Below are 144,179 nucleotides of genomic sequence, written 5' to 3'. Positions count from 1 at the left end.
AAGATAAGAGCTCTTACAACCGGAACACACAGCCCACAGCTGTGGAGCAGAGCTACCACACACACACACACACACACGCACGCACACACACACACACACACACACACACAGGAACACTGAGGGAGAGATTGAGGACAGATGGAACAGTGTTGTGGCTAGCAAAGTGTGTTAAGTGAGTGTATCTCGGTAGAGTTATCAGAGCATTCTTGTGTTTCAGCAGAGAGCTCGGGAAACATTCTCAGGCCTCCTGTTTGCCAGAGGAAAAGCACCTGTGCATGACTTACACAGGTTTTAGGAGGAACTTTGATTAGTAGCATAAGAAGAGTGACAGCTTTCAACCTTTCCCTCTCTAAATGAGACAGTGCTCACTTCAATACATCAATAAGTGGTCTTATGTTCTGCTGATGGGGCTTGTTTAAATGAAAATAATACGGTGTCATCACTCTCATTGTCAGATGTATAACTAGTCGCAACCTATTCAAAAGATATGTGGAAAAGGTACGCACACCCACAGAAAGACCCAGTATGAACTGGGCCTGATGAAAAGGGATACAAAGAGGTCTGCCAACAATTAGACTGGATCCATACGTATACACTGTATAGCAATATGATTTGGTTCTGGTCCTGAACTGGAATTTGGACCTAATTTAGATTTGCGACAAAGAAGAGGTCAAAAAATAACTACACAAAGAGGGGGGAAAAGCCAGAGGGAACCGAATTTAAGACGGACTGAAACACAGCTGGTGTACTGACTCACAGTACTTGTTAACTTGCTGATAGCCTAAAATTCCCCAAAGGCTTTCCTCTCCAGAAAGCCCAAAGGTCAAAAGGCCAAGCCATCAGCAGTAATGGTTGCTTAACACTTGACATCACGAAAAGAAGGAAAAAAAAAACAGGGGGTTGGAGCTCTTCAGTGTAAGTGTGCACATCTGTTTAATTGTGCATGAACGTGTGCGTACTTATATTTATGTGTTTGGGCGCACAAGGCCACAACTAATTAAGAAGACTGCCCCCCCCCCCCGCTTAAGGGACCATCAAGAGGTCACTGTAGTCAAGGATACAGCAAGACCCGTCAGCTGTCAATGACAAGCATGAAAGCAGAGACAGCGAATGAGGGCTATACAGCCTGTAACCTGCTGAGCCGCTGGGGTCTCAGATGCTCCGCAGGTTGACTACAACAGCAATAAAGCACTTAGAAAAGGACAGTCAGCCTTTTGTCTGAGACAAAGACAAAGGCACAAGTCCTCCAGCAATGAAAGGACTTCTTGTGAAAGCCTTGCACTGCCCTGTGAACCACGACATGGAGGTCTAGCTCGATTCCAGCTGCATTATCACACCAATGTTTCTGTCAGAATACAGAGAGGAGATTGCAAGACCAGTGTGGCTAACTGACAAAAAGACACACATTTTCTCACATGTAATTTCATCTTAAATACTTTTACCAGTCACAATGATCTACAGTGCAAAAAGCTAGACTGATGGACTGGGAATTCAGATTCCCCTGTTGTACCCTGGATCATAGCAGCTCATCTGCATTCTACCAACATGTGCATGTGTTAGGAGACATGACAGAGTAACAAAAAAAAAGCTGGGAGAGCTCAACAGATCAAGCTGTGTTATGCTGTTTGCCCATTTTGGGGGGTTTAAAGTGCTCTGGTTGATCAAGCAGAGAAAGCATGAGAGTGAGAAAAGAATAAGAAAGGCAAAGAGAGGGAGACAGCGGAGAGGTTTTGCAGCTACTGACAGGTAACAGGAGAGCTAGAGAAATACATTTATTCTTCTTGATTAATAGCTAAGTGTGAACCTCTGTATCTGCTCATCTGTGCTGTAGTAGGTATCCTCTGAGTTTGGGTGTGAATGTCCAAATGTTTGCATTTGTCTAATCTTTAACTTTAAAGAACAAAGTGTGCTTCTGTCTTGGAGAAAAAGAAGCTCAGTGCAAATTCTTTCTACATGACTTAGCAGGGTTTGGATCTAAGCCTTCAGATCCAACCCCCCACCACAGAAACGTATCCAAACTTCTCTCTCATTCAAAAATCGATGTGTGAAAAACATGCGCAAAGCATGAAAAGCTACAAAAAGAAAACCTTCATCCAACCCCCACTCCCTCCTGCAGTGAACCTGCACATTCATCCCATGCACTTTAAAGAGTGCTAGCATGGACAAACTCCAAACAGTGAGAAAAGGAAATCAGCAGCCTTCATATATCTGCACTACATGCATGTGTGCGCGCCGGCTTTTTCACCAAAACCCACATAACTGCAACAACAAAGCCACTGAGCTATGAGGGTGCCCTGTGAACGGCACCTTTTTATTACCTCTACCCACCACTTGCAGACAATACATTTATCAGCAATTACGTAAAGCAGCACAACCGGATGCTGCACAGAGCCTGCAGCAAACACTTCACTGATCATACAGTCAACAGTGCAGCTGTCTCTATTCATGAGAAAATTCTACACTGACTCCAAAGTGTGGTGATGAATCACATATTGGGGGAAATTTCCATCTTTAACACATTTTATGAAACTGACAGGAAAAGTGGGATTTTCTCAGAAAAACATGGTTGACTGCTTACCTGAAACAGAAATAGTCATGGGTGCTTCCAGAGCCCTGTCATTGTCCAAATCCCTGCTCAACCTCAGATCCCCAGTTTCTTCATTCAACAGCAGCAGACTGAGCTCATTTCCAGACTCAAACTTGTAGCGCAGTTTATCCGACACATCCGGGTCATGAGCCGGAACCTTTCCTATTATTCCAGATGGAAAACTGTTGGACTTGTTGGTGACATAGTTATTAAAGAGGATCTCAAAGTTGTGCAGCACTGGTTCGTTGTCATTCATGTCTACTAGGCGGATGTGCACAGTAGCACGGCTCACTAGCGGTGCTGATGTGGCCTGAACGACTATGACATACTCAGTTTTGGTCTCATAATCCAAGTCTGTGAGTGCAGTGAGGTCTCCATTGAAAATATCCAGCTGGAACACTTCTGGAATATTTCCTTCTACGATCTGATACATGATCTGAGCATTAGTGCCGTCATCGGGGTCTGTGGCAGTGATCTGGGCCACGACTGATCCCACTGGGCTGTTCTCTTGCACGTCAATGAAAAGCTCATCCTTCTCAAACACTGGAGCATTGTCATTTATGTCTTGGACTACAATATGAATAGAAACAGCAGCTTTCAGAGGCGGAACACCTTTATCCACGGCAAAAGCCTTCAGGTTATAAACATGAACGTTTTCCCGGTCCAGCTTGCGAGCGGTTCTGACGATGCCAGAGTGAGGCTCTACGTGAAAATCCCCGTCACCGTCATCCCCACCTTGAAATGTATAGGTCACCCTGCCGTTTGATCCACTATCTCTGTCTGAAGCAGAGATCTGGAGCACACTAGTGTAGACAGGTGCATCCTCAAGAACACTCCCCTGGTAGATGTCTCTGAGAAAATGAGGAGCATTATCATTGGCATCACTGATGATGATCTCTACATAAGTGATGTCAGATTTCTGGGGGATGCCATTGTCTTTGGCAGTGATGGCTAAAGTGTAGGAGGCCTGATCCTCATAGTCAAGCTCCATTTTGGTTACGATGGCACCTGTATCTGGGTCAATTTCGAACTGAGGAACATTGTCTTCCATTACGTACGTGATACGAGCATTTTCCCCCGTGTCTTCATCTGTCGCACTGATCACTATCACAGTGCTGCCCACTGGTTTGTCTTCACTGATAGACACGTGGTAGCTGGCGCTTTGGAAGACAGGCCGGTGTGTGTTGGCATCGGTGACATTGATGAACACCTGGGCGGTATCGTAAAGTGTTCCATCACTGGCGGTGACTGTCAGGACATACTGGCGTTCCAGCTTGTAGTCCAGGGGAAGGGCTAAGGTGATGAGGCCACCGCCACTCTGGCTAGTGATGGCAAAGCGGTTCCTGGTGTTGCCGCTGGAGATCTGATACGTCACCATGCTGTTAACATCCCTGTCCACAGCGGTCACTGTCAGCACACTGCTGCCGACCACAGCATCTTCGTTGATCTTCAGTGAGTAGGTCTTCTCTGAGAATGCGGGTGTGTTGTCGTTCACATCCAGCACTGTGACGCTGACACTGGCAGAGGAGGACCTCACAGGTGTCCCGTGATCTCTCGCCTCCACGCCAAAGGTGTAAAATTCAATTTCCTCCCTGTCGAGCGGCTCACTAACTGTAATCCAGCCTGTGCTGTTGTTGATGGTGAACGGGAAACCTGGCGTGGTGTCGGTAATGCGGTATTCCAGGAGAGAATTTTTCCCTGAATCGGCATCAATGGCTTGAATGTGGATGACAGAGTAACCAACGGCCACATTTTCCAGCACTGTAGCCTGGAAAGGTGTGCTGACAAACATGGGTGTGTTGTCATTGACGTCCACCACTTGCACCACCACCATCCCTGTGCTGTTTATCAGCGGAGGCCTGCCTCCATCCTGAGCCTTAATCCTTAAATTATACTCCCGAATCATTTCATAGTCAAGAGGATTGATGACATCAATGACACCAGTGGGGGAGTGAATGTAGAACTGCCCTTTAACGTTGCCACTTATGATGCTGTAGTGAACTTTGGCATTGTTTCCCTCATCTCTGTCCGTCGCCTCCACCTGGATCACTTTGGTGTTGACTGGCACGTTCTCTGGGACCTGCACCACGTACCTCTTTTCAGTGAACTGTGGGTAGTTGTCATTTTCGTCTTCCACAGTGATGTAAACTGTGGCGGTGGCACTGCGGGGACTTGGCTCCTTCCCCTGATCATTGGCTTCGACGATCAGTTGGTACTGGGCCCGGGTCTCCCTGTCAGGCCGCTCTCTGATCCTCACCAGGCCGCTCCGGGGGTCAATTTCAAACACAGAGTTGACTTCGTCTGCGTTCACAATTTTATAGATCATGTCGGCGTTGGAGGGAGCATCACCGTCAGTGGCCCGGACTGTCTTAACTTCAAAGCCCACTTCTACGTTTTCTCGGATGCTGACTCGATATTCATTTTGCTCAAACACAGGGGTGTGGTCGTTGGTGTCACTTACAGTGACAGTGAGGTAAGAAGTGGCAGATCTTTTGGGGGTGCCATTGTCCGTCACAGTAACTTTGAACACATGGGTGTCTTTGACTTCTCTGTCCAGAGCCTGGATAGTTGTTATGCTTCCAGTCTGTGAGTCTATGTAGAAAAAGTCATCAGACCTTTTATCAAACAAGGCTTCCATGCTGTACTCCAGCCTCCCCGCTTCTCCATCATCTGGGTCATTTGCTTTTAGGGTGATAACTCGCGTCCCAGCGGGCTCATTCTCACGCACAGACACCTGATAGTTGGGAAGTTGAAACTGGGGAGATGAATTAACCTGCCGCTTTCCCCTTCTGATCAGCACAACAGACTGTCTGTGGATGGTTTCTGACGGGCTTTGGTGTTGTTTGCGCGCTTTAACGAGCGTCAAATGAAGCTGCACAGAGAGCCCGCTGCCCGGAGAGCTGTGCAGCGCGCAGTGAAGCTTCTCCTCCGACTGTCCACTGTGTTTAAGACACAAGTCACTAGCCAGGAATAAATCTCCGTGCCTAAACACCCCGACAACGTTTCTTCCTGCACACTCAGTATCCAAAAAGGCAGTGTTTTGCGTGAAGGAGGGTAAAAGTTTTGTTACATTCAAAATTAGAATACCTGCAGGTAAGCAGGAAGTTGCCTCCAGTTTTGAAAGGTGTTTTATTTGAATGTCTGGCTCACCTGACGCTTTCTTTCTCTTGTATTTAATAAAACAGTCCTGGCCGTGAACGAACACATTAAAATGCGTCAGGATAACGTCTCCGGACGCGGAGGAGACAGTTCTGAAATAAACAGGCGCAGGATTCCTGGGTGTGCGCGCACACTGAACTTTGTGGGACAGGCGGATAACACCGTCGAGCCTCCCAACTTGGAAACAACTCTGAATGAAGTTGGGAGATAAAGTCCTGTCAAGTTTATAAGTCCACCCAGGGCCGAGCGACAGGTTGGCCAAAAGGCTCCCGGGCTGTGAAGTCTCCGAAAGGTGCATCTCCAAACATCCCGCGAGCGGCGGCACGGTGAACAGAACACAAACCCAAACCCAGCAACACATCGGCGGCTCCATGCTTGTAAACCTGCCGAATCCCGTTCAACTTCACCGAAACTCCTCCGCAAAAAAAGTAAAGAAAAGCATTAAGTCTCCCTCTCCCAGCACCGCGTCTTACTTTTCTCCCGCATGGTGAAGTTTTTCTCAACGTGGAAAAAGACGCTGGGTATCCATAGTATCAGTGTGTCCAGGCGCGTCACGGCTGCGTAAACACACACTGAGTTTAAAATGAGTACAAAATGGCTCCGCGGCTCTCCTCCTCCTCCACCTCCTCCTCCTCTCTCCTCCTCAGAGACTTATTACCATAAACCTGCTGTGTTCCCCCTCTGGGACGCTTTCGGGTGGGGTGGTGGCGAGGAGGCTTTCTTTTTTTTTTTTTCTCATGGAGATTTAGGAAGTGCCGCTGCCCGGGTGACCAATACGCACAGGCGCATTGTTATTACAATAGGACGAGAGGTGGGTAAAATTCCTGCTGCGCGTTTAAGTGTCGCTCCCTCTTCAACTTCTGTGTGCTGAAGCGTTCTGAGCTGTGATGGTACAATTAAAACAGACCTGAGGCTCAGTGAAGGAAGACTGAAAATGTCATCATCACAGCTTTAACCAGCTCCTACTCATCTACGGAGGGGAGAAAGTTGAACAGTTATTTATATGTCACATCAATGTAGTAAATATTAGACACGGGGAACTGTGGACTGCACCACAAAACTACAGGAATGTCGCAGAGGATCTCACTTCCTTCACCCGTGCAGTTTACTTGTGTGCGTCATGGTCAGAGATGAGTGTTTTTTCTTCATTTGTAATACATCAACAACGATATTATAATAATAATAATAAATAATAATAATAATAATAACAATAGGTCAAATCAGCGTTTCAGGCATCTAAGTTTGTATGATTTTAGAACTTTACGTTCATTCAAACACATTTCCTCAAGTTTCATTTTGTTTTGCCTCAACAAAACGATTTTTTTTTTTTTTATTTAAAGTTTAAGCTGACAAAAAAAAAAGACTTTTCTATTCTGGAAAAAACTCCCACAACAACGATTATATGCTGCACTTTAACGTGTATCACGAGGCAATGCCGTTACTCTCGGGATTCGTTATGTTTGTGCTAAACAACGTTAACTCCAGAATAACAGTTGACGTTAGTCCTGTACAACAGCGCCCCTACGAGGACAAGGAGCTTTACAACAGTTGGCCCACAGCTGCCGTATCCACTGATGAACTTCCTTACGCACACCTTACTGGTGCCGGGTTGGACCCGTTTTTACCTGCACGACTCCCTTAATTTTCCGTTGCACAGATTCAGCAAAGTCCTGGAAACATTCCTGAGATATTTGAGTCTGTATCAACTTGACAGCATTACAACTTCGATCCCTCGCTGCTCCAGTCTTCATGCCAATCAGTTGCTTTTCAATGAAGTGTGAATGTTAGACAGCATGTCGCAAAGAGTGCTTGTGTGTAAAATTCTCCAGTAGAGTAGAAGTGCTCTAAAAACCAGCACATGTACTCTATGGCACCAACAACCAAGTCATTTTAAGAGTCACTTAAATCACCTTTTTGTTCTAATGCTCAGTTTGAACATCGGCAGGTCATCTCGACCATGTCTACATGTCTGATTGGCTGATTAGACATTTGTGTTACAAGCAAAAGAAAAGAAAAGGTGTGCCTAACAAAATGGCCATTATGTACATAAACTCAATTTTGCCCAAGAAAAATCACGACTCTGAACAGAACACGATATGGCACATTTAAACACAGGCGTGTGCAGGGAAAGTAAATATCACTCTTCGCATTTATTTATTTGTTTAAGTCCATTTTTCAAATGTACACTTTGTACAGAGTTCGTTCTCCTGCGCCCGAAGAAAGCACTGCTGTTTTTTAAAAAACATTAACCTGGCATTTTAAATACAATACAACATTAGAAATCATCTTTCTTGTAATTTACAACTACTGAAATAAATGGCACAACCGATGGATAAAAACATCCAATACTCTCACATTTCCTTTCTCTCCTATCAAGCATTTTTTTAGGTCATAATTTAACCACCGTCAAATCCACAACAGAATAAACTTGGATCATAGAAGTTGTGAAACATACAAAAATAATTTTTTAGTAGCCTTCAAAGTTTTTAGCTGGTCTGAAAAAAACAAACCAACCTGAGCAGCCTTAAAACTTTTAAGACAAACTACATAAACTCTTATTACACCAATAAAGTAGAACAAGCCAAGCGTCAACCAGATCTGCCCACAAGGTAGTGTCCTCTGAGGAAATGTGAGCATTCTGACAGTCCAGCAGAACTTCACAAATCTTCACCCAGGTCTCCCAGTAGAGAGAAAGCAGAGCTCAAGGCCTCAGACCACAAAAAAAGAAGCACCGTCTACAGTTCAGAAAATGCTCTGCTTAACAACGTGAGCTCATTTTTTGTTTCTGCTTTTATGAAAACACACAGTGCACTGTAGGAATGCACAAACCTACTCGTTTACACAATTTCAATTAAATAATCGCATTTCACGAGTGCATCTTTGTCCTCGTAGTGAAGCCAACAACAAGCAGTACCTGGAAGTTATCTCTGTGGTGTTGGTACAGATCTTGGATGGAAAGATTATATTAGGTTAAAAACAGTAGAGATCTACTTATGTAAAAAAACAAAAACAAACCATAAACAAAACACTGCTGTTTCCTGGAGCCTTTAAAAAGCCAATCAACCCTCTGCTGCCTCCCTGAGCATCTGCCCTGTGTCACTAAAGCCGGTCCAACCATCTCTTGGACTGGCTTATGTTCCTCACAGGGTGCTCGCAGCTCATGTGCTGCACACAGTCGGACTGTGAGCTCCTCTCAGCTGTCTGCTTCAGGGGTCGACTGCTCTTTGCGCTGAAAGGCTGCTACCATCCGCTCGCGGCCCTTCTGCAGCGTGAATTCGCTTGGCCCAAGCTGGGTGATCTTCCCACTGCCCAAACACTCGTCCCCTTTGTAGAGCACGGCAAACTGTGGAAGGAAAACAAGAACACTCCGATAACACAAAGAAGCCACACATGTAGTGTGATGTTACAGAACAGTCCTGAACACGTTAGCCGCTACCTGTCCAGGTGTCAGAGCTCTGACTGGCTGGGAGAGCAAAATCCACACAGAGCCGTCCATGTTCAGAGTTACTGTGCAGGGAACTGGAACGCACAGTTGAAGCCGTGTTTAATGTTTCAGCTGATTTTCAGTCGGCATTAATAATCTTCTCGCAGGCACTGATAACACAGAACTCACCGAGCGGCATCTGGTGGATGAAGCGGAAGTGACAATCCATCATTTGGGTCCTGGCTAGTTCGGGGGGCGGGTCTTCTGTTACCCAGTGGAAACGCTCCGTTCGCACGGTGTCGCGGAAAAGTGCTGGGTGATTGGTTGTCGGAGCCTGAGCCACAAGAGGTGTAACAAATCAAGTACCCGATTAAAAATGGTCACGAATTGCAACACGTTGCTCAAGAAACACCAAAGATGAATACACTGCCTCCTACAGGGAGTTACAGGTATTACCATCTGTTTCATTTTACAAACTTGGTTTTTGAATCTACAAGTCGACACATTCATGAACATTAAAACTGGAAAAAAAAAAAATAAATCGCTCCTAATTGTAAGGGAACATCAGGAGAATGTTAAGATGGATGCGTTGACATTTGATAACTTAAACACAGATGTTCTCACCACAAACACATCTCCAGTAACGATGTCTTTGTCCACCACGAACCAGGCGTCTCTCTGCCCGCCTATCCTTGCCCTTTGGCCCAGTGTCAGTGTGAACCAACCTGTATGGACAGAAACACATAAGAATATGAGAAAAGAAGGGACAAACAGGTGTCTGATAGTTTTATACATGCGCATATGGACCAAAACAACCTCTGTAACCTTTAACATGTGACTGCATGGGAAATAATTTGACTTTGAAGTCAGCCTCATGTGGCCATTTGAGGAACTGCATGTTTCAGCACTTCAGACGTTGCTTTGTTTTTAGCTCCCGAGAATGCTGCCTGACTATAATACATTTTAGTCAGGTGTACAGTAGTGGCACACTTTTATTTTTTTTAAAAAGATGTTCACAAACACACCTTTGTGGGTTCCCATTACAGTTCCATCCTCAATGGAGACAAAGTTCCCAGGTTTGGGGTCCAGATACTGAAAATAGAAACAAAGCAGCTGAAGATCAAAATGATCTGAGGTCATCTTAAAAAGAGATGGGAGGTTTTGTCCTAAATCCTATGAAAATGAGATACTTTTGCCATGTGAAATAAATACTTACCTCCAAGATGAAGTTTTCAAAGTTTCTCTCTCCAATAAAGCAGATACCCATGCTCTGAAACGACACACCAGTCAATTTAAATCCTGTGTTCCTCTCCTCTCTCCTTATTAAAGTCTGTAATATATTTGAGCACCTCTTTCTTCTTCAGCACGTGGTGAAACCCGGCCTCAGCAGCCATCTTTTTCACAAATTCTTTGGTGAGTCCAGCGAGCGGGAACATGGTTTGTCGTAAGGCTTGTTGTGGGATCTGACTGAGAAAGAAAGTCTGGTCCTTGAGGAGATCCGCCCCTTTGTACAGCTTCACAGCTGGTGACGGGAACGCAAGAAAAAAAGACAAACTTCACTCGCAGAAACGAAAATAGTGGAAATTAGTGTAAAAATCAGAGATATAAGAGGTATAAAGGGAAAGTCACACTTACGATTTCGGATCTCAAATCGATCTCTGAACAGCGTGGTGGGCGGAGCTTTGTGAGCCTGTTCGAAAACTTCGTCATCTTCCTGTGATGTCCTGGCATAGTGGCCTGTTGCCATGGCATCAGCACCTACAGGAAACAATGTGTCTCTTGGAGTGTGTCTGAGACTCAAGTGATCATATTTTATATTTCAACCAATAAGCATGAGAATGAAAATAAAACAGCGTACCCAGGGTGTCGATGGCATATTTGTGGAAGTGGTTAAATTTGATGTGCTTGTTGCATAGTATGTCTGGGTTTGGTGTTCTTCCCCTCTCATATTCCTTCAACAGATTACTGCAAACCAGACAGAGAGAAACTGCATTCAGTGCTCAACACTGGATATAAAAAAAAAAAACAAGTATAAAATTTGAGAGATTCCACATTCTGATCCTAGTTTTTTTTCTAAATCTCACTGAAGTCTATATCAATTTTAAATGTAAATCAGAACATTTTTCCTTATCAGGAATCCTGGAAGCTCGCCTCATTTTGCACTTTTTAAGCTCTTCCAGCATGCACACAGTTGTTGCACATCTGCAAGCCACTTTGCAACCAGCCTCCAACTGAGCTCCTACTTTTTAATGCTGCATATGAACATTGTAGATAGCATGTTGGTTTGATAGTTAGTGCTGTTGCCTCACAGCAGGAAGGTAATGGGTTCAAATCCACTGACCAGCTGTGGAGGAAGCCAGGGAATCTGGAGTGAACCCACATAGGATCTATGTTGCGTCTGCATGTTCTCCTCGTGCCTGCATGGGTTCTCTTTGGGTACTCAGACTTCCTCCCACATTTCACAGGCACACTTTAGGTTAACTGGTGATTCTTAATTGGTCGTAGGTGTGAATGGTTGTCTGTCTGCCTGGATGACCTGCCCAGGGTGTAACCTTCCTCTTGCCTTATGACAATTGGGACAGGTGGAACAAAACAGGGAATAGATGTAGCCCTCTCTTCTGTGCTGACTGCCACCTACAGCTTTCCATGTATGTACACAGAAGGGCAAGAAGCCCACACAACAGAAGCATCCGAATATGACTTACTGCACACAGAAATACCTTTGTGTATCGTGGTCCAAATGACCTGCAACTGTCTTTTTAGCAGCTCTTTAAACTAGTATGTTTAGAAACGATATGCTGAAAATCCCTTTGGAGCATTTTCACAAAAACGGCATTTCTCAAATTTCATTGGAGATGGCGGCATCTGTAATGGATAAAGTATGTTGAACACAGCACCGACAGGACGATATACAGAGGAGGTGGAAAGGGGATGGAGGCAGATGATAAGCTGCTGTGAGCCCTAAAGGCAGCAGACAGAAGAAGACAGAAATACCTGAAAACTTCATGCCAGTACTCTTTGACATAGGAGACTTGATGAAAGGGGACATCCAGGCTCTGGCACACTCTGTATGCGTCCTCACAGTCCTTCTCTGTGGTGCAGACCCCCTTCTCATCCAGAGAATCCCAGTTCCTCATAAAAACTCCAGTCACGTTGTAGCCTTCAAACAACACGCAATCACAATGAGACTCACTTACAGCTTTACTTTGGTTTTTCTGACTTTATTTGATTGATTTCTTTGATTCGTATACGGCGGCTTCACCCGTCACAAAGCCAGTACAGGTGTGCTTCAGTGTTTCCACTGCCAGCTTTTCTCACCTCGTCTCTTCAGCAGTAACGCTGCGACGGAGCTGTCAACGCCGCCGGACATGGCGCACACCACGTGCTTTATCAAAGCCATGTTTTCATATTACTGCAGTCTGGCTTTGAACACTTTCTCGCTCACGAAGCTAGAATATTTCACCCAGCTGCTCCACAGAAGCCGCCATGTTTGCGGTCCACTCAGCAATAACGTTCGACTTGAAACGCATTTTATGCCGGAACCATCGAGCTGCAGAGGAGGGAGACGAAAAAGTTGTAACACTAAACTTCAAGGAGCTGAGTGAAAACAAATAATAAGGTCTGTGTAAAAAAATACCGAACAGAATAAATATACATTTTTGGTTTCGTTTTGTTGTGCCAAAAAGTGATTGTCTGCCAAAAACTGATTTCCGGTATTTGCCAAAAAGCGATTGCTCATATTTAAAGTGCTATAAGTAAGTTGTTGGGCTATAATATGTTAAACATATGTCAAATGCATCCCTTATGGATGACATAAAGTCATCTTGAGCCACAAACAACATTCGTGTAACAAGATACAAGCCGCAATCAGTTTTTGGCAGCGACTTTTATATAACCTTTATTTATGCAGTAAAAAAAAATCTCATTAACATTAAAAATGTATTTTGTAAGAGTAAGTTTCCCAACAGGACAGCAGAAATGGCAGCAAATATTACAATAGTTCTGTAAAAATATTTTAAGTGGGGATAAAGGACCGGATTGGTTATAATGTAAGTACAAGTTGTAAAGATACTTAAAAAACAGATAATTTTTTAATTCTTTATGTAACCCCTTTGTATCCCCTGTTCACCGAAGTCTATTTACGAACATACGTAAAGATATTACACATAAAAAATACACAGAAACACTGGAAATCAGTTTTTGGCAGACAATCACTTTTTGGCACAATAGTTTAAAGGCGAAAACATAGTTGTTTTATATATAATTTAACTTTCACGTTTCTTCCTAATAAATCAGAGGCTCCGAACTGCTTACAAATTAAATCAACTCAATTCTTTACATTTTCCGATTATTAAAACGGTGAACTCATGGTTGAGAGCTACATATTTTAAATTAATCCTACAGTAACTGCAAAAATATATTAATGAATGAATGAGTGTCTTTTATACGTTTATGTAAAACTAAACTACTGGGTGTGATGATGTTTCTCTGTTTCTGACCCACCCAGATGTGTGAGGTGTCTGCAGACCCTGTCACCCTGGACATGCTAAAAGAAGCGAGAGAGACGGTGAGGAGCAGCCCTCTGGGTGTCATCAACACCCCCATGATCGCCTGGAGGCAGACCACCCTGCCTCTCAGCATTGACTGCAACATCCACATCAAACTGGAAAACATGCAGAGAACTGGTTGGTGAAACCCACTTTGTTTGGCTTCCCTGACACTTTGCTGCAGGTTTATTGACTTCCTGTTTTTTGAATGACAGGGTCTTTTAAGATCAGAGGAGTAGCCAATCAGTTTGCCAGGAGACCGGCGGGTGGCCGTTTTGTCACCATGTCTGCTGGAAACTACGGCAAGTCGTTTGCATATGCCTCAAAACACTTTGGGTCAAAGGGCAAAGTGGTGATGCCTGAAACCGCCCCAGAGAACAAGTCCATCTTTATACAGGTCAGAGGTTGTTTGTGGCACAGTTAAGCAAAAGACAAAAGCCTTGAAAGTTAAATACAGACAAATAAATTACTTCCTAATAAGTGTGAATTTATTACTTTGTCATCTTCATGGAGTGGTTATTCTTGTCCTCAGAGTTTAGGGGTTGAGGTGGAGCGAGCTCCTACATCCTGTCTGATAAACGTGGTGAACCGTTGTGTTCAGGAGGACAACATGACCTTCCTGCACTCCTTCGATGACCTGGATCTAATTGCAGGGCATGCCAGGTACAATCAGGGCTGGATGCTAGTGCATAAGAGTGCTTCTATCTTCGTGTTTTATTGGTAACAATTAGATTTTTAATATCTCTGTCTTTTATTAATTACGTGTGCACATGCATTTAGTCTAGGTATGGAGTTGCTGGAAGTGATGCCGGAGCCTGATGTGGTGGTGGTGTGCTGCGGTGGAGGTGGGCTGCTGGCTGGAGTAGCTGCTGCCATCAAACTGTCAGGTTGCAGTAAAACCAAGATCTACGGCGTGGAGCCAGAAGGAGGTAAAAGGTCACCGACAAACTGATGTTTAGCTTGTTTTTGTGTGCAGAAACTTTAAGTGTGTTTCTGCTTAACGCAGCTTGCACAATGTACAAAAGCTTAATTGAGAAGAAGCCAGTAGAAATGGACAGCAAGAGCATCGCGTCAGGTCTTGCACCACCTTTCGCAGGTAGTTTTTGTCAAATTTCTCTCCAGCATATCTGGCTTGTATGTGAACTGTTCTTTTAAAATTCCTTGACTTTCTGTTTGCGATACATGAGAAAATAGAGTTTTCTTGCGCCATCACCAGGCAGGCTGCCCTATCAGCTGTGCCAACGTTACGTGGAGGGGATCGTCCTCGTTAGCGATGAGGAGATCGAGGCTGCCGTGTCCACGCTCTACAGATCCGGGCTGGTAGTGGAGCCATCAGGCTCTGCTGCTTTTGCTGCCATCGTTAACAACAAGATCCCAGAGCTGGAGGGCAAGGATGTTGTGTGCATCCTCACCGGAGGGAATATCGGAAAAGCCGAGCTTGTGAACTTTCAGGACTGACAAACTACAAATCTGTGACTTCTTACAAATCCGTGCCAGTAACTCTCTCAGATAACAATTTAGAATAAACATTGTTAATACCCATGTTTTTACTGCTGTCGTAATTCTGCGTCTTTCTGGTATGTTTTTTATATTCTTAAAAGTCTGACAGTGTGAGAGAGTGTGCCGATCAGAATGTGTAGGTAAGTGCTTGACTCTGATTGCTGATTGGGAATGACAGCAACTCAGCCATGAAGTGGTATACCACATAACATCACAGAGCGAGGACAGCATATGTTGATGCGCATGGTGTGCAAAGACCACCACCTTCCTGCAGACCTCCAAACTTCATGGAATAGGTTTCCATGGCTGAGCAGCTGCATCCCAGCCATGGGCGATCGTGGCTCAACATTGTGGGATCTGCATTTGCGGATGCCCCCTTTCTGTTCCACCAGGACCCAGTGCACAAAGCAAGGTCCATAAACACATGAGAGAGTTTGGTGTGGAAGAACCTCAACCTGATAGAACACCTTTGGGATGAATTAGAGCAGAGACTGCGAGCCGGGTCCTCTCGTCCAACATCACTGTCTGACCTCACAACTGTGCTTCTGGAAGAATGGTCAAAAATTCCCATAAATCCCTCCTAAACCTTTCCACAAGGTTTGGAGCCTCTTTTCCACTCAAGTTCACATGTGTTTGAAAGTAAATGAGCAAATACTTCTGGCAATATAGTTCACCTCCACCTCTCCATACTGCAAACATCATAGTCCACAGAGAATCCTGCAAACAAGAAGGGGCTCAGTAATCCCCCCCGCCTTGAACCTATCTGTCACTCCTACTGCATACCTCACACATGTCCTGCAGCGCGCTCACTGCCACTCCTTACTTCCTCATGCAGTACCACAGTTCCTCTTTTAACAACCTATCATATGCTTTTTTTTCTAAATCCAGAACTCCTGACCTCCTCTATATTTCTGCAGCAACACTCTAAAAACTCTTTCTCAGCACAAAGCCATAACTGCTCTCTGATGGCAGGGACATATTCAAGGATGGCAACTCCAGGAATCGTGCCAGGAGCATCATCTTCAACCTTGACAAAAAAATGAATGAAGCTCTGGAAATAAACGCTGTGACACTGCATAAGCTCATCCAAATGTTGTCCCCGGAGGATGTGTACCATGCTCAGAAGTAAGGGTGGTCCAACAAAATATTCAGAGTGTGACTATTTCTGGATGGGCAGTGTAGCTTATTGTGTTACATGCTGTTACATTTCAAATACTGTGATTCTCATTAACACTTTGTTAATGAATAGTAATTACATTGTAAACTATAAACATCAACATGATTTGCTGCAGTAGAATGATTATAATACAATGCTCTGTAATCTATAAGCATCTGAATGGTTATAATAGTTCCTGGTCCTCCTTCACTACGTCCATGAATCTTCTCTGAGGTCTTCCTCTTTTCCTCGTGTCCCGCAGCTCCACATTCAACATTCTTTATTAAATATTTCTATTATTATCATCAACAGACGTAAAAAGTGCAATTTTGTCAAACCTAACTCCAAACTTTTTAAAACAAACAGCAGATTTATTATTCATGCCTCCCCAGGCTGACAGCCATTGGCTGAAATTTGGCTCGACTGAAGTGCCTTCATGATAGTGCTTCGGGGCATTTGAGCCTTTTTTTTTTTTTTTTTTTTTAATTATTCAGAGGTCTGGCTCACATCCACCTCAAAGCAATTTGGATTCATAATTCAGCTCTGCTTGCAAGAGAGCAGCTTTACATCGCTGAAAAATCGTCAGAAAACTAACCTTCAGTGTATAGAACCAAAAAACACAGTGAATGAAAAAAGTTCAAAGGTAAAATAAAACAAGAAATAGGATGATGCTAAATAATAAGAAACGCAAAGATTTCTCCCTACGTCCTACGACATGGCCGTGGCAAAGAAGAGATAAAAAAAAAAATAAACAAAGATGAGGTCACTCAAAGGTTTAAGAAAAATAAGATTTATTTTGACTGAGCCCAGTGTACACAGATCAAGACTGACAATTTCTGTTGGTTTAAACTTAAGAGTGTGCTGGGCTAGTATTAAAAACAGACATAGATCTATTGACAACGGATCTATTGTTAAACTGCTGTGTGAAAAAAAACAACACATTTTCTCAGATATTATTAGGTATATCCTGGTCTTACAAGGTGTGATCATAAAGTTCTGCAACTCTGCAAAAACAAAAACAGCCCCCCCTCGAAGGTGGTCTCTGGTGCAGCAATCTGTTACATTTGGCTTCATTTTAGAGAACAGAGTTGTATCTGGCTGTATGTAACCAGTGGTGAGCTACAAAAAATCCCAACCTTTGGTGTTTTCGATTTACAGTGTACAGATTTACGTCATTTCTACTAAATGCCGTCCCTTGAATGCCTCAGGATATTAGATCCTTGAATAAGTCTGACCTTGGTGCACAACACATGAATGCTGGGAAAAAAATCGTCTAGATCCTGATGCGTTGCTTTTGGATTGTGTGCTGTTTGGTCGGTGGGCTGTAGGTGGACAAGCCGCTCTCATAACCTTTGATGACCCTCCGAGTCAAAGCTGTTTCAGCCTGACACAGAAGTTAACGTTTGAATTGCTCCAGTGGACAGAATGAGACGTTCGAGGAGTGATCTAAAAATAGCAGCGGTGCTGGAAGTAGTCCAGTCCTGCACAAGGACAAGTGTGTCGAAGTGGAGCTCAAAGCGTAGTCTTTCATTTCTTTAAGGGTGAAGTCATAAAAGTCACAGAAGTTTCTAATCGCACCTAGTATATCCCGCCGAACCTACATAACATCCTTGGTGGCCATTCTGCATACGACCGCATCAAGCAGACTCCCACATTTCTCCTCCTGGGGAGTGACTTTGTACAGCTGTAATGGAGGGAAAAAAATTAATTAAAATATTCTTTAAATTCATCAAGCAAAGAAACAACTGTGCAGCCTGTCACCCCTGTAACATAACAAGATACAAGTGTGGAACGCAGATTAATTAAAAGCAGCGACCTTTTTGATCTTTGCGTGGTCTGACAGTGAGGAAATCTCTTCCACTGGAACCTGCCGGCCCTCCACCCTGGCTGCAATGTCTGACACGACCTGGGACTCATCTTTGCTGTCAACCATAACGATCAGAACGGAGTCATCACCATCTGAGATCCCAAATCTTTTAAAGGCCTCTGAGATCTATATTAGTGGAAGCATACAGATAGCTTACATATCTAAAACTACGTTAAGAGTAACATATTTTTTCAAAAATCGGAACATGGATCTCAGAAACATCTGCTTCTTCTCACTTACATTATTTGTAGGGGACAGATTGAAGATGATCTCCGAGTAAAGAGTTCTTGTCTTCATTTTTTCTATTTTCTCTAAGTGAACGGCTTTATTGGCAGCTACCAGCACTTGAAAAGGATCCACCAGCTGGAAATGGAAGCACAGGGTCAACGTAAGCAAACAGCAAGACTCCAGGTAATTCTCAATTTTTCTTTTTCAGTGAAAGACACGAGTACTTAACGGTTTTATTAGTATGTGTTTTATACAATAAAACACAGGCGTATTTTGAAAAAAAAAAAGCATTGCTAAAACAGACGGAAAAGGCTCACCATCGTAGGGTTGATCAAAGCACCGTTTATTTTCCCTTCCATGGCGCTTTTTTTCAGCTCTGCAGCATTTTTGACTTCTTTGAAGAGCATCTGGGTCACTCTGTGGTCGGGGAAAAGCTCCAGCTTTTGTGTTAGATGCATTCTCAAAACACACACACACAAAAGGTTGGATAAAATTCTATAAACGGCACACGGACCACGGTGCTTCACGTGAAGTCTCTACACGGCGGGGGGAACCATAACACGGTGACACCGCGTCAGAGGAAATCTCCTCCTAGGAGGAAAAAAAGGATATCACAAGGTAGTAAAACGGCAGTCAATAACATAATCATCCAAAATAAATCATACATATATGTAAGGCAGATATTACTCGACAGATAATCCCACGCTAAAGTATTTAGCATAGTACCGGAACCTTTGGTTTTACACGAGTTTCTGTACCGAGCCTATTTCTGAATCGGACCGCCAGCTGTCAAAAATCACAAAAATTCTTCCGTTTAGCAACGGTGGACATGTTTCAGACAGTTTTCCTCTAAATTAACGTTTTCCCGCGGTTTAAATTCTGTAGTCTAGTAGTTATGCGAGATACTCTAAAGTCTAACAGCTAGCTCTGGTCTGAACTTTTCTCAGTTTTACACCGTGTTTCGTCGTCAAACATGGAGAAATTTGAAGGCTACATGTTCACTGCTCTGTGCAGCACCAACTTCTTAATATCCTGCCTGCTGTTCTCCAGAGTGACCCGCGAGCAAAGGGAGCCCTACATGGACGAGATCTTCCACGTCCCCCAAGCTCAGAAATACTGCCAGGGAAAATTCAACGAGGTAAAGTGTGAGTGATGAGGGTGAGCCCGCCATTATCAGGCGGATTAAGGTTAGCTAAGAGCAGCGGGGCTTTCGATTAGGGTTAATCTCCACACTGGGCATATAGGGCTGTATCAGTATGGTATGCCTGTCTGGATGAATTATATTTATTGATGTCACGTGGGCCAGCTTTAAAAGGAGCAAGGGACTTTGTGGTGAAGTGAAGCTTAACTGCTCAGATCTGTATGAAGCTCTGTAAACCTTACATTACTAATGGCTATCTGTAAAGACATGTTGCATGTTCATCCTCATGTGACATGATGCATGGCATCTGACTGACAGTGAAAGCAGTGTGTGTTAGAGGAAACTAGGCTAAACGATGGTGTTTTAGTCAGGGATCCATGAGAGAGTGAGAGTTTTCTAAAAAGTGTTAAAGCCTTGCAGAGAAAAGATTGGGGTGGTTATTATTCATCACAGCCCTGCCTGGTTCACATGCAGCAGAGTAACATGATGCCTGGGTCCAAGCAGATGCCTGCGAGGCTCCAGGCACGTAGGACAAGAGACCAGTAAACGACCGCCTTGGCAGCCCAAAAATCCTTGTGGCTTCCAGCAACCACTAAAGGAATGAAATTCACATTTTCATTGGCTAAGTGGTTGTCATCAGGGAATACACTTTCCTCCTAGCAGTCAGTGGTTGCAAGAGAGTTGGCAATCAGTCTCTAGGACTGTCTGACAGGGGGTTGTCTTTTCCTACAACCAGACTCATGTTATGCCTGCAATCTACTGGAGCCTCTTTCCTTGTCTAGGGCTAAATAGATAAATAATTGGATACAAGCATAAAAGTAGTTCTCCTATAACACATCGTACGCATATTAATGCATGACGTTTTATCAAGTTCAAGATAAAATGACACGTTTAAGTGTGTTTTATAAACTGTTATGAGCTGTCTTTGTTTGGTGAGGGGGACGTTAGTGCCCGTAGTGAATCTGGGAGTTTTGGATTTTACGGATTGGTAATGCCTACCAGCAGTTCAAACAGATGGTGACTTGGATGAGAGCAGTCTTTGATGATGATTTGGGGCTGTTCGCAATGTCTGTGAGGGAAGGAAGAGAACAACAGTGTTGGTGATTCTCTGGAGGGCCTTTTTATCTGCTGCTACGAACCCCATGTACCACAGTGTAATGAACTATGCTCTCAGCGGTGGCTCTGTAGAAGCACAGCAGGAGGAGCATTTAACTGAGATGATTCTTCCTGAGTGTCCTCGGGAAATGCAGGCCCTGCTGGGCCTTCTAAATGATGGCTGAGGTGCCATTGGAACAGGAGAAAACATTAGACCCATGGTGGATGAAATTTAAATGACTTTATTTGTAAATTTGTGTCGTCACATACTCCATTGGACGACATTCATATGTATCAACAGACTGCTATATCATTTGGGCTGTAATTTTAAGATAGCATATAGATGAAGATTGTAAAAAAAAGGCTTTTGTCTTGTGGCTCAGGAGCCAGAGCAGGTCGTCTACTAATCCAAAAGTTGGTTGTTCGATGCCTGGCTGTAATAATGAAGTGAGTGCTGATGCAAACACAGGTTTTTTTTCTTAAATACTTGTATCACAGACTAGCCAAGAGAACTGACAGTGCTATGAAATATCCCTGTGGAGGGCCACAACAATAAGATTATAAAGGGATACAATTAATATTGAGCACCGTGAAGCTCAGCTCAGCTTATTGGTGTGGCCCTTCACAGCGGAAGCCCCCCAACTCCCCACTCAAGAGCCATTATCAGCTCACTCCACATGTTAAGTGAACTTTACACCTTGTGCCGTGTTAACATGTTTTTAATTCATGCAGTGGGACCCGATGATCACCACTCTCCCAGGCCTTTACCTCGTCTCAGTGGGAGTCATCAAGCCTGTGGTGTGGCTCACCGAACTGACAGGCGAGGTGGTGTGCTCCACGGCCATGCTGCGCTTCATCAACCTGCTCTTCAACTGTGGCAACCTTTACCTGATCTATCTGCTCCTCTGCAAGCTGCACCTCAGGGAGAAGGTAAGTCCAGGACACGAAGACAAGACCACAAGTGACTTAATTTTTTTTTTTTTTTCTGATGCCACATTAACTTCTCTTCTAGACGCGGACAACCTCACGCCGAGTCCTGTCAGCGCTGTCTCTGTCCACCTTCCCTGTGCTCTACTTTTTTAACTTCCTCTACTACACCGACGCTGGATCTACTTTCTTCATCCTCTTCACCTACCTCATGACCCTGTACGGCTGCCACAAGGCCTCTGCGCTGCTGGGCGTCTGCTCCGTGCTCTTCCGTCAGACGAACATCATCTGGGTGGCGTTCTGTGCAGCCACTCTGGTGGCAGGGAAAATGGATGACGCCTGGAGGGTGGAGCATACAAAAAAGAGGGACGAGAAGTCTGCACCGTCTCAGATCCCGCTGTCATTCAGCGGAGCTAAGAGAATCCTGCTTTTCACTCTGGAGTTCCTCACCTCACCCAATCACGTGAAGGCGGTGCTGCTGGTGGCCTGGCCTTACGCGCTGGTCGGCGTTGGCTTCCTGGTGTTTGTGGCGCTCAATGATGGGATCGTGGTTGGCGACAGGACGAGCCACGAGGCCTGCCTCAACTTCCCCCAGCTCTTCTACTTCTTCTCCTTCTCCCTCTTCTTCTCTCTCCCCGTCTCGCTGTGTTACCACCGCGTCCTCCGCTTCCTGCAGGCTCTCAAAAAGCAGCCTTTGTTTTTCCTCCTGGTCACCGGCATCTCTTTGCTCCTGGTGTGGAAATTCACCTTTGTCCACAAGTACCTCCTGGCTGATAACCGCCATTTCCCCTTTTATGTGTGGAAGAAACTTTTCCAGAGGCACGAACTGGTGCGTTTCCTCCTCATCCCTCCGTACATCTTCGCCGGGTGGAATTTTCTGGACTCCTTTAAATCGCGCTCTCTCTTTTGGAGTTTGGCTTTCCTGGCTTGCCTCGTGGCCACCACAGTCCCGCAGAAGCTCCTGGAGTTCAGGTACTTCATCGTTCCATACCTGATGTATCGCCTGCACATGCCCCTTCCCTCCCTTCCCAGACTCATCGGGGAGTTCCTCCTGTACACGGCCGTGAACATTGCCACCATCTACATCTTCATCGCCAAGACCTTCCACTGGCCGGACAGCACAGCAACGCAGAGGTTTATGTGGTGAGGAAAAGACTAAAGTAATCATTTCAGGATTTTCTCCTGTGTTACAGGGGACCAGAACATCTTAAAAATCAAAGCAAAGCCTCTGTTACATCTCAGTATCAGACCGACACGGTCATATCATTTTTATACACTAACCACACGGCTTTGTTCTGAATTTGTAGGGTTTTATTCTCCCTACAGACAGAATCAGTATCTCCAGTTTGTATTTGACTGGCAAAAAAAAAAAAAAAAAAGTACTTTTCAATGACACTCAAAACACTCATAGGTAAATCCTGCCAGTCAACTGTGAATCATTTCATGACTGAATGAAATTGATATTAACAAAAAATGTTGGTAATAATAACAGTGGGAGATCTCAGTATTGTAAGAGCGCTGGTGCAGATTTAAATCATAATGAAGAATGTTTAATATACTGTACTCGCATGTTGTTTTTACCCCAAACAGCTTTTTTTCCCCCTTCAAGCATTGATCCTTGTCGAGGTTAAAAAAATAACATTTCAATATGGAATAAAAAAAAAAAATCGGGCTCTCAAATAAATTAGCTTCTTTTAAGATTCATAATTCTGACATAAGAAATGTAACTGATTCAGGAAATCAGAAGATTTAATTTGTAAATTTAACAAAATGTTTATTTTGTTGTGTCAAGTCTACTTATGAGGCTTCCTTGTTTTTGTACGGCAGTTTTTTCTACAGCACTTGTAAAATGTAGTACAACAAAATTATTCTTTTGCAAGTATAATTAAAGAGACCAAAAATGATATAATCGTAATGTAAAGTTTAGATTTCTTTTGATGTGGGACGGTTTTTTTAAAGCATTTTGTGCCAGTGATGGACGCCGACAGAACTTTATAATAATGGGACTATTTGAAGATGTACATACATTTTTACCTCGATATTCACTATGACCAAGCCATACGAGTCCACTGGAGGTGACCAAGATGTGTGTCGAGATGTTCACTGTTAATTTAGACGTTTTTGTTTCTGCTCGTCTGTACGTGCCCTCGTGCTCGATTTGTGGATGTGGTTAATTCCGCTGCTTATTTGTTGTCGTTTTCTTTATATGCACGAGATTTCAATCATAAAATTCATCCTAACGAAAATCCGATCACGTTGGTTTGTGACTCACGCGATCAAAGTCAGTCAAATCTGAATGTGTAATTTGTCGTGTTTAGTTTGAATGCAGTGTGACCTGTGTGTAGGTGTGAACACGAGTAAACGTTGTGCATTGATGCTGTAAGTATGCTGCTCCCATCTTCATTCAACTGTGGAATAAAATATTCAAAATCAAGTCTGTAGAGCACTCGTTTGAGTTTCACGTGAAGATGGACGATAGCGTTATATGTGCACTTGACGGTCACTTTATTAGGTACACCTCCCTACTTCCTTTTTGAAGCTTCTTTTGCCCCCTCGAGATGATTTGAGCTTTTTAACATGCTGCGTTCTCCTGCTGGAAGCAGCTGTCAGAAGATGACTACACTGTGGTCATAAAGGAATGGACACGAGTATTCGGGTTGGCAGAGTTAAAACTACGGGGACTAAAGTGTGCCAAGAAAGTATCCCACACATTTGTTACACTACCAGCAGCAGCCTGAACTTTTGCTACAAGCCCGGATGGATCCATGCTGTCATGTTGTTCATGCCGCATGCAGACCCTACCACCAGGCAACGTTTCCCAGTGTCCTGATAGGCGTGACCCTGTGTGGTCTTTCCTATCAGCTCGAAGCAGTCTGGCCATTCTGACCTCTGAAATCAGCAAGACATCTTCTCTGCTGCTCGCTGGATAGTTTCTGTAAACCCTCGAGATGTTTGTGTGGGGAAAATCTCAGTCAGTCATCAGCTTCATCCAGACCAGCTGCCACCAATGTTGTTCACTGGCCATTTTTTCCCCATCTGCACTACTTCCTCTGTTTCGTGGTTCCACAAAAATGTATGATAACTATAAACACCTTTATTAAACACCTCGTTATGTTGAAGGAACACAACGGAACAGAAATCAAGTCATTTAGAACTTAATCTGATTAATACTGTGACTATTTCTCCTTATTGACATCAAGTGGTACTAACAGTTTGTCTCAGTCGGATCAGCCAGAGTCAGCCACCAGGAGGTGCTATAATGCAGCGCTAGAGACCCCTATGAACATGAAAGTGCAATTCACCATGAAGTAAATGAATTCAACATCTGAGTAACAGTGGAAAGTACTCAAGCATTAATCACTAGACGTTTTGTTTGAAGTCGGCCTTGAGGAGAGATATTTAAGGTTCAAACTGAATCAGTGAATTGATATAAAGGCCCTGACTCTAAGAAACACACGTTTACAGGTGAGCATTGTTATTGTTTTGCTCAAAGAGTATCTGTGATGTAAGATTCCTACTTTAAGTAAATGTAGCACCGAGTTCGAGGGCCGTTTTTGTCGTATTTCACGTTTCATGCATGTAATATTTCCAGTGGGTGACCGGTCTGGGCTTTTCTACAGAGCCATGCTGCTGTAATAAGTGCAGAATGTTGTGGTATTGTCTTGCTGAAATACTAAAGGCCTTCACTGTTAGGCTGCCATCCACATGGATGGCAGCCTATGTTCCACTGTGAGGTATATTTAACGCAATACAAATTCTAATCATTTCTATACAAAGTGAATTTATTGAGACTTTCTGGGGTGTCACCTTTGCACACGGTCATGTTATCAATTAACTGCAGCAGTTGTGCAACATTCAGTTTTCTAACATTACACATTTTAATGAGTACCGTGAACTGGTACATAAAAATAGAGCCTTTAAACGATTAATGCATTGCATCTTTATGTTTTACGCAAACAGGGTCCTGACTTTTTGGAAACAATGTGGTAACATGGAAAAGGTCAATGCTAATTTAGAGCAGTATTTTAGAAGACCGCAGACTCAACTGTAAGAAAGCAGAAAAAAAACGCATGGCGATGATTGCTCTCCATGCCACCTGTGTCGTTACTGGATTCTAATTACAGTAAGAAACACGGGGCCAGCTCACAGCTCATAAAAGTCGCACTGGGATGATTACACAAATGTTGACTGCACAGCTCAGCCAATCTGAGCCTGCTGAAAGGACACTGTATGTACTGTTGTCTTCAGAGCAGCGTTCACAACATCTGCTCGGTCACTTCATGGTTTATAATAGAGTTTTATTTTACTTTTTCAGGTTTGTCCTCCTTTCACTACATTGACTTTTTTAACCTGCCAATTGATGAAAGTACAAATTAGTCTTTCTCATCAGGGTGTTTGGGCATTTTGAAAATGACAGTCTCAAAGGGATCGTTCATATATTCGATTCATTTCCTGATGCAATCAATCAAAGTTTGTCCTTGACGACGTGGAATATCTTATTCATCACTGATTGTGTTTCAGGAAGACCTGATAAAATAAGAAAAAGGTTGGAAATGATTGACACCAAGCGTGATAAGTATTTCAGGAAACAGAAAAAAATGTAAATATCAAAGTCAAACTGTGACAATTCACCTTTTCCTGCCAGTAGTGTGTGGAAGAGTCATAGTTGGCTCTACTTCAGTAAACCTGTAAACTTGAACCTTTTTTCCTGAGTAAAATCTTGACACTGCACATGTGCAGTAGAGCACATGTGAGGATAGTGTGCTAAATACAGCTTCGGCTCAGTCTCAGTGCAGCCTAGCAACACACAACTAGGTTCAAAGAATAGGTGTGCATCTGTACACACATATCAGTTACAATGATACATGTGTGCTGATATTATCTCTCAAGAAGCAGTTTTTAAAGAAGGTAAACAGGTTTGAGGTACAAACAAATTACACAAGAAGTGGAATGGAAATCGCTTTTATGGAGTGATGAATCCAAATTGGACAGTTTTGGTTTAATGATAAAGCACTGAGCGTCTATAGCTGTAAAACATTTTTCAGCATCACAATGATGCAAACAATCAATGCAGTAAAAGCACACCAGGAAAGAGACAAACGCACAGTGCAACACTATGAGTTATGGATTGGCCTCCCCAGAGCCCGGACCTCAACACTACTGAAGCAGAGTGGGATCATCTCAACAGAGAACAAAACAAAAGGGAGTCAACATCTGAAGAAGAGCTTTAAATGTTCGTCGGGAAGCCCTGGAGAAGCTTTCCTGAAGACTGCATAAGAAATGACAAGAAAGGTGCGCAAAAGAGGCTGTGTTGAAGAATAAAAGTGGTCACAAGCTTCAAATACTGACTTTCAAGCTTGTTACATACAAACGAGGGATGACTCAAGATTTCGACAGTATTATAAACAGTGATAATTTTTAAGGTGGGCGCCAAATGTGGAAAGTGGACGATATCTGTGTTATTTAGGACACGATCTGTATCGTAAATATTTATTTTTCTGTCAGTGGTTGGATAACAGGATTTTCTTCATTTACACTTATAAGAAGAAATTTGTTGGATTGTACACTCAAAAATACATCGTCTCACAGAACAGAGTTTAAAATTTGTATCAATAATGAACCCCCACTCCTCCACAAAACGAGCGCAACTCCCCTCAAAGTGCAAAGACTACACTTTTATGGCGTTTTTACGCTGACGTCAGCCTGTTATGGCGTCATTGTGACGTCGTAGAGTGTTGAAAATCTAAAGAGTGTTTTCTACAGCTTTCCCATGCCCTTTCATATAAAATATATTACTTTTTTTTGCTAACAATGAAGGTAAAGGTCAAATGCTTGGCCAGCTTAAGGTCTAATTTATCGCTGCGAAGTTTAACGACGACCCATAAAAAGTTGTGGGTAATATAAAGTTTTTACTGATTCTCACATTTGGTGTGACTTTGACCTCGACCCGATTTTCAGCAAAATTGAATCAGCTCGAGCTGTTATCGGTATTTACCATCAAACAACAATTGAAAATGATATCTTAAGCAACTGTCGATGCTAGGCTGCTAACAAACAAAAAGCACTTCCCAGAGGACAAATGTGCTGCTCGCAGCGGTCTTTGTCTCACCACAAATCCTCTACTTATATGGAGATTTCAGAATCCTGAGTTTCCTCTACCCGACCAAGCTCCTCATGAGAAGTTGTTCTGTCTCTTCTGAGACAGAAACACGAGAATAGCAGGAGATCAAATACACAGAGCTGAGACTTGAATTTGATCACTGAGACGATGTTTTGGTATCGCTGAGGTCTATTTATAAGCCCATCAAGTTTTCCCATTGTGTCCTCTACTTATTCCAAGAACCCATTATTTGTTACAAATAAGAATCAGTGCAGTCGGAGAAAACGTCGGGTCTTTTTCCAGGTGCTAAATTCAAAAAGTATGAAGCAATTAGAGGCAGACCCTGAAGAAGGAGCTAGTAGTATTTAAAGTCAAAGGTGAAGACAAGACAGTTTGACACTTGTTGATCTGTTACGGTTACATAAAAAGTTAAAACAACAGTAGAAAATAATTAGAGGGAGAAATAAAGGAAGAAAAAAAATAGGCTTAAACGATCTCATGACTAATTCTTAGACCTAAATAAAAACATCTTCTGCCTTTTATTTTAAGTACATCACATTTACTGAAGACCTACACTCTGAAAATACAAAGTAAAATGCAACTGAAATAAGTAAGTAAGAAAGATACCTTTATTAGTCCCCCAAGGGGAAATTTCATGTTTATATGTGAAATCAAAGGTTTGTTTATATTAAGATTTAATCATTAACAGACAATAGATGCTCAGTGAAGAGAATTAAATAGGGCTGAAATAAAACGAAAAGACAAAACATTCATTTTACTCTGAAAGTCAAAAAAAGGTGGAATCCAAGCAGGTGGAGTTGAGGACACGGGTGGAACCAACTGAACCAACTGGGCTGACAGAGAACGATCAATCAACCTCACTGGCGTGAACCTATAAGGTAGTACAACTCAACAAAGAAAGCATTAAAGCGCCAAACACAGTTAACACTGGACATACATATGATGAGATATTAACTTGCTGCTTGGTTTGCATCCGTCGCATCGCTTGGGTGTGACAAATGAATCGTGGCCTCCTTAATCTGTGGCTCTATTAGGCATTTGAGGGGCAGATGGAGGGCCTGCACATCGCTGCTGGGTGTGGATGGCTGTGGTTTCTGATGAGTGGGCTTGATGATGTAAAGCCTCCAGTGGTAAACGTGCTGTGGTCAGAAATGAGTCACCAGAGTTTTCTGGCGTGTGCTGTTCATCTCTGCTGCATGGTGGCGGGGGGAGGTCGTGATCCACTCTGCATCCCTCCTCACAGCCTCAGTGTGTCAAAGTATCTCTGAGAAGATTTATCTGTTTCATCCTCATCACTGCTTTTTTTTTCTTGAGCTCTCTGTCTCTGCATTCGTGCTTCCACGCTTCCACTTAATGCTCTCAGGTGATTTTCTATTTCAACAAACTCATCTCTCTGCACTCTTATCTCTTTTATTCCAGCTGCATTAGCTGTCTTAATGTTCCTTCTTGCGGGAAGCCAAAATGTTTTCCCTAAACATGCATAACACTCATGGATCCTTCTTCATGCTTTTCCTTCACCACATTTGGAGACATGAAATCCACCACTTTGGAGCTGGGGATCGGTCCGCCAGGGCCTCACTCTACGCCACCGCCTGGCACACAATGCAATACAGGCGCCTCTTGTGAGTGTTGGGCCTGACCAGTCGGGCCCATGGACTAAGGCTCAGCCACCAGACGCTCGCCCTCGGGCACCCTACTTTGGCCTGGCTCCAGGGCGGGGCCTCGGTCACCCTATCCTGGCCAGGGTGAACCGTTTCCTTGATGTTCTACTCATAGGGGTCTTCTGAATCGCTCTGTCTCTGGTCCCCCACCCAGGACCAATATGCCATGGGAGACCCTACTAGGAGGCAGAATCCCTGGACAACCTAGCCCCTGGGATCCCTGGGACACACTGGGAGGAGGCCCTGGGGCAGAACCAGGACATGCTGGAGAGATTATATCTCTCGGCTGGCTTGGGAACGCCTTGTTGTCCCCAGGACAAGCTGGAGAAGGTGGCTAGGGAGAGGAAGGTCTGGGCTTCCCTGCTTAGGCTGGTGCCCCTGCTCATGGATGTGAGCACAGGGAAAGAATCATATTCCTGTTTTCTTTCTGTTTTTCTCTCTTTTTTGCCTTTTTTGTTTTTTTAAGTTAGAACAATTTATTTTAGCACTCTAACCATTTGTGCATCAACGTGATGCATTAGCTGGATATCCCAGTGTAGGTGGTTTGGGGTCCAAGAGGTTAGCTCTCTTCGTGTTTTACCATCTCAGACCACAGATCCCGTCAGCCATGGGATCCCACTTCTCTGACACGAAGCTTGTTGTGGAAATTAAGATACACACAACCAGGTGGTCTTTGTGAGTTTTATTTGCTTTGTAAACGGGTCAAACAACAGTACAGACAGCATTCGTTACCCTGAGGCACTGTAACCATGGACTATTTATAGAGAAACAAACGCCGGATAATAAAAGAAAACTCTGAGATCAACATGCAGTCTGTCTGAAAGTTTACACAGAGAGGGAAGAACACAATATGGAGCCTTTCATCCGATAAGGTCAGCTTGACATTTTCTGCTATGTGTTCCTTTTTGATTCTCCTAATTACATATATGCTAGACATGCAATAGTAATGACAGCCGTTTATTACTTTCCTCCACAGTCTTCTTTACATTCATGAGTCTGGAAGGATGCGGTTGCAAATTGCCAAATGACTACATGGTAAAGACACAGAAACGTTAGAGTGGTCACTGTCACCGGAAATATCTCAAAGACATTCTGGAGGATTATCATCACCCTTACAGCGGATGGTTACAAGAGACGCTTCCCTTTTTCACTCTGCTTGCTGTGGGGAGAGCACGGAGATTCAATGGGACTGAATTAGGAATAACAATCTCTAAAATTCTGGGGCTTTTTTTGTTAGTGGTGATGTGATGAAGAAACACAGCTGACGGTGTGATTGAATTCTTGTCAGACAAGCAGTAAGTGGCAAGAGAGCCAAAACATCTAACTCATTCCTCCTCAGAAACAGCTCAAGGTAGCTAATGCCTACATTCCCACGTTATCCTATCATTTCTTGTTTTAATCATCCCATAATCTGGAGATATTAGGCTTACTTTTGCAGTGATTGCCATCTAATTAGCTCCTTCTGTGGATTGAAAAGCACATTACATGGAAACGTGTGTAAGTTTTCTTGAGATTGTGACTTAATTAGAGAGCTAATAGCATTTACTCGTGTCTAGAAGGGTCTTAGAATACACATCCTTCATGGCCAGCGACCCATCTCACAGTTTTAAAGCCATCTGGATCAGGACCAAATTTCCGTGGGTCCACCTTTTCTAACAAGTTTCATGAAATTCGCCTTGGCAGTTTGTGCGTTACTAATTGACAACCAAACAAACGGCACTGAAACCGTACCTCTGCCTCGGCTCGCACGCTGGCACACTTGGAGCACAGGAGGCACAAAGAAACAGATGGAGTTACAGAGGACACCATATGCTACCACGTCGTGAAGGAGCACAGGCACGTCTCCGTTCTCTCACAGTGGAAACCGTGCCGGGAAACTTTGCTGTTTAAATGTATAGGTGCGTTGCAAATTAATCTCAGAGTAGGACAACAGCAAGGCTGAGACTGGATGGCAGCTGTGTCGGGCTCTACTGTTGCTAAAGCCTAGATTTTTGGCACGCCACCACTTGCTTGTTATCGCTTATATAAAGGCCAGATGATGCTGGGGAGAACGCCATTATTGCGAGTAAAGAGGTAAAAAAAGAAAAGTAATGAAACCTTTTGGGATCACTGCTAACGCTAAAATAACTTGACAGTGAAATAAAAAGACGATTTCTCAGTTTTTTTGTGATGAACGTCAAACTGCTCAAAAAGTTGACCAAACATAAAACAACTTTCATAAATCCCTTTCACTAGGTCCGTTCCTTCTAGAATTAAGTGATTCTTCCAACAGCAAATTTGGTTATTATGAAGGTTTTGAGGTAATCATGTACCCGTTTGTGCACCGCAGATTGCTTACAGTATAAAGATGGACATGGAAACCTATGACATCATCCACTGGTTTTGAAATTTGAGCCTAGAGAGCAGTCAGGATCTTTCAAATCCTGTACAGAGTATAGAGAGTGTACAGCATGGATGGCAAACTTATTTTAGATCGTGGGCTACATACAGCTCACTTAAGTTGTTTGGACGTGTAAAATTCCGCTTTATGTCATTTTATGATGTTTTACTGCACAATTAGTCCCTGAGATGTCTTAATACAAGATAAATAAGTTTTAACAGCACATCTCAGTTTTTTCTATATGATAAATTAGTAAAATTATAGAAAAAGTTCTGGCAGTTCACTGCCCAGGCTGTGCCGTACTTATTCAACATGATGTATTTGGTTCAAAGGAATTTCTAAGTAGACGCTGAAAACACTGTCAGTCTGGCAGAGGCAGAGTGTATGGAGTGGTGAAGTGGCCCAAAATGCAGACACGTAGAACAAAACTTGAATGTTAACAGAAAGTGAGACGTTTATTAAGGCTGGTAAAAACTTTACAAAACAAAAGGCAGAGGTGAAGAGGTGGAAACTACAGATAAACATAAAAAACCGAAACATGAAACCTGACGTGGATACAAAGATACCTGGAGCATGGAAACATGGCACAAAGGACAACAGACAACCTGACAAAGACTGAATAAGAAAACACAAACTGAATACACACAGGAGGATAACGAGGGGATGGGGAACAGGTGGGAACACAGCTGGGACAAATCAGACCTAACAAGACAAGGGAAAGCAAAATTAGACACACTGCACATAAGACAAGGACTTTCACAATAAAACAGGAAACAGAATGGAAAGCAGACACGACAACACGAACTTGACAACATAAGACACGCAGGGGTAGAAAACACAAAGGGAATCTAATAAACAAATGAACTTAGCTAACCTGAAGAACTTAAACTTAAACATCTAAATAAACTAAAACTTAAAATACTGGGTCAACAGACCCAGGAACGTGACAAGGACATTAACCTTTCTGTCATGTAACTGTTTATTCATTACTTAACTAATTTGGTGTAGCATGAATGGCTGTGGGGGAGGTCTTTATCAGCAGGAAAAGCCCTAAAACGTATAAAAATAAAGTCCTTCATATTTTCCAAAGCTGCCCGGTGGGCCATTTGGTCTTAGAGCTGAAAGATCTTCGAGGATGAGAATGTTTTCAAGAAACTTGAAGATGTCCAGTTGCTTTTCTTTCCAAGCTCCTAAGATGATTGGACTAGAGTGAGAACAACAGAATGGAAGTGATGAAAAAAGCAGATTAGCAGCTTAAATACCCGGAAATACCGAATTTCCCAGAGGAACCTACCCGAGGGATTAATAAAGTTTTATCTTATCTTAAATGCAGGCAAAAGAGTGAATACTGCACTTTGTTTATTGCCCTTACATGTACTCTTTATTGTGTTAGACAGGTGACGTAATACACATCCTACTTAATGCTAGACGTTGCAAAATGAAACTGAAGAGTTGCATTTTGCAACGTCTAGAGTTCCTGTGAACTCTAAACTCCACTGTGAGTGGAAATATCTTTCCAATTCCAGCCAACAAACAACAGTCATTATATCACAAATGATATGAATGAAGGCAGTCTGTGTGTGACTAAGACTTACTGGTTAATGAGTCTCCTAGCACGCCTTAAAATGGGCTGTCAGCTGCTTCAATCAATCCAGTCCAGGGACAACTTTGAAGGTGGGCAAGTGGGGGCCAACTGCCCCACTGCTGCCAACTTCTTTGTCCTTAAAATATTTGTAAAAACCAACTGCTCGTTTGTCCAAAAGCTTCTTATAGTCTTTGTTTTCTTAGACGGGATGATCCATTAAATAATTATAAGTATTTTGTCGATTCACTTTACATATAGGAGGTTTCCACACACTTAACTGAAGAGATTTGTGCCACCCTGGCTAGACCTCTTGTCCCTCATTTGGCCTCCCATGTAAGATTTTCTAGATCCACCACTGGATTGCAATCACACTTTATATCTCTAATATTTACATAATTTTTTGGAATTTATCTCAATGATTTAGGAGGGAAGAGCTTAGCAAAACAGGCCACAATGAATTATGCAAACCATTTAAAGACTTAGCATTTGTGAATGCTGCTGGAAGAAGCCTCTGCACCTGCATCGCATTTAGTCCTAAGCTTTGGAAGGAAACTGTGCTTGCACCGAGAAGAGTGTTGGTGTGCCCCGTTCACTCTGCAGCTGGAAAAGTGTTGTATTCTGTTTCTCTATTAATGTATCCATATTTAGAATGAGACTTCTCCGTCTCAAGGCTCAGCCTGCCTATGAAGTGGTTAGACCGGTGGAGACCCAGCGATGTCATTCTGATGGAGAGGCACTGAGCAAAAGGGTGAAATAGCAACACATCAGAACTCATTTGAAGTACACTCAGGTAAAAGTAGCTCTCAGTGGAAGCAGCTACTTGCTTACACTGCTAAATAAAAACTCACTTAAACATTACATATGCTGCAGGAAAATTATTCTATATTGCAAAAGCTTATTAAAACTCTATAACAGGCACAGAGCGCATGAACCTGAACACATCAGCTACAGTACGTGCCGTCTCTTTGCACCTTTAAAAAAACAAAACAATTAAAGCACATGAAGAAACTGTTCTATTTATAAGAACGGTGGGAGTTCAGTGGGCGGAGCGGCCAAAGCATGTGTTTTGTTTTATTAGAGGCACGCAGTAATTATGCAACCTGCCCACATTCATATGAGTGGCGTGACGTCTGGAGAAAGTTTGATGTCCTGTGAGGTATGCGTGGGAGACGCTCAGGGTCATCTGGAGCCGTCCTGATGGCTTCACGTTTGCAAAAAATGCAGCTTCGCCGTAAATATCGCACTGAACACCTGACTGTCCTCCTCTTTTTTAATTTTCTGAGGGATATTTAAATGAGATCCAACTTTAGCTCTGTCTCTGTGCCAGGTTGCTAAGCTACAGCCTGTGTCAGGAAGTGACAGGCGAACATAATTACGACCCTGGTTGACAGACATCGACCACAGTGTTCATTAGACATACTCAAGCATTAAGACATCAAGTCTTTTTAAAGGACAAAATCCTGACACGACCTTTTGTATCAACTAATTACCACATTATCATTTGGTGAATAAGTATTTAGACAGTTAAAGACAAAGGAGTTGGCTCTGGTTTGATGTATGGACGGAGTTTTGTGGCACCACCATCCAGAAATATTGCATTTTACTGTATTTTGTACAAATAAATATATAAAAGCGTTATAATGGGTTTACTGCCACGCTTCTCAATTTCTTAGACGTGTCCTCGTCTGAATTCATGGTCTTGATGTTTTGCTCCGTTGCTGCTAATGAGCTGATTGTGTATGTCGAGTGTTGTTTCCTTGCAGTCAGCATTGCGATGTGCTCTCGCTCTGTCTCATTCTCTCTCCATGCTGCCCTCGCTTTGACTGACAGTGATATTGGCACCTTTTCTTCTCTCTGCCTCTCTTCAGCCTTCAATCATCGCATCTCTTCCTTTGACCTCAAGAGACGCTGGCAAAATAAAGCTATTTGTAGCGGGCAACAGGCGATGTGCAGGAAAATAGATACAAATGATTTGTACTACTCAGAAATATTCACCTGATTTGGAACCAATCAAATCGTAATGTGGAAAATGGTTTTGTCAGAAAACAATAGCTTAGGAAGCTGTTGAAGTCCTGTACCCAGGACTGAGCGTAAACGTAGAGATCGTGCTGTTGCTGTAGCAGCTCCAAAACTGTGGAACGATCTCCCTTCAGAGATTAGACAGGCTTCTTCCCTACAGGTTTTTAAATCACTCTTTACCCCGGCCTTTGACACCACGTGAGATCTTGGTTTTATTTTTAGTTTTATTTTAGTTGATTCTATGCTGTTTTATCTTGTTTTTTAATATAGGGCTGTTTTTATTTTTTTATGTATTATGTGTTTTATTTATTTATTTTTGCTGTTTTCTGTTATTCTATTGTTTTTAACTTATTTTCTGTACAGCACTTTGGTTCTGTGCTGGGTATTTTAAAGTGCTTTATAAATAAAATTGGATTGGATTGGATAGCCTCCACCGTGTTTTGTTTTTTTTGCCTCTTTTCACTAGAACCTACTCGGCTCAACTCAACTTGACTTGGTTTCGGTCATTTTTTTTGTCACAGCTCAACAGCCTTTGTGTTTAAGGAAACTGACCCAAATGCAGACACTGAAGGAGACAAAAACAAGGCAAAGGCAAACAGGGGCAAGAGCTAACTGAAAACTAACTGGGAAAACTAAAAAACTAAGAAATCTGTGACAAGACTGAGGTAACTATGAAAAACTATGAAACAACTATAGCGACTATGGCAACTACTAGGACATGATGTGGAGGGAAAATACACAGACGACCTGACTGAATGAAAGACAGAGACTATGGCTGTATCCCAATTCAGGGTCTGCAGCCTTAAAGTACGCAGCCTCAACGATCCTCAAGGGCCGCGTACTCAAAGACCGCTAAGGCCGGAAGTGCGAGGCTTGTGAAATGGGACGGTTTAGAGAGGGTTGTAGACACTTAGTAATGTATTGCTCTCCTGACCGTCTCCATACATACTAAAAACGATTTGAATAAAAAAAAACTCAAATTAGGATTCATGACTCCATAAAACCTGCCGATTCAACTCAAGAACTAGGAACAAATTATGCGTTTTTGATCATTTTTGCTATTTTTATTTATGTAGACACAAAACTGGTTCATCCCTTGAATCTTTTTTAAACTTGAATGACAAATCAAACTAATAAATAAAACAAAAAAACAAAAAAAACAAACCAAAAGTCCAAAACATTCCTTTGAAAATATTCAGGTACAAGTACTGCTGTTGAGGATTTAATGCAAAACTTCAGTAATGGATTAATATAACATTGGATAAGGGGAAGAATTTGTTGGATTGGTGGTTTGCGACTAGATGAAAATAAGATGGAGTCATCTGTTGTACTTTGTAACGGAAGAGTTAAAAATCATCTCAATCCCAAGATGTAATCAATAAATACACTAATTTACGGTGGCCCTGAGAGGCCAAACGGACTGCAACTTAAGAAAACACCAGCAATAAGAAACACGCTGGAAAAGCACACAAAACAGATTTCCAAAAGCACGGACCAGTTGCAGGAACCAAAACATGGTAGGCGTGTTTTATCATGATTCATATAATACTGATGACGGATTTTTAGGCTAATAGTTAAGCTAACACACTTACCTCTCATCTTTTCTTTCCTCATAAAACCGATAGATCCCCCACTTCTTTTAAGTGTCTCCCAGCGCAATTCGTAGCATATTTTGGTTCCTGCAACTGGTCCGTCGGGTTATTGTCTCCCCAGAAACACTTCCCTTGTGCTTTTGGAAATCTGTTTTTTCCTATTTCCGTTGTGTTTTGTGGGCTTTTGCAACGTTTTTCTGGTGTTTTCTTAAGCTGCAGTCCGTTTGGCCTCTCAGGGCCACCGTACTAATTAGCTGTATTTTGAAGTTCATTCAAAGCATAATCCCTTGATGAATAAGTAACACGATGAAAAATATACTGAAAAAATGTTTATCTTTTAATTTGGCCAGACTGTGGGCGCAACAGTAGCATTTAAACAGACATCATTTCTTTGAATTCTTTCCGTCAATCTGGCTGTCCATCAGATTTTAACCTGTTAAATCAAAAACACTGATTTTTTTTCCCCCTCTCATTTCATCTTTCACACATAAATATTGAAACTTCATCTGCGCTATATAATTTGACTTCACTTCATGCAGCCAACCCACAATTTCAGGCCTGATTTTTCCACAGGCCAAATGTGAAGCCAACTGAGTGAATTTGTTTTGCAAATATATGCAAATACAGTCTGTAATAAGGAGAATCCATCAGCTAATTTTGTCCGCTTTCTAAATTTACGAGTGCATTTATGGCTGGGGAATAGATGGGCCTACACCTGACATCTATCTCATATACACAAGAGGGTTGATGATGATTGAGTGGGGCGTCTGTGGATAGCAGAGACGCCGTGTGCATGCTTGATTATATCTGTCACCATCAGCCAGCTTTATTATCAGCATAACGCTGACATATTTACAGTGGATGTCTTACTTTAATTTGCCCAAGACAAGCCATTTTAAAACGTCAGGGATGTGTGCAAGTGTCATCCATCTCTGTTGTACCTACAGTTATTCACTTTTTTGTTCTATGTCCTGCTCAGTCATTTCTCACAAGTCCCAGAATGCCTTTTAACAATCCCAAGAGGGAGGGAGAGCAGTTAATATGACAGCACACAGTGAGATATCGTCTGTCAGCTATGAACTTTTATTTTATCCATGATAATTAATTTTTATACTTGGTCTCACTTTTAAAAATTTTATTTATTTATTTTTGCTTAAAAATGATGAACACTGATGTATGCTATGTGTCCATATGACACAACATTGTCTGCTCATCTGTACTGATTATTACTTTATAATTTCAGTGTTAACACCTTCTGTGCTGCTTCTCAAGGAGATAATTGGTAATGAATCTATTGTGATTGCTTTATCTGATAGAACATGCTGTTTACCAAAGCGGCAGACCAGAAGGTGACAGCCTGCCAATATACAGACTGTTATATGCCTGATAATCCTCCCAGCACAAATGCAAAGTTAATGGAGGTTTAAGTGAACGAATAATGTTAATCAGGCACAAGAATAGCAAAGTTGCCATGCAAACAGCAGCTCACATGAACGTCCACGTGAATGCAAAGCGAATGCAGCGATTACATAGTTGTTGGATGGAAAGACAGTGAGCAAAGCTGGATCAGCATCAGTGGATTTTGCTCCAAGACATGATAAACAGAGAAGTTTTTTGAAAAAGGGTCAAACAATGCTAAACTCTCTTGATGCTTTGAAGCTAATTTGTTTTTAGCCAATCAGGATTATTGTAGATTTTATTAGTGTCTGTGCAACCAGCTACCAACAGATACCGCTTTAGAGATTTGTGAATGCAAAGTAGTCATGTAGTGTCTTTATAGTCAATATAAATGCAAACAAACAATATTGTGTTGTAGAAAAAGTTGCAGAATTTGTACATCTTGCAAGGTACAAGTAGTTGCTATGCTATAGACACTGAGAAATGACTGGAGACTGCAGCACAACCACAATGACGGAAACTATGTGAATAAATCCCCGTCTTCAAAGTGGTTGCTTTACTTTGTTGTTAGCAAAGAAATAAGATCAAGCTGACAATTAGATGCAATTTATTTGTGGTAATACTATATTGAACTGCTATTAATTGGTAAACATTGCAAATCTATTACTGTGTGTTGCAAACCTGTCACCATTTATGTACAAGAAATTCACATTAAACAGAAGTTCACATTAGCTATAACTTTATGAATTTGAAACAGGAATTCATAAAGTCAATGACAATTAGCTTTTATAGAGGAATCTAACCAATTGATTTCCAATTGGGAACCAGTGGAGTCAGTTCCCTACTGCAAAGACAATCTAGTTTGCAATGTGTCTGCATTTATAAATTAAACGCTGAAGCTCCAGCAATGCTTTATTGCTCTTCTTTCACCAGTGTATTTGACCAATAACTTATAGCTTAAGCCTGAAGCACTTAAACCTCTCAAGACTTTATTTTCTTCTCTGTGCACCTTGGAAGTAGGTGCACAGAGAAGAAGTAGGTGTTTAAAAACCAGATGAAAACCTTCCTTGCTCACTGCGTATCCATTCATCCTATTTTTATTCTAGTGTGACTGAGCCATTAGCTAGCTATTAGCATAAAGGTTGAAAACGGTGTGGAAACTTTGGGTTTCACTGTAGTAAAGCTAGTAAAAAAGTAAAATTCAGTACTCTGAAATACTCTTTGTGCCCTCAGAATGTTAACTAGTGAACATTAAAAGGGTTACAATGGCAGATGTGTGAGCCCTAAGACTTTTATTAGTGTAATGGGTGCAAAAAAGGAAAAAGAAAAACAATTCATATTTCATTTTAGTCATGAGTTTAGTCCATTTTTAGATATTCTTAACTGAGCTGAAATTTGGGTGTAAAAGCCAGGTTTAGTGTAGGCAAATCACCAAATCTTTTGTATTGATGGTGTTCTGATTGTTGATAAATAATAATAGAATGAAAAACAGTAGTGGTCCTAAGATTGAACCCTGAGGCACACCTTTGGTTGCACTCGTAGAGCTAGAAGTAATAATTTCTGTCTTTACATACTGAACTGTGCTGGACCATTTTCAAACCATTTCAAACTGTTTACTCAGACAGTCTGCATGGGCAAGTATTTTAATATTGTATGATATGTGTGCCAAAAGCCTTTGAAAGGTCAATTTAAAAGGACTGCAAGATTTGTTTTTAAAAAATACACATGGCACAAACACATTTGTATTACATTGCTTGTTGCCTGCAAGTTGATGAGCAGCTCGACCATGAAAATTACTGGAGAGTTACAGTTTTGATGGTGTCAGCTAGAAGGAAAGCCAGGCAGTACACACACGTATGAAACCAGCAGTCATATTTATTTTGCAGTGAAGGTGCTGGAACACTGCATTCTCCTTCAGTGCCACTTTCCCCTAAAATTTCACACTGTTTCTCCAAGGTTAAGTAACATCTCTGTTAACAGTTTGAGGAGAATCACTCCTCCGGATGTAAACAGCTGAGAGACAATCACTTCACAGCATAACTGCATAACCCCTCTGCTCTCTGAAGCTGACAATATCCGAAAACGCAAACAAAAACAAGCTGGATTGAAAGTGCTGGAAATCAGGGATCTCAGCACCTGTCAGAGTGCTTGCAGAGTTACTGGGTGCTGCTGAAGAACAACATCAACCCCCAGCAGATACAAACTGCACGGTTGTGTACTTCTGTGTGTCAGGGCATTGATGGTTTTGCTGATTGCCAGGTGAAAATACAAACTGAGAAACATTTTTTCATTTTACAAGAAATAACTGCCACCAATCAGAAAGATGACTCAGTAATGGCAACTTTCAAAATAACACAAAAGTTCTTCATGTTCTGAAGCGGTGCCTAGTTCAAGATTAGTGGCCATGTGTCTGTGCGGTTTGTGTGTTTGTGGTGTGGGTAGACTTTCTTGTACTGTAATTATCCTGTCAGATGGAGCAAACCTGATATTAATCCTAACAGGCTAGGGCTGGAAAAACGACAACAGGGAAAAACACGGAGCAGAAATCCAAACATACAGTCATGTGAAAAGTATACAAGTATACATACACATCATAACAAAAGCTAAACTAATTTCCCCGTGTGGGACAGTAAAGAGTTTGAATTGAAATTGAATTGAATTGAAAAATCATCTGGGCTCTAGTAGGTCTTAGAGTTAGGTAAATACATGAACAACATATGAGACATTTAAAAACAATAACTTGGAGTAATGGTTTTCTATATGACTTTATCAGTGTCTCACATAACTGTGGAGGAACTTTGGCCCACTGTTTTTCACAGCGTTACTTTAGTTCATGAAATGTTTGCGGGCTCCTAAGGTCCTACCACAACTTTTGGATTTGGACGCCACCTTGATTCTTTTCTTTTTCAGCCATTCTGTTGTAGATTTGCTGTTGTACTCAGGAACATTGTCCTGTTGCATGAGCCAAATTCAGGAAAGCTTTAGGTCAGGGGTGGGAAACTCCAGGCCTCAAGGGCTGGTGTCCTGTAGGTTTTAGATCTCACCCTGGGTCAACACACCTGAATCAAATGATTAGTTCATTACCAGGCCTCTAGTGAACTTCAAGACATGTTGAGGAGGTAATTTAGCCATTTAGATCAGCTGTGTTGGATCAAGGATACATCTAAAACCTGCAGGACACTGGCCCTTGAGACCTGGAGTTCCCCCACCCCTGCTTTAGGTGTTGCACAGATTGATTGGTCAAGTAAATGCCTGCAAAGTGCCCAGGTCCTTTGGCCGCAGAACAAGCCCCAATCATTACCCCTCCACCACCGTGATTGACAGTTGGTGTGAGACATTTGTGCAGACATGCTGTGTTTGGCTTTCACCAAACACGGTGCTGTGCAATATGGCAAAACATCTCCACTTTGGTCTAATCTGTTCAAAGGACAGTGTTTCAGAAGTATTGTGGTTAGTCAGATGCAACATAACAAATCTATTTAAATATGCCAAGTGTTGGAGAGATCCTAATTTGAAGAGGCAGACTGTTCCAAACTTTAGGCGCAGCAATCGCAAAGCTCCGGTCTCCTCTGTGTTCTAGTCTGCTTCTAGGAACAATCAGAATCAGCTGACCTAAGAGTTCTAACATTAGTGTAACATACAGACGATTTGTCACAATAAAGGTGATTCTAATTCTCTTGTGTTTTTTGCAATTTCTCTGAGCATTGCTGGCCGGCAAAACTTCTACTTGTATAGAGGTGGTCACACTTGCTGATGATCAGCTAATCACCTGCATTTGATTGGGATTGGTAGCATCTGGCTGAATTCCTATAGAAGCGCTTTTAGTTTTTTCACCCACTACTTCTGCATTCAGTATATCTTTTACTAAATGAACGGTCTAATATGGGACGTTGTTGTTAACGTGAGGCTGTATTTACCTGAATTTAAGAGCTGCCGAGGACTACGTTATTTTTTTAAATAATACTTTGATATGTAAAACCTCTGAACAGAGAGAAGGCATGCTTTCTTTTCCATAATTGTGGGGTAAAAGGAGAAAAAAATTGACTTTTAACCTTTGACTGGCTCAGAGGGGAAAAAAACAACTCACAAAATGTCGTTTAATATGAATATTTATTTAAAAATCAATAGTTCAATACAGAAATAGTCATCTGTTATATGTATTATCAGACAGTCAGTACTTCAACCATGCTTTCTCTGATTAATCACGGTCTCAAAAAAGTACAAGAATTTTTTTTTTTCCATTATTGAGCTTGTGCAAAGAAAACACACTAGAAAGCAATAGAAACACTGACACAAAGTAGATAACGATCAGTTCCTTTGAACAGTTCATTTTCCAGAAGAAGGCATCGCACAATTCCAAAAAGATCAGTCAAAGATTTAAGGCCATTTTGTACAGTTAATTTTCATATAGATTCGTATATTTCAAAACACTCAGTTTTCAACAAAAGGAACTGGTGCATCCTTTGTAAAACTGTACATGCAAACATAGTGCACATTATTAAGAAGATATGACGAGCATACGATACATTATTTGGATATCTTTAGTAAACAAAGATCTTACGTGTGTTAACACCTCACATGATCTAATAAAACACGCTTAGAAAAGGCGCCTCACAGGCACACGCGCGCACACACACAAACACACGCTCACGTTCGCGCAGTATACATCAAATGTGTTCACACATATACACACTTGTGGCTTCATGAGGCTTGTTAAAGTTAGTGAGCCGTGTAAAACTGTATGGAAGCTGAGAAAGGTCTGAAAATATGATCCTTACTTACATATTATTCCAAAGTAAGAAACTAAAAAGTAGTAGTGCTTAATTTGAAATATTGGAATTTGAATGAATTGAATTTGGGTTTAATTAGTTTTCTGTTTTTTCAAAGTCGAGCAAGAAAATATTTCAAGTTTTCCAATTTCCAGAGCTTCAAATTCAATTTTACATTCAAGTGTCTGTGTTTCAAACCTGGTTTGATTTTAAAAAGTTGAAAGTTTCTATCCTGAATTTCACTAAACCAGGTCCAGCAACTTTTTGTTGGGTTTTATTGTTTGTTCATCAGTAAACAAACAACGAGAAAAATGGCCTAAAATCCTAAAATCAGAGAAAAAAAAACAAGTTTAACTATAAATGAGGAATTTAAATGACACAATTACCTGATTTTCACAACATTTTAGATTATGGTGACAACATCAAGTATTTAAATCAGCTCATAATTGACAATTTAGCCCTGATTAGCTGGTCTTCTCATGAAATTTGGTGAAATTAAAATTAGGGAACAGATGTATTTTCCAACCTGGAAAGTTTTTAATGATGAACGTGTGACTACAAGAGGTAGTTTGTTGTTCAAATAGCATGGGTTTAAATCTGGGCAGCCAACTGAAATTGGGATTAAAGCCAAGCTGTTGTTGTAGTCTGCAAACAATTCAAGTTGTAGTTTACATCCATGTGTGTCCAGACTCATATTATGTACAGCCTGTAGCATATCTGCAAGGAATCAAACAGGTGGGCAACTTCTATTAGGATCATCAAATCAGTATCTGACTCATCATCTCCCTGTTTGGCACTGAATAATGGTCAAAGGTGTTTTTGCTAGAAAACATTATATCACAATAAAGTTGACTTTTGACACTTTGGATATAAAAAATTATAATTTATTCCCATTACACAACATTTGTTGTTGGTGGTATTTTTTAAGTATGAATTATATGGCCAAAAGTGTATTCACAGGTCACAGTGTGTTTGACCTTTAACCATGCAGTTCCACCTTAAGTCCAAGCGGATGTTTGTGTGGAATTTAAAGAAGCAATATTGTTTTTTTTTAAATTGCTTGGTCCACAGCTGTCACCAGAGACAAGGCAAAAAAAAGAAAGGAAAAAAAGAATGGAAATATATAAATGACCTGTTGAAAAGGTTTATTCACATTTGCCTCTCTATCACTCTTCTAGGTTAGATTTTTAAACCGTAGTGTTTCAACTACTGATGAAAAGCTGTATTTATAGGCAGTCCTGGTATTTGCAAAGAGCGTTTCTTGCTCTAGTAGTTCAGGGAACTTCTCTGTTTTTCAACAACTGGCTATAGCAAGAAAATTCTATCTGCTCCAACAGCTTAGTCTGGGATTTTGCAATGTCTCATGCTGTGATGACCTTGAGGTCCACCTAGGGTTTGATCAGGTGCTAACTATGTCTCTGTTTGCTCTGCAGGGACTGATTAGGTGACATAGAGCGAGCATAGAGGTGCCCTGTCTAGGCAATGAGCTCTTAATGTTGAATTATTATGCTTATTTATGCTTTCAACTGAGCAGTTGGCCACAAGAAGCCTAAACCAGTACACACACATTCATTTGATAAATTCAGCGAAATTGAGTTTCTGCTACGGTGACAATACATGGGAGAAGACTGTAAAAAAGAAAGAGAAATGTGAGAATGCAATAAGAAATGCAGCAGTGTACACACCAGTCTCACAGCAAAATGTAAAATTGTCACAAAAAATAGTTTGTTCATGTTCCTAGACACAAACTATTGTCTTTTGTTTCGTGTTTTTTTTTTTTTTTTGAGTGATAAACTGTATGAATTATGTAACTCTTTTGTGCCTGCAGCACCTGTGGTTCAGACAACGTAGTAACAATTATATTTTAATGCAAACTCGTTTGCCTTTTAAAATTGGTAAATGAAAATTTTTTTGTATATATGTCACTGGATACGAAAATAATATTGTGAAAAGTCCTGTTGGGGAACATGAAACAACCGTAAAATTAGTATCCAGAAACACAAATCAAAAGAATTTGTGACTATTTCTCAAAATACCATGAGGCTGCGGTGCAATGTAAAGTATTCCAAAGTATGTAAAAAATTCCAGTTACAATTTTTTATTTATTTATTTTTTAGTGTTGCTTTCATGGTTACTCCTTTTTACAAGGAGATGGAGATAGCACATGAATATTAAAATGTTGCATTCCCACTTAATTTAAATATTGTATCTACTGTTGTTTTAAAAGGTTAATCGACATCCATATCTCAATCCAAATCTCCGCATTCACACACACTTGTGACAAAAATAGAAGACTTTAAATTGGAAACTTGTCGAAACGGTGAATACAACTCGCATGAGTCATCCTCGTTCATATGATTAGCACATATAAATACACATCGTAAAAACAAAGCTGTATCAAAGCTAAAGGTGTAATAAAAATGCACTCAAGTACAAACACACTACACCCACGCAAAGAAAAAATATAGGGAAAATGTGTTTTTCTCTGCATTTTTGACCACTGGGCTCTTTTTGCTCAAACAGTATTTTGTTTGAGAGCAGCTGCTATTGTTTTACACATTGGGCAGGAATATGTGACAACACAATGAGACAAAACCCCTGGGCACGTGCGCATCCTACTGCCAAGGCAGTTTGTAGCGGAAAGACAGACACAGAGAGACAGGGTAGCCATGTTTCCATTCAACTCTCAAGTAGTGCTACATAAACAGCCAAAAAGCTCTTCATTGAGCTTGGATGGAGGATTAAAGTAAAATATAATAGGGTCAAAAAATGTAAAAACCGAATATGTAACTAATATTAGCCACATTTTAATTTTTTGTTGACTTCACAGTCATGCTAACAGGATCATTCTTCTAAAATGCTAACATTAAGGCTGCTAGCATGTTCACAACGATAATGCTAGCATGCTAATGGCTAGCAATTAAGCTATTTGCGATGCTCACCACCTTGGCGTGTAAGCATATTAACAGTCACTAATTTGTGGTAAATATAATTTGTTTTTAATGATACTTTTTTCTTTTTCTTGTGACTTTAAATGTATAACAACGTTACACATTAATATGGGAGTTTTCAATCTTTATCAACGACGTGTGCTAGCTAACCAACTGTGCTGTTCCTTGAGTATTTAGCTTACATTTCTTTAGGATGAACAGAGAGTCTAGGTTTTTTAAATAATTTCCAGTCAAGTTAAATCCTGTATGAAGGTCATTATAGTACTTGAACAAAAAAAATAAATAAATAAAAAATAAATAAATAAAACCCTTCTTATTTCTGATTAGCATAAAATTCTGACTTTTTCAATTAAACTAGCTAAAAAAGAAGGCTGGATGGAAAGACAGCTAAAAGTGACAAATGTAGAAAAGAAAGGATTGAGAGAGATGGAAAGATAAGGCTGAAGAAGACAGACGAATGAAGATACTGGCAGACAGACACTCATCCCCCACAGACAGACAGATGGATAAAAGAGGTAGTGCAGGGCCACTATATGCATGCAGTTGACTGAGGCTACACTCATGCAAAAGTTTAATACAAACACTAGAATACAGTACGGTACAGTACAGCACAGTACAGTACGGTACAGAAGGGCTACCAGGACCTGCACTGCTGCTACCTGGCATGGATGCCAGGAGAGAGAAAGAAAGAAAGAGAGTATTACAAGCTTCATATTGAAACTATATAAAAGTATCAACAGTAAAAATCCTCGTTAGCATTTACTGTAAACAATGAGTGATTTGGAGAGAAAGAGAAAGAAAGAAGTTATATATGTCCAGTTATTTACAAGTGAAATTACTGCTCATTTAAGATCAAGTAACTCCTTCATTTGTCTGGAGACATTCTCTTTAAAAAGTAAGATCAGCCGTTTTATACTGCTTTTCCTTTTTTCTTATTTCTGCCACAATTTGAATTGAGACTCTCTGAACTTTCTCCAAAATCTTTCCAATCATAAAATAAGCAGGTAAAAAAAAAAATCCAAACAATGACAGGAATGCTTGACAGTGGAAGTAAACAGACTCTCATCTTCTTTTCCTGCCCTCAAAAGCGTCACTCTCCTGGCCCGGCATGCAGCTTTCTGAACACATGAAAGACCACTGTGATCCACAACCACAAGGCATGGAGAGCGGCTTTAAGGAAATGGAAGTATTTCGCGTGACAAGTTCAGCGAACCCCTGACTCCAAAACCTTTTCCAGCCTTGCTCCTCAGATCTGGGTTTGGATGGGTTGCCCAGGTGGTGTGTATGGAGGCGGCGCCGGTGAAGGCTTTATCCCGCGGGTCCGCATGTAGGAGAGGAACTGGTCTGGAATCTCAGCCAAGACATCTTTGGCGAGCCGGGCCATGCTTAGGATGTGGTTCCCCGTACGATCGATGTAGTCCCTGAACGGGACAAACTGAAAGGTAAGAGGAGGAAACAGATGTTGAGACAGGAGTTGGTTTGAAGAACAATGCGAAATCAATCATATATAGGTTTTATAGGCACTGCAGGCTTGTCAGGCAATTTCCTCTTGCATAATTCTGCGCGTCATAGTCATCAACTCTTAGCTAGCTAGCCAGCCAGCTAAGTCAGCATCATAGGCAGTGTAAAAGGTGAACAAATTTTGGAGGTTTGCCATTAGACCTTTAAAAATATTAACAGTTATCGTTAACCAAGCAGAGCTGATTATTTCCTTATTGATTGTTGGTCCTGTTGTAATTGAATGTCACCCTACCAAATAAATGACTACTATCTGCTTTCCATGTGGTTTTACTGTATTTGATGTTGTTCTGCACTGAAACTGACCAGTTAGTCACGTGACCAGAGCTCAAACATCTGTCTGCCGCTTCTAAGACTTTCTGAAGAAAAGCAGTCATAGAAAGTTCTGTCTTGATGAACAAAACTTGCACTTTTGTCATTTCAGGCAATAAAACAGCTCAAAGCTAGAAAGCTTTTACCGAAGACGCTGCTTTAAAAATAACTTTATGGAAGTAGGACCGGCCAACTGATAGGACTTACAGAGGTGAAGATATCGGTGAAATGTGTGGGAAGACAGTTGGGTTTGGTAAAGAGGGGGAAAATGAGAGAAGTCACAGAGAGGATAGACGGCAATAAGGAAGAAAAGCGCAGATGGAGAAGAGACTGGGTGAAAGGAAGAGAAAGGGGGGTGAGAAAGAAGGAGGGTGAAATATGGTGGGGTGGGGTGGAGGGGGGAGCAGTGGGAAGAGCCACACAAACGAACGAAGAAAATGAAGAAGTTGAATTAAGTAATACTATTCATCTTCTTTTTGTTACAAGTGGGAGATGTACTTGTGAACTGCAAGATTATTTTTGTAAAAGTACAGCTGTACAGCTCACCAGGCTAGCAGCTGCCTGTGAGAAGAATCTAGCCTAATTAAGACGCTGCAGAATCGCCCGGGCGGCTGAAACTCTGGCGTGTAGCTGTGCGGCGATCGGGCTACAGCAAATTGTAAAGGTTTCGCCTCAACTGGGGTAAAGAAAAGTCCGAATCTGTAACATCACCTAGCTGAGCAGAACATGTAGAAAGATGAAATGTGCATATTTTCATCCAATTTTTCATTTTTTTCCTGAGACTTTTGGTAATAGAGTCTCCTGACACGGTTTGGGGCTGCTGGAGTGAGAAATTGAGCAGTTGGAAGCTTTGAGATAAGGCGAAAATACAAGCCAGCAGCTACATAACAAGCACCAGTTAGCTCTAGGAAAAGTCAGGGATTACTGGGATCAAATATTAGGTTGCATAATTTATAGTGGTGCTGAAAGCATACGTGTATCCTAAAACACCAGTCACCGTATGATCACTGAAGTTGTTTCACTTTGCTGATATAAATCTTGTAAATCTCTCTCATAATGTCCCTCCAATGGAAGACAAAGTCACTTTTTATATTTACTTAATGAGATGTTGTCACCTGCAATCACAAGATCACAAATGGAGACAATTTGTGCTGGAAACACTTGCTGCAGAAGTTAAGCTTCACCATGACACTTGGGGTTATTAGCTTTCTGATAATGAGATCCTGCAGGCTGAGCTGGTGTTATGTTCCCGTACAGAAACGTAGTTTTTCACTGCCACCAGGTCTTTTTCTGCATGGAGCGCTTGTATATGTGTGTGCTTGAGCTTGTTAAAAAAAAAACCTAACTAATGAGCGTGGCTCTGAGGGAGGGTGCGAGAAATAAGACTATGACGGCGGCAGCATAAAGGTCACGGAGGAGGAAAACGTGACTTCTCCGTGTTGCAATCAAACAAGTGGTTTGCTGTGAATGTTCGCTTTTCTTCTACTTCTTTTACTTCGGTGCTAAGATTAAAGCTGCTTTGGGATTACCTGCAACCGTGAAGTGATCCCCTGCAGCAACACAAACAGGAATACAAATAAAAGGGAAGGCAACGAACGCCTGGCTGAACTGGATGATTGAAGGGATGGGTGAACTAATACTGCATGAAGTACGACTGTGACTTTATACATTAAAGGCACGTCTATGTGGCTGCTTTGCTAACCTAAATGACTTTTTAAGAATAAAGAAATTAAGCACACAGGTAGCCGCTGTTGTGGCTATGCCGAAGCCACGTCGGGAAAATTCTGATCTTTCTGCGCTGCACAGGTCCATCTTACATGGCTGCCTGCAGACACTTTCCAATTAATATTCACTATTTACAAACAATCATTTGGCATGCAATCCCAGTGAGGGGACACCCGTATGACCTGCATTTAATACCCTTAAGACGTCTGTATACTCACTTTAAATATATTGTCACAGCAAAGCCGTCAGAACACAGAATGGACCGAAAACGCAGACCCAAGACAGTGACACAGGTTAGTGTGATGAGGATGAGTAACGATTTAAGAGACTGAAGGCAGACCTCACCTGAACAATGTCCCTCTCGGCGTATCTTCCTCTAGAAGAGATTCTGACTTCATCACCGTCTAATTCAACCATGGCTGTAAAGATTAAAGACAAAACTAAGCTGGCAGCAGTTTTTCCTACAAAAAAAATCCAATCAAATAAAGGTTTGTTATTTTAACCCACATGTTTCAACATCTTGTTGACTTACCATCAAATTCTGCAGGCCCTACTCCCACAATGATAATTGACATCGGCAGGCAGGAGGCCTAAACGAGAGCGAGAGGAAGAACAATTAATATTTCAAAACATTCAAAGCTGTGAAAATCTTTACTTGAGCGTAACGCCATGCATGTTCACCCGTGTTGGACACTGTGGAGGTTTTTCTTTAGTAAACAAATCATGTCACATTCATGTCTCGCAGAACACATACAATATGTGTGATCATGTGTGTTTTCCACCCCCGGAGCGCTGCGTGGGTTGAGCCATCACTGTAATTAATATTAGACATGAGACACTCAACTCGCTGACAGCTAACAAATGACATGTGTTTGTGTTGTACGTGGGCGCATTCGTTCAAGTGTCACAGAGTGTGTATGCAGTCCATCGGTGTGTGAGTGTGTTCAGTGAGTAATGTTATGACCTCAGGCTGCAGAAAGATAGATGATGTTATCAAAACATCTCGCTTATTTTTTTGCTCCCAGTGGTAGAGGTCCTCCTCGGGTTTCTAATTCTGCTCCGCTCACCCCCCCCCCTCATATCTCGCATATATCTGCCCCCTTTTTTTTACCCAAGCCTTCTATTTCTCCCGTCGAACCATCAAACCCCCTGTCCTTTGTTGTTTTCACAGGCCCTGAGATGGATCACTGGTTTCAGAAACATGGCTTCCGTTCACTGTTCATTTTGTTTGCATTCTGGGCGACTCTGGACTTGACAGTGATGGAGAGGATGGTGCGAAGGTGAACCACATGCTGGCAAAAGCAGCACAGCAAACACACATTATAACAGAAGGAACCGCTGCCAGTCATGGACGTCGTATCAAATGCGAAATTCTATTTTTTATTAAATTCCCTCAACTGTGCACAGTTCACATGCGTTTTCACCTCTCTGCTCATTTGCACACAGTTTTGTCTTGACTGTAAATGTTTACAATCCAGAGTATTTTTTTATGTTTAAGATTTGGTCCACAGTTATTTAGGCGTGTTTCCTAACTTTTCCCACCACAACACCGCATGTAACCAGCACAACAACAGAAAACTCTGTGACTGCTACCCGTGCACTATAGTGCACTAACCCTGATGTGTGAAAAGCACACTGTGACTTGCTGTACATGCTAACCCAGTATAAAAGGAGGATGTAGCCATGGCGATGTCACCCGCTGGGTTAGGCCTCTACACTTTGAAGCTTCAAAATGAGCCACCACACAGTTCTTATTGATGGTTTTTTGAAGTTACTATATTTGGACAAAAGGGCTGAATTATCTTGGTTTGCAAGCTGTCTCCACAAAGTGTACAGACATGCATTGCTCAGTAATAGTCTAATAGTATATTAGAATTTCTCTCAACCGAAGCACAAACCACACAGCTATAACATTAATCAGATAATCCATTAAAAATGCCCCAACAGGCGTAAACACAGTAGAGAGGTCTACTTCAGTGAGTGAAATTAATAGAGGGAAACTAATAAACACATATCAGAGCCAGCTCCCTGTGTTGGAAAACCTGTCAATTAAAACAGCCATGCTCCCAATCCAATTATCCAGGTGGATGAGCTTTAAAGAAATCATCCCACTCAGAATTCTAGAAATGAAGAAACTATCCACAGAGGCCAAAACTTATTCTTGTATCAGGCTATAAATATGCTTTTTAATGCTATAAAGTTGGCCGTTTTAACATGAGATTCCATGGATACGGACTCGAGAGGATCTGCAGTTTTTGCCACTTCTGCATTTTCCCCTGTTCTAACCCTCAATGGTCAAAACTTCAGATGATACAGTAATCATCCAGCACAAAGCAATTTTCATCTATTCAGGGATGGGAACATCATCAGTGCTAACAAACTATCTAGAAGTGTGAGATTTAGATTGTTGCACCTTTAGCTAATCAGGTTGTGTTTTGATGTTTGATGGTCGTAGAGTTGTGGTGTTGTAAATATATGCGAAATGGGGCAGCTAGCATGATTGTCACGGTCATTTCTCTTTGCATTTGCCTCCATGGTGATTCGTTGCTTCTTTAGCATCAAGTACTGCTACGTAAAGTTTAATTAAGGGATGATTGCTTCCTTCCTTGTTTGTCGTTCCTGTTTTCATTATTTCCTCATTCCTTCAGCCAGTCTTTGGTTTTGAATGGCATTGGATTTATTTATCATTATTATAATTAAACTTTTGCAACTAATATTTCTTCAAAGGGTGAACTTTCTGAGAGGTGCAGGCTCAGGTGTTCACAGCTGCTCTGCACGTCCTTACATTGACAATAGATTCCTTGGTCTGGGCCATGTCTGAGATGACCCCGTCTGTGATGATGAGGAGCACAAAGTACTGAGAGCCATCCTTCACAGATGCTGCGTATCTGTACAAAAACACACAAAGAAACAATTTGTGGTTATTTCTGAACTCCTTACATGTTTTTGTTACAAATACAGCTCATTACTTGAGTAGATTATGCATCACACTGTGTAGTTTAATTACATGTAAAGCATTTAGTGGCTTTATTTAATAAAGAGCAGAAACAGATCTGTGAAAACAGGGTGGTATTGATGCTCTGGATAATAGGATAACTTCATAATCTGTCAAACACATCTTTATGTCAGTTTCACAGATTCTTGTCTTATTAAGAATTTTAGCCACTCTGTTACCAAGTGTGTCCTTTCACTCCTGTCTGAGTCGTGACCTGATATTATTCCAACTGCTTCAGTTTCTTTCAAGCATCACCTTTCTGTGCAGCAAGCTACGTCTCCATCTCCTAATAACTTCCACTATAGACCATCACAACACTGTAGATAGAGGGATGAAATATAGCAAAACAAGTCGAGTCAGAGACAGCGAGAGACCAAGGAAGACAAAGTCGATAATTACTAAGCTGTATGGGGGAGTGGAGTAAGAGATAGCAGAAATGATAAATGGGGGCTGTGCTATCAAAAAAAGAGATGCAGAGGCTGGACGGGACTTAAAAGAACTGCAAGCCTAAAGTTGATAAATAAGTCTTACAGTTGCAGAAAGATGTTACGTGTCCCCATAACAACTAGAGTTTAAAGTTTTTAATGAGGTTATGAGGAGGAATTTATGCAATGTGTTCTGATTAGTTACATTCTTATCTCACACAGCTGAACCAGGTCTGAGAGTTAAAACTTTTAGAGCAAAAACAGAGTTAATGATCTGCAGTCTGGCTCGGGGGAGGATAGAAGTTTATGAAAAATGCAGCCTTGTTTACGTCTCTGAAACGCTTAACATATTTATGTTTAAAGACTTGGTGATAGATTTTATATATATATATATGCTGCAAGCATACATGCTGCAGTTTTGATTGGGTTTGTTATTTGAACTGAGGAGAAGAATATTTCAGGCACAGAACAAAAGCAGCAAAATGAACAGCCTCTATTAAATATTGAGTTATAAAACAGAATGTCAGCTTCACTTTGTTTAAAGAACTGGCCTGGCTCTGAGTCAGGGGTAACAGAGCTGTGCTGTTTCTTATTGTTACTATTCAATTCAGTTAAATTTTATTTATATCGCTCCAAATCACAACAACAGTCACCTCAAAGCCCTTCATCTTGTGAGGAAAAGATCCTACAAGAAATAGAGAGAAAACCCCAACAAACTCCCCTTTTCACCCGCTGGGCCCATGTCCTCATTTGAGGTTTGACAGCAGTTTAGTAGATAAAGGTGAAAGGCTTGGACATGAATTGAGCTGCGGTTTGGGGACTGGCGGTGGCTCACGGGCCTGGCAGATCCCCATAGTTTACCCATAGTACTACATAGAAGTGAAGAAGTGAAAGAATTGAAAAGGGGAGGGAGGGTGGGGCACGTAAACGAGAACAAACAGCTTGGAGGACTTGGGGAACCTACATAGATGAGAACCGGAAGGAGCGTGTTTGGAGGCGTGGTCCCGCTCCTAAAATTCAGATACTTTATCTCCAATTAACAAGAAACCAGCAGAACAGGTTCATGGAGGGACACAAGACACAAAACATGCTGTGGAAATGCAGAGTGGTGTCTAAAAATAGAGTAAGTGAAAATTCCAGCGTAATTACGGGAGGATTTAGGGTCACCTGATCCAGCTCTAACTATAAGCTTTATCAAAAAGGAAAGTTTTAAGCCTAATCTTAACCTCTTAAGCCCCAATGCTCCAGATACAGGGGCATTGTCTGTCCCTGTGTGTTGGCCCTGCGACAGACTGGCGACCTGTCCAGGGTGTACCCCTCCTCTCGCCCCATGACAGCTGGGATAGGCTCCAGCGCCCCCCGCGACCCTGAAAAGGATAAGCGGAAGCAAATGGATGGATGGATGGTACTATGAGGTTTTTAAGATAAGTTGGGCCTGAATATTCAAAACCTTGTGCTGAGTTTTTGACTTTACATGAATCTAAAGAAGAGAAGCCAGTATGGGACAAACATGCTCTCTTTTTCTAGTCATCGTGATATCTTTGTTCATGACTCCAAATCAGTGAGAGGGGTTCAAAGGCTGACTCTTCTAACAGCCTGGGGACAATATGCTGTCAAAAAATGTGACAGAGTGCAGAGGGTGTGGAGCTGCCTCGTGAGCATACAGATATTTGGAGATTGGCAAAATAATGTGAAAAAAAAGATAGTGAAAGAGAGAATTTTATGCTTTCTGCAAAAAGAAACGTTTGGAAGAGCGAGTTCTCTCAGACTTTTCTATCACTGATACAGGGCCGTCCTAGTCAATGTGTTTCTTCACAAGTTGAAATGACTGTGGTTCACGTTTGTGCTGCGTTTCCACAGATAATTTTTTGGTCTGTGGGCTGGGCAGGCCTACTTTTACATGAAAGGTAATGACTACCTAGAAATAAAATATGATATTTTAAATGAAATATTTATAGAAATCTCCTCAAGATAAACACAAGTACAACCCGTGACACGCAGCTGGATTCTGCTGGACCTCCAGTTCCACGGAGCGTTTACTTTACAGCTGTGTGCGTGTTTAAGGTTGCTCACGCCTTGGTGGAGAGGACGGTCTTTGAATCATTTAACATGTCTGACTTGTTCTCTTTTGCTTCGTGGCCAGCTTCTAGACTTTGGCGTGCTGCTCTTGCTCTTGATGGTAAAGGCGGTTTGTCTGTTTCCTTTAGTTTAATCAATAATAAATACCTTTTGATTTAATGCCAACTTTGCCACCTTGTCTCCTTTGGACACTTTTTTACTTCCCAACAACCACTGAATATTTTATGTGACACATGGGTGTATAACCTGTGACCAGCTGCACCTCCGTGTGGTTCAGCAATTGCAGAGTCGGCAACCTCCGCCAGCTACAGCGGATTGTTACAGCAGCTGCCAAGATCATCGGAACATCTCTCCCTCTGCTACGGGACTTCTTCCACAAGTGCTGCATCAGTAAGGCCTCCTGGATCGTGCTTGACCCCTCACATGGACTTTTTTCTCTCCTTCCAATCTTCAGATGCTATCGCAGCATCGAGGCCCGATCCTCCAGACTGTGAGATAGCTTTTTCCCACAAGCCACCGGACTCTTGAACTCACTACCGGCTCTCCCACTCCCCCCAACAAACACACCCACACAAACTGTTAACTAACTGCCTCTATTGCACTCCACATACCACTGCCTTTGTAACCCAGATGCTGCTCTATGGACAATCCTGCTCTCAAGAATCCTGCTCATGGTCACTTTAAATCACTTCAACCTGTAAATTGTAAACTGTTATTGATCCTTTTACCTTAAGTCTTATCTGTGTGTGTGTGTGTGTGTATATATATGTATGTCTTTTGCACTGAATGGAAATGAACTGAACTGCCTCTATATTCTGTACTATATATAGCAGAGATGACAATAAAGTTTACTTTGACTTTGACTTTGATAACACACACCACAACCTGGTGACAGGCAGTGCTTTTGGGCTAATTATGGAGTTTTCCTGCTGTAACAAAACTTTATACAACATGCCTCATGTAACCTTTTTCTAACACTCACACATCAGAGAGCAACTTGGGGTTCAGTATGTTGCCCATGGATACAAAGGGATGCAGATTGGAGCGCCAATGATCTAACCGTCATGGCTTTATGCTAAGCTAAGCTAATCAGTTGCTGTTGCTCAAAGGGACTGACCAATGGGTTGGAAAGGGCTCAAATACTACATAACCAGTAGTCGAAAATGTGCAAAATACTGAACTCATTACAAGCTGGTTAGGCATCTGTGTTATGCTCTATTTGTATGTGTAAGTACACGATTAAGATGTGAGTAAATTATCTCCCAGATATGAAAAGCAACCTGACGAGAGACCTCGCTATAATTACATACTTGCATGAACGGATTCTTAATGTATTTTTCTTTTTGGAAGTCTTTTTCTTGATTGTCCGCCTGCTCGTCTTCCCCCGCAGCATAAATTACGTTCTCATCGGTACACAGACACAAACAAACGCGCAATCATCCGTCAGGCACCTTCTCTGTTTGTGTCCCGAGGTTTTTCTCCTGCACTCTAACTCTTCTTAGCTACATTACAAACATCTGCTTCAGAGAGCTCATTACAGAAAATCCGAGAACACATGTTGAGTGTCGGAGTGAAATGTACTCTCCGTTCTTTCACACGTACTCAAATGATACGAAGTTCATTTTAAAGGAAGTGATGACAATCACGACAGCGTAAAACAGCGTGCTCGGCGTACAGAAAAGCAAAAACCGAGAGATGTAAATCAGACACTTAAAATCACTGGTGTACGTGTGTTACCTGGCCACATGGTTGATAACAGGAGAGAAGTTAGTGGGGCCGTAAAGCTGAACCGACTTAAGACTCTGGTAGTAGGCTTCCATTACACCATCAATCCCTGCACAATATGGGTTCTGAGGGTTCCCGTTCTGCAGAGGAAAGAAGAAGAGGGGATTACCTTCCATGATTGATTTGAGATGCATTCAGCAGGGCCACAGGAAGAGGGAAAGCAAGTGAATCATTTATGTACTCTCTCACTGGATGTTTGGGGAAATCCCATCGGTTTGGCAACAACAACCATGCCACAAGTAATTAAAATCACCTTTCTTCCTCATTCTGATGCTCACTTTGAACTTCAACAGGCTGCTTATCCGCATGAACAGGTGTACCTAACAAAGTGGCAGGTAAGTGTATCATCAGTCGTGACAAGAGATGGGCAGTAACGCGTTACTTGCGTTACTGTAATCTGATTACTTTTTTCAAGTAACGAGTAGAGTAAGGGATTACTATTGCAAAAAAGGTAATTAGATTACTGTTACTTTCCCGTAAGGACACTGCGTTACTAAACCGTGATTTTATTTGTGTGTCTTATGACAATGACGTACGAGCATGCGACTGACATTAAAACCTGAGCCTGTCAATTAGCTGGAAAACTCCTCAACTGCTGTGTTACAAATATGCAAATCTCCATAGTACCCGTCAAGCGTGTGAATACGTAACACACCACTAAGCAGCAAATGGACCCGGAGATTAAAGAGCATCCACGGTTGTTTACCAGTACAGTGTTGTCGACCACGTTAGAATAATGCAGGCAAGCCACGAATCGACCTTTCAGCTTTGTGAAGTGAAAACAGTTCAGTGTGAATACAAATGAATAGAATAAATGTAAAAGTGTTTATGTAATTGTTTTAGGGAAATAGTAATTTTCCTCTCGTTCCCTCTCTTGCTCTCTCCAACACTAATCATAGGTCACCTATTATAAATGACTCTCCATTGACTGCAAATGGCTGCTAATTGCAGGGTACAAGTCTCAGTCCTGTACTTACCAAAGCAAACTCATGGGACACCCGTCCATCGGGTGGCAGTTTGGCTCCAAAGCCAAGTGCAGGGAACATCTTATCACTGTCGTAGTCCTGAATTATCTCTCCGACTGCCTTCAGAGCCATGGCGTAGGCATTCAACTGGTAGGGGCTCATGTAGTGGAGTGAGGTGGGCTGGGCTGGGTTACCTGTTGTGGACAGAGACAGAATCTTCAAAATCACAAGTAAGTTAAGTCCAAATTCGGAGATTTCCTCCCAGCAAGCACATAAAACAGACCGGGCCCATCATGGATTGTCAGAAGCTGCAGGAACCATGATCACTGCTAGAATAGCTGCCTGAAGTTGTAAATGTTGTTTTACCACTTCTTGATTTTTCGCACATCTTTGTCACAGAGAGCTCGTCCAAAAGTAACCATCCAATAAATCTCTAGTGGTTCATGATGTGTAAATTTGTAGAAAAACACTTGAGTCATGATAGCTTCAGCGATGGAGTTAAATGAGCTGCTAATTACCTTACAGCGGCGAGAATGTGTTGCTTATTTTTTTTGTTTTATCTATCCGTATGCGACTTTTTATATCACTACGTGGGTTGTTTTTAATAAACTGCGGTGGCTATTGAGGGTTTTGTAATTGGCTGACAAGATCAAGCGCACCTCAGCCTCTAACACATTTATTACAACTACAGTTGAAGAGTTTTTATTTCATTTAATAGGACCGGCTCAACAGCCTCAATCGTCCACCTACTACTGAGCTCAAGGGTAGATTGATAACACAGCCCTTTAATCACGGCCATCATAGCACGTTACCGCCAGGTGTGATGGAGAGGGCTATTAGGAAACACTTGATTCCCCCATCTGCATATATTTGAATAAATGCTCCCCGGGCATTCAGGGCACTCTGTGTGTCTAAATGTGTGTTTATGAGAAGACTCACCATTGGAAGCTGTGAAGTCGATGGCCACGGTGAAGTTAATCTGGGTCCTTGTAAGACAAAAACACAGAGATAGAGATGGTTTAAAAACGTCTGACCAGATTATGGCACTGGATCACCAGAGCTCCCATAATTCAGAGGCTTCGAATTCCCTCATACTGGCACTCAAGCAAGTAGCTGTGATATTTCAGTGAACGGTCGGAAAGCTGCGGATGACCAAAAAACATTAGGATTCATCCTTTAGAGGTCATGAATGTCTACTTCAAAGTTAAAGTCGCTGGATTAGTCTTGCGAACAACTGGGAAGTTGTTATCTAAGAGAATGCGGAAGCAGTGAAGATGGAGGAAGACTGAACAAGACCAGGAAAAATAACACACCCCGGCACCCGGGATGAGAAAGTGGCACATCTCGCTTCATCAAAACATTTTTAACTTGTGAACCTGCAGGAACAGGATGTGGTTAAGAGCTCTGTAGGCCCACTACAGGTTTTTTTCAACAGCAATCCTCACCTCGCTGCCGCACACACAAACACAAAAGCCTCTTCGTCTACCTTACACACGTCTTAAACACCCAGCAGCTCATCATCTTTGGCGCTGCGCGGGGGGGTGCAGAAGAAGAGTGAGCGAGCGACGAAAAGTTCATGACACATTTAATGATCAGCCCACACGGCAGGGGGGCTCTGACATGTGTACAAACAAATTCTATTAGTGAAAAATTACCAAAGTTTTTCCATTTTGGGCTTAAAAACTACATGGAAAAGCAAGTTCGCTCTGATTTTTCTATGAAGGGAAATTAGACTGTGTAGGTGGAGCTGATCGAAATCATTGCGTCTTTGTGTGCTGTGATATATGTCGTTATTCTTTCTAATGCTTAGTGTCACCCTGCTAGCACGAAAGATCGAAATGATGGTAAATCCGTCATTTGCTTACCTGCTTCATACTTCTATGCTGTGAGCCTATCATGATGACTTTAACTCTGCTTTTCAAGAAGCATTCAACTTTTTAAGGACTGTTTCTTACTGTATACATGAATGCCCAATATTAGCTTATCACAGATATATCAGTACAAAATGTACAAATTGTCTAACATAAAGATTTACAGAATGAAATCGATATTTGGAGCAATGTAGAAACTATGTAGTAAAATAGTCCAGCAAAGTAGCTGCAAATCACTTGTAGCTGAGTAGTATAACAAGATGAGGTGGTTTACTCAAGTGCCTTCACTGTATATTGATAACTAGTTTTTGACCTGTTATATTTATACTATATTTAACCAAAATTAGTAGCAATATCAAGGAAAAAGTGCCTTTTTTCTGATGCAAGTACAGGAGGGCCTTGCCTCCTAAAGGCAAAGCACCAGACCACCAGCTTAAATGATGTTTTCTCTCTTTACTGCTCACCTTATTTCACTCTGCGTCATAAAAATCTGACAGAGGAAGTCAAATTTTGTCCCAGTAAACAGGCAACCGGTAATAATAAATAACAAAAAGGGAATGGCAGAAAAGGAGGAATGCAATTCCCAGTTTAACACATCTCGGTGAAACATTAGTGCAAGAAAACAGCAATGCCATTGTTGCATCAGATGAGTCAGAACTATGATGTGCAATTTTAAAGCTGCCAAGAAAATAACAAACAAAAGCAGGGACAACATCAGAAGCTCCAAAATGGGGAATATTGGCTGAGTCCTTTTCAGAAGTGAGTTGCAATTGTTGAGTCACTCTCATTGATTAGCATTATCAAACCTCCACAGTTTGACTGGGAATATTTTGGGCTGCAAAATCTACAGTTAATAGCAGGATACGAATGACGTCAGAGTTTCTGAGATTTAAGCGGAAATTGTGCTTCATGCTCAGCATCTATTAACCAGACACAAATCCGAGCGAGACTACGGTTTAACTGGCTTTTGATGATATTTCTGGATTGCAGTCTAAAGGTATAAATCTAAATGTGAAGACATGAAGGTTGTTAGGCAACATGCTGGTTTCCATGGTATATTTCTTGGTCTAGACTTACATTCTGTCTGTCAGTCGACACACAAATAGTTTTAAACACACACACTTCATTAATAGTCCCTTTTTCTTTATGCCAAAAATCAGCAAACAGCAACTGCAATAAATAAATGATATAACTAGTAGAATATTTCCAACTGCAGTTATCAGCCATTTTTGCACTGAAGGCTAGCAAATGGAGATGTGCAGCAGAGCACTGCTGCAGAACAGGTTGAAAAACAAGATTTTCTGGCAGTCGTGATAAGGGATTTTCACAGGCAGTGGTCTTCACCACAACATCACATCTCTGAGTTTCAGTACAGGGAGAAGAGCTGTGAGCTTAGCCTGTCTTATAAACTAAACCTTATCATTTACACTTCCCTGAACCTTTTCGAGGCTGTTAGCAGCTTTATCAAGTCATTATTTATTTATTTTTATTGGGCAGTCTACATGCCCACCTCTTGTCAGATTCCCCCAAAACTTCAGCAGACGTCTTACTTTTGGGTTTACTTGCTAAAGCATGACTCTAAATAACTGAAAACAGAACAAAGATCCCCTGTTGTATTTGTTCAGTCTGACTTTGTGATAATTGCACGGTTTTATTGATGTAATTGTTACAGGGGTGCATGTTTACTTTTTGTATTTTCTCTTTTTGCGCACTACAGGTGGGATGTGGAAAGTGGGGGAAAAGGTGAGGCAATATTCAGGGATAGTGCTTTGTTGTTGTTTTTTGTCTCAGTCAATGCATTATTTAATATTAATGACATGTACACAGCTACGCACAGCAGATGGACAGTACAGTATGAACAAATACAGCTGACAAACATCTGGGAATATTCATTCAGCAGTATTGGCACAGCAGTGGGTTGTGGGCGTTACCCATCCACAGTAGAAAAAAATATAAAAATAAGATACAATGTATTGTTTTAAAATAAAGGAATTTTCCATATTCAAGTCTTAAGCATGTTTTTTTTTGTAGTGACTGAAAATTACAAAAACATTTTCTGTTTTTTCAATGTATAGTTTTGTTTAATTTTTAATGTAACAGGTCAAATCACTAAAACCCTTTGTTTATCATCCTGTGACAACATGTAGCAAACTTTCGAGGACCCCAACAATGCGTTTCTCGCAACGGTTTCTTCTTTCGACACGATGTTCTGTTAGAGTTCAACAAGTAATAACTACGGCTATAAGATATGTTGCATGTCAGCAGCATTCGGGGTAAAGGAGGAATGCCTCTTCTACTGCATATACAACATTATACAGTACATAACACACACACCCACTCCAAACAATAATAATTTAGAACCTTTAAGGGCGAAAACACAGTCCTGCCAAGGGTGTCAAACTATGTCCTTGATCCACTCATGGTAGCAACACGGCAGGAAATACAAGAATGTGGTTGCAAAGGCTGAGATGGATTTAGAAGTCTGACACTAGCAAACACAAGTGAAACAATACTGAGATGTACGCAGTAATGCACGCTCACTCATTGCACATTCAGCACAGACTGCAGCCAGCAGCTCTGCAAACCACGCTTAAATTCTGGCAGCTACGAGGCTAAAAGCCACCAACGCTCATTAGCGTTTCTTTTTAAAACCCAGAAAAACTTACAAAGTTGAGGAAAGTCATACAGTAACTGGAACTTTTTTTATCTAAAAGTGAGAATGTTCCAACATTTTAAAAAAATGTCCACAGAAAGACTACTTTCCTGTAATACCCAAATGCCAGTGGGAACCATGTATGCATGAGTGCACTGAGTGGCCTAAAAACAGCATCAGAGGTTGTGTGATGTGACTTCTCCTGATGATATGCAAACAGATGTTGCTGGTTGGACAGTATCCATCTGGCTAGAGGAGAGGAAAAGAGGTAAAGCGAGTGAGACGAGAACAGAGATAAACAACCCATACTTGCATTAAATCTGTTAAATTAGCCAAACACAGCTATTGGCAAGCACATTGGACTTGTTCATCTGCAAGGTGCATCGCCCAAAAGTCAAATGTTGGCATCCCTTTCAAGGGTTTTTAATACCAATCTTTGTCTTGATGTCTGCTCCTCTACCTAATGATAACCTCTCAAGCAGAGCCCCCTCCTGCTTCTATTCTGGTTTCAATGCGCAACTCACAAACCAAAACAAGGGGAAACAATATCTGTCACTATGAGTGACAGGGCTGCTTTCAAAGACACAACTCAAAATGAAAGATACAGCCAACAATTCATCATTTTATCTTTGCGGTCACAAAGAGAGGCCTCTTTGTTGAAATTCATGGGTGGCACTAATGCTTTATCAAAAGGATGAGGGAAAGACTGAGAGCAGCAGTGCTCTGGAGTGAGTTGAAGCTTTCCCTCCCCAAAAAGAAAATCAGTCATTTATGCTAATGTTGCCAGCAGATCAAGTTCCTAATTAGGTCCAAATGAACAATTAGCTGATTGGGATGAAGCTGCAAAAAAAAGAGCTATCAATCAGAAGATGAGAGCAGTGGGAAGAGAGACGGAGGGAGGACTGAGGCGAGATACGGGAAAACCAGATGAAGATATTCCTTTGTAGGCAGTCGATCCAGCCCGAGACACAGAAAGGATTTCTAGGAAATGTGTGAGAAACTAAATAGCTGCGTGTCCTGCGCTTGCACACATGGGTGTGTTTACATTTTTATGTTTGAGTGTGCATGCTTGAGTGTGTGTCTGTCCACAAAGACCTGGTCTGCCCATTATGCAACTGGAGTAAGTGCAACTGGACCATTACAGTCCATTTAGGTTTCAAACAGTGAGACAGCACTTGGCACTTAATTTAGTCACACAAGCGTGTAAGAGCATCCAGCTCACGCTCCCAAAGCACTGCCAAGTTTCAAAGTGCTCTCTGACTTGCGGTGCTGCTGGGAACACGGTCTTGTTTGTAGGGAGACTTGATGATGCGATTTCTCCATTAGCAGTTTAGCAACAGAGCAAGTAAACATGCGGTATGTGCGTCTAATATGGATCTCGTCCGCCCAGCATTCAAATATGACTAAACTGTCTCCCGTTACACAAATATGAGAAATACAGGGATTATACTTACTACTTCTGAATAATAATTTCCACATGTGACTGTAACCAGAACTCAGTTGTGCATATAGATTGTACAGAAGAATTCATTGGCTAAGTGTTGTGGGCACAAACAGTCTTCAAAAGTTCAATTCCACGTGCTGGCTTCTATCAAGGGTTTGGAATTGTACCAACTCTATCACTTCAGCAAGGTCATGTTGTTGAAGCACTTTATATTATAAGGTAAAAATCAGACAATAATATGCTCCCTATGAGCAAGCCCTTGGGACAGCAGGAAGGAAAAAACAATAAAAACATGGTAGTCTGGTGCATTTTAACACTAAGAGACCTTTGGCTTGTGCTGCGATCGGTTGACAATAACCAAAGGTTAAATGCAGAGTGGTGTCTGTTGATGCCAATGCAGTTTAGATGTCTTTTGGGGTGGAGAATGCATATGTATGAACCAAAAAAGCCACAAGCTTTCTTAAAGCAATTAAACTGTACTTTTAAATTTAATGCATACACCAATAAACTCAGCTGCCTCTCAGACAGACAGACTGGAAATCCACTGCTTTGCACTGCAGCTGGCACTCTTTCTTCTGCTCTGCTTGGTACATGAATTACTGCATGGAGCAGGTTCTGGGTAGTGTGACCCCCAAAAGCTTGCGGTGGATCTCTGGAGCAGAAGACAGTGCCAGCTGCACAGCTGCAGTCCAAGATGTGAAGGGTTGAAGTCCCTCTGGCTGCGGGACAAGACCGTCTCTGCATTAGCAGCTCAATAAAACCGAGGACAATAGATCTATTTTCAGATCCAAGCCAGCCGGTGTGGAAACAGGTTATTGTAAGGGGTGGAGCCACCTGGTTAGCAGCAACTGAACTTTCAAAATAAGAGTGTGAGGATCAGAGGCAAGAGGATTCTCTTTAATGCAGAGGAAAAAAAAAAAAACAATATCGAGAAAGACTTGTCAAATATAATGAGGCATCTGTTAGAATTTGTTTGTTAATGCATCACAATTTGTGTGAAAACTCTAATTGTGCAAATAATATTCCACAAACTGCCAAAAACAAATGTCTAAACTGGTCAGATTTTGCAGCATTCAGTCAGTATAGCATATTATAGCCAGCTAATTAAAAAGTTAATGAATAAACATTATAAGGGAAAAAAAACAACTAATTTTACTGCAAAAACAGGAGTTAGCAAAATCCCGCTGGGTAGTCCCGGATGGAGGGAAAGGATCCATGACAGGACCCTTTTCCCATGGCAAAGAAGTTACAGCTCGTATGATAACAAAGCTACCTAGCACACACTGAACTTGGGGAAATGATGCAAACAAGAGCATGTAAAAATAAAAAAGAAGGTGAATCTAGAAAAGAGAAGAAGGAAGTTTGGGATAAAGACTAGCAGCCCATTCACAAGGAAAGGGAGAAATGAAAGCCTGATTGGCTAGAGGCTGTCAGAGAGCGTATGGGACACATGAGAGCTTGTGATTGGCTATACATTGCCAAAAGCCAGAAAATAAAAAGGAAATAAGGTGCTATGATTGGCTCAGTGCCTTAACAGGCTAGACGGAGAGGTACGAGAGCATGCAACTGGGGAAATGTGAAGGCCTAAAATTGGATGTGGAGAGCTTTGAAAGACTGAGATTGACTAAAAGATTATTGAAAGTCAAAAACAGGGAAACGAGAGTCTGTGATTTGCTCAGGGCCATTGAAGACTAGATGGTGAAATGTGAGAGATGCGAAGATCTGACATTGGAGAGTGAGAGGTACGAGAGACTTGGTATAGGAAGTTATTAGAGCCTGAGATTGGCTAGAAGCTAAGAGCACCTCAGGGTCCTTAAGGCTTGAGGTACAGAGAGGATGACATCAGAATTAAGTCTGATATGTAAAGCATGAGAATCAAATGACCATGGCCCAGTGGCTAAGAGAGAAGGATGAAAAAGAGAGGTCTGAATAATGCCGAGGGATTAGACGGCACATGAGCGGTCCAATTCTGAATAAATTTAGACACAGAGGGATTGACGTAAAACTGAGAGGAGGCAGAGTCTAAAATGTATCCAACTTCAGAACGTTTAACAAGAAAACATGAAAAGAAAAAGGAAGAGCACTTACTTAAGGCTCTTTTGGCTTTGGCATGAATCAGAAATTAACAGCAGAATTGGGTAAAATCAGATGTGGAAATGCCAAACTGAGGACTGAAACAAGAAGCACTCAGAGAGCACAAACCACCCCCAGCTCACTCTTGTTATTCCTAAGGGAATATCACTACATTTTCTAAAAATCCCTTTTCTTTCTTTGTGCTTTTTAAATGTAGTTTTGTAGTGCAGTTAAAAACAAGCAGACTTTTGTTGTTTGCACATAAATAAATAAATCTAAACCTGCCATCATGTAATATCTTGCAGACTGCAGAAGACTAAAAGAAACCAGACCTGAAAATAGAGAGGTGGCTAACGGGAATGGACCGGCACAACAAAACAAGGATTCTGCACTTGGCTGAGATGTGTGTTAGTATGCACTGTGACTGGCTAATTTTATTATCTTGATGGCATTTTATGTGTTATTATTATAAGAGAAGCTTATTAGAGTAAAAGAACGATGTGCCCTCTAATCGGGGCTATTGATGCTCCGAAGAAACAGATCAAAAATCAACTCGGGCCAGTTGAGTTTCAATTTATCGGCTTTTCCCAGAAGCTGCGTCTCTCATTCTGTAAATTGTGACAGACAAAAACCTCTCTAATAACACCAACACCAAAAAATCCCGTAAGACTAAAATGGCTAAAAGTCCATTTTATTTACAAGAACATTTTGATTCTTTCTTTCCCCACACAGCTTGGTTTCCTGTCTGCGAATGGGCCCGGGGGGAACTCTCAGGCAACAAGGCATACGAAAGAAGCCGTAATTCAAATGAAAGCAAAAGCTACCGTTTAATAACTGTGAATATGTTTGTTGTAGAAACTAAGAAATTGACACTGACAGCTATTTCATTGTGAAGTTTAAATGGGGGGAGCTGCTAGAGGGGTTGAGGACGAATAAATGTGAAAAGCAGGCACCACAGAGGATGTGAATGGCCAAATGTTTATGGTTGGGATTATTTCATTAGAAGGTCATCCAATCACAATACAATCAGAGAGGATTCATACCAGTCAAACATGTATTCATGCAGCATAACAATGAACTTAAACATGCATCCAGTCTTAAAGTAGTCTCGCGATGAGAACAAAAATGAGGTCTTGCAACATTCCAGTATTTTCCCAAGTTAGTAGTAAAAGAAGACTTTTTAGCAGATAAATACCCAACCACCACCACCACCACCACCAGCTAGTCCGTCTGCTATTTACTGCAGCACCAGACAGGCAGCTTCAATGAGTTCAGTGTTACTTTAACTGATGGCGTGAGAATAGTGAGAGTGAACTAAAGCAGCTAAGTTTTATTGTCAGAAAACAAGAACAAATCGATAAAGGAGGGAATGAAAAATACAGTGATGATGCTTTTAAATATGCAACTGTAGAAATGTCATCTATTGTTACCCTTGAGTGTGGCTGCTTTAAAGTAAGCTAAATGTGTCCCTTAGGGAAAACGTTTCTCTTTGGACATTGGCTGCTTTTTTGTGCTAATTGTCCATCTAGTCTTTGTGCCTGACCATTTTTTCCCCTTTGTTAAGTCACTTTACACTTATGAATCGCTCAGTAGTAGCTCAAGGCACAAACCAGTGTTTTGTCCACTAATTTACAATTAGTTTGGAGTCGTAGCAAAGAACCCATTTTAAATTCAAAAAGTTTTTAAGAAACTGGACAAAGAAGACGTGACAGTTCTAAAAAAAAACTACATACAACAGATGGTTAATATCTTAAATTTATGCCCTTAAGAAATAGGAAAGAAATCCACCAAGTCAACTGATCCATCTACTGTTCACCGAGGCCTCATTCGCAATGATCTCGGTGGACGAGTAACTGTCAGGAAGCATTTTTTGGGAAAGAAAACAAGAAAGCCACCAGAAAGTCATCTGGTAAACATAGTGAAGGCTATGTCAAGGTTTGGGGATCTTATGAGGATTGATGGAATTATAAACAGGAAAGTACCATCAGATTTTGATCCACCATACAATACCATCTTGGAAGCTTCTGATTGGAAACAACTTCATTTTTCAGCATCACAATGATCCCAAACACACTACCAATGCAATCAAAGCATACCTGGATAGAAGAACACACAGTGGAACACTATCAGTCATGGACAGACCGCAACATTGTTGAAGCAGTGTGGGATCACGTTGACAGAGAACAGAACAAAGCAGCCAGTTTTCCTGTACTTCAAGCATCCAAGGAGCTGAAGACCAAGCTGCTGGCTTTTATTGTGATAGCAATGTCCCCAAAACAATAGTAAACTTCCTTTATATTCAGTATTTGGCCCATACAGATTACATTACCCTACGTTTGCTTCTCTCCCACTCCCTTATGCTCACATGTACTATATTTTAATACACTTGAGTTCCCAATAAAAGTGCTCTCATTTCCATATTTTTCTGTTTCTGCTGTCAGATGAAATGACCATGAAGCAGTGACACAAACACAGCCATTAGGACTAATATAAGCCAGCTGTCACTTTGAAGCCCTTTTTCAACCCTTTTTGCTACTCTGCTCAGCTAAAATACTAATGTTATAACAGCGATGACGTCTGAGAAAGATATCACCATTCACTAAGTTTAGGCAAATGCCTCTGCTGTGATTTCAGCTATATTTATATGTAAAATGATCCTTCTACAAATGGTAGGGACAAAATGTCTTAAGCTTTCTGTTAGCAGCTGACGGCTCGTGGAGGGCAAAAGAGGCAGAAAAGAGGCGCTGCAGTAAAAGTTTGACATTTTTGAACAGTAAAGTCTAATTGGGCTACTTTAACCTCCTAGGACCTGCCGTCTACATATGTGGACATCACATTTTGGGTTATTTAGACCAAAATACTCAATTTTGCTCTACATGGGCCTGATATCCACTTACGAGGACATTATATGCTACTGTTCTATCAAAATTTTAAATGAATATCCTCATATGTGGCTCTCATTTTTCTTAAAAACAAAAATAAGGTTAAAAAAAAAAAAATAATCTGGTAATTCTTTGTTTTTACATTCATTGGGCCCCAATCAGCCCAAATATCAAAGAGAAATTAAAAATGCATGTCGTGGAAGAGTTTGGGTCTTAGGAGGTTAAACTTTGATTAAAGATTTCTGAAGTTTTAATGAGAATGAAGATTTTAATGTAATCAGGGTTTTTGTGGAGTTGCTACTAGTTGTACTGTAGTTGAAAAATTACATTTTAGTTTTGTGCAGAAGAGAAAAAATCTATTTGTGTCCCCTCCTGAATTCCAAAGGCAGCAGGAAAAGAGGAATACTCGCAACTTTGCAGACACACACACACACACACACCTTTCTCCCCGTTGACAGTGAATCTAATGTCTGTGTCTAATGTCCTCTTGTCTGTGAGTCTAATGAAAGCAGAGTGTGTGGGCGAGCATTTCCACCACGCCTGGGTGCACGCGGTCAACCCTCCTGAGCAACACACACACACACACAAGCACATGCACAGACACACACAAACGAGCACACACGATGGCACGGGGCTCGGGCAAGTGCCGAAACACAATACAAGATTACACACAAGGACACGCACGCGCGCTTCAGAGCCTGAACTCTGTGTACTTGACTTCAGGTCAGCCCATCTGTCAGTCTCTCCCTCTCCACCTTTCACTTTCTTCCTCTCACATGCAAATGCACTTTTTTTCCCATCTGATTCACTCACACTGAGGGATCATTATCTTTGGCACATTGCAGACACTGAGCAGTGATGGGGCCGTTATCCAAGCAGCGACGAGCACAGCCAGCATGTCAATCCTCATTAAAAGACTGCAACCCCCGACTCTCAGCGTGGGCTCGGTGATTGCATAGTCATTGACCTACCCTCCTTTGATGTAGTCCAGGAAGGTGACTTCAGTGTCCACCAGGAATGACAGGAGGGTTACCTGTAGGTGATAACACCTCAGTCAGCCCAAGCACTGTCGATGATGTAACAAAGTTATTCTGTCTGACACAATAAGAGTGCCACATTTCAAATCTAGTTCAGAAATCATTCCTTACTGTTCCAGAGTTGAGGTATTTTTTCTTCTTTCCTTTCTTCTTTGGATTTACCACCTAAAGAAAGAGCACATTTTCTCCATTAACTTCAAATATACTTTGTAAATCCATCCCTTAATTTGAGTGTAGTTTATAGGTTTAGAAATGGTAACGTGTTTTAAGTATTTTTTTTTTTTTTTTTTAAAAAAAAAAACACAAAATTGTCATATTGTCTAGTGCCAGACTGATATAGGATTTTTTAGATAGATAACGATATTTGGTGATTTAGGCGTCAGTTTTGGATGAGCAGGCGACTAAATGCCACATAGCTGAGAGGAGCCGGCCTGGGTTCGAGGCCGGCCCTTTGCCGCATGTCTTTCCCTCCACTTTCCTGTCAATCTTCACTGTATCTGAGTAATAAAGCCACGTCCCATTTATATTCAACAGCGTTTTAGCAGATAAAGGTGAAAGGCTTAAACGTGAATTGAGCTGCGGTTCGGGGGAAGGCCTCAAAGGGGACTGGCAGATCCCCATGTGCTACATAGAAGTAAAGAAGTTAAAGAATTGAAAAGGGGAGAGAGGGAGGGTGGGGCACGTAAACGAGAATAAACAGCTTGTAGGACTGGGGGAACCTATATAGATGAGAACCACATCTCAACACTTTTCAGCATAATTTATTACTGGTTGCTGGATCCTACACACGGCTGCAGTTTTTCAGCCGCCACACACAAACACCAATAACAACAACAGGAACCAATTCATCTGTTTTAAGCTGGCGAGGCAGCACACCGCGCCCCCCCCGCCACAGATATCAATAGATCAGCAAACAGCTAATATCATCCCACTACTAAATCAGTCAAGCTTTAATGGTTACACCTTGTAAGCAAACAGTAGCAGATACAGAGCAATGTTAACATTACTTAAAAATAATGTTTCCAGCCCTCTGATAAAAGTAGGCATAATGACTTCTCGCCAACTCCTGGTGGAATTATCCGGCTCTTCAGTTGCTAAATCTGGTAAGAGCTCCATTATACTCAGCAGCTATTTTTTAAATATTATTTTTAACTTCATCTGTGCACCATCTCCTCCTGTGAAAGTAAGATGCAATGGACATTTAGAACTTCTTCTCCAAAAATAATTTAGTGTCACAGCCAAAAATACTGTTAAACCATCTCAACAGAGTTTTGGGAAATAAAGGAGCTGATAATTCTCTTTTGGTGCATTCCTACAAAGCTTCCTCAAATATGACTGCTCATAAAAATACTCAATAGTCTACTGCATGTGACTTACACAAAGGTCAAAGGAGATGTCTTCACTTTATATGCAAACATAACAGCATCCTTCAGTGTAATACCAATTAGATCCTTAAAAATTAAAGCATGCTTGGCCCTAAATGCTTCAGTTTGTGGGGATAATATGTGATAGCTGAGGTGACTTTGCAGTATACTTCATATCCCCTTCATCAGTCCTCAGATACTTCCTTCCCTAAACCAGCAGCTACCATGCTAGGACCATTCAGAGACTTGTGTGATGAGGGGACCAGACACAACCTCCTTTTGAATGCCAAACAGTGGATATTAAATCTGAGCTTTATGGTCTAATTTAGCTGTGCCAAGGTTAAACAGGAAGACAGAAGGCCTCGGGGAAACAACATACAAAATGTGTGGATTTATGCATTTCTCCTTGGTTCACTTTGGACTGGCACCCGCGAGGACGCATTTGGCTCTGGAGGTGAATTGAAATGTGATTGTGACACAAATACACACAGAGACACACAAACAAAATGCATTTAACACTGCAAAGTCTTTGTCTCGCTTGCTGCAAGTCGAGGATTAAGCAGTACCACGAAAAAGGCCAGAAATCCAAAAAATGACTTGTGTGTGTGTGTGTGTGTGTGTGTGTGTGTGTGTGTGCGCACATCTGAGGACTATTAGGCAAACAGCAGCTGTTTAAAATGAGACTCCCCTGTGTGCGTTCCTCTCTGTGTGGTGCCCTGTTAATCAAGAAATGTTGACTCTTCCTGGGAGAAGACAAGCCAGCGATCCATCATAACTGTCAGAGATTGTGTGTGTGTGTGTGTGTGTGTGTGTGTGTGTGTGTGTGTGTGTGTGTGTGTGTGTGTGTGTGTGTGTGTGTGTGTGTGTGTGTGTGTCAGACAGCCAGGCAGAATGGAAAGGAGTTTCGGCTTAGTTTTGGTTCACTCTGCCAGGAGATATTATTATTTTATTATTATTGTTTACACTTCTTCAAATTTTTCAAGCAAGTAATTTCCCCAATTATTTCACCACATAATATATGTGGCCATATGGTTCAGTACTTTTTATGTGAGTACCAAACAATCTCTATTCTCCTATTTTATTGCAAAGATATTTTTCGATATTTGCTGTTGAATTGCCTCTCAGTATTACTCAGGATGAAAGGCTGCAGTTGTAATAGAAACTTTTGTGTTTGGCAGCATCCAACAGTAAATTATGGTCAGAAGTTACCTTGTTTAGGTGTAGGCTATTAGCTTTATGACTACAGGATGAACTTTGATATGTGTTTACAAAGAAAAGGCTTTTAACAGTGGGTTTTATAAAGCACGTAAGTTAATGTAAAGTGTAAAACTCACTAGAAGATTCAGCTCCTGGTCTACTCTCTTTCTGCTCTTTCTTGAATTTTACACTAGCTTTGTAACTGACTATATATCATAAATGTCAGTAACATTTGCAGTTCCTAATCCTTCATATTGTATATGCAGTAAAATGAAGATTGCCCTTACAGTTAGACAAACAGAAACTCGATGCTTATTGTTTTGATCTGCTATTAGTTCTTAACGCCTCAAGTCAAAGCGCCTTGTTTTTACTTACTTACTTACTTACTTACTTTTAAAGACATTCGCTCTATTATAATTGAACCAACCAACAAAACTTGCATTTTCAACTTTGGTGAGTGAAATTTTGCTTTTTTATTTGAATGTTTGCACTAATTAAACAGTATCTGTGCACCTTGCTAACCATGATAGCTAGCATTAGCTCATAAATTAGCACTTCACCCTCTCATCTCAATGTCATCATTTTTTGCAAAACACAAATATAGTGATAGATATAATGCTGAACTTAAGGCGATATATACCATCTACTGCAAAGTTCATGGTATCAGCAACAACATCAACTGTATCTGTGAAAATCTGTAGCTTCAAATTACTGGCTTTATTAAAACTGGCTTGGAGTCAGTCCCTTCTTCATTTTTCCCTAACACTTACGATACATTTCAACTTCAATGAAAGCCAAATTCAGAAAACACAATTGTACTCTTTCAGTGTATTGACTGAGGCTGCAGTTCCTCTGGAACTGATGGGGAGTGTGTACACCTACGACTGCTTTAGTCTAACCTTACAAAATTGTCACTTAAAAGTCTGGTAACTAAATCTGCTCAAAGGAAGATTCAGCTTGTTTTAACATTCAATATCCTGTGTTTGAGACAGCTGGCATTATTATTGTGAAATCATTCATGTTCACTAGACTAAAATTTTAGTAATGGCTAAGATTATATAAATGCTTAAGCTAACATAGTGTAACTAATGTTATATCTTGTAGAACCATTAGTAGGAAACTTGGTAGCCATTCCTGTTACCAAAATAGAAAGTTGACACTTTCTGTTCTGTACAGTTGTTTCTCTTTTTTACTGTTTACATTATTTAAAGTTCAGTGTATTTTTTGCAGTACAAAATTGTGCATTGAGAATGCTGTAAATGTCCTTGGATTGGAACTAATTACATTTTTGGTATCATGACATCACACACACAGGTTAAACTTCAGCAGAAAGGTTCCAGACAAAAAAAAAAAAAAACCAAAACACACTGTAAAACCTGCACACTGGTCTCCATAGGAGCTTCAGCTTTGAATTTAAATACACTAACATTCCTATACATGCAGGAAAAACTCACCTCATAGACGTTGAACTGGCTCTGTCCTCTGGATAGTTCTCTGTAGCTGGTGCTAAATTCTCCAATAAAGTCATGACTACAAACAGAAATGAAGAAGAAAGGAGACAAGAACGAAAGCTTGAGGAAAAACTTCAATCTTGTCAATTAATTTTAATGTAATTTTTCTAGTTTCTAATCCAGAGATCATTAAAAAGCCAAAAAACTTAAAAAAGATTCCATTTTATGTTTGAAGTTTTTAAATCAACATGAAATGATAAGAATCCCAGAAAAAAAACAACATCATATACACCTCAGAGCAACAATTAGGAGGTTTGTTGTTACGGAGGATTAAAGCAGGATTAAAACACTTTCATGGACAAAAATCACTGCCAGCATTTCTTCCCCACTGAAAAAGATACACCAACACACTATGGCTCAGATTAGGAGTGACACTGAATAGATTCCAAAGTACAAAGAATAGAGAAAAAGCTCCCTGTTAAACTACAGCTTGACAAATGTTGCTGCGTTTTCTTTCTGTCTGAATGCCAGCAGCCAAAATCCAGACTCATCATTAAGCAGTCAATCGCTGACGATCGTGTACTCAGCTTTCTTACCTACTGAAAACATAGACTTCTGTTAATTATGTGTGACTTAGGGATTAACTGGGTGCAGGAAGCTGACATGTTGAATGTTAATGCAATCAAGACACAAAGTAATAAGGAGAGGCACTGCTGTCTGTTTATCAGTGATTGCTAGCGCTGAGGTTATCAGCGCATATCAGATTAATATCTGTACAATAAGCCCTGAAAGCCTTACAGTCACACTCAGCAGTTCTGGAAAACCGTCCTGAAAAATGTAAAAATGCAGCGCTTTAACAGTTATTACTTTGATCTTTTCTTTCTTGTTCCTGATCAACTGCTTGTGCAGAACACCTTATTAGATATTGATTTGTACCCCACCTTTACACCAATTAAGCTAATCTGAGCCCAGTTAATCACCTTAGACGACCATATTAAAATGCTCAGCTTAACAGAAGAAATAAACAAGCTTGCAGCTTGAGAAGGAATCAAAAGCTATAGCTATTTTCTACAGTGGCCCTGAGAGGCCAAACGGACTGCAACTTAAGAAAACACCAGCAATAAGAAAAATGCTGCAAAAGCAAACAAAACACAACGGAAATAGGAAAAAGCACAGGGAAGTGTTTCTGGGGAGACAATAACCCGACGGACCAGTTGCAGGAACCGAAATATGGTAGTCGTGTTTTATCATGATTCATTTATTACTGATAACGGATTTTTAGGCTAATAGTTAAGCTAACACGCTTACCTTTCATCTTTTCTTTCCTCATAAAACCGATAGATCCTCCACTTCTTTTAAGTGTCTCCCGATGCAATTCTTAGCATATTTTGGTTCCTGCAACTGGTCCGTCGGGTTATTGTCTCCCCAGAAACACTTCCCTTGTGCTTTTGGAAATCTGTTGTTTCCTATTTCCGTTGTGTTTTGTGGGCTTTTGCAGTGTTTTTCTTATTGCCAGTGTTTTAAGTTGCAGTCCGTTTGGCCTCTCAGGGCCACCATCATTTTCCCCTCTCATAACAACTTTATGGAGGTGGAAATGTGTTCATAACTCATCTTAACATTAGGAACATCCAACTTAGACCGTCTGCAGTCACTCTCAGACCGACTGGCAAATGTTTGCAAATAATTAAGAACAATAATTAACAGAAAGCAAAAGATAGCAGACTGACTCCAGCTTATTGCCATTTTATCGCATTTTATCACTTCGAAAATAGCAACTGGCTGCGAGTGGCTGCAGACCTGTTGCTATTTTCAAAGCAACGATTTCAAAGGAAAAAGGATTGACGTTCACTGCAAAATGTAACAATAAATGTGGTCATCTCGTGGTCTCCAACCACTGTTGTCTCTAGTATGATTGTTGCCATGGTACAGGGTCGTGTGACCCAGTGTTTGAGTTTTAGCGTATTTTGTTATTCATTTGTGTTCTAGTTTCAGTTTAGTTTATCTAATTTCTACGATGCCTACGTTGCTGTTCTAGTCGTTTGTTTGTGGATCCTTTTGTGTCTTCTCCCCCGTTCTAAGTCTCCCTGCTTCGTGGGTCTACCTGTAATGTTTCATGTCTCTGTGGTTCTTGTTGTCAAGTTCGTGGCATGTCTGCGTCTTGTCATGTTTCCTGTTTATTTTGAAAGTCTTGTTTCCATGTTCTAGGTGCTTAGTTTATGTTCATTCTTGTCAGCTGTTTCCTCATGTGTCTCCACCTCCCTGATCTCCTCATTTGTGTATTTAAGTCCTCTTTCTTCCTGTGTTCAGTGTCACGTTGTCGGTGTAACCTTCCCAGTTATGTCTCGTCATAGTCGTCACAGTTTTCACGGTTCTCATAGTCACAGTCATAGACTTAGTCTTCAGTGTCATAGCTTAATCACTGTTTCATAGTCTTGTACAGTAATTAGTATCATAGGTTTTCATAGTGTGTTTTCCAGTTTAGTTGTCTTCCCTGCACTCGTCTTAGCTTTTCTTTTGCCTTCTGACATCAGCTATAAAAGGCTCGGTTTTTGTTTAAAGTTCAGTCCCATCTCCTCGCCTGTGTCTGCTCTTGGGTCCACCTCACTCACACTCCACACGTGACAATTGTAGCATTACACAACTACATATCCCTGAAAAAAATTCAGTCCAACAGGCCTTGAAGTTTGTACCAATTGAAAATGTTCATGTAATATAAACAGCAAAAATACATGTCCGTAAATCTGATTTTAAAAGCAATAGCAGCAGCACAGGAATGCCAGCATTTATTATTTTAGCTGTAGAGTATTTACACCTTACGTGAGCTGAGTGAAGTGAGCTTCTGGAGCCTGTAATGTAAAAGCTTACACGACAGATGACTTGTTACGATAAGTATTTACCTGCCGTCTCTGTCCCAGTCGTACACCTCGATCTTGATTGTTCTGTTAGGGGAGGAGCAGATTAGAATCAGGTTAACAAAACAACTTTTTCTGCTGGTGTGCAGCTAAATTTTATACTCCTGGAGGCATTAAAATGCTTATTTGCACCATGCAACATATTTAAAAAGTAAGACACAATGTTGCAAAATGATGAAGTACACCGAGACCAGAAGAATGCCAATTTCTTTCTTCGATGTCATGGAGCTTTTAGTGGAAGCAGATCCATTCTGCAGCTTATCTTTATTCCAACACACTGTTTGCCTGTCACTGTACACCTCATCTCCAAATACATCTATTTTCTGCATCCTATTGTAGCTTATGAGGAAGCTGGTAGAAAAATAAATAAAAACAGAACAGTCTGCAGGAGGCAGATAATGCTGCGCTATCATGCCATCAACTAATATCTGCAATATGAGGGTTATTTCTGCCTGATAAAAGGGAGTGACACATGGAGGGTGTGTGTGTGTGTGTGGTGGGGCATAGAACAAACAGCAAATTAAAACAGAGGAAGCAAAAAACACTCTGCTGGAGAGAATGAGTACTCATATAATCCCAGTCGATTAAGGCTGTTGGTTTCACAGTGAAAAGCAGTTTGGGAGCACGCATGCTGTACCACTTTCTAAACTTGCAGTATCTAATTGGAAATCAAAGCCAAAGCTGCACTTTTTCCATCCTTTTTATCTCCCAGTATGAGAAAGAGTGGAAATGCAAACCATCATTAATGGGCCTTAGAGCTGCTTAGTGAGACAGATGGACATTAAAGGAAAGAAAGCTGTAAAGATAAGGAGTGGGAATGGGCTGTCTGATAATGATGAGCACTCTGATGATGAGTGTGTTTCCTGGCTGGCGTAACGTTGTCTCCTGGAGAGGTACAAGTACGTGCTGATCTGTCTGGCATAAATGTATTTTCATGTGTTTATATAGGCGGGTGTCTTATTAAGTCGGTGTTGTGCCACAGCTCAGCAGGAAACATCCTGTCACGGTGAGCTTTGATGATGTGATGAGAAACTGACAGCAGTTTCACAGCCTCAATGTACATGTTTGTGTGTGTGTGTGTGCTTGAGTGAGAGTGAGCAAGTGATTGCAGGCCGACCACAGCATCTATGCACAGACAGACACAGTTCCCTATTGTTTGCCAGCCTGAGCTCCCCGTTATCTATTTTCCCAGACTGTAGAAACACACACTCAACTCCTGCGTGTCTGTGTTTCTGTGTGCGAGTCCACTGAGCTTCCTGACTCTTCTATTGATAAGGCACGCTGTGTCTCACCTCATCCAGTAAGCTTACTGGACCAAACTTCAGATCGATGCTGCTGTCTGTTAGTTTAGCTATGTTAAACCCTGTTGTGTGCCCTTTTCCCACACAGCTGCTGTCGACGCAGGAGACGGGACTCACATGGCTGTCATAAGAGAGGCACACACTTTTATCTGCTTTAATCTGCTTTCTCACTTGGACTTCTGCTGAGATGTAAAGTAAAACAGATGTTGCACAACAAATAATTACACATAGCGATGTTTCTTTAAGATATTCGAGGATATTATGCAAAAATGTGTCAGCTTTGTCTTTATGCCTAAATTGTAAAACTTTTAAAGGGGACCTGTAATGTTCCTCCTTATATTCGGGCATATATTTACTACTAATATGGTGTAGATATTAGTGGGCAGCACGGTGACACGGTCGGGGTCTTTCTGTGTGGAGTTTGCATGTTCTCCCCGTGTTTGCGTGGGTTCTCCCCGGGTACTCTGGCTTCCTCCCACAGTCCAAAGACATGCAGTTAGTGGGGGTAGGTTAATTGATCAATCTAAATTGCCCATAGTTGTGCATTTGGGAGTGAATGTGAGTGCAAATGGTTGTCTGTCTCTCCCTGCGACAGACTGGCGGCCCATCCAGGGTGTACCCCGCCTCTCGCCCTATGACAGTTAGGACAGGTTCCAGCGCCCCCTGTGACCCTGAAAAGGATAAGTGTAAGCGAATGGATGGATGGATATTAGTAGTTCAGGGTGCTGTAAATGCTCAGTTTCAGTTTTTCTCCTCTTGGCTGTGCATGAGTTTGGTGAGAAAGATTTCCCTAACATGCTCATCTTTGGCAAAGTTCACAATTTCTTAAAAGAAAGCTGAATTAAATGCTGGGTAGCCTTTTAAGAAGAGGACTTAAAACAGCTTGTTTAAAGATTCAGAGGCCTTGAGACCCACTAGTCCTCTAGAGAAAAATGTGTCTCCAACTGGTGGGTGAGTAGTTGCTGGCTGTCACCAACAGGGTGATTGCTGTGATGATGCCTGTTGTTGCTTTAGTTGCTTACAAATTGCCACAGTCACCCAAGCTTTATATAGAAGACACCGTCAGCAAAGTGATAGTTACAAAATCTGAAGCAAAGCAGAAAATGAGACATTTTACCTTCAAAGCAAAAGCTTTGCCTTACTACTACAGTTTTAAAGCTTTCATTGCACTGATGATTCACCTGGTGACTCCAAATGCAATCAAAGTAATCCCCTGAAAGTTTTCGGTGCACCACTGTAAACCACTTTGTGACCAATTTCACACTAGCCGCTGACAGCAACCTCCAGCAATGCACACTTTTCCCTAAAATCAGTGTTTATCAGCAGATCACTGACATTTCTCTAAGCCTGCTGCCAGCAATTATTCACCGACTGATCAGGAAATACACATTTTCCTCTAGTGACCACTGGTTGCCAGATACTTGCAAGCGGTTCTCTAGGCCTGTGTGACAGGAACAAGACATTACATTAGATGCTTAAAGCTGTCCCTTCCCTGCAGAGTTGCTTTGATTCAAACAGATTACATCAACATGAGCAATGTCATTGCTTGCCTGAAATTTTAACAAACATCTAACCAAAATATGTAGATATCTTAAGGAGTGGACTCATACATTTTTGCCTCCGGTCGAATAAGTATTCTTGCCATTTGTTCAAATAAGCTCATCTTTAACCTGTTAGGCCCCCGGGGTTTTCTGAGCTTCCTGCTCGAAAATGAAATGCCCAAAATAAATAGAGTATTTCTCTGCAATTACGAACTCCGTGTATACAATCTTGGTATCAAAATAAAGCTAATACCTGTGGAATTTCATCAGAGGTGTAAATATTACTGCAGATGTTACTATGTCAAAGGTACTGTGACTCAAACATAGAACAATTTTAATTTCCATCGCCTAATTTTTAAAAGTATTTTCTAGCATATAAGACCTTTGAAAATATGCTTTGGTTCACATTTAACTCCAACAAATCACGTAACTGTTTGGTGTCTTCGCTTTTTCTGGTGGTTGTAGAAATGGTTTATATGAGATTCAGATGTTTCTGTGGATGCTACACATGTCGAGACTTATATTTCTGACCTTGTGTTATAACTGATTAATTGCGATCTCGTCCCTTTTGCCCCGGTACTGAGGGTGCTTAACTAATTAAACTGTTTCATCGCCAGTTTTTTTGCAAAGAAATCTAAAGAGAAAACAAACATCAGTTTCTAAATCAATGGAAAAAACAATAAGATCAGATATTTTGTAACATATAGTGTGTATGAGTGTGTGTGTGGGGACTGAATTGTGCAAAATAAATGCTGGGGGCAGACAATGAAAAAATGCTGCTCTCTGGATCTTTGCTTCACTTAATCCTGGTATGACAAAACCATTTCTAGCAGTCTGTTTCTTGTGCATTGACCCCACTAAACTAAATATAAACCCGACCACCAGAAAATAATATGTTCTTTCTTCCAAAGCGACTATGAAGCATATTTCTAAAAGCATCGTTTGGATGACACATCAGTCACAGGCTTCATTTAGAAGTCAAACCGCTACGCTGCTTTCAAATGTATAAACATGCACCGACTTTGATGAAGTAATCTTACTATAAAACATGACAGCCAAACACTTTTCCAGAGGAAAACTAAATCATGCATCTACACTCATCAACTTTTCCCTCCTGCTGAAACTGACAAATGTAATATTTAAGCTTGGCAGCTGCAAACAGTATCATGCATTATTCATTCGCACTGTACTCAATTTAACAAATGCTAATTTCCTTGCAAAATACAGTAAATATATTTTCACTGTCACATTTATTTACATCAATTTCAGGATTATTTCCAAAACATGGCTTACAATAAGAGACCTCACAAATTAATCATAATGAAAACGCTCTATGATGGGCAGCTTCTGTGATTTAAAATGAACCCTAATAAAAAAAGTGACACAATAATTGACGCTAATTAACCCCTATAGATAATATTGTTCTAAAATAAGCAGATGGGAGAGAAAGTAAGGCACAGACACCCATGTAATGTTTTAGCGCTACGCAGCCTGAAGAGGCCATCAGACACTGAAATCATCAGAGGTGCATGTATTACTGAAAATGGCATTTTTGAGTGCCTTTCGTACTGAAAAGAACTCCCCTGGATGATTCAGATGGCCGTCTTGGTCGCTGCATTGTACTTAACCTGCCATAATAGCTGCTGTCTAAAAAAAAGAGACATACCTGTCATAATCACCGTTGCAAAGAGCTCGAACGGGGATTTTAAAAGCCTGCCAAACAGGGTTCAGTGTATTCTTCACCACCTCTGTCTTATGGCAGATGGTAAACCTGCAGAGACACCAAAGAGGAGAGGCAGTGAGGAAAGTGCAACACTGTAAAGCCAAAACAGCTTAATGGTGTTTGTCCGAGTAGTATTTCCTGGCTTTGGTTTACTGCTGCTATCACTGCTAGACCAATAAGCTCTATTCCTTACTACATATATGACGGAAGTACCAAGATAAAGAAAACGGATAACAAGAAGACTGATTTCCATTATTCTGCTAATTTATTTACACTGGTGTCATTTCAGCTCAGCGGGAGAGTCATTACAGGTTACCAGATAGTGCTGTCATTTACGGTCATGCTACTTTTTCCTTTTTTTGCTCTCGGGCTCACTTTGAGCTCACCTGCACACATCTCACATGTGAAGTGGAGCTGACAAGACGCAGGTGAAGTGAGGATAACATTAATCGGGTGGATGACCTGTTATGTTGAGAGCAAGCGAGAGGCAGAAAAACGGAGAAGGAGGAGGTTTGCAGTTAGTTTGCAGAAACACTAAGAAAAGCTGCTGGCGTTGCAGCCACCGAGTCCCTCCACACTGTTCTTGGCTTCCTCCACGCTACGGTAGCTCTTCCTCTAGCAGCTGGGGCGCTGCTGCAAAAGTGTGGCGAGCACAGAACTGAGATGTATAGATCAGCCCCATTGTAACTGACTGTCCCGATTTACCTTGTCAGACGGGGCATCTCTATCTCCAAGATTTTGCACTAACTGGACGTCACATGTATTTCGTACATGTTAGTGAAATGTAGCGCAGGGAGTCATCCAAGTTTGTTGCTCAGAAACCCCAAAACAATATAACATCATTTTATTCATTCTTATTGTGCTTTCGAGCATCTCTAGCTCCACCAGGGCAAGGCAGAGCACAGAAACAGCAGCAGGAGAAAGGAAAAGATGGATTAAAGAAATAAACATAAGCAGGAATAAAAACAAGAGTATTCAATTAAAGAGACATCCAGCTAATTTCCTGCCACTTTGAGTGGAAGAGTGTGCACGCTGCAGTACTTTCCTGATACGCAAACACACAGACATAGAGGGAAAAAAAGCTAATTTCATTAGTCCCTCAGCTAGAAAGTGGACTTGGTATCTCCCACCCTCAGAGCAGAAGGCTTTATCTGACTTGTAACACACTGCAGGATGGAGAGGAGTGTTCATGGGGCGCTCTGGATTGAAAACACAAACAAAACGGATGTGCGCGCACACACATACACACACACAAAATCCTTATCCTATTGCTTCCAGATACACTCACATACATCTGTGCGCACGTTGCTCATGTTAGCGTCTCCACACATAAATGCTTAAACAGGCAGGATGGCTTTTGATCTGAGGCAAATCAATGAAAGCAATTTCCTTTGGATGCAGGGAAGGATTAAACCAGACCCGGAAGGGGAGAGGGAGCAAAGGGGGCGCGAAGCAATGAAGAGATGGGAACTCACGTGCCGTCCTCGTTGCTCCTGTAGAAGACCAGGAAGGGGTCGGATTTGCCAAAGAAATCCTTTTTGTCCAACTTGTTTCCACAGAACTGCATCATCACTGATTCCTAATGAGGAGAGAGTGAAAGGAATATATTAAGTCAGGGTGGAAGGCTGAATATTCTGATTGCAGCATCGTTTATAATATGGGTTTCCTCTCAATATGAGTATGATAGCACAAAGTAACTGTAAAGAAAAATAAAAAGATCTTACATGATGATAGACTGATCCAAAAACTGTATTACTTATCGTCTACAGTTGTGTTTTATTGAATCTGCTAACCTCTGTTCTCTATTTTGTGGGCTCGGGAACTGCATGAAACAGATATTCAAAGGGAGCTCGAGCCAGTTCAGCTTCTTGCCAACACTAAAAAGAGGTACGCCATTTTTCATGCAAAATTAAGACCGACATTCAAATAGCTGCTGTAACTGGGGAAGCATCATTACAATTTTTAGACCTGAAATCCATCCAATCGTGACTCATAAGGCTGAATCGAATAACCGTCATAATCCATTTAGCTTATTCTGCTAGCAGCAGAGCTAGCATACTATGAAGGAAACAAAGCGCACAGGGTCACACCTTTGAAGGAATGCTTCCTTTCACATTGTTGTGATGTCATAGTTTTGCAGCATGGAAAAAAACCTGCTGATGTGGAATAAAAAAGGAGGGGAGGGGTTAATGTTACAGGGGTTTGGTTTTTGTGTGTCCATGGTGCTAAACCACGAGATCACAGCAAGGTGACTGGTCACCTGGTCGAACCTGGACCAACATTAATTATGATGACTCAGGAACAACACCGACACGGGGATATCAGACTGTGCCAGTATAAATTATTCAATCTCGGCAGATGGCAAAAGTCAAGTATTAGTATTATGTGGAAAAAGGAAAAAGTTGGATTGGTAACTTTAATTTTCCATAGTGCCTTAAGCGCTTGTACAAAGTGAAACATGCAGAGAAAACGGACACATGCAGCATTTAGCAAACAGAGGTAGAAGTCACTTTCTCACCCTGCAGTTGTTCAGCTCCTCAGCTTTCACAATAATGGTCCCGCATTTCTTCCCTGGAATGCCTCTGTTTATGATACAATACAGCAAAACATGAGATTACAGTCACCAACAGCGTATTTGTCATCACCACAGTATTTTGTCCACATGTATTCTTCCGCCTACACTTCAGGGTTAAATGACAAGTTGAAAAACACAGGAAGACGGCTCACGTTTCCTTACTCGAGCTGCCATCAGCTCAGGCGGTAGAGCAGGTCATCTACTGATCGGAAGGTTGGTGGTTCAATTCCTGGCTTCCCCTAGTCTATTAACCCCAAATTGCTCTCCGATGCATCCATCGGAGTATGAATGTGTGTGAATGTTACAGCACTTAGAACAATGTGCTTGTGCGAATGGGTGAATGGGCTTTGAGTGCTCAGAAGAGTAGAAAAGCGCTATACAAGAACCAGTCCATTACCATCAGAGCAGTCTATACAGTCGAAGGGCAGTCAGTGAACACATTTAGCTTGTTTGATAACAGTGGCACTGGTTTCTAGACATCCCGCATAAGGGTTCAGGCGGGACTGTGACCTTCTCACAGCAGGAAGGGGACTTCCATGTGTCTGAAACCACTCCCGTCCTGCACAGACACACGGTCAGTCGTATTTCTGTGTGTGAAAATGTGTCAGGTTTGTTTGCTTGCTCACTGTCAACCACAGGAGACAGACGGAAAGCTTCTTTTCTGAAAATGAACCCAGCCAGTGTTGAGATGTTTTTCTCTCATCGCAGTTGATTACACACTACGTATTGTTGCTACAAGTTTCCATGAAACACGCCTTATGTTTTATATTGTTACCAATATTTCCATCTATCTATCTACCTACCTATCTACCTACCTACCTACCTACCTACCTATCTGGGTCATGATGTAAGTAGTCGAACCCTTAGCGTGCCCTGGGTCTGCTTTGCAGCCTCCCAGCAAGACATGCTTGAAGACCCTCACCTGGGAGATCTCAGGAAGATATTCTACTGAATATTTTGATATTTTACTATTCTACTCAGATGCCCACTGACAATGATATGACAGGGTAACGTGTCATCATTGTAGTCTTTGCAGTTGCAATCACCCAGGACCAGTTTGCACTGGTTCACTATACAAGGGGCAAATTCCACTGACAGCATAGCTCATGGGATCATTTGGACACATAAAGGTCCTAAAGCACAACAAAGTAGCAAATCATAGAATCATATATCCGTGATTGTCACCTCTCAAATTCGCTGATATTCCTTTGATGTATTCCAGAAAATCAGGAATTTTAGATTTACAAGCAGAGCTGGGAGGAAAAACATCACTCGCATGTTTTATTACCTCATTTCCAAGATATACTGTTAGCAAAAAGGTGTTTGTGTTTCTGTGCTGTTTGTGTGCGAGTCCACACATGAATCAGCTTCTGCTCCTGGGAAGGGCACAGAAGCTGTAGCAAAGACTGGAAGGTGAGAATAGGTGATGCACGTCGGTGTGGGTGTTTTACGTGTAAGCGCTTTCTCTGCATAAGGTTTTCAAGGTGAAGTCACCACTTACTGTACCTCCTCCTCCTAAACAAATATGCTCTTTAAACAGTCCCACTGCACACACACACACACACACGAGCACGACAAAAAACTTTCAGTGTTCTCGAGTTTGGCACTGAAAAAGTTGAACTACACCTACATTTATTTAAATATGTAACAAAATGTGGGCTGAAAAAAGGCGACACATGCAACATAAACAACATACTACAACCTAATCAAGCCAACGTAACCGATGCATTAGCAAACAGAGCACAACTCCCATTTATGTAGAGTTTTCTTTCTGATCCTGGCAAATGCAAGTCAATCATTTACTCTCCTCGAGCTCTGTGGACACCCACCCAGATCCTCATGGATTTGCGGTTACTTGCTCTGGACTGCTTATTATGTCAGGCAGCTTGTCGATAACTTTGAGTGTTAGCTGTTTGACGACCCTGGAAATGTAGTGTTAGATTATCAGCATTTGAAAGCTTTGCTGCACCTGGAAATGAGCGAGATGAGAGGAAAATTATGGTCTTGTAAGATGCTAAAACTCTTTGAGGTTTGAGGGCTTCACGGAAAAACGAATAATAATATTATGGATAAATTCTTAATCGTGAGGATTGCAGCAGAGAAATCTTCTGTTCTCCCTCGCTGATGTAGTAAAAGCACGTTCTGTGTGCATGTGAGAAAGCGCAGGATGACATAATTTGACACAGATTTTGAAAGAACCTACATTTCTGACAAAGAGGAATGTGATGAGCTCCGCTACGAGACACTCACCTCGCTGGGAAAGACTCTCACAGTCATTAAGTCAGCTCAGAACTGGGGTCTAGGACTTCTGTGTGAATATAGTCCTTCTCTATTTCACTCTGGTCTCGTGCATAACGGGCCGAGAATAAAACGTTTTACAAATGGGTTTATCAGATCCTGCAACCTCAGATCCTATGGAACGCCATATGGTTGTTTCAGAGACTATAAAGCGTAAAAAAGAAAAAGAAATGTAAAATTAATATGTAGTTTTTCTTCTTTTTATCCAGGCAGCACACAGAGGTGGGTCTACACAAGACTGAGAGGACTGTAACAACGAGGATAAGGCAGACAGAATGATAAAAATAAAGCCCTGATTCATCCAAATGCAACAAATTTAATAATGTTTGCCACTACAGTCTCTTTGGCTGCTTGGACACCGGCAGTGATTCTTAGGGGGAGTTTAAAAACGCTAAATTGTAGCCTAGCAGCCGTATGATGAAACACTAAACACAATCTAAATAGGCTTGTATGTAGTCCAAACACAAGAATTCCAATAAGGAAAAGCTGGGGAAAAACACATCTTTACAGATGACATTAGCATAGAGATGGAGTGATCAGGAAGGATTAGAGCAACAGGGGAAAAAAAATCAATAAAGCAATACTGATTTAAAACAACAGCCTGCTTAAAATCCCAGTAAAGCCTTCAGCTCGCGAATTTTAAGTATGATTCACACGCTTTACTGTTTTGTTTCCGCATGAGCGATGATGCGGAACATGTACAAAGTAGTGTCTTTGGATTGTTAACATCCTCTTGTAAATGACTGATATCTGAATGGCTGACTGCAATTATGCATGTCTGCTCAAGTACACATGAACAAATAGCACCAATGATACCCAAAGAGGACTTGAGACACTCTGATTTCAGCAAATCAGAAGCCACGGAAAGACCCACAGTGTTCCCACTCACAGACCTGAGAAGGTTTTCAATGACTTACAGCTTACTCGCACCTAACGAACAACACAGCCAAGAAAACTGCATTTCCATATTTCCACTTGACTTTGCACCCCTTAATCTAATTTTCAGTGGTTTCAGAATAACATTTAACAGCTCTCAAGTTCCAGATATCCAAAGTAATTACTTCATTTACATAGACTTCCTGCTCTTTGTGCTGCGGTTCGACAGCGGCAGCATGAAACAATAAAAGCAGAGCAGGGGGTTGTTGGCAAATTGGACATAAAAGAAGAGATAAGCTAATTAAAAATGTTGAGCTGTGTGGGTTCCAGTCAACTACAAAATAGAGCATCATCAACCTTCATCAGCACCTCTGTTAAATCATTTGCTGGCTTTAAATAATGATTCAGCTTCAGTACACAAGTCCCAGTATTTTAGGCTATTTCATAATGACACATTAGTACTTTGCAAAGAGGAAAAGCAGGATTTGATATACAAATACTCACAGCATAGCTACAGATTTAACTTTAAAACATGCCTGTATCTATAAAGTGTTAAACTAGCACTACACAATAACTGTACACGAGTACATCTTACTACAATGATTATAGTAATGTAACTACTATATAAAATGCAAGTGTCCCTGATTATCAACATATATACATATAGCGCTCAAATCCTTGCAAATCATATATGCACATATATTATGTGTAGTCGCAGATTTTAAAACCAGTCGCGACATTACGTGTACGTTAGGTTTATGCATACGTTGTTGTAAATACGTTTTGCTCAACTACAGGGCTGCCAAAAGTTAATAATACAGGTATACAGTATATAAATGTAACAAAACACTCGGCCTGAGCAGTTATTTACATGATTATTTGATTTAATGTACGTAAGTGATCACTGGTGACCACTAGTGGTGTGAAAAAGTGTTTGCCCGCTTCCTGATTTCCTTTTTTTTTTTCCGCGTGTTTGTAACGCTTAAATGTTTCAGATCATCAAACAAATACTAGACAAGCAAACCACAAATGCAGTTTCTACATCATCAGGGCATTTATTATCAAGGGGGGAAAATGCAAACCTACAAAGGCCTGTGTGAAAAAGTGATTGCCCCCCTAAAAGTATATGATCGGCAGGCTAATCACTAAACAGGTGGTTGAATTTTTTCCCCACACCTGTAGCTTCTGAATGTAAAGATGCCTTAACAGCGGTTGAACAAACACAAGGTGATTCTTACATAGCGGTGAAAGTTTCATAATTTTTCCAGACGAGGAACAACATACAAACACTTCATCGCCTACCAGTTTCATGTTATTGGTTTTGGGATTCAGCGTAACTGAGCACACGCGAGGTGGAACGATGGTGTAACAGAAAAAGGAAAACACAACACAAAGTTGCAAAACTCTCGATCACCGTCCATACAGCCCATTTTACTTGTTGGTATCCTCTTACTCTCCATCGTGTCGTCTCACGGCAACAATACACATGAGACACTCATGTGTATTGATCGGTGTCGCTATGACAACTCTTCCGAGCTAGGTCCCCTCCGGCGGGACATCGAATTGGATTCCCATGCTCGTTATTTTCCTAAATGCCTGCTCTCGCTCCACTATTTTTCAGAAAGCTGCAATCATTATTCTGACAGAAATAAAATAATGCGCAGGTGGCAATCGAAAGGATTGCATAGTTACAATAGATGAATAACGTATCCCACAGTTGTGCCTTACACACAAACGCACACATGCACAGACACACGTGTGTGACAGATGCGATATAGAGTTGGAAGCTCAAACTCCTCCGGGACGATATGTACGAAAATGACAAATTAGCACAATACGGGTGAAACGACAGCGTATACTGATGCTCGTGTTTCCTGAAATCAAGTAAAGCAACACAAAACAGTCTGTGTTTAAATGAATACACATCTCTGAGCTCATCATCGTGCTCCAAACCACGTTCCTCTTTTTTAGTTTGTCAAAAACACCTAAGCTGAAAAGCACGCCAGGAGCGTCTCTTCTTCTGCGTCTTCCTGCATGCGTGTGAGTGCGTCTGTGTGTGAGGAAACGCTGTGAATCCTCTAATCAAGACACACGGATATGCAATCAGTGTCTGGCAAGAGACAGCTAATTAAGACTGGGCCACTTCTGGGCTGTGCTTTTCATTATATTCCCGGCGAAGGTGGACTATCTGAATGAGACATCAGTTGTCATTATAAAAACATCAGGATCTGCCTATTCTTGGTCATGCCCCGACACGCAAGGAAACACAGTCGCGCACGCACTGTCATTGAAAAGAAAGCTCATAACTATAATTCTGCTTAACAAAAGGCACACTGACATCAAATCCATGTGACACCAAAGGCAGATACACTTTCTTTTGTCCTTTCTTACAAATGCTTACAATCATGCTTGTATTCACAGCTATCAGCCTCTGAGTGTGTGTGTGTGTGTCTTGGTTCACTTGTATTTAAAATTGTAGACTACTTGGCTCTTCTATAGTTCCACGGGGCTTCTCTGTGACCCTCTTCCCACTTACAATGAACACCGACATCTTGTTTGAGGGAACAAAAGTGTCAAAAAGAGCATGAGCAAGTGTGTGAACAAGACAGAAATAGAGAGTTCTGGAAAGAAAAGAGCAAAGGGGAAGAAAAAAAAATACAAAGTGAGAAAACTGCCTTGTTGATTATTCAAAAATATTCAGGAAGCAACAGGATCAGTGCTTCAAATGAAAATGGTATTAGTAATAAAGTCATGATATTTATGAAATCAGGGGTGGTCTCAGGCTAATTTTACCCAACAATAAGACTAACAGACTCATTAATTTATGGAGTTAAAGGTCAGAAAAAGCTATTGAGGGATTTACTGGCTTCAACATGTAACTCCTGTTTAATATAAAGAAAATTAAATTTTAAGTAAATCGAATCAAACTTCTAAGTCCAAATAAGCCTGACATGATCTATAATATCTTTGCCATATTATGAAAGAGTTTGACATTTAGAGAAATGCAGATATTGTTAGGTCCCCTGGGTTTATAAAGTCCCAGTGTTTTGAGTTTTTTTCGTTACTTTATGTATTTCCTGGTTTTTCTATAAACTGATATTCCAAAGTTTTGTTTCTCATTTAGTTCATTTGATGCACTTTTATATGATGCATAGTGGCAACAAATAGAACTGGGCTGACAGGTCTATTGCTTTACTGCGTAACTGGTAACTAATTTTCAAGTAACTTGACCAACACTGGTCTCTAGTCCCTTTGTGTCAGTTTTGTGGTCATCTAGTGATTCTGGTTTTAGTTTCTCTGCTCTGGGTTCGATTCTGGTTTATTGGGTTTTGTTTCATTCCTCGTTATAATGATCATGTTTCCCCCGTATTCTCTAAGTAATGGTCTGCTTGTGATTCCAGGTTTTGTTACTTCATGTTGTACCTTAGTAATCTTTTTGTTTTCTGGTTCTTCTCGGTTATGTGATAGTCGTCATCCTCTGCATCTGTATGTGTCCCATCTCAGTGTTTACATTTCAAGCCTCCATTTCTGTTTCCTTGTTAAGATCATATATGTGGATCTGTCACTAGTTTAGTCATTTCCCGTCGTTTCCCATTCCAGCTATGTTTATCGTTCCCTTCAGTGGTCCCTGTCTGTTTCTCCAGTCTGTCCCTATGGCTGTCTGGGTCTCTGTCTTGTTTGTGTGTGTGTTTGTTTCCTTTCTTATTTTGATAGTCTCTTGTCCCATGTGTGTTTGTTGAGTTTTGCTATCCTTGGTTCGTTAGTTGGATTCTGTCCCCCAGGTGTCTCCATCTGTCCTTATTTAATGTGGGTGTTTAAGTCCTCAGTTTTCTTCGTTGTTGCGTCGTGCCTCATTCTATGGTACTGTGTGTGCCTCAGTGTTTCCCTAATTCTGTTTCCTACTGGATTACTTTGGAATTACTTTGAGGAAAACAAATAAAAAACCACTTTGGAATTTGTTATTTGAGACCAACGAGCAATAAATGCTCATTTTGTGTCGTACTCATGAATCCCCTGCCCTCCATCCTTTGGGTCCTAAACCTGCCTACCACATAACGTCACATGACACCTACTGGGTTTTTATATCATATGTCCTTCATACAATAATAATGAAAAAGACACAAAATGAAACAGTGAAAGTGATAAAAAAAATAAACAAAAAACATGTTCAAACAATAAAAACTAAAGTGAAATAAGAAAATCCACTGTGGAAACTGTGAAACTAAAGTGAATTAAAAACAAAAAGTCAAAATGCAATAACAATAAAAAAAAGATTAGAAAATACAAAAGAGATGTAGAGTTTTAAAAATAAAGTGCGAGACGCCGACTGAAAATGTCCTCGGCACGAATAGAGCATTAATGTGTAAGTGCAACAATTAAGAATACAGACATTGTATTAATGTAACAATCTAAGATGAGTGTTCACAGACTGGCCATAGGTCTGATAGAGTCTGTGCCAGCAGAGGCCTCGGGCATCATTAATAAGGCCAGAGCTGCAGCTGAAAACAAAGTGTTTTTGTGGTGAGAGGTTTTGGCTAAGATGGGCGGCAGGATATATCTCAAAAACACGATGTCCGAGGTGGGAGAGATCAGCCATAATGTTTCCTGCTCCGTGTCTTGGAGGTGTGCAGGTCCTGTACAGAGAACAGGCAGCAGCTCTCAGCAGAGAGGATGATGGTCTGCAGTCTGCCCTTTGCTTCGCAGTTAAAGCAGGGTACCACATGGTGGCACAGGATGTGAGCATAGACTCAATTACGGGGGTGTAAAAGTGCACCATTATTGACTTTGGCAGGTTGAACTTCTTCAGTCTCTGCTGGGCTTTTGCTGAGACTACTGACGACTCAAGGTCCTGGATGATGATGGTTCCCAGGAAGCAGAAGGACAAAGTGTTAACTGCAGAGTCACACATGGTGAAGGGAGACCCGCATTCCTTCTGGATGCCACAACAATCTTTGCTGTCTATCGAGCACAGTGTGCCAAGAAGTTCTGCTACAGCGGATAAATTCTGCAAGTGCTAAAGTAAAATAAAGAAAGAAAGAAAGAAAGAAAGAAAGAAATACTAGCAGCATTTAATACTCATAGATTAAAATGTTCTTCAAAAAAGCATCAACTGCTTCCATAAAAATACTTCTATCACATTTCACTGGTACGACAGCATGTACTGTCTAGTGGCTGTAGCTTCAGATTTGCTGTAATGCAAATACGAGAGTTGTGTAAATATTCTCCAGAAGCTTTTCCATTAAATTGCTTTTGTTCTATTGAAATTAGAGGTAACATTTTTCTAATAATGGGCATCTCTTGAAGTGTGAATTTGGAGCAAGGAGAGACAGTGCTGCATAATATCTTTGGACAATTTACCCCAGTATGCATCAGTTTGTTTACATGTGACCTGGTAATGAAATTTAAGTCAGAGCACTCATGTCAAAGTGTATCATATTGTAAGGAGAAGGGCACACGAGGTCTGAGAACCAGGAAATGAGGTTTGTTAGGAGGGTAGCGGGAGGCTCATTAGTTAGGGTAGGTTGTCCAATAATCAGAAACTGACTGAGGCGGAGCAGAGTGGACGTTCGTGAGAGGCGGAGGTGATAAACTTTGACCTACTTTTACATTAATTATTTAAAATGTCTTTCTTATGTTTTTGTAGCCAGCAGTGAGGTCAGCTTTAAAATGTAGGCAATCAGCTGTTCAATCTGTTTCACAGTGAGCGCGTTTTATACCGTCTAATACCACACGTTACCCCAAATTCATTTTTGCTTTTCATATTGTTATGAAATCTTAGGCAAGGAAATAGTTGTTCGAAGTTTTTTTTGTACGCTTTATTAGTTTACTCAAATGTGCATTTTAACTTTAAGATCTAAATAATAAAACCCATAAATATTAATCTTAAATACTTGTTTTGTCTGCTCTTAAAATTAGAAGAAATAGATGAAAATGAACGTGACTTATTCAAGAAATTACGCTTTTGCCATTACTGCTGTTAAAGTGACCCCTCCTGATGGTTCTAGTGTAAAGCTACAATCATTATTATTACAGTAATTATATTTTATGATAACTCTAGCACATATACGTTGAGTTAGGGAAACTCTAAAGAAGGAGGAAAAAAGGCATGTTGTCCAGTTATGGTCACTGATTAAATGTATTCATTATTAATTAAGGTTTGGAGCTCTCTTTAGAGATATATTATCCTCTCTTGATACTGTAAACGTGTACTAAACTTCCAAATGTGTCTGTTTGCACACAAGCAGAAGCTGCACCTACACAGTTCATCTGTTTCAGCTGTTTGCAATATGGCGGGTGGATAGTGCTAAGTTAGCTGAATGCTACGTTAACCATGTGCCTCACCATTGCTGCACTTGATGATGCGTTTTGCTTCTTGTTGCCGGTTACTCTAAGTGTCTCTCTCACACACCCACGTGCACACACTCCTAAATGCCCACTGGAGTTACACTGAACAATGCAATATGTTAAAATTGTTAAGCCCCGCCCCCACGTCCTCCGCCTGTCATGTCAGGCTGCAGGTGTATGCCTGACTGTCGCTTACACCCACGCACATATATAAATACAGACACAACCTCCAGAGCCAGAGAACAGCTGTGTGTCCTGCCCCTTCATTTTTAATGAAAGTTGACAGTTTTCCTCATTCTGCACCAAATCACTCTTGACCTCTTATAAACGGTCGATATTGGTCGCACATGTGAATGTAACAAACCTGTTTCATTCAGCGTTGATTGTTTTGCTTTTTTCTCATCTGCATATATTTGCAGAAGCGTGGCACAACATACGGAGAGTGAACGTCTTCAGGAACTAAAGCAACCAACCTCCACATTTTACACATCCCTGAATATCAAAGAAAGAACTCAATTCACACCCCATAATTTAACTTTTCTTCCACAAACTGCTTTTGTGATAACCAAGGCACACTTTGCATTTGATGTACTCAAGTAGCAAAACAAAGAAGGAGGAGTAACATCTCTATTCCTCAACCGGTTTTAACAAAATGTTTGCAAAAGAACAGGCGCTGAATATTTTCCAATATACACATCCATTCGTGGCGCAGCTGCAGGGGAGGCTGACACACCGGAGCTCCATCAGCTCATCACGCCTCCCCTGTATAGAACGTGCTGGGACCTGAGGTTGGAGTTGTTGTTGTTGTTGTGTGTGGGACACAGCTGAAAAGCTGCGGCCGTCTGTTAGAGAACAGCAACCGGAATAAAAAGTGTTAAACGTGTGAACTATGTGGTCGGGTCTGTCATTCATGCCACAGTGGTGCCGAAACCCAGGAGACGGCATGGCGGAACCACAACTGGGCCAGTAGTGGAGGCGCTGGCCCGAATGGTGGGCGAGTTCGCAGCCATGCAGAGGGAGCAGGTGGCCAGGCGGAACAGCTGCAGGACCGGTCCGAGCGTGGGAGGCAGCTGATAATGAATCTGGCAGCTTGATTCGGTTCCTGGCCGACCCCCACGTGTTCATGGAGGTCAGCGTGCCCAGGCTGAGTCGGAGGTCAGTATGCCGTCTGGACCTGCTCATAACAAGCCGGAGGTCCGCACCCCGAAGCGACCTGCCCAGAAAGAGTCGGGGATCAGAGTGCGGGAGGAACTGTTCTGCCAGAGCTGGTGGACAGCGTGCGGGGAGGAACTGTTCTGCCTGACTTGGAGGTCGCCATGCCGTCCAGTCCAGAGGCGTCCTCACCAGAGGCCAGTACGCTGTCTTGACCTGCCTCAGTTCCGCCAGAGGTCAAGATGCTGTGTGGTCCTGTGTGTGGCTGTATGGTCGCCTGCCAAGCCGCCTGCGAGCCCCAGGTCGTCACGTCCACCGCTGGACCCGCGGTCGGCCCCCGGACCCAGCTCGTCACCGTCGCTGGTGATGAGGTGGGCCCCCTGGTCAGGTCCGTCATTCATGCCACAAGGACATTTGAGAAAAATTAGAACTTTTATTGCGGCTAGTTTCTTAAACCACTTCATAAGATTGTTTGAGGGTTAAGAGTTTCTTCTGAGGTAAGATTATTTTAAGGGGCTCATCTGGTCCCCAGAAATATAGCCAAGCAAACATTTTTGTGTGCGTGCAAATGTAAATAATCAAGAGAAATACAACTGAACTATATGTGTGGACCACTCCAAAGACGTGCACGCTTTCCTTCCTTCCCTCTCCATGGGAAACCTGCCTCTGCAATCACCATGGCGATTCTTACTCAACAGGATGACAGTTTTGCTTTGACGTGAAGAGAAGATATGCAGTAAGCACACACACACAGGTTGCCAGGTTCTTGACAATGTTCCCTGTTATTTCTCCCCTTAACAACAACGCTCTTTGCAGATCTAAAGGCTCATCGAGGCTTCAAATGAACAAGCTAATTGGATTAAAGAGACACAATTGAGAGAAAGCCAAGTGGGCTTTCTCATGAGAGAGAAAATATGTAAATAAGAGGAGGCCACTAGAGCAGCATTGTGGACAAGAGTGATAAAGAACCACAACAAGACTGAATTAGCTGCTTACAAATACAATAACGATAACACGAGGACGAATAAAAACAATGCAGGTTTATTTGTTAATGTGACAGCGGTAATCAATAAGCCACTGTGGCTGTCAATAATCAACAATGCATTTAAAAAAATTAGCAAATTAGCCCAGGGAAATGTAATGTGAAGAGACACAAAGATTTGCTCTCACTCATCTAGTTTGAAGAGTCAAAATTTCAAGCTAAATATGTCATTTCTCCATTTCTCTCTGATAAAAACATCGTTATGGTGTTTTTGTGAATCTGGGCTGATGCCACTATCATCAGGCCTGACTAAAAATTTGCAGACTGTGGATATAACTCTGCTAGTGCCCCATGCGACTTTTGATCAGATACTCATTGAGATGTCTGCACACCTTTTTCTGCTACAGCTATCTGAGCTCCTACTCACCCAAGAGGTTTTTCCAAGCGACTGCCCAACGATCCGACTATCTCTCCCAGAGTACAGTGGGCTTGTCCGAGAAAGTCCTGCAGAGTCAAGGAGAAAGAAGTGAGCCGACACATGTTTTTTGTCAATCAGACATTGCGTTACTCACAAACCTGACCTGCTGATCAATACAGAGTCCACCCCCAAAGGCCCAAGTCTTTTCAAATACCACTACCGTCACCTTTGATAGATCATATTAGCAAGAAGAAACTGAGCCTTCCTCCCACCAGCCCTCACACCTGCCCCACTGTGCTCCTCCACTTCCTTGGGAAATTAAACTGCCTTCACATATTGAAGCTTTAGAGCTGATGCTGAGAGAGCCAGAGACGTGAGTGCACCCGCAGCATCCTAGAAACCTCATGGATTTAAAACAATGATAAGTTGCTTTTCAGTGTCAAAAATGACCAGCCTTCAGAAAACATGACACCCATAAAACCCTAATTTCTCCCATATAAATATATTTAAATATGGATTATAGAAACATGCCTTCTTCATGGGTCTTTAACTGGGGGTTAGATCATTTGTCTTTGTTAGATAGGATCTCTAATATTTGACCAGAGCAGCTCCAAGCACCACTAACATATCAGATTCTCTTTGGTCCATTGATTAGCCTCTCAGCTTTATCTCTTCCCATCTATCTCATCACAGTTACATTCCTGCAGCCACACAGTGTCAGTCTGCTATGAACATATTTGTTTTGGTGGAAACGTGTGCCGAAATTAGACCAAAATAATAATGATGATAATAATTTCCATCCACCATGTAGAGGTGAACCCGTAAATCCACAAATTACCTAGCAACTGTGGCTGCTGCCTACATGAGGTCCATCTGAGAACTGGCTATATGCAACTAATGGCTAAATATATAACAGCATGAGCTAGAAAAATATTTAATGAGAAAAATATCTGTGTGGGTGTAGCACCTTTCAGCACTTTTAAAGAAAGAAATGAACTATTTTATGAGATCCAAAAAACGAGGGAATGTGAGCAGATGAATCTAAATCTACATCTTCAAAAGGATTATAATCATTTTGGGGGGTACCTCATAGCTTTTTAAAGCTCATATATACAATTTGACAAGACTGTGTTATGACCAGTTTTATCACCTGCAGTATTGGAAGATAACTAGAGGGAATTCGCTATTAGCTATTTAATTCTGGAAGTTTCCTGATGTTTAAAAGCTTTAGGCTTGAAACTCTGTTGACTTATAGGCTCAACTGTCACTGTGGGCTTTCATGTTTCTTGATTTCTTATCAATACACAATCGGTGGTTTTACAATAAAAAAACAACGCATGTTTATATAAAAAAAAACATAGGAAAGAGGAAACATACCATAATAGCTAATTTCAGGCAGTAAGCCAGTAAAATACTATGTTAGATAATAATTAGCAATTACTAAACTCAAGAAAACAGCTCAAAACAAATGAGAAGGGGATGTTTTGCTGATGGATCATTGCACCAGTGCTTGTTTCTGCTAGTACCACATTGCAGATGTGGTACTAGTGCAGTTTTACTACTGAAACAATTAAACATCTGAAACCTGGCTATTTGTTATGATTTTTAAACCAAAGCCTAAATATTAAATATATTTCTTTTAGCCCTGAAATTTTTAGTAGCTACCTCTTACATTAAAAAAAAGCCAATCAAAAAGCACACGATGTGAATATACTGCACTTACTGTACAGAAGACACCCTATTTTTCAGGGAACATGTTTCAAATTTGGTTAATGTCATATGGAACGACTCAGATATATGGATAAAAACCGAACTGGACACACCAACATTGAGTGTTTTATTTTCATCCTTACTCTTTCTGCTTTTCCTTCTATATGCCACACTAGTTCTCACCCAGGTCCCAGCTGAGTCCGCAGCCTACAGCTCCCAATGTTAAAACACCATCTAATGGGTTAACTCCCTGGCTTCCCCCATAGGAGCCGCACCAAGGCTGCTGTCTCTGCCTGTATGAGATTATTGATTTCAAACGAGTGAGCCAAGGGGGAGCAAATCCAGAGCACGGAGGGAAAAGAGAAGAGTGAGAGAACAAGGGTATGGCAATGAAAGAGGATAAAAAGAGGAAAAGAAAAAAGAAACAGCTAGGGGCATCACAAGAGGAAATGATTGCATCCAGAGAGACATCAAACCCAATAAAATAAGAAAAGAAATATCCTGAAGGGAAATATTAAGAGACTAAACCTGCATTGGAGACTGTGTTTTGCACTGTAGCACCCAATTTATCTCCTTTTATTTCATACACTTGTCATATAAACGCCAGCAGTACATTTGCAGTCTTTATAAATGTGAGCAATCAATTTTAGAAACGATGTTCGGCAAAACAGTAAGTGATAAGGTAAAGTATATGGTTTTGGGAGGTTTTTTAAAGGTCAAAACATAAAACACGATTACTGTGGCTCTGCATTAAAATCAGTGTGACTGTTGTACTTCCATTTGCGCCTATTTAGCCGGAAGCCACATAATGATAACGCACAGCAGTCAACAGCTGCATGGGGCCTTAGTGAAGGTGAAATATAAGCCTGGCTACAATGCCTCCACAAAGGTTCCAATTACAGCTATCATATTTACTTGTATTAGCTTATAACTGGGCTGAAGAAATACCATAAAAGAAGAAAATAGATCATTTTGACAAACAGTGTTGCTAGAGGGAGAAAGCAGTCCATGTGTCCTCAGGCATTTGTTATTCTTAATCAAATAGAACAGAGGACATGTTGGCATTTAGATGGAGTTTAGTACACAATGCTCCATTTGAAGTGTACAAAAATGCTACCATTATTTCTTCTTCTTTTGTTTTTTTACATCACCATAAAGGGTATGCGTCTGTAATATGCTACGCAGGCAGACTTGTTGAGCTGGATACTAAACGCCATGCAATGATAAGAACTAATGGCTCCAGTGTTTCACCTTGGGGAAAAGCAGCATTGGCTGTTTGCAGCTGTGCTCAGAGGTAGACGTTGACACAAAAGTCAAGTGAGTGAAGGTTGAAAAGCAAACACACTTTCCAAAAAGTACAGTCTGAAACAAAAGAGTCGTTCAGAGTGTGTAAGTCTGCTTTCACCTGCTGCTTGGTTACAGTTGGAGAAAACAAATATTTGGTTAAATCGAAGTAAAGACTTTGGATAACCTTTTATAAACTTTACAACATGAGATCTACTTTTAAAATGCTCAACTATTCTACATTACTGGACTGACGAGTTCCTAATATAAAGTTCAGTTAAAAACTATCCCCCGCCTTCTTGATTTCTTAGATTTTTTTTTCATGTTTGTCACACTTAAATGTTTCAGATCATCAAACAAATTTAAATATCAGAAAAGGATCATAAAAGAAAATACGAAATTGTTTTTTTTTTAAATTATTATTTTATTTATTATGAGAAGAAAACAATTCCAACTTACCTGGCCATATGTGAAAGACTAATTACGCCATAAACCTGATAACAGGTTGTGCCACCCACCCCAGCAAGGAATGCAATCAAGCGTTAACTGTCAGTGAGTTGGAGAAATTGTGGTCTACTCTTCCGTTCAGTCGAGTTGGAGAGTTTGAGCGGGGAACTCAAGGGTTAGAACAGGTCACCCACTGATCAGAAGGTTGGTGGTTCAATCCCTGGCTGCTCCATCTGCATGCCAAATATCCTTGGGCAAGATGCTGAACTCCAAGCCACTCACCGATGCAACCATAGGAGCGTGAATGTTAGAAAGCACTTAAGCATAGAAAAAAAGTGCTTGTATAAATGGATGAAGGAGCTAAGGTGTATAAAGCACTTTGAGTGCTCAGGTAGAGTAGAAAAGTGCTATTTAAGAATCAGTTCATTTACTCCTTTGAGTCATTCAGAGGTGGACTTGGTCTATTTTGGATCATTGTCTTGCAGCATAACCCAAATGTGCTTCATCGAATCTGTTCTGAAACATGCAAGTGTGACAAACACAGCAACGTGTGTTATGGACACTGAGTGAAAAAGGAGAAAAGACAGCTGTGTAAAAACGATATCCACTCTCTCATCCTCAGCTCCTGTTTTTATTGCCGTCCATCATTTTCACTGCTGCTGTGACTTTCTGCGACTTGGATAGTCAGGCTCACGTCATTGTCCTGTTACTAGAGCAACCACCATGCTCAAACGTGTCTAAGATATCACCATAAAGCTGATGTTATAAGTACAGGTGTGTGCAAGCAAGATTACACTGAAACCCAAGCCACTGAGATATATGCACACACAGTGAATCTCACTAAATGGATCAAAGTGATGCATGTAAACAGACTGATAATATCACTCATGTAGAGAAAAGACAGTTAACAACAGGAAGACCAAGGAAAACCGCGGTGGACATATTTTAAAAAGAGACTAAAAAGAGCAGATATGAAAGAATATACAGATTCTGCAAATCAGCATGCTGCATCAATTCAATTCAATTCAATTTTATTTATATAGCACTAAATCACAATACGTCACCTCAAGGCGCTTTATATTTTAAGGTAGACCCTACAATAATGCATACAGAGAAAAACCCAACAATCATATGAGCCCCTATGAGCAAGCACTTTGGTGACAGTGGGAAGGAAAAACTCCCTTTTAACAGGAAGAAACCTCCGACAGAAAAAAAAAAGTGCACACACACATCTGAATACGCGAATATTAAGATTTTTAATGCCAATTCTCTTGTCACCTTATATTCTTATTTATAGACTTTGGTCCATGTAGACAGCCATCTCTTAAAACCTTTGCTGTTTTTGTGTTTTTTTGTTATGCATTCAACTGTCACTTTCCTGGGCACACCTGTTCAACTGCTACTTAAGGTAAAGATGTAATCAGAAGAAATTCAATGCATTTAGATGTGTAGACTTGGTCAAAGTAAGCATATGAAGGGGGAATACAGGTGATTTAAGTGACTTTAAAAGTTGCACAGTAGTTGGTTCCAGATGTGAGTGTTTCAGAAACATTGCCTGGTCTGATGAGTCTTGTTATCTGTTGTGAGTTTTACATGGCAGGCTCAAAATCTGGCATAAACAACATGAAAGCATGGCTCCATCCTGCCCTGTATAAACAGTTCATCCTGTGCTTGTGATATAATGGTGTGGGGGATATTTTTCTGGCACCCTGTGAACCCCTTAGTATTTACCGAGCACCATTTCAACTCCATAGCCTGAGTACCGTTGCTGACCTTGGCCATCCAGCAACACTTATGACCACAGCGTACCAATTTTCTGATGGCTGCTACCAGCAGGATAACACACCATATCACAAAGCTCAGATTACCTCAAACTGGTTTATTGAACATTACAATAAGTACATTGTACTCAAATGGCCTCTACAGTCATCAGATCTCAATCCAATAGAGCACCTTGGGGATGTGGTGAAATGGGAGATTTGCATTATGGATCTGCAGCAACAGTGTGATGCTGTTATGTCAATATGGAATAAAATCTGTGAGGAATTGTTTAATTTATGCCACTAAGAATTAAAGCTCCATGTCCGAGCAAGCTGTACCTAACATAAGGGCTACATTTGTTCGGCATAAAGATATATTCAGACCAAACGAAGCTGAAATTGAATCATACAACTCTAGCTGACAATTTCATGAATTCTAAATACATTCGATTTGCACCGACACACATTTGCCTTTATTTATTATTAATTCAAGTGTGGCCTGAACACACCACAAGTCAGCAGACTAATGACCGGAGTACTCTTATGTGGTTGGAAAGAGTCTAATGACAGGTAATGACATGGTCAGCATTTACGTTCACAAAAACACAAAACAATACACAAGCACTCACGTGTTTCGACAGGTTGGCACTCTTCGAATCGACATCATACCTGCAGAAAAAAACAAAAACACACTGTGAATGCATTAGAGGGTGATGGAGGGTGACAGGAGCTCGGCTGGGAACACAAAAGGGATTACAGAGAGGGTAAATCAGTAATGGGGTTAAGCATCTTGTCATGCAGAATCTCAGCGGAGGCTCTGGGAATTCACTTCCCAACATTGCAGGATCACAGTCACCCTCTATTAAAATGACACTAAATGGACTAATTGGCAGTCACACGTATATCTGCGAGGCCATACGTGTGAACGACTGAAACAGAAACGGTGAACTGCTGACTTGCTAGGTGAAGAAGTCTGTCCTCGTTTGTTTTCATCTATTTTCATTACTGTCACACACGTCTGAACAGTACTCACAACTCTCAATCCTCAGTTTCACCTGGCAACCTCTTAAACACACAATATTTGCAGCGAGACAAACTTCTCCAGAAATAGCCCCTCCAGCTCTGAAGAATGGGAGGCAATCAGGCGACCCATTCACTCAGCAATCTGAGGTCATTTCACAGCTCAGGTCATTTCACCCACCACTAAATATGGATTGGCCTCTGCTGGGTAATACAGTGGGGGAGAAATGCTAGGCAATTTTGTTACCTCACATGGATGTTAAAGGTGATGTACAGTATATTCTGTGTGTGGCAGGATTCTCTTTTAATCCAAATCCAAGCATAACCAATATTTAAAATGTCCCATTTCAACTCAGTGGGACATGTGACGTGCTTTATGTCTAAGATTTTATCTTTTTAGCTGTTTAGAATGATATCGGTATATGCCTCAGCTTAGGGAAGTGTAAAATTAAAGACATATATCAGTGCACTATACTTCACAGTGAGCCCTGTGGAACACAATGCACTATCATAATTCATAGTGAGAGGACATACTGTAGTATTTCATAACCTCTGCTCCGTAACTGTTTTGTTTTCATAGAGATCTCACTGCCATAAGCCTGAGGGAGTAAACATTCTTCAATCTGGTATCATCTCAGACAGCGTTACCCTTTGCAGGCCAGCAGGACCAGCGACGATGAGAGAAGCAGCAAGGCTGCACGCACACATCCGGATACTGTAGACACTGTAGCTTTTGAGGTTTAAACCTGTACCATTTCTAATGGCCAGCTGAGGTCAACTTCTGTAGTTGGAACGTCTCATTATATAAAAGTCGTTTTTGGGAAAAGATTTCACATTACTCAAATTTCTTTGTTCCCAAAGATTGTTTCTTGGTGTAAGACTGCAGTGTCCCTCAGACCAAAACCAAATCACATCAAGGCGGCAACAGTGAAGACCCTCGAGACTTCAAGGCATGACTTTCACTCAATGGGAGCCATCACGGTGGCTATCTTTTATATGCAGTCTATGATAGACACATTCACCAAAAGCGCCACACATAGGAGTCTCACACACGGATGCACACGCTGAATGATACTGAAAATGGCACATAACCTACTCGCAGACCCACAAAAAGCCTGTTTGTTTTTTCCCTCAGATGTCCAGTTCCATTCAGAAAACCACTCAAGAGACACAGAGTTATGCATTCATTCATTTATAATCACATAACCAATGAGCAGACGTAGACGCAACACGCAAACACACAGATGTCCTTACATGTCCCCATCTTTCTGTGAGATGTCATTCTTCCAATAGATTTAAACTTGCTCTCCTGATATTGCAAATACAATGATAAGTGCTAATCCAAAACCTGCACACCTCTAATGTAAGAGAGCAACAGAAGACAGGCGGGGAAGCCACTAAAAACGTCTACATAGAGCCAATAGGGCATAAATTTAGCTTAAAGATCATTTGCTTAAGAAGCTTCGGTTGCAGTGACATAAGCGGTAAACATCGGAGTCTCTCCCATCATTCGGCTCATCTTCATTTCATCTGAAATACTACAACACTCATAAGCAAATAACAGTTCAATAACTGAGCCCCACAAAGTCAGTAAAACACAGAAAGTAACTTGTTTGTGTACATGTGAAAATGTACACCGGGCTGTAACATGGTGTGGAACACAAGTGGAGCAGCCGGACTAGATATGAAAGGTTAAATCTGTCTATTCCTATATCACACCCACCATCCCCCAGAAACCCTGGTTGTTATGGCTACCTGCTAAACTTCACACAAACTCGCAAACACATGCAACCAGACACGCACATTGTCACCATGGTCACGCATGTGGCAATGCACACCCAAATTGCACGCATCAATTTGGGTTTTGTCTCTCCACCACAAGACCCTGCGACACCACACCTGTACATATGAGCTCAACACATTACTCCTGGCTTAACGTGCAGTCGTAGTCAAGAGCAGATATGAAAGAGAGACCACATTTGTTTGGGTTACAAAGTCACATTTGACGTCTTTGTGTGTGTCTACCTTGTTCTTTCCCTCGTTTTGCTATCTATCATGAATCGACTAACATCGACGCAGACACGCTAGCTCCTCTTCACGGGAGAACTTTGAGATCCCGGTGGTGCTGTCGCCATGGCTCCCTGCTTTATAGATTAGAATATAAATAATAAAGCCACTGAAATCCCCATAATTCAGTAACAAATGTGACCTGAGAGCCACATGAGATGGAGAATCCCCTCACCTAATCTAAGACCCTACAGATAGAATCTTTTGCCTCCATGGAAAGAAGTATGAGACAGCTGTGCTCATAGCACATGACTCAGTCATCAGGACATCACCAGCAGAAGAGAATCAGAGCTGTGTACTAGTAATATATGAGACAAGACAGTCTAAATCCATGCATTAGATACAGTATATAAAGACTGCAAACTATGGGCAACCGTGGTAATCTGCTAGGAACCAAAGCAATCACAGGGAGGCTTCTGGTGCAACACCCACCCACCTTTCACAGGAGGTGTTGCTGCTGCTCCGACCTCCTACTTTCTTTGCTTAAGCATGGAGAAGCCTCAGAACCATAGAGATGGAAATAACAATCATCTTTGTGACTATGGTAAAAACAGCCACATTTACCACTTAGAATTTTTCATTTCAATACCTCTCAAAGCTTTCATGAAAGCCAAACCGATATTCAGTGAACTATAACATCATCTATATCCAGAGTCTTAAATGCAAGTTTAGGAACTAATCATGTCACAGTGATGCAGAAACACACACACGCACGTGTACATGTTACTTACAGGTCAAACCGGAGGTTCTGTCGCTCCTCAAAGAAGTAGTCCAGAATGAATTTCCGAACAAAGTCTGGGTTTAGCGTGTTGTCAATCACCTCTGTTCTGCCAAACTGGACAAAAAAGAAGAAAAAACAAAGATTAGGAGACAAACAGTTTGGAAATCATTCAACTTTTTACAGTCTACAAGTTTACAATCTATAATATGTCAGTATACATTTCTGCAACTCGCCACGCTTAAAAGCTCTAACCTTTCCCAAATCACAGCTTTTACCAGCACTTTATGACGCTGCAGTGACTCGTGTAAATATTGTATCCACCTGCAGGTTTTTCCTCAGGAGACACATTAGGCGAGAGGCTTGTTACAGAAGATTATGTACAGCTTTAGTGTAATGAATGCACCGCAGCTGAAGTATCAAGTCAAATGGGGTCAGTTGGGTTCCGATTTGGCATTTAACTCAGCCGGTTAATAATGCATGCAGATGACGGGCTACTCGGATCTATGAATAACTGCGAATGATTGGTGTTGAAAGAATTGCCCCCTGATTTGCATTCATGAATATTTACTGTAAAACGTATTGTTGATGGCGGCTCGATCGTAATGAATCGTGCACGCGTTCTCTTAATAAAGTGGTGGCTGTTGGTTATTTCTACTAACTCTCGAGCACTACCACATCACAAGCCTTTCAGTTTACACTGTAAATCTTCGCGTCATTTCCAGATGCCTGAACTGTACAAAAGCAGGCAATTAAATCTCACAGCGTCATTAGCCTAGGCCTAATCAAGGAAACTACATTTGCACATTGAATCTCTTCCCTCACTGAATCACTAACATAACATGCCTCAAATCCCACAAACGCCGGACTGAAAACAGTTGTATTGTTGCACTTTGTGTATTATGCAACACTTTGGTATTGCATCCATGTCATAAATATCTTATAAAGTACTGTGAGCTGTATTTAGAGTGTACACAACACTTTAACATTTTCTACTTTCCTCGACAATATCCCGTAGCTACTTACTTACAGGACATTATTTTACTTCTTTTGTCTGTTGGTCTTGCCGAAATATATACTGCACCTATATATTGGTAGAGGCTAGGGTGCGTACACCAAACAAGTGTTAAATGTCACCTTTCTAACTTGTGAACCACAGCTGAAAGTAACCAAACCTTAAACACTGTGTATATAAGAATGGTTTTAATAGAGCTAGTCTTTTTATATTGAGGTGTGTTTTAGTTTTTTTGGCATAGGTAACGTACGTAGGCCCAGCCACCACTTGAGTCCAAATTGAAAAATCTCACCTGCTACTGGAAATGAAATTTTGTGCAGATGATTCATCGTGACCCTTTGACTTAATTAAAGTGTTACCAACAGGCTGATATTTGTGAAAAAGAAAGCAAACCCTTTTTCAATGCCAAGGTTTTATGACTCAGGATATGACAAAAAATGATTTGGTTTAGTTTAACATCCTCAGATGAACAACAACGCGTGGCAGATTATAGAGTATCGTTATTTATTTAACAGAAACAAAACTGAAATGTAGAAGCTGTGCGTGAAAAACACCGTGTTATGTGATAGCTTGTAGAAACACGTTTAGCAGCGATAACTTTAGATAACAATTTTCTGACTTTATCAGTGTCTTATCGTTATGGAGGAACTTTGGTCCACTCTTCTTTAAAACATCGCCTAAGATCACTGAGGTTTGTGGGTATCTGCTAATGCAAGGCTTTCAGTGCAACACCCTGATTCTTATCCATTTCAGCAATTCTGTTCTGGATTTACCGTCGTTGCTTGGAATCATTGTCCTGTTGTTTTAGCTGTCAGATGGTTGCACATCTGACTGTGGAATACTTTGGTGTACAGAGTTCATGGTTGGCTTGCTGACTGCAAGGAGCCCATGCCGTGTGGCTGCAAAGCAAGCAGTGGTTTGCACATTTGCTTGATAAGCAAAAGGTTGCTGGTTTAATTCAAACCAGAGTAACAATTCTCCTTTAGGGGTTGTGCTAGGAAGGGCACCCGGTGTACAGACAGAGCTACCTGCTAAGGTGACCCCTTGTGATAAAGGAACAGATAAAAGTAACTTTTATCGTTATGGAATTTAACCGAGCGCTGTGGACTCTGAGATGTCAGAGCATTACATGACTGGCATTGTGGTGAAATTGTTGGGGCATCCACTCCTGGGAAGACTAATGAATAATCTTTCTCACTGTTTCTGACATGACTTGACCAATTTCAGCCAATTTCTAGCAACTATGCAAAAAGAACTGTTTTCTCCATAGTGTGTACATGGAAAGACAGCAGTGAAGTGGACAGAAGTTTAATAAAATGGAAGGAAATGTTTCAAACCCGGTTTGCACACACTCACCTCTCTCCACTCCCTGTTGCCCATGGCTTGTGTGTAGAGTACACATACTGTAAAAAGAGGCACATAAACAGTAGTTTTAATCATTAACTCCTTACTAACACTCACTTAGCAACTGCCCAGCCATTTTAGTCAGTGTCTACCTTATAATCATGTATAATATATAAGAAACGGGCAAGCAGTCTAAATAAATATTATTATATTGGTATTTACAACCACCTTTTAACTGTCTGACAGGTTGGCTGACTAACGGATGAATAGGAGAGCCTTACTTCATAAGACAGTAAGCAAATAAAATCAAAAAACAAATCAAATGTCATGGTATTTCATGGATCCATTAGAATATGACTGATAAGCCATAAATGCTTGAATTAGAAATATATATTAAACAAAGAAAAACATCAAAGCGTCTAATAGTGTCATTCACGAGTCACGAATATGTGCATTATATTCGCCGGCTTCAGATTGTGAAAGACATCATTTCGGGTGATTATGCAATTTCTCGAAACAAGAGAGTTCTCTAAAAAGCAAATTACGCAGCTCGCTCATCGTATACTTCGTTCCTCGAGGCCTTTGATGTTCTTTGATGAGGATATGTACACATCCAAACACCCACGCAGACACATAAAATGTTGATTTTGCGTCTGACAGACAAACACTGGGGATACTTTTGGAGGGAACAGAGAGATTTAAACTTCGTTTGCCTGTATAGATCACTGCTCTTTCGATTTTTTAGGTTTTTTTTTTTACCACCGAGTGACATATCCAAGGTGTCGTTCAATTTTCAGGAACTTTGACATCCTGTTTTCCCGCTCTCCTTCACCTCCTTGCTCCTTCCTCCTGTCAGGCTGCTTCATATCAGGGGGCTAAAGTCAGTGAGCTCAGCATAATCACAGGAGCTACTCAGCACAAAAGCAGTACTAAATTTATGGTTAATGCCCATGCTTCCTGCTCCTAATCACTGTCATCTTCATCACTGTACTCATCACTGCCATCCCCATCACCTTGACTCATTTTTCATCCATGCACGTGGGAATGTGCTGACATGCTCTGTTTTGCTTGCTGACTACGTGTGTGTGTATTAGTGGTTCATTACAATAGTCATCGCAATATCTTATTTTTATGATATGACAACAATCGCTGTTTCATTTTAGGGAGAAATCGATCTCACCCTACCCTCACTCCCAATGCACACGCACCCATACAAGCAGACTCCTCATGTGACTCATGCAAACAAATAATGTGAATAAATGTCTTTTAATTTTTGAATTTTTTCATCTCTAGTAATTTAAAATCTTGCCAACAAATATTTTCTTGCTGCATTTTATTTTGAAAACTAGAAAAGCAACATTTCAGCGTCAAACTTCCAGCTTATTCGTGTAACACTGGCATCAGGTCGGTACTGCAGAACTGTAAAAATTTGGATTGGTGTATCCCTAGATAGTCCTCTTTGTAGCATTAAGAATAACTAAACAATGGAATATCAATATTTTCTTGGCGTGAGCTTAGTTTTCATATTGGACAGCAGGCAAGGTGTCACTGAAGTATGGCTGCTTGGAGTAAATATGCTATGCCTTCTTAAAAAGAAACAAGATATTCAAGTACTTTTTTATGCAGTCCCTGCTTAAACTGTCTGCAGACACATTTGTCAAGCCAGCGCTGAAGCCCTCCTTCAACTTTATGCAGTAGCCCTGACAGTGTTATTACATTTATTTTAGCTGTGGGAAGAGGAGCGTGAGAATTGCCGCCCATTCTGTGAATCTATAGGGAGAAGCTTTCAAGCTCTCAGGCTTTGTGTATTAGTCAGCCGTGCCTCAAGCCAAGACAACATATTTAGTGAGAAAATACTCAAACACAGATTGAGTCACAGCAAAAGAAATGCGCTTCGTTCATCTCCAAATTAATTGCTTATTTCATTTCCTTACAGCGCTCCCATAGCCCTTATTTTCCCCCAGTTTTTTCTCATGTATTCCTAACACTGTTCTTTTTGTTTCCTTTCTTTATGCAAATCAAATGAAAAGTTTACAGACACATCATGGAAATCATCAAGGAATCCCCTTTGTTTCCTCTTTATATTTCACTGACGCAGTGAAAAATATAAAACTAACTAAAACGTGTTCTTAGTGAGCGATAGAGAGATGTCGTCTTACTTGGGTCTGATTTGGAGAAGGTGTCCCTATCCAGCAGGTTTCTGTGGAGACACAATATGGAAAATAATTAGAAACACAGTTGCCTTGGAGAATGAATCCACGCTAACACACTGACTATTTATGTTCCCGGCTTCACATTGTGTTTACAGTAAACCTGCGAAACGTCCTGATGAGGTGCAGGAGTACAAAAAATATAACATCCAAAGTGCTGTGTAACCACATTAGACACCATGCTGCTTATATTCACAGTTAACATATACAGTACAGACAAAGATAACCCGAGTAATTACAAAATGCAGCTTTTGAATGATGATTTTATTTGTTAAGGGAAAACAATATCCAAAGCTACTTTGCACTGTGAGGAAAAGTAACTGCTCCCTAAACCTAATAACAAGAACTGCAATCAGCCGTTTGCAGTAACTGGCAATGAGTCTTTTGCTTAGCTTTGGAGAAATTTTGAACCACTCTTCTTTGCAGAATTGTTTTAATTCAGCCACACTGGAGGGTTCCTGAGCATGAATGGCCTGTTTATGGTTATACCAAAGCATCTCAATCGGATCAAGTCTTCGTTTTGCTTTTTGAGACATTGAGAGGATCTGCTGGTCTGCTTTGGATCATTGTCCCCGCTGCATAACCCAAGTGCGCACGAGCTTCAGAGCATGAACTGATGATCGGCCATACTCCTTCAGGATTTTCTGCAAGTCGTCCTGAAGCAGCCAAGCAGCCCCAGATCATCACACTACCACCACCATGTTTGACCGATGCTTTGATGTACTTTGTATGAAATGCTGTGTTAGTTTCATGTCAGATTTAACAAGACACAAACCTTCCAAAAAGTTCAACTTCTTCTCATCGATCCACAAACTGACTCCACATTTTTCAAAAAGTCTTCAGGATCAACATTTTTTCTTGGCAGATGTGAGACGAGCCTTTATGTTCTCTTTGGTCCACAGTGGTTTTTACTCCCATGGTCAAGTCTCTTGCTTATTGTTGAATCATGAACTCTGACCTTAACTGAGACAACTGAGGCCTGCAATTCTTTAAATATTGTTCTGGGTTCTTCTGTGACTTCCTGGATAAGTTGTTGTACCTGCACTCTTGGAGTAATTTTGGTACTCTAGGCTGGCCGATCCTCGAAAGCTTCACAACTGTTCCAGATTTTCTTCCTTTGTGGATAATGGCTGTCTCCATGGTTCTCTGGGAGTCGCAACACTTTATTTAAGTGATTTCTTAATTTGCTAGCTCTGGCAGTAATCAGGCCTGGGTGTGGCTAGTGAAACTGTACTAAGTTTTCCCAAAAAAACATGCACGTATTATTATCCTCCACGTCAAATACCTGAAAATCTTTTGATGGTTACATCAACAGTTAGAGAATAAATCCACAATAACAACACAACCGCTAGTTTATACAACTAATAATAGAAGTTCAAACTTTTAATGGGAATTCAGTCTTCATGGTGCTTCACTCCTTGCTTCAAAAACACCAAGTTTGAGCTAATCTTCTCAGTGATGAGTCATTGTAGTGTGCAGCCCTCCAAACTTGTGTTTCAGCCAAGATGGGCATTAATACAACCATGAAGAATTTATGCTTCCCCCCCTCCAACAAAGAAAAAAGCTGAGATGATATAAAAACAGCATGACAGCTTATGATTACTTCTGATTTCTGAGTAATAAGATCGAGGATGCTGAGGATAGTCGCACCTGGAGAGGAGAGAAGAAGAGATCAGAGAGCAGAACACTAACAGGATCACTAACTTGTCACTTTGGTGAAATCAGCCTGTACAGAGCTCTGCATGAATAGAAATCTTCTTCCCAATCACTCTAATCCATGTGACATGCCCCGGCTGCACAAAGGGCATGAAAGATATGGATAATGTTTCCCATCATCCTTTCAACCCCAGGGCTTGTGGCAGACTTTTAAAGGCTCTAAGACAAAGCCCTGAAACCATCGACGGCTTAAGAGTATCAAGGCTTCGAGCTGCTTTCCAGTACCAGCGTTGCTGTCACAGTTTTGTTTCTTTCAGCTCACTTCTCTCTCTGTTTCTGTACTTACTTCCTCTCTGTCTTTCTTTCATGTGAACCTATCAAAATAATCTATGACATGTTTCTCTGTCTCGCTCTTGCATTTGCTCTAAAAGCAAAAAAAACCCAACCTCTTGGTATCCCGGCGGTCCTTCCTGCTTGTTTGCTTCTCAGCTCACTCTGTCGCTCATTTGAAAATTGTAGCCTCACTTATGTCAGAGCATTTACTGCAAATGCAGCACACATAATGATTTGTTGTCACTCTGACGCGGTTATTTGAACTCGAGTATGTCAAATTACAGGTTTCAGGTCAGATTTCTGTTTGAGTTTCCTCCCATAATCCACAGACACACAAATCATTTATATGTCTAATTGCTTGTTTTGTTGTCTGTCCATGGTGTGACTACACCGGCCTCAGTGACCATTTCTACACGACCACAACAATCCAGCTGAGATGTTTACAGGGCGGGAACAAGTCCACCCATAATCCAAGGTACAAAACACCTCCAGTTACAATGATTAACCCCGTTCAACATAACAAGAAAATATTCTGTGGTCTGTTGCAGGTGAACACAAACTCTGTATCTCTGATCAGCACGTCTGTCTATTACAAAAAGATTTGAAAACTTGAGTCAGATATTTTTATGTCTCCACAAATGCCACCATTCAACACGGGATATTTTCAGCAACACAAAATCTGCTATTTGGCGGCATCTTTGTCGATACACGCCTAGACACCAGCCTAAATCTAGTTTGTCAGCTGAGCTGCACTAATTAGGCTAACCAACATTACTAGATCTCACATGTCAGAAAAATTATTTTTGCTAATGAATTGTGTGCTTTGAATTCTTCTTAGATCACTGAAAGTATTCTTGCTGATTGAAAACTAAAGTGTCAGTTTAATGGATTTTAAATGGGCTGCTTTTAACTGCATCAGTCAGCACATAAAATTGAGAATGATAAAAATGAGACTGTACTGTCAAATGACACAACAAGTGTATTGGTCATAGTGCCTTTTACAATAAAGTAAATAACTAAATAAGCATTACTGTTTTGATCTAGCTGGTAGGTGCTGTTGCTTAAAAACCTTAGAAATTGTCTGATTTTAGAAGACAGCAATGAAAAAACGTTATGTTTTTAACTGAAACAAGCAAACTAAAAAGTGCAGTTGTTCTGTGTTTTACTGGGCTTCACATGAATAACTCACTCCTATTTAGTTATAATGAAAACATGCATTGTAATCTATAAATCAATCCAACACTGATTAATTTTGGAGGAAATGTCAAATAGTGCAGCAATATAAATTCTCCTCAGGCCTGTTTGTGTTGTCGACAGTAAATAAAATCCAAGTACATTTATTTCCAAAGATATTAAAGCAAATAAATTGGATGAACTGCAAGTAAAAAACTAAATGGACACTGTTTAAGTGCCCATTAATGCAAATATCTGATCAACCTAAGTTCAAACTCAGCACGACAATGGAGAAACAGGGTGATTTAAGTGACTTTAAATTAGGGCTGTGCAATATGACCAAAATCTCATATCCCGATAGAAGACATTTATCATCCTGACAACAATATATATTAAAAAAATATTACATTTTCTGTAAATTCTGTGAATCTCGGGCAACTCAACTTGCGTGAAGTGTTTTCAGCTGGCGTCGTGTACCTGGAATCGAGTGTTTTGACCGATGCATGAAACTATACATTTTTAGGCATAACTTGTAACAGCTACCGTTTTCTTTGTGAGTATTTATTACACGGCGTGCTGTGGGGAAAAGCCTGTTCTAACGTTTGAGTCTAAGCTTTATTTGGAGCACCTGACGGCTCTTTTTTGCTTCTCATTAGTAAACTCTCTCCATACTCTTTTACGTGACTCTTGCATAGGTGGTAGAAAGTCCGTGTCAGACTTTTCATAACCAAAGCATGCCCATGCTACAGAGGTAGCCCCTCGTTTAGAAATAAGGTCCTCAATTTGTTTTGACTGGTCTTTCTGTTTGTCATCGTTTCAGTTTATTTTGAAAAATCTCAACAGGGTCTTCCGCTTTAATGTGAAAGGTTTATGTGGAAAATAAACAAGCGGATGGCAGAGCAGTGTTTACCGTCGTTGTAAAAACAGTCGCTTATCCATCAGTAGTTTGGTTATTTTAAATATAAGAGAAAGAAAGAAGTTTAAGAAATAAATATAGCTAATACAGTGACCATCAAAACAATGAAAAAATATTGCTGTAAACGGTTTATTTTGCGACACCACAAAACAAACGATAGCGTAATATGAAACGATAGACATTTTCATATAGTCATCCGATACATATCGTTATATCGAACAGCCCTACTTTGCGTTCCCGTGAGCTAGCCAGGGAGCACAGCCGTTTATTGACATCTGCAGAAGAACACTGCCGCTAGCTAACTGCTCAGCGCGGCATCCGCACAGCAACGACAACAACAACACACAGGGCGCCCTCTGACCCCGGAAGGACACACCGTCGCAGCGAGAAGGCGTCACCCGTCACTATGGCAACATAAACAAAACATAACTGTACAAACAGAACCCCGAACAGCCCTGACCCGCTACATAGCCCCCACCTAAGGGGTCAGTCGTCCCCGACTACCCCATTACCCCACACAAAGTCCTGCAAATATCCAGGTGCCTTCTTTTGGCGCACCGGCCGGTCACGACCGGCGGGGGAAGTCACTCGGGTCAGAACATGGGGTGCCACCATCATCCCACTTCTGACACCAATGTGGCGAGCTCAGACAACGAGGAGACGGAGGTATCGTTTGGTCTTGCTTCCCGTGAGCTAGCCAGGGAGCACAGCCGTTTATTGACATCTGCAGAAGAACACTGCCGCTAGCTAACTGCTCAGCGCGGCAACCGCACAGCAACAACACCAACAACACACAGGGCGCCCTCTGACCCCGGAAGGACACACCGTCGCAGCGAGAGGGCGTCACCCGTCACTATGGCAACATAAACAAAACATAACTGTATAAACAGAACCCCGAACAGCCCTGACCCGCTACAATATGCTGCTGAGAATATAGCCCAGAAGAAGCGTATAGTATAGCTTTTATTTTGGAAAGAGCCATTTCTCTGTAATAAACTCTCTTTTCCAAAGATGAGTGATTCCTCAATCAGATACAGGTGTTACCGCGCCAGATCCGCGGCCCCGAACCGTAGTAAGGAAACCTCCGGCAGTTACTTGAAGGTTCCGTAACTGACTCGTAGCCGGCAACAGCTCACTATACAGGTCAACTCCGCTAGCAAAAAGATCGAAGGAGGCGTAGGAAACTGCTTCACCGAACTTTATTTCTTCTCTAAGGCACGAACGCGTACAGTGGGCTGAAACAGTTTACTCACAGCGAGCATCGCCGACACAACTCTGGCTGTCGAGGGAGTTATTATATTCCTTTTATTTATTTTCTTTTCGTCTCTTCTGTAGCTAACCGTTACTTTTTCCCCTTCTCCGCTCTCTCTCTTCACACACACACCAGGCAGTCCCGCTACACACATCCCGAATACATTTCCCATCAGGCTTCATCCATAAAGGGCCATGCCTGTAACACAGGGCTTGCAAAATCGCTAGCCCGACGTCCCGGGGCTAGCGATTTTTCCAGTCATACTACCAAAATCTATCTCTGCCCTGCCCGTCGGGCTATTGTAGGAAGGAAAAATATATGTCAATGCTTTTGCATTCTTTCAGAAATGTAGCTGGGTAATTATGTCATTGGCATCGGTGAGCCACTGTCAATATGTGACATATTGAAATCGCGTTTGAATTTGCGCTTGTTTTTTGCTTTCACTTTGCAAATGTCCAGGTGCCTTCTTTTGGCGCACTGGCCGGTCATGACCGGCGGGAGAAAAGTCACTCGGGTCAGAACATGGGGTGACACCATCATCCCACTTCTGACACCAATGTGGCGAGCTCAGACAACGAGGAGACGGAGGTGTCGTTTGGTCTTGCTTCTCGTGAGCTAGCCAGGGAGCACAGCCGTTTATTGACATCTGCAGAAGAACACTGCCGCTAGCTAACTGCTCAGCGCGGCATCCGCACAGCAACAACAACAACACACAGGGCGCCCTCTGACCCCGGAAGGACACACCGTCGCAGCGAGAGGGCGTCACTCGTCACTATGGCAACATAAACAAAACATAACTGTACAAACAGAACCCCGAACAGCCCTGACCCGCTACATAGCCCCCCACCTAAGGGGTCAGTCGTCCCCGACGACCCCATTGCCCCACACAAAGTCCTGCAAATGTCCAAGTGCCTTCTTTTGGCGCACCGGCCGGTCACGACCGGCGGGGGAAGTCACTCGGGTCAGAACATGGGGTGCCACCATCATCCCACTTCTGACACCAATGTGGCGAGCTCAGACAACGAGGAGACGGAGGTATCGTTTGGTCTTGCTTCCCGTGAGCTAGCCAGGGAGCACAGCCGTTTATTGACATCTGCAGAAGAACACTGCCGCTAGCTAACTGCTCAGCGCGGCAACCGCACAGCAACAACACCAACAACACACAGGGCGCCCTCTGACCCCGGAAGGACACACCGTCGCAGCGAGAGGGCGTCACCCGTCACTATGGCAACATAAACAAAACATAACTGTACAAACAGAACCCTGAACAGCCCTGACCCGCTACAATATGCTGCTGAGAATATAGCCCAGAAGAAGCATATAGTATAGCTTTTATTTTGGAAAGAGCCATTTCTCTGTAATAAACTCTCTTTTCCAAAGATGAGTGATTCCTCAATCAGATACAGGGCTTGCAAAATCGCTAGCCCGACGTCCTGGGGCTAGCGATTTTTCCAGTCGGGCTACCAAAATCTATCTCTGCCCTGCCCGTCCGGCTATTGTAGGAAGGAAAAATATATGTCAATGCTTTTGCATTCTTTCAGAAATGTAGCTGGGTAATTATGTCATTGGCATCTGTGAGCCACTGTCAATATGTGACATATTGAAATCGCATTTGAATTTGCGCTTGTTTTTTGCTTTCACTTTGCAATCGCGCGAACTGTGTATAGAGAGCGACAGCACTGATTGGTGAGTGATGATAATTTGCGCACCAATTCCTCTGACATCGTCTTATCAATCGTTAGCTTACTATGCAAACATGACAAGTGAAATCTCCCGCAGCAAGCTTAAACATGTGAGAGGTTGATCGCGCAGAGAATCACTGACCGTTGTGTGTGTGTGTGTGTGTGTGTGTGTGTGTGTGTGTGTGTGTGTGTGTGTGTGTGTGTGTGTGTGTGCGCGTGTGTAAAAGCAGCAGGATATTTATTTTAGTTCTGCTGAGCCAAATAAGACAGGTCATGGTGAAGAAGTGACAGCCAAAGAAAAGCTTACCACAAAACGGAAAAGTTATGACAAATCAGACTATAAGGCAAAAAGAAAGTGCAGCTTTATGGTTTCATGGACAAAAGAATTTCTGTGGCTGCAATATGACGAGCTATATAACCGGGGCTGCACATAAGTGGTCCGCAGGTGTGCATTCGCTGTCAAAAAAAAAAAAAAAAAAAAAAAAAAACGCGCACAAGATATGAAGTTGCAACGCGTGTTTGCATACATAAGATTTTCTGGAGGAGGACAGACATTTGTTTAAAACTCTTAAAGATGTCGAAGAAGCTCCTTTAAGCAATTACTTTGGTGTTCCTCCACCTCCAAACAAATGTCAGAAGGAGTCTGAACCACAAAAGAAGCGCGTATTCTCGGAAAAGTGGTTGCAGGAGGTGAGCTGGCTTCAAACAAATGATGAACGCACAGAGATGTGGTGCGGAATGTGCCGTGAAAATCCCACTCTAGCGGACAAAAACAGCTTTTTATATGGACGCAAACGTGCGTTGCAACTTCTTATCTGGTGCGCGTCTTTTATTTTGACAGCGAATGCGCACGTGCGGACCACTTATGTGCACCCGTGTAAATAACATAATGTTCTGCCGGGTGTGTTGTTGGTTTTCTCTCGATTTCTGAGTCGACAAGCGCCTTTGTTACTGGGACCAGTCATTTTAAGAAAGGCCCCCATGAGAAATGCAAGAAATGCATTATTGCTCAGTCTGCAATATCTTTCCCAGAACAAACACCAATTGCAAATAACATACTAAAAATAAACCTGAAAAATCTGTTTAGAACAGCGTACTATGTTGCAAAGAGTGAACTACCACTGGCAAAATTTAGCAGTCTTTGCAAACTTCAAAAAGCAAATGGCCTCGATCTTGGTTCCACTTGTCTCTTACCTGTGACTTCAGCGGAAATTTCAAATTCAGGATCTGACACAGACTGATTCATGTCCTACACAGTTCTTACAAGTTCATAGAAATTTCTGTTCAATTAGAACCAAGTATTTGAGTTGATGATTGTAATTTTTATACAATGTTGTAATTTGTTTTTCAACAATTTTTTGATTAATGTTTTGTTTCCTTTACAATATTATACTTTAATGTATAATATTGTAAAGGAAACAAAACAGGAAACAAAACATCAATCAAAAAATTGCTCTCTTTTTTATTCGGGCTACTTACATTTATTTTGGGCTACCAAAAACTGAAGAGTCCCTGCCCGAAGGGCTACCAGGGATTTTGAAATTTTGAGAGCCCTGAGATATATTTATTTTTTTAATTACTTTTGTTTCAGCAACATTAAATTTAAAAACTGTACTTTTGAGTTAAAATATATATTTATAATTTTAATAAATGACAAATTAAAAAGGCATGAACATTTTTTTTGTATCGAAAAAATATCGAACCGTGACACCAAAGTATCGAACCGAACCGAACCGTGAATTTTGTGTATCGTTGCACCCCTACTAGCCATAGATACAGCAGTCTTTCACACAAGGCCCTTATAAGAAAACGTCCCAGCGCCATAAACAAATCACAGGAGCCGTCTCGTGTTACATTTGTAAAGGCATGGCCCCTGTTTATGTAGTTGAGAAGAACAGCTTTCGTGACCTCATCAAAGTCCTTATAAGTCGAGTTGCCTCGCTTATATGACGCATGCCGGGCCAAAGTAGAGACGGATGTTTGCAGTGTCGTGCAGTATGCCTTGACGACTGACCTATGGATGAGCAGAGATACGCAGCCCTACATGAGCGTAACCATCCATGTCATTAACAAAGACTGCCCCCTCTGCGCTCGCTGTTTACAGACTGCGTACTTTCCAGATGACCACGGGTCAGGTGGTATATCGTGATATATATCGTCATCGTGATATAAAATAATTCATATCGTGATAAATATTTTTTCCATATCGCCCAGCACTACGTCTAGGGTTTACAGAGAAGGGTCAGATAAAAAGAAAATATCAAGTGAGCGTCAGTTTTCTCGAAGAAAATACTCGTTGATGTCAGAGGTCAGAGTGCTTCCAACAGTAACTCAAAAGCATTCATTACAACCACAGCACGCAGAAGAGCACCTCACACAACATACTAAACCTTGAAGCTCGTGAGGAGACGAGGAGAAGAATGCTACTTGTGTCAGGTAAGAACTGAGGCTACAATTCACACAAGCACACCAAAATTTGTTGCCTGGTTTGATGTGTCTCAATTTCTCAATTGCTGTGACATTTGCATGGTAGGGTCAGAATTTAGTATAATCAACATGAAAAAAAGCATCCATTCTGCCTTAGTATTGATGTATTTTATGGTTATTTTATAGTTTTTTTTCTTACTCTTTTATTTCTAAATCCCCTTAATCACGTAACAAAGCAACTAACTCAGCTTTGCCCTTTCTGAGCTCATGTATTACACTGATTATACCATTGCAAGCACAACTCATTTATTTGATAAATGAATGAGCTCATTTGAGGATTAGCACACACTTCTTTTTTTAAACAAGCAGTGCATCCGTTTTCTGAACACTTAGGTAAACAGAGAGAGACACAGGGAACACCGGGAAATAAATATCCTTACAAACAAAAGAAAATAACAGACAAACAAAACAAATAAATAAATAAGGACACGGTGGTGACAATTATATCCTTGCCCTTTGTCAATTCGTTTTGAAGTAACTGTGAGGCCTCACAGCAGAGCTGCTCGTGCTCATTTAGCACAGTCTTTAACACTGTTTAAAGAATATTCAAAGACTCGCTTTTTTCTGATTTAGCTCATTCAAGATGGCTTCTTAAGCCGTCAAACTATAACTAATCTTTACTTAACTAGGGAGAGAAGGAACAAACCACTTTCACCGTGTAACTATGGTAGCCCTGAAAGGTCAAGTTTCATTTATTTTTGTGCAGTAGGCTAGTAAGGTTTACATTACCTCACAACACTTTGGCCTTCGATCCACAGACTGCATATAAAATGGTCACTGCCAATTAGTTTTGACTCCACATTTTGACGCCTCATTGTCAGTCCTCTGAGTGACACAGTATTATCTTTTCATAGCCAGCATTGAGCATATTTGGATAAGAAGGTGAAGTGCTAAGTTATCCACTAACGCCAGCAAGCTAGGTTAGCTAGCGACATCTCTTAATCCTGCAGGGGAACAGATACGCATACCTGCTAAGTAGTGCCCGGTAACAGATAAATAAAATGCTACAATATTAAATATCCAAGTTCAATGAGTGTTACTATTTGTCAGCTAATTGCATTTTAATGCTCTTAAAGGCACCAGCACCACAGTCAACAGCCAAAGGTGTGAAACGCAAGACCTACTAAACTACTGGCTGCAGCCCCCTGTGTGGCATACCGGCAATCGGCAGCAGTCGTGCCCCTAACTTTAAAGATTAACCGACTCCACACAGGTGAGAACTTAAAGAATTTCCCCAACCTACATTTTTTATGAATGCAGATTATGCTAGGCTATAGTGACTACCCATGTTTTTGTACGGGGCAATTAATATGCTGTTTAATATTAAGTTGGACATTTTTACAGACTCTGAGAGATGGACTGAGATGGGCCTCAAGCAGCTGTTGGAACATCTGCAGTTTTTGGCACTAAGGTACATATTATTAGACAGCTTCATTATCTTGAGGGCACCGGGGTGCAAAAATGCTTTTTAATGCTTTTACTTACAGAGGTGCTCACTCTTGGAGCCCTCCTCAAGTGGCCATTAGAGGAACTGCAGTTTCTGGCACTTTTGCAGTTGTTCCATTTTCCAGCCTTGTAGTTTGATGCTTGGTTCTTTTTTGCAAAGAGATTCATACTACTTCTGATTCATGATGTGTTGGTGACTGTCATAAAAACTCAACAGAAACTACAGGAAGAGAACTGATGCATTTAGTGATCACTAACCATTTAAATTGGCACACTGTAACGGTACCTTTAGCTGGAGTTACAGTTTCTACTTCTATCTGTTACCATTTCCTGACAACTGTATTCCCGACTGGCTACAAGGGTTCAAAGTGCAGCAGCATGACCATTACTGCACACGCACCCACAAGTGCTGCATGTAGTCAGTGTTGCACATACTAAAAACAAATGTGTCACAGCCAAGATCATAACAACAGAAACAAGCCACAGTCACAGTGACAGCTATGTCATCCCGTGTCTGCTGTCACAATCACAGGCGGTGATGGTGAATGGTGAATCAACTCTTCTTCTTTCGAAATAAGTCGGTGCGGCCGCAGCCTCCTCTCGCTGTAAGCAAAAGTGTGGCGAGGTAAAGCAAAACAACCCTCTAAGAAGTCTTATTGTGACTTTACGAATAAACCTAGACATCAGATGATGAACACACACATTTATGCTATAAAACACTCTCACCACTGCAATAATGTGTCAGCATGGAGGTGTAGTTAGGGGCACATGTCCGAATAGAATATTCAAGAGTTGAATCTGCGGCTCTACAGACTGACTGCTGCTCAAAGCACATCACACATGGTGGCACTCCAAATGAGCTCCTGGGCTCCCCCTGCATGCATATACTCTGTGTGTGTGTGTGTTTTCGTATGTGTGATTACGTTGTCAGGATTTCCACTTCAGAGGATAATGTGAATGAGTCATGGCTCACTCTTTTTCCTCTCGCTCCTTCTCTCTTTTTATCCAGAGGCAGACAGCGGAAAGCGAAAAGCTGCCATCCGAGTCACAGAGAGGTCTGCAGGAATAAAGACTCAAATAGTGTTTGTATTTTTAGCACAGAGTTTCCCAGAAACGCTCATCTCGTGGCAGCGATTTGGAATTTTGATGCTTTTATTTTTGTAATTTAAATGTTGTGCAATATTTTGCAGTCTACACTATGAAGAAAGGAATAAAATTCTACCACTGGCAAAAAAGCACACCTCTCATTCCCCTCTCAAAATATTGATTTCTACAATAAAGTACCCCGAGGCTTACCACTTTGGGTATGTTTACAGCTTCCTCTCTGTGTCATTCTTCCCAAACACCACCTTTGGCATCTGCTCTAGCTCCCAGTCATTCTGCTGCTGCTCAGTGATGGAGAACTCATTTTCTTGATTCCAGATCACAAAACAAATCACAAATGTTTAAGTGAAGGAAATGCTAAACCCTTTGGTAACTTAGTTACTCCTACATGTGTTCATTCGGGGTTTTTTTCTTTGTGGAAATACGGTTATTAAATAACAGTAATCTTTTCGCTACCTCAAAAGAACTGCTGCATTATAAATCCTGCATGCCCTACTAAAATAATCGAGATTTCAGCTGTAAAATTTACTTTTCAAATGATAAAGGTCACCTGGCCATTTTCCATGCAGTCACCTCTGTGGCTTTGAGGTGATGGCCAGTACAGGAAGAGGACCACAGATCCTCCCAGTTTAATGACTGTGTTGTTGGACGCCTACATTTCTGCCTTTTACCAAAATCAAACATTTAAAACTTCAGAATTGGTTAAATGACTACAGCTGTTGTTTCTTTTCCTTATTTTTTGTACATGTAGGTATGTTATGCTAATGCATTTGTGAATGCAGAGATCCCTGTTATGCACGGAAGCCCCACCCACTGGCTATTCAGGCAGCCAATCAAAAGAAAGCTCTCCTTAACAGGAAAGAGGAAAAAAAAAAGCTGAAACAACTGGTTTCAGAAAAGCAGATGAACTGAGGACCCGACTGGTATAAGATCAAGGTTACGTTTAAAAATCGATGAGTGTAGGCGAGTCATTTTTCATGGTTCATGTAACATCTGCTCAGGAAAAAAAATGCTTATTAAATACAAAACAAAAATGATTAGCCAACAGATAATGTCGCTTTAACACTGGTTTGTTTTGGGGGTTTTTTATTACTAGATTAGAAGTGAAGTAATGAGAAGCTTCTCTTTTCTAATGTATTTCCTGCAGCCGGGACGCTGCACTAATTAAAACTCATTCATTATTTAAGCAACCTATTCCAAGCCAGCTAGTTAAGTTTAGGCACCAAAACTACTTAGTTTGATTTAGGAACTATTGTGGTTTGGGTTAAAATATGCCCGTGTACAACATTAACCTTCACACTGAAGACCTTCAAAGTATCTAGACAACACCAGTTTTTACCAATTCTCTGCAGATTTTAAGGTCCAAGCGATTAACTAAATAGTTTAAAAAAAAAAAAAGATCTCTTGGGGCATCGTCTTAGTAACATCATGTATTGATCTCTGATTAATGTTTGCATTATTATTAACTTTACAAAACTTTACATTGTGAATATGTTACATTTATGTTTAAAATAAAACTGATGATGTGACATCATAATGTAAGTTCAATTATGTCTCTGTTATGTTAGAAAAACACATCACATTTACAATATTCTACTTTTTTTGCAACATTACAGAAGAGTCTCTGTGCAGACTGGTTACTTTACTGGTTACTTTACTATAACTATTACTATTACTATTTACTATTACTTTATTATTAGTACTAATACTATTATCAATATTTGTTGATTTAACAATACAATATTCCAATATTTTGGATGATATATTTTTCTTTTAGACATGAAACAAACAGATTTCTCCCACATTTTTATGTGGACTGGATTTTGTTGGATTACCATCTGCCCGACTCTGCTTGCAGTGAGTTCTATGGATGGCAAAATCTTCCCCCACATGGGTGTTTATCCCACCTGTCCTTTTCAATTTTTCATTCATCAGGCCATGACAAATCCAGGTACCGATAGATCAATAAATAGCTAATACCTTTCAATAACAGCTCACCGATAGGTTGGTCAGACTCTACACAGAGCAATGTTGTCACGACTGTCACGACTTACACACAGACTGGTTACTTTGCAAGAACATGACTGATGGAGGAGCAATGTTGTCACGACTTACAACATTTGACCAGATTGACTTTTTAACAAGCAGTTCTGTTTACTTTAGTTCCTTAAAATGCAACAAGAATCATTTAAAAAAAGTTTGTTTGTTTTTTTCATCAACTTTAGTCTCATGCTCTAACCCTCTGCTGCACAGATTCAAAGTACAACTCACATAACACAAGCAAAAGTCACAGGCAGGTATGACAGTGCTGATCCCAGACTGCTGTCGAACCGTGCCTCCACCCTCCTGGGGGCAAACGATAGCAGTACAGTCCCCTGCCATCCCGGCCCTGCCTCTGATGCATCACCTGTGACAGCTGTCAGTCACTGCATCAGGAAGGTGAAATCCGATATACCAGATGAATAGCAAAGACTATTTTTTAATGCTCATTTCCCACGTCAGCCTCCCTCTAAGCATGTAAAAACACAAAGGAATAACTTTTTAAAAAAAACACGGGGGAAGGCAGGGGGAGAGGAGAGGTATGTCACTGTGACAGACACAGAGAGAGAGGGTGAAGCAGCATCTCCAGCTAATGTGACAGCCCTCTAATTATATGATGAAGCTTCAATGTGGGGTCAGAGGGGGGTTATTGCTCTTTGTCTCCTACCTACACAAACTGGAGACACACTCCTGTGAATTTGCTCATCGGGGGTGGTGCTGGTTGAAAGCTGCATGATAGCAGGAGTGTGGGGACAGTTACCATGGCAACTGCCGAGAGCCAATTGGGACCACTTGACTGAGTTGACTGACAGTTGCTGTATTGCGTTGTTTTTGCACCCGACTCAACGAGCGGAGGGATGCCATCGGTGCTGAGATACGCGTGTCGCTCACCTTCCCCACCTTCGTTTTTCTCACCTCCACTCTCGGGTCTTAGCCTCCCCTTCCCTTTGATCTATTTTCTTCCACCCCTCCGTCCTTTTCCCACTTCCCCTCTTCATCTCCCCCCTCCTATTTTTAAATGAACAAACACATTCCTAGTGCCGGCTTCAGAGGCCGCGTCCCGGACAGTGTGTTACCTCTACAACACAGCAGCAAAACCCCTTGGGAACCTTGCAAGCCTGTCCAATGTTACAGAAATAAATTGGGTTTTTAGCCCACTCGATGAGGGCAGAGAGAGGAGAGGAGAGGAGAGGAGAGAGCACTACACTGGGAAAAACACAGGTGTTGAGTGAAAGAGTTACATACTGAGAAAAAAAGAAAAACAGCAATCCATCTAATTATCCGTCCCAAACTGTGAAAGCAGCAGCAAGCGGAAGCTTTTGTGTGTGTGTGTGTGTTTCAGACTGTGTCTTAATCTGCTCTATTTCTGTCGTTTGGACTCTATTTGCAGTCCAGGCTTAACCACGGGCACAGAGAAAGAGAGAAAACTTGAGAGGGAGAGTGTGAAAAGAGGAGAGGGGTTTAAAAGCCACAGAACATGGAGGTGCAGAGAGCAGCGGCGGCGCGGCGGTGGCTCAAGCTGGAGCTCTGAGGCTAAGGTTTTCTTTTTCTGTAAATGATGCCATCATCTCACCCCACGTTTTCTGTTCAAATTTTCAATTTTGGAGCCAAAAACAGGAAATCCAAGCAACCTTGTGAATCAGTATTTACGCTTGACTTGCAGTTTTTGTTTTTTTCTTCAGTCAGTCTAATTGTCTAATTAACTTAGAGTTTAAATGTCATTTTGGATGAAGACTACTGTAAATTTAGACAAAATATTGAACTTTTTGTCATGTTGTCATCATCATTTTTCAGATTAATATTATTTTTGCTGTTGTCGCCTCTCGTAGTTGGTGCCATGAGCACATTTTGGCTGTCAGTTGTTGGTAACACATTCAACAAAGAGATTTTTCCACTCTACATTTCAAACGTGGTTTCATGTAAAAATAACAATTAACAGTTTCCTACCATCCAGTATTTTAAAAAAAAAACGCCAGCTTTAACAGTCCCATGTTATCACACATTTCCATGACACCTTACAGTGCAGAGTAATCGTTTAACCCGTGTGCAGAGTGTGCCTTATGTCAGCCTCATTATGTTGACTTTACGGTCAATTACATGACATGATGTGACAGCGGAGTGAATGTCTTTTTCCAGGACAGGGACTCCTGGAAAAAGACTGAAATCCCGCTGTATACAGTAAATGAGGAAGCAGTTCCTTTGAGCTATACCGAATGCCCTAAACTATATATATGTATACTTAAAACAGTGCTCCGCTTCAAATGAGGAGGCTAGATTAATTGCTCCACCTCCAAATATTCCTGCTGTGATTCAAATGAATTGTATTTCTGAGATTCATTCGTTTGAGATTAGCATCCACACCACTGTGCAGAAACTGTTTACACATTAGTGTTACTGGTTTTCTAGATAAGTACTGTTTTCCACCTTCTTTAATTACAACTTCCCATTATGTGGAGTGAGGCGTTGCCATGTTAAAACGATAGTTACTGGTCTTCTCTGGAAGTCAGAGAGTCTGGTTGGGAGCATCTTTTGGCGTTGATGGCGCCTTTATAGACGTACGAGCTGCCGTTTCACCTGTACCATCAGAGACGTAGTTATTCTCCACTGTAGTCTGGAGGACTAAACAGAAGTTCAAATTCCAATTCGAACTAACCGCTGATGAGTTTTCCACTTTGCTCAGTCATTTTAAACTAACTTTGGCTGAGCCGAGCAGCATTTCTGGATGTTCACATAGGGCTTCTATTCTAATGTGCAGTCGTGGCTGCACGGTGACCTGTGTTCTCAAAGTGTTCCTGAGCCCATGCAATGGCTTCCATGACACAATCACGCCTGTCTTTAATGCAGTGCTACTTGAGGCCCTGAAGATGATGATCATCAAATACCGATTCTCCAGATTTTTATCTTTTGATCATATTATGTAATGCATATAATAAGACATTCAAAGTTTTCACAATTTTACACTGAGGAACATTAGTGCAAATTCTTTTTCCAAAATTAGTTACTTCTCTAAATTAAACTAAACTAAACTCTAAAAAACTCGAAATCTCTAAGATGCCCCTCTCATACAACGTCATGTTACTCACCCATTGCAAATTAACCTAAGGAGTTGCAATGCATTCTTCTTTTTAGAGATACATTGCTTCCATCAAATTCAAAATGGTGTCAATTAGTAAGGGAAGTTTTAAATGTCTGGCTGACTAGTCTCAAATATCCCCACTAACCACAGTGTTTATTCTGTAAAAATAATTGTCACCTGCTCAGATGCAGAACACAAGCGCGTCTTATTCTGTCTCCACTTTTCTAACCTCGCCTGCACCCAGCTGAGCTTTTACAGATCTTGAATTATTCTCCAGTCCTTAAATCATTACTCTTCATCCTTACTGCAGTATTCTTTATTTCCAAGTGTCCTGTTCTTATGGGAGATGGGGTTCTCTCACTGAGAGTCCTGAGCATTCATTCCTGCTGTTTACTCCTCCTTTTCTCCCCAATGCTCTCCCTCTCTCCTTTCTGTCGTTCTCTAGGTTTGACCATGACCTGAATAGGCTTTGTGCAAACTACACCATCTCACTGAACTACTTACAGTTACACACATGTAGACACGCACAAAACCACACAGGACATCCTGTGTATGGTCCAGTGATTTTCCAGTTCAGCTACTCCCGATGTACACTGCCTCACTGATGCACAACCTGTACTCACATGCACAAATGAACAGGAACTTCCCAATTACTGTATTAATACTTCAGATTTAACAACTCTTCGTACATCAGCTTAATAACACACACAGGCAAGTCTGCGATACCGAGACAGCACTACTGTAAGGGTGCAAATCTAGACAGTTCTTGTCTTAAAGAGTCTGCTATAAATACATGAGAACAGTACCGTACACAATTCAATCATGATTGCATAATCAGTACCAAAAATGGCTACTGAAAAATAGAGGTGGGTTTGGGAAGTCTTTACACTTGCGTACAAACATTAGGTTGTCTATGCATGGAAAAACAAGGAAACTCCACAAGGAAAAACGATTACTACTAATCCTGGCATATTAAAGGAGATCTATCGTGCTTTTTCTTTGGCTCTGTCATGCATTTACAGTTACCGTGGCTAATACTCATATTAGTTTTGAACAGTAACCAACAAGTAACCACTGAGTCAAAAGCTGAGTCAGGCTTCAGGTTACTCTAAATGCTCTGTTTCACTGTTTTCTTCCCCATCTTGGCCTTGCATTATGTCATAGAGATAGAGGGCATCTAAGGCACAGAGCTCAGGCTGTGAGCACAGATGCCCTGCCCATCTGCTCAGTCAGCCAATCAAAAGAAGGCTGGCTAAAAAAAAGAGTCTCAAAACTACAAAAGATGAATAAGAATTTCTTAAACTCTGAAATATGGCCCACAATAAAAATAAACTGAGCAAGACAGGACCTGTTCAAGCAAGCATACCAACAGCTAGAAGGAGCAGTAAGTGGCCTGTATTTGTATAGCGCTTTACTTAGCCCCTATGGACCCCAAAGCGCTTTACATTACATCCAGTCATTCACCCATTCACACACTGGTGATGGCAGCTACATTGTAGCCACAGCCGCCCTGGGGCGCACTGACAGAGGCGAGGCTGCCAGACACTCTGGCCACCACCAGTAGGCAACGGGTGAAGTATCTTACCCAAGGACACAACAACCGAGTCTGTCAGAGCCGGGGCTCGAACTGGCAACCTTCCGATTACAAGACGAGCTGCCAACTCTTGAGCCACGATCGCTTAATTGTTCTCTACGGGTTTAACATCAGTTTTCTTATAAATGCAAAAGCAATTTATATATATTATATATACACTGGCACAAATGGAATCAAATGTAGCACTTAACAAATAGAAATGCTAAAAATAAATCAGAAAGTGATTCCAAAAGAAGAAGAGAGAATTCTTCTTTTTCCTGTAAGTGCAGACCTGCCAACCCTGAGCCGGAAAAGGCACCGGGAGCTGTGAGCTGCTAAAAGACTCGAGTGTTTATGCTGCGGGAAACCTTTTCACCTCGCTGGGAGTGCTCTCATTAAATGTTAATACCAAAAATAATGCTTAATGGAGCTTTAAGGGCTTGTACCGAGAAGTGAATTCTACTATTATCACAAGACTGCTGACCTGAGAGGAAGGCTTTGCAATTTTTTTTCTCCCCAACAGTCTATTTAAAAATGAATCTGTAAACACTAAAATGGTTTAGAAATCATGGGGTTTCCATCACCCCGGGATTCACTTACTGAGTTTATGCGTGTGTGCGAATGTGTGGCCACGCTTAGCAACAGACCAGGAATATTCTTGGAAACACGTGGAGCGAGAGGAAACAACTGAGCATGCTCAACCGCTCTCAACAGGTCGCTGAGCACCGAGCTACACGTACCTGCTTCTTGGCTAGCTCTCCTTTGTGCCCACCCCTCATTTTTACAGATTTATCCAAAAAAAAATTTCATTTGTTACAGAGCGTGAAGTAAAGCACATGCTGGCACAATCAACCCCCCCCCCCCCTCATGGTTTCTCCCTCACACACACACACACATATATTGAAGGAGAGCATCAGCAGCTTGTATTCTCTCTCTGCTTCTCTAGGAGGGCTGCCCTAATTCTTCCTGACAAGGGCTGGGAGAGCCAAGAGAACATCTCAACACACACAAACACGCGTGCCGAAATGTGCCACGCCACTATCACTCACGCACGGCACACAGCTACACATCTGTGCTAGTGGCATTTTACCTTAATCGCCTTTGTCACCGCTTTCAGTGCAGTTTAGTCCATCTCGGCTAGCTTCCTCCATCAACACATGTCACTGGCCAACGTATGACCGCAACTGCTAAAAAGGAACGAAGGTCAAATGTCTTCATCCAATTGAGAGCCGCCGAGCGTGACGTGCTTAGTCTGATAATATATATTAGTTTTAGATCTTTACGGTGCCGTGTTGTGTTATCATACAGCAGATGATAACCGAGGCTCGATCAGATAGAAATTCCTTGTGCTTGTGTGACGTGTTAGTGTGTTTGCGACTGATTAGCGGTGTGTAATTAGAGGCTACCCGGAGCTGGTGTGGGGGATAAGAGTGAGGAAGTGAGGAGGATGGAGGCATTTCTCTTTCTTTGTGCGGTGCCAACCTTCTTCCTTTCTCGTGTGTGTGCATGTTAGCTTCTGCCTGCTCGCAGTGCTATCAGTGGGGGAGAGAGACTTGTGTTTGTGCATGTGAGAGAAGACATGCTTGGATGTGCAGGCTGAAGCTAGGGGCTTCTACATGAGGGAGACAGACAGGGAGAGCGGCAGCATCCCTGGAGGAATTCAAGCAGCCTCTATGCTATGTGACCAGGATAGAGATGACTTCATTAGGCCAGTCAGTTTCTCTCTCCCTCCCCCTCCTTCTGTCTTTGCCTTCCCCTAGCTGTACATAAAGCTGCGAGGGAGCTCTACTGTATGTCAAGTAATCTTACTTGTCAAATAGTCCAAATCTGGGTCGCAATAGCAATCTGAAAGCTTGGCTTGTTGTGTTTTTGTGAGACAGCGTGGAAAAAAAAATCCCAATCTGATACAGCCACTTCTCTATCCAGATATCAAACACACAAAATGTCAAAAAAAAATCTAATTGGCCGGGCAGATTCCACGGGAGATGTTGTGATTTGTTTTATTTTACCTTTATGTCTCACAGGACAGGAGGCGACTGACATCGGTGTGGAAATAAAATGTCAGAGCATCAAATGTGACTGAATTTTATATGTGTGTGCTGAAAATGTCATCAGCTGTCTGACTGATGGAGGGGGGGGGGGGGGGCACAAGGCAGCACAAATGCCTGCAAGAGTGTGTGGGCAGGCGCGACTGGTTAAACACTTTGAAATGCATGTGTGCACATACAGTGTGTGTAATGTAGGTGTCAGCCCATATGGAGCCATTCAGCTGAAGGGCTTTTTTTCTGTACATCTAGCTGATGGATGACTTTGCTCTTCTCTACTGTTCTTTGATGGAGCATTGAGTCGGTGCTTTTATTGCCAGTGTCGACCAGAAGGTCAACAGGTCTTACTGCATAGGTCGTACTGGGACTTAGTCTCCACTAAATAATTTCAGGAAAATTACATCTTAATGAAAACAATCTGATATAAAATGTCTAAAGAACAGCTAGAAGCATGCGAAACAGTGTAAACATCAAGTATAGAGTCAGCCGAGTCCATAAAGTCAAGCTCAGCTACAGTCCCAGCAGATGAGCTGATTACTGTGATCTGCTGTATATAAAAAAGAAAAACTCGGTACATGTTAACATTTTTATCTCAGTTCCAGTTTTGAATTTTGAATGGATAAAATTATTGCTGTTTTGTTCTCTTTTTTTTTTCTTAATACAGCTACTGGTTCATCTGGTTTTATAAATCAAGTGCACCAATTTTCCTTTACAGTGGTGCAGAACATATTGCCTCTTATAGGAAGGGGCGAGCAAAGGCGAACTCACAGTTTAAGTAAATGGAGGCACTAATCGGCAAACTCCATCTAGAAGAAGCAAAAGGTATCTGCAGTAAAACGTGTCGCCTGAGGCTGCATTTCATTTCCAGATCTTTCAGTAGCGCTCAACTGAGGCCTTATCAGGGTGTTAGCTTCACTTATCCACTGCAACTACCCTGCTGGTTTATGACCATTCACAAGTCCACAGCCACCTAGGCCTTGTGTTGCCTCCGTCTCCCCCAGCAAACATCTTGTGGTGCAGGCTGTAGACTGGCAGACAATGGTGCTGGTACTTATGAAATGGGCTTTAAGTCTGTACTTAATAGCTTAGACTATAGAAAACTCTGTGGCCCCCAGCACTTCTTAATTATCATTTTTTTTATTTAAACTTTATTTAAAGTTTAAGTAAATCCCCAAGAAACAGAAACTATATCAAGTATTTAAATTGTTTATTATAAACCTGCATACAGTTGCAGCTCATCTGCAAGCCACTTTGGAACCCACCCCCAGCTCTCGTTTCACATGCTTCTAATGTTAACAGTGTTACATCTGTTATGCACATGGATGGACACTGAGATCCCAGAGCCACAGCAAGACAATGTTAGCTTTGCTTTATCATAATAAATACCCTGACACTAAATATGATAGAAAACAACTGAATATGGTGAAAACAATTTTAGACATCCCTGCTAGGAAAACACAACAAATATAAATTCCTGCAGAATGAAATCCCTTAAACCGCAACCGGGTCATGGCAGATGGCTGCCCCACCCCGATCCTTCCTGTTAAAAGGGAGTTTTTTCTTCCTACTGACGCCAAGTGCTTGTTATAGGAGGATCAGTTGATTTTGGGGTTTTACTCTATTGTTTTAGGGTGTTTACCTTACAATATAAAGGTAAACTGTTGTTGTCATTTAGCGATAATAATAAATAAAACTGATAAATAAAACTGAACTAAATTAAAATGACAATCTTCCTTTCACTTAAGTGATCCTGACTGAACCCGCTTTTTCACAACTCCAAAGTGACTTTCCATCATTTATTCCCGACTCCATCAGTGACTCGGGAATAAATAATGTAATCTTACAGCAAGTTGCTGGTGTTAAAGGTATGTGTGTCCTTGAGTCCATGTTTTATCACCTCCATTTAAAATAACACCACAGCTGTCCAACCTTGAGGGTCGGGCCATCATGTACGCTTATTTTCCCTTCACTTATTACTTCTGCATGCGGCAGTCAAGTAGTACATATCTGCTTTCTGTTTTTAATAGTGTGTGTGTGTGTGTGTGTGTGTGTGTGTGTGTGTGTGTGTGTGTGTGTGTGTGTGTGTGTGTGTGTGTGTGTGTGTACGTAGCCCTTGACATCTGTCAGTGACTTCTCTTCACCATCTCCATCAGATCTTTATCAATGCATTTCTTCACCCTTTAGCTTTCCAGCCAGATTGATGGTGCAGAGGGATTGTATTAGCGTGCAGCTTGCATGTTGTGTACAGTACAAATAGACACACACATGTTGCGGCACTTTGCGCATACGCACCCGTCGACTTGCATAGCAAAAAAAAACCCAAAACAAAACCACAAACTAAACACCCACAGTGAGCAAACAACAGAAGAACCAAGGTCGATAGTAATTTCCACAGAGTGCATAAATCTTTACTGACTTGAAAGCTCAAACCTGATTACAGAAAAGCACTTTGGCCTATAGCTTGCATATGAGACACTCTCTCGGATGTATATTAACACACTGCGAGAGCAGCTCAGAAAATACTCAGAAAACAGAGCCGGGGTACAACAGAGAAGACAAAAGCATTACTTTCCAGTAGCACAGAAAGGGTTTCTTCAATACAGCTTTGTCTCAGTGATTGCCACCACCACTGTGTTCTCATCCAAAATCATTTGCGCTCCCCGCTGTTGAGAACCGCATGTAAACAGACGAGGGGAGAAAAAGTGATCGGCTGCTGCGTCACTACACACACACAGTCTTTTGTGCTTTTTGCCAGCATTGAACCAGCGCGCAGCAGGCAATTCCATCTTCCCTTCAAAGTGATGGTTGTCAGCGACGTCTTCAATAAGAGCACTATTATGCGAGCTCTATGGGGCCAAAAAGGTCAACGCAATCACTTCCCATAGAAGGAGTGGGTGTGAGCACCCTGAAAATAGATAGCCAAGAGGGTCGTGACTTGTGATGTTAAAGGCTGGTAAGTGGTTCACGAGTAGCGCTCGGAGCAAAATAGTAAGCCGGGTGGTAAAATATTTTCCTGCAGCAAGAGAAACAGCAACCCACCTTTGTCCACAACAGCAAGAGAAGCACAGGTATAACTAATGATAGTAAAAGCGATGGAGACATTTAAAAAATATATATACCTGAATCCACCTGTGCACTTCCTGTTATGACAGGTCAAAAGATCTTCAGGACTTTAAGAGGGGCTTTAAAGGCGCCGCATGCAATCCAAAGCATGTGTCTTCAGGCGGTGTTACATTTTAGCTACACTTTATCTCAACAAATACCTTCACACTAAAATCTTTGGTGATAACATTCTCATCATGAACGATAACAATTTCAGACGTCACTGCCAGGAATCCACAACAGAGGAACACATGAGTTTACATCTTAACATTAGTCATCCTTTCTCTGGGGGGAAGTGTTGATGACCAAGAATGCGTTCATGATGGCTCAACTTTGCAAACTCTTGTGTGTCCAACCTACATTCTCCCAACCTACTTTTCATCCTTTTCTTGGCAGTGTCCCAATAACTCCAAGTGTCTTCCCTCTGCTTGCTTGTGATTCAATTAATTCACTCTTCGCTCCGTGTCAAAGCCTTGTTTCGTGTTATTTGCCCTCTCGCAAACGCTTTGTGATCAATAACACACAGTGTTGGGGAGTAACGGAATACGTGTACCGCCGTTACGTATTTAAAATACAAAATATGAGTAACTGCATTCCATTACAGTTACCGTTTAAAAAGGTGGTATTTAGAATGCAGTTACTTTGTTGAAATAAATGGATTACACGGCGGTATTTTCCTGTTTCATATTGTTGCGGGTCAGGACTGTTTGGGTTTGGTTTGACAGCTATGTTCTGTTGTTCCAGGTGGCAGCGTTACAGTTGCCATGGTTACAGGGTGACGCGCTCTCTCTCTGCGACTGTGTGTTTCCTGGGTGTTGTTGTTGTTGTGCTAAGCTAATAGACAGAATGCTACAGGCATAGCCCTAAAGAAAGTAGCCTCATGGGCAGTGTAGTCCGTGCTGCAGGGAGAATGGACTGTCATACCATACCCGTTATGTGTCTGTGAGCGCGAGGAGGGAGAAAAAGGAGAGTGGAAAAGTATGAGCTGTCATCGAGCAGAAACGGGAGCTGGAAGCATGTAAATATAATAGTAACCACTGCAGCCAAGAAGAGAGCCTGACGAGCCCAGCTGTAAGTAAGCTATTAAGACTCGACTGTACGCCGTGTTCGTGTTTTCCTCCGAAACAATAAGTTCCATTGGAGCAGCCTTTCAACGCCTCTCTCTGTCTCAAACTTGACCCAGACAACAAAGTAAAGCTATTTTTCGGCTACAAACCCAACACAGAACCGACGTATTAGCCAGAAGTCCCTTTACTATGGAGCCGCGGACCTTCAGTAACAGTAATAAATCACAGCAATAGTACATTCATGCAGTTGTAAAAAGCATGATAATATATTAAGTAATCCAAAGTATTCAGAATACGTTACTGTCATTGAGTAACGTAACGGAATACGTTACAAAATACATGTTGGGGCATGTATTCTGTAATCTGTAGTGGAATACATTTTAAAAGTAACCTTCCCAACACTGACAACACAATGTGCTAATAAGGAGACCGAAATCAATCAGTTTTCCTTGCCTTGGGAAAAGATTACTGCAGACTGGAACACAATATTCATCTTTTTCAATCTTGGTGAAAGTTCAATAAAATATTTGGGTTGTCCTAAATCATCATTGAAAACTTTTAAAAAAAGAGCCACAAGGCTTAGCAACAGAGTAACCTGTATGTTTCACGATAGAAAAGGATTAAACCTGGAGAAGGAAAATGGTGAGGCGGTCTACAACTTCTGAGGAATGGAAATGTGGACCTTACTTTTTATATTTATTGCTTAATGTGACGGTAAAATGCAAAACTGCACAACTGCTGGTAACAAAGTGACAGTGACACAATATAAGCAACGGCACAGAGAGCATGCTGACACTAAGCCAGTAGTGAAGAGCTGACAATGATGTTAAAGCTCACTTCTAGCACTGTAGTCTTCACTTTTTCCTATACCTGTTTCTACAGCAGAATCACTATGGCGATGCTGGGAAGTGCTCTTTGGGCTGGTTTCAGACTCCGGTGGCTTTGTGTTTGTACTGCACTGAAATAAACACCTCATGTGTCCTCATTATTATAGGAATTTGTGTTTTTGTGTGGTAGGGCTGCTCGATTATGGCAAAAATGATAATCACGATTATTTTCACTGAAATTGAGATCTCGATTATTTGACGATATTTATTTAACCCTTTAAGACCTACCATAGAACCAAGTCCGCCAGAGCTTATATATTTTATTTATTTTTATTTTTTTACATGCTGTAGTGCCATTTTTGGGAGCATTTCAAGTTGCTATACATCAATACAACTGTTATAGCCCATATTTTAATAATATGTATGCATTAAGTCCATAGTAATTACATTAATTGCAAAAAAGTGCAATAAACTACAAAAAAATTGAAAATCATTTTTGTTTTTTTTTTACATATATTTCTACTTGGGGGAATTTAAGAGGCTTATCCCTCAAAACTTTAAATACAAAAAAGTTGCAAAAAATAGTTTCCCACCAGAGGAAATTTATTTTGAGTGTCTTCATAGTTTTATTTTGGAGATACAGCAATTTTTATATACTGCAGGAAAAACAAAAAACAATCCTATGATGCAAACTTGCAAAGAAAATAGGATGTGCACCAAAATAAACTATTTCCATCAGTGCAATTCGAGTTCTAAGCATCCCAGAAACTATTCAGAAAAGTATAGAGTCAAACATGACTTATAAAAACACCAGTATAGGCTTTTAAGGCCTACAAGTAAAAAACTACATTTTCCGCGAAAATGACGTCACTTCCGGTTTCGGACAGGAAATGGCGGACATGCGATAGTTCGCGCTGACGTCTGTTTCAATGTGGGAAGTGTTACGAACAGCTGATCAGATCGGCAAAGCGTGTTTCTGGAATATTGTGTTTTTGTTCCTGCAAGCGCTTTTTATGCAATTTTTGCAAAGCTTTATGTGGAAGGAAACCGTGACCTAGGACAAGCTGATGGCATAAGATGTAAGTACAACTCCTCCAGTTTCACATGCAAAACAAATTATTGCGCTAGCTTACGCGGTTCCGGTTCTACAGGGATTTAAAGGGTTAACAATAACAATGTATTGAATAATGACTTTAAAAAAATAATATAAAATAGTGTGCAAATACTGATAACAGTGCAAATGTTTGCAATATAAAAAATAAATGAAAAATGTAAACATCTATGTTTAGTGAACTTTGCAGTGTTGCTCTGTGGTGCAGCTACGACACTGTAGCAAAGTTTACACACTATGTCTACTTGATCCACGTCTGACTCCGCGAACCCACAATGTTTCCACACCACTGAAGTTTTTTTTACCTCTCTTTTCAACCAACGGCAGTCACTCTCCTCTCCAAATAACTTCTGCTTAGCTTTCCGAGCTTCCCTCGGGTCCTCTTAATTGTTGTGACACGTGTTCGAAATGCAGAGAGGTGCGCTCGATTTGCCACACGGAGCAGCACGAGAGTAAAGCACGAGGGAGGGGCTAATAATCAGCTCAGTCATTTTTAATGATCGTTGAAAGCCCAGATCGTAATCGTGATTAAAATTCGATTAATTGAGCAGCCCTATTGTGTGGTAATGCAAACTGGTAAACTGGTAATTCTGCAACAATGTATCTCAGGCCTCTTTACAGAGTAATGTAAAAGTAATCTAACGAGCAGTGTATCAAATTACAAACACCATTTAACACTCCCACTATACGACTAACAAAAAGACTAACTTATCTTTTCATAGCATTCATTCCAGCCAGAGAAGTGCCAGATAAAAGTGGTAGCGCTAATGCAAGATTGTCAAACATCAAAACAGTATTTCAGCGTACGCCTGCAGTAGGCTGCTCTTTTACCGCTGTTTTACTGTCCTTTCATATACACATTGTCCTAACATTGTAACACGCTGACTAAGCGGAACTGAGTTTGCAAAGCCATTTCATTCTGCATCAAGTCTATGCACAAGATTTTGTGTGCATATATAAACAATATTCAATCAGCATAGTTATTCAGGTGCTGTTGCATCAGCCATGTTGGCAACAGAAGGAGCTTTTTAAGTAAGCTTAATGAAAAACCAAGGAAGGTGATGCTGTTTGATCTCGGTGGCCGTCTTTCTGCAGTTTCAAACTGTCGGTATACACTTGTCAGCATATACTGACAACTCTGATGCTAAATGAGACCTCTAAAAATAAGAGAAAAGTCAAGGTTTCCCCTAGCTAACAGAATACAACTGACCTCTTGCACAGCATGGCAGGTAAATTATTACCTCGCCTGTCCACTACCAGCTGATTTGAGGCTATATGCGCTCTATGTGGGACGCCTCCATTCTCCCATTGCTGCTTAAGCAATAGGTAACAACATGCTACCAGTTCCTAACAGCACTTAAGCAATGGACACACGGTAAAGGTTACATCTGAACTCAGTGTGGGCTCTGCCTCTAACATTAACTGAATTTACATTTTGTTCTTTGATAAACAACAACACATTTCAATATTTCTACTAATGTACTGAGAGCACAGCAGTTATTGTGAATGCTCAGTGTGGACAAACATTACATTGCATCATGGGATTAGCCTTCCCGTTCTTACAGAGAAATACCAAAAGCTGCAGGACTACTTGTGGTTTAAAGTAGATACAATGACACAATTTTTCAGTGAATCCATTAGGATCACAGCAGTCATGTGTCCCAGCCTTCGGGCCTATACAAATATGACCTTATTTTCAAATTTGGCCTCTTTTCACATTTCAAAACAGTCCCTATTCAAATGAAGACAACCTGTATAGGCATGGCAAACAGTATGTTAAGATTCATTCAGATGCAACTATCATCCATGAAACAATACATATATATATCTATTAATATTAATATAATATATATATATATATATATATATATATATATATAATATATATAATATATATATATATATATATATCATATCTATCTATATATATATCTATATATATATATCATGAAGGTGCACTGCCAATGTTTTGCCAACAGTGATTAGTGTAAGTGATGCATTTGTCCTCTGCATAACTATACAAGTAAGCAGGACGGAAGCAGATAACTGTTACAATGTTTGCAGTTTAAGACACCTTTTTTAGCATAAACTGAAGAATAGGATAACATATACTGGGTTGGACTTCTGGACCAATATATATGGCTATTAGTGATCAGCTAGTTGTTGATATTATTGTTTTTGTGAGAAGGAATTTCATTATTTTTGTTGCTGTCCACTTTGTCCTCAAGTCCACTGCTGGGTCGGACCGCATGGTTGAGCGAGAGCTGTGATTTGTACACATCTTGTATGCAGTGGCTTGGAAACCTGCCACTGTGTGGTTGAAGTTAAGTACTGTTGAAGCATCAAAGTGTAAGTCTCACCAGAACGTCTGCTAATCCAGAGACCATGCTAGGTCTACCAGTGGTGTGCTGCTTTGTGTTTTTGATTTCTTTAATCACAATCACGTTATCCTAATAATTTATCCTAATAATTTATTAGGATGCTTTAACTCTGTTGATTTAGAGACTGCAAGCGCTGCATTTGTTATCTGATTGCATCATTCATATCCTTTGGTTTTTGTCCAGTTTAAAACTAAATATATCCCACTTAGGTGATATTTAGCAAGTGGGCGTATGCAGTTCATCTCCTCACACATAGCTCTTTGGATATTATATCAGCAGTCGCTAGTATAGTGCTGCTAAATTACCAGTAATCATCATGGCTGGATGGACCATTTTAGCACATTTCCCAACCCATATACTCGTGCAAACAAACTAAAACACTGACCCTACAGTTAAATAGAAAGCAAGTCGTCTGTACTCAACAGCACTCTATTGACTCACTACACATTTCTCGACATTATAAGGCTGGGACAAGCTTTACAAGCAAAGACTTTTAGAATGTCATAAGCTTATGTCTGGGTTTGTGTGCTGAAAAACAAACAAACAGGTGTGTGCTGGTCAGATCGATAACTGTAACAGAATATCTGGACTTGAGGCCATTCACCAGTATACAGTATGTGCGGACAGACTGGCATGCTTGTGTGCTTTTGTGCAACACAGTAGGCAGAGTTGGTAGCGTACTGATTCTAGCTGATACCTCGGGCTCTCCCATCGATCAGCCAAATGTCTTCAGCACACTGCTGACTCCGAGCTGTGGTCTTATTTCCTGTCCCCATAGAATGGGAGCATTATCTGAATTAGTCAGGATTGCAAGTGAAGAGAGTGTATCAATATTTTTGCAATGGTTATGTCAAGACTGACTATACAGCAATTATATGAAGAGATCTACTTCAAGCGCCAGTCTCATCTTCTTTTCTTGACTTCTCTCTTGCGTCATCTCATTGCAGCAGGTCGTTCATGACTCAACGAGTGTCTCCCAGACGTTTGCGTTAGTTTGAGCAGCAATTAAACATGAGTGCTGAAAACGATGACTGCAGAAAACCAGAATCTAGCATCTAAAGTTTTCAAGAATTTGCACTGAAAGGAATTCAAATTAATTCATCATTAATTGGTAGTTTTTGCACTCACTGCCATTAAAAAACACCAAACCCAACACTTGCAACCACGTTTAACACACTGCAATCCACACTATCTGATATCATGACCACTCACTTGCATTGTTCTCTCTTAAGCCACTGTCTCACTCTAACACCACCCTACACGCACAGAGGGGAACCTAAAAGTAGTAACCATGGCAATATTCAACACTGCCCACCGGGTCCACTGACAAAAACTATTAAACAACACACAATGTATATGGTTTAAGCTCATAGAAACATGTAACTGTAGCATTCCTGCCCTCCCTTTGGTCAGAGGTGGGAGGATAGCCACTAAAACACCCCCCGCCCCCCGGGGCTGTGGAGCTGGGTGACTCAGACATTTGCAAACTCTGACAAAACATGTTCATATATACAGCTGGTAGATGACATTATCCCTCTGTTACTAAGGAGATGAAACCTTCTGGAAATACAGTAGCTACAGTGTCTGAGGCACTTGGGCAGCACTTCTACCAGCAGCATCACAACAACTTGTAAAAATTTGGAAAAGAAACAAAAAAGTAATCTGTGTGGAAACAGTGCTCAAATATAGTGTCACGGTGCTGTGGTCAACTTATTTGGTTAGTATGCTATGAGCCAACAAAATTCTAATTGGTTTGACAATTGGAAAACGAGGTAGCCCTACACCAACAGCCTCTATTTTTAGCAGCGGGTAGAACGTGTGGTTACATTGTAACCTGGGTTTTCTGAGTGACAGACCATCTCTTCATTCCATACATAAAGAATATGTAATGGAGTGGAACGATAGCCTCGATATGATAGACAACAGACAACCTGTGAAAAACACCCCTACAATCTCACTCCTGTGGGATTGTAGGATTACGGAACTTTCACTCAGAGCTCCAAACACAGTTTTCAGGTATGTAAAGAATATGTACGTAAACCTACATTCTTTAAAATGGTCAGCAGGGGGCAACCCATCTTGCTTTATAACCGTAAGCCAATCACAATTAGGCAATGAGCATCTGGTTTCACAGTCATTTCCAATTTTTTCTTGCCTAGTCGGACTTCAAAACACCAAGATGGAAAAAAGTTCACCCAGATGGGTGAACATTTTAGTAAACATAATAAAAATCTTACTGCTCAACTCCCGACAAGGTATATCTTCCAGAAATAGTAAACCAACATACATCTTTTGGGATATTTTGCCAATCTCAGAATCGGCCACCACCAATACACTGGATGTTGTGCCGGTATGATTTTAGTCAACTGTCTTTGGTTGATCACAGTCTGAGTAAAATGTAGCAAGTTGAAATTCCAATAAAAATCAATAACTGACCAAAATTTGAACTTTATTACTCAGCAAATTACTGTAAATAATTATTAAGATTTTTAACACTTTTAACACTGCTTCTTCGGAAAATTTCAACTTATTGTAATGTGACCCAAGGTACACGTTCTGTGGGTAGGGTGTTCCAGTCTATCACAGGATCAACACAGCGACACACTCTGACAGCCACGCCTCTTTTTTGTGTTTGTTTGGAAAAGCCACAACAATGCTCTGACTATGAAGAGTTACACAACAGCATTTTCAAAAGTGGCTTCACTTCGCTTCATCCTCGGGGTTGAACCTGTTTTTTTAGTTTCTGGAAGAACTTCTCCTTTTCAAAGAACATTTCCGTTAAACATCTGAATAATTGCGGATTTACATATTTCATATATGCAAACTACACAAACCTCATTTTATCAGAGGAAAATCTTGAACCTCCAACACCAACAGATGCTGCACCAGTGATGACATTCATCTGCACCAGAGCTTTACCGCTTGTATCAGGCTGTCCTAGTCTAAACATTTACGGATCTATCAAGTCATGACAGAGGACATCGCTGACAGCGTCTATTTCATTTGACGGCCGTCTCTGCCTGCCTCACACTGGGGCTCTGGAGAGCATGTGTCTGACCCGTGAGGCACACAGCCCGTTGGGTGAAATGTCTAAGATGTCTGGATCTAAATGTTTATGAGCAGACTGAAATGACAAAAACTGCTTTAGCTGTGCCACAATAATGTCCTCGTTTGACAGGTGACCGGGCAGCAGCAACTGTCAGCTGTCACAAACTGCGATAACAACACCAAACAACCGGGCAGACAGCGAGGCAGCAGGAAAATCCCAATATAATAAGCAATAACACCTTCTAAGGTGTTACTGCCTAATATATCTTTGGTATCAAATAACACGTTTATACTTCAAGCTTCTGAGCGGTTGTCCCGTTTTCTCTGGTATTACCATGTTATGTCGATATACGGAGTCAGGTTGGTTTCGTACGTGGCTTGTCACACTTAATAGGCTCTATAAATTTAGCTAATACTGCAAAGTTAGCACATCTTCATAAATGACTCTTTGCTAACCACAGCGAGGTTGCCATATTTCATTAACTTAATCTCTAACAGCCCCGTGTTTGCGTTGTCCTTTTTCATTAGCAGTCATAACTAGTTTTGACACTAAGTGACGCAAAAGTGAATGATTTCGCTAATACAAAGTAAATGTAATTTCTTCACGCCATAAACTGAAGAGCAGATGCGACGTTTTCCTTGCAGGTGCTGTAAAATCCGCCGAACTGAAACTAAACGCAAACTTGCTCGGAGTTGAAGCCCAGGTGACTTCCAGCTCGGTGTTTTTTTTCCTCCCTCGTCTCCCTGTCAGACTTAAAACCAGGTAAAACACACACATACACACACACACACACACACACACACATTCCCCTACCTGCAGGACACCGTGATTTCAACTTTGGTGGCAGGAACAGAAGGGTTGAGCGGGTCGAAATCTACTATCGACGCCATGCTTAGGAAACTGTTGTTCATCCTGTCAATGTTTTTCCTCCTTTTCCCCTTTTACTGCGGTCCTGCCCCTTTTTACGAGCGCTGAAGGAGGATAGCGAGAAACTGTGTTTGCGCCTCCTCGGCGAGAACTGGAGCAAAGGTGCCAGAGAGAGAGGGGCTGGAAGATGTGATGTCACACTACTCTCGCCTCTCTGTGTGTATTCCTCTCTTTCTATCGCCCTTCCCTCTTTTTCTTTTATTTTCATTCTGCCACACGCTTCCCGTCGGTGTCTTTCTGTCTGTGTCTCACTCCTGTTCAGTTCTGCTGACTTCTGTTTAGGTCATTGAATTTCCTCACATTTACATCCATGGAAGTGCTGACAATGATAAAATCGCCAATTACGCAAAACAATAAATGTGTCATGAAAAGTATTTCCTGTGCATGTGTGTGTATGTGCACGCACACACACACATATTTCTCCTGGCCCTGTCTCAATACTCTTATTCACTCTACTTGAATTCAGTTTAATTCAGTTCAGTTCAATGTAGGCTTTTGGCTGAAACACCCCTAGCCACGTCTTCCATGGTCGCATTAACCTCTTAAGGGGCCTAGAGCAACAACATCCCCACTTCACCCTCACCCATCAGCCCTAGGTCATGTCATTAATATCGTTTAGCTCAGGCTTGTGAAAAGGCTTGTCCATACATGAATTCTTCTCACAAGATAAAAATATCATTTAACTTCTTCTTCCCCCTTTTTTTTAATATATATACACATACCGGGTGAGGCTGTTACCTACAAATGGGGTTGGCATCTTTTACTACAGTCACACAGTGGTTGGAGACTTTGGCACCACCTGAAAAAGAAGGGGACTAGATCTGCAACCACTTGCAGTCAGCTGCCATCTTCAAATCAGCTCTGGTGCACTAAGATGGCAGTAAAATGATAATAAGACAGACCAGTCTGCTTACCAGTTACCAGACTGAAGGGGGTCAAAGTGTCAATACATGCAATCTGTTCATGATAATATGACAATTAACTGTGATAAATTGTCAGAAATAACAAATCTGTTGTTGGCTGTTGCAAATCTGTTACCATCTACACAAACAGAAATTCACAATCGATCCATCCTCTGCTGCTTATCCATATCAGGGTCACGAAATTCAAATTAAACAGAAATCCATATTAAGCACTTATATTCAGAATTCAGCTACAATCTCAAAGAAATACACATTCAGAAATTCTGGCACAAATACTGGCAGAGTTGCTGATTGCAACTAGATGATTGTAGAAGATCCCGAACTCCGGGCACCAATTGAATCTATAATGACATAAGCACTGGGCAACCTTGCTTTTATATACACTATAATGCCAAAAGAACTGATTCAACCATCTAAATCACTGAGTT

At 41.3% G+C, this 144,179-nt stretch overlaps 6 protein-coding genes across 11 annotated transcripts in view; 2 read left to right on the top strand and 4 right to left on the bottom strand.

Annotated features, from left to right (window-relative positions):
* Positions 1-6,775, bottom strand: part of LOC120735589 (cadherin EGF LAG seven-pass G-type receptor 1-like) — a 49,063-nt gene extending 42,288 nt beyond the window's left edge. The window contains exon 1 of the mRNA XM_040035024.1: positions 2,579-6,775. Within this exon, the coding sequence (XP_039890958.1) occupies positions 2,579-6,119 (3,541 nt within the window). The 5' untranslated portion in view covers positions 6,120-6,775. The remainder of the gene's footprint in view (positions 1-2,578) is intronic.
* Positions 6,776-7,883: 1,108 nt separating this feature from the next.
* Positions 7,884-12,606, bottom strand: trmu (tRNA 5-methylaminomethyl-2-thiouridylate methyltransferase). The gene is made up of 11 exons (XM_040035031.1): positions 12,489-12,606; positions 12,165-12,330; positions 11,029-11,135; positions 10,806-10,928; positions 10,520-10,692; positions 10,387-10,440; positions 10,196-10,262; positions 9,795-9,895; positions 9,360-9,504; positions 9,183-9,265; positions 7,884-9,089 (listed from the first exon to the last, which is right to left on the bottom strand). The coding sequence occupies exons 1-11, from the start codon at positions 12,568-12,570 to the stop codon at positions 8,940-8,942; spliced, it is 1,251 nt and encodes a 416-aa protein (XP_039890965.1). The 5' UTR covers positions 12,571-12,606; the 3' UTR covers positions 7,884-8,939.
* A 65-nt stretch (positions 12,607-12,671) lies between these two features.
* Positions 12,672-15,259, top strand: srr (serine racemase). Of its 2 annotated transcripts, none has more exons than XM_040035035.1 (7): positions 12,672-12,789; positions 13,678-13,855; positions 13,933-14,114; positions 14,250-14,380; positions 14,498-14,646; positions 14,724-14,813; positions 14,905-15,148. In XM_040035035.1, exons 2-7 carry the CDS (start codon positions 13,678-13,680, stop codon positions 15,039-15,041), a joined length of 867 nt encoding a protein of 288 aa, XP_039890969.1. In that variant the 5' UTR covers positions 12,672-12,789; the 3' UTR covers positions 15,042-15,148. The 2 variants fall into 2 exon arrangements, with proteins under 2 accessions (XP_039890969.1, XP_039890968.1); XM_040035034.1 differs by having other exon boundaries at positions 12,674-12,789; positions 14,934-15,259.
* Positions 15,260-17,147: 1,888 nt separating this feature from the next.
* tprkb (Tp53rk binding protein) lies at positions 17,148-19,043 on the bottom strand. The gene is made up of 4 exons (XM_040035036.1): positions 18,786-19,043; positions 18,481-18,603; positions 18,190-18,366; positions 17,148-18,057 (listed from the first exon to the last, which is right to left on the bottom strand). Exons 1-4 carry the CDS (start codon positions 18,924-18,926, stop codon positions 17,971-17,973), a joined length of 528 nt encoding a protein of 175 aa, XP_039890970.1. The 5' UTR covers positions 18,927-19,043; the 3' UTR covers positions 17,148-17,970.
* Positions 19,044-19,176: 133 nt separating this feature from the next.
* Positions 19,177-24,065, top strand: alg10 (ALG10 alpha-1,2-mannosyltransferase). The gene is made up of 3 exons (XM_040035030.1): positions 19,177-19,606; positions 21,437-21,634; positions 21,717-24,065. The coding sequence occupies exons 1-3, from the start codon at positions 19,442-19,444 to the stop codon at positions 22,776-22,778; spliced, it is 1,425 nt and encodes a 474-aa protein (XP_039890964.1). The 5' UTR covers positions 19,177-19,441; the 3' UTR covers positions 22,779-24,065.
* An 18,413-nt stretch (positions 24,066-42,478) lies between these two features.
* LOC120735590 (copine-8) lies at positions 42,479-143,055 on the bottom strand. 5 transcript variants are annotated; one of them, XM_040035026.1, is made up of 20 exons: positions 142,715-143,055; positions 109,531-109,571; positions 107,384-107,430; positions 105,026-105,129; positions 101,837-101,876; positions 96,016-96,092; positions 83,879-83,942; positions 82,836-82,939; positions 81,304-81,408; positions 76,781-76,822; positions 73,887-73,962; positions 69,983-70,036; positions 69,806-69,867; positions 58,851-58,897; positions 57,924-58,105; positions 56,899-57,026; positions 52,448-52,550; positions 50,195-50,252; positions 50,008-50,081; positions 42,479-47,542 (listed from the first exon to the last, which is right to left on the bottom strand). In XM_040035026.1, exons 1-20 carry the CDS (start codon positions 142,810-142,812, stop codon positions 47,354-47,356), a joined length of 1,695 nt encoding a protein of 564 aa, XP_039890960.1. In that variant the 5' UTR covers positions 142,813-143,055; the 3' UTR covers positions 42,479-47,353. The 5 variants fall into 5 exon arrangements, with proteins under 5 accessions (XP_039890960.1, XP_039890962.1, XP_039890963.1 ...); XM_040035028.1 differs by lacking the exon at positions 142,715-143,055 and adding an exon at positions 129,410-134,081; XM_040035029.1 differs by lacking the exon at positions 142,715-143,055 and adding an exon at positions 114,913-114,937.
* Between the last annotated feature and the right edge of the window lie 1,124 nt (positions 143,056-144,179).

This window comes from Simochromis diagramma, unplaced genomic scaffold (genome assembly GCF_900408965.1).
Source record: "Simochromis diagramma unplaced genomic scaffold, fSimDia1.1 OVJJ01000816.1, whole genome shotgun sequence".
Classification (NCBI taxonomy): domain Eukaryota; kingdom Metazoa; phylum Chordata; class Actinopteri; order Cichliformes; family Cichlidae; genus Simochromis; species Simochromis diagramma.
Note: the sequence above shows the minus strand (reverse complement) of the source record. Positions and strands in the feature narration are given on the sequence as shown.

What these genes read in the sequence shown, in the direction of transcription:
- alg10 (XM_040035030.1), top strand. Translation starts at nt 19,442, where the DNA reads ATGGAGAAATTTGAAGGCTACATGTTCACTGCTCTGTGCAGCACCAAC. An exon ending in GCCAGGGAAAATTCAACGAG is followed by an intron (nt 19,607 to 21,436) that starts GTAAAGTGTGAG and finishes TAATTCATGCAG; the next exon opens with TGGGACCCGATGATCACCAC. An exon ending in AGCTGCACCTCAGGGAGAAG is followed by an intron (nt 21,635 to 21,716) that starts GTAAGTCCAGGA and finishes CTTCTCTTCTAG; the next exon opens with ACGCGGACAACCTCACGCCG.
- LOC120735590 (XM_040035025.1), bottom strand. Translation starts at nt 110,721, where the DNA reads ATGGAGACAGCCATTATCCACAAAGGAAGAAAATCTGGAACAGTTGTG. An exon ending in AAATTACTCCAAGAGTGCAG is followed by an intron (nt 109,572 to 110,620) that starts GTACAACAACTT and finishes GTGTCTCCACAG; the next exon opens with AAACCTGCTGGATAGGGACA. An exon ending in AGGGCCTGCAGAATTTGATG is followed by an intron (nt 50,082 to 50,194) that starts GTAAGTCAACAA and finishes TAATCTTTACAG; the next exon opens with CCATGGTTGAATTAGACGGT.
- srr (XM_040035034.1), top strand. Translation starts at nt 13,678, where the DNA reads ATGTGTGAGGTGTCTGCAGACCCTGTCACCCTGGACATGCTAAAAGAA. An exon ending in CTAATTGCAGGGCATGCCAG is followed by an intron (nt 14,381 to 14,497) that starts GTACAATCAGGG and finishes ACATGCATTTAG; the next exon opens with TCTAGGTATGGAGTTGCTGG. An exon ending in CGGCGTGGAGCCAGAAGGAG is followed by an intron (nt 14,647 to 14,723) that starts GTAAAAGGTCAC and finishes TGCTTAACGCAG; the next exon opens with CTTGCACAATGTACAAAAGC.
- tprkb (XM_040035036.1), bottom strand. Translation starts at nt 18,926, where the DNA reads ATGCATCTAACACAAAAGCTGGAGCTTTTCCCCGACCACAGAGTGACC. An exon ending in CTTTGATCAACCCTACGATG is followed by an intron (nt 18,604 to 18,785) that starts GTGAGCCTTTTC and finishes TTCCATTTCCAG; the next exon opens with CTGGTGGATCCTTTTCAAGT. An exon ending in ATCTGTCCCCTACAAATAAT is followed by an intron (nt 18,367 to 18,480) that starts GTAAGTGAGAAG and finishes CCACTAATATAG; the next exon opens with ATCTCAGAGGCCTTTAAAAG.
- trmu (XM_040035031.1), bottom strand. Translation starts at nt 12,570, where the DNA reads ATGGCTTTGATAAAGCACGTGGTGTGCGCCATGTCCGGCGGCGTTGAC. An exon ending in ACGTGCTGAAGAAGAAAGAG is followed by an intron (nt 10,441 to 10,519) that starts GTGCTCAAATAT and finishes GTGTCGTTTCAG; the next exon opens with AGCATGGGTATCTGCTTTAT. An exon ending in GAGCTCTGACACCTGGACAG is followed by an intron (nt 9,090 to 9,182) that starts GTAGCGGCTAAC and finishes TTCCTTCCACAG; the next exon opens with TTTGCCGTGCTCTACAAAGG.